Raw genomic sequence first — 136,995 nt, 5'->3', positions numbered from 1 at the left:
GATTCTTCATGTAGATCATTTTTTTTGCCACAGTGTCTTTGCTTTCCATGCCCGAAATGCTCTCATTGGGTTTTCAGCAGCTCTATGTTTTTAAGAATTATAATAATTGGGGCCAGCACTGTGGTGCAGTGGGTTAATGCCCTGGCCTGAAGTGCCAGCATCCCATATGGGTGCCAATTCAGGTCTTGGCTGCTCCACTTCCAATCCAGCTTTCTGTTGTGGCCTGGGAAAGCAGTAGAAGATGGCCCAAGTCCTTGGGCCCCTGCACCCATTGGCAGACCAGAGGAAGCTCCTGGCTCCTGGCTTCAGATCGGCACAGCTCCAGCTGCAGTGGCCATTTAGGGAGTGAACCAGTGGACAGAAGACCTTTCTCTCTGTTTCTCCTTCTCACTGTCTTTAATTCTAACTCTCAAATAAATAAAATCTTTTAAAAAATGAATTATAATTCTCTATACAAAGCTGCAAGTAAAGCTAGAACAAGCCTGTGACAACATCTGAGAACATTTGCACTATGAGGTTCCTGAGTTAAAGGGATTTAAGTAAATAGATGTGGTTGATTTCCAATAAATCTTTACAAAAAGAGGTGAATCTTTTTTTTTTCAGAATATCTTGCATGCATGTTATCACCCATTTTATGGATACCAATTTGTGCCACACCACATTTTTCAAGTGGAACTTCAAATAAAACTTTCAAATCTTTAATTACAAAATAAGGTTTCTTTCTCCTTTTTTTCTTTTATTTTTTAAGTAATTCAAAATTTAAATATGATTAAGAAATTTTATACTTGAATAGGGTAGAATTACCAAGTCTTTAAGATTTTCAAACATTTTATGGTATCCACAAATCTAAGCAAGATGATAAATGGTATACATAATACATATTTGGGAATTTTGAAGAAGTCATTTTATTCTTTAGCTTTAGATGTGTATCATCTAGTACCTTGATCTGCCTGTTACTGCTATATATTCATTTCATAGTTTAAAAGCTTTGAAGTATTGTGAATATAATTTGTAACCATTATTTAAGGATTAGAAAACTCAGATAAAGTAAAATTAGATTGTGTATGATTACATCACTCAGCAATGATGACTGTGAAAGGACTCTCTTTACGCATTGTCTCAAATATCCTTTTCCTTTACTCCTTAACTCATTCCAGTAATTTCCACTCCCCTGACCATTCAAAATTTGTTCTCTCCAGGTTGACAGTTTTTTTTTTTATAAAATTGGAGGTCATTTCTTCGTCATTTAATATAACCTGTAAGTAGTATTGTTCTCAACTGAAAACTCTTCTCCAAAATAGCTTCCTCATTTGTCTTCCAAAATATTTGCATCTAGGGAGTTATTTTAGCTCATTTGTCAAATGCTAGTTGGTGTCAATGTGTGTGTTCATTTCTGGGGTTTCTATTCTGTCCCATTTGTTTACATGTCTATTTTTGTTCCAGTACTAGGCTGTTTTGATTACAGCAGACCTTGATTATGTCTTGGAATCTGGTATTCTGATGCCTCCAGCTTCATTTCTGCTGAAAATTGAGTAATTGGGGTCTTCTTTTTTTCCATATGAACTTTAAAATCATTTTTTTCTATAATTGTGAAGAATGTCCTTGGTATTTTGATTAGGATTGCTTTGACTCTATCAATTACTTGGGGTAGTATGGCCATTTTGATGATATTACTTTTTCCATTCTGTCAACATGAGAGATTTTTCCCATTTTTATGTCTTTTCTTTAATTAAGGTTTTGTAATTTTCATTATAGAGATCTTTCACATTCTTGATTAAATTTATGCTAAGGGTTTTTGTTTTTGTTTTTGTTTTGCTACTGTGAATGGGCCTAATCTTACAGTTCTTTCTCAGGCAGAGAACTGTTCATGTATAAGAATGACACTGGTTTTTTGTGTATTGATCTCACATCCTGAAAATTCTCTTAATTCTATTATGAGTTCTAATAGTCTCTTAGTGGAGTCTTTTGGTTCCTGTATATAAAGGATTATATTATCTGCAAACAGGGATAATTGGAATTCCTTTCCAATTCGTATCACTTTGATTTTTTTTTTGCCTAATGCCTGACTAAAACTTTCAGAACTCTACTGAAAAAAATAATAATGAAAATGGTCATCTTTGGTTCCAGACTTAGTGAAATTCCTCACAGCTTTTCCTCATTCAATATGACGCTGCCTGTGGTTTAGTCATATATTGCTTTGTGTCAATGTATGCTTCTTCTATCCTGAATCTTAAGGGTTTGTATCATGAAAATATGTCATTTTATCAAATGGTTCTCTGTATCTATCGAGAAAATCGAATGACTTTATCTTTCATTTTATTGATTTTAAATAACATATTTATTTGCATAAGTTGAACTACCCCTGAATTCCTTGAATAAATTCTACTTTGTGTCTTATTGATGTATTATTGATGGTTTTATTGATGTATTTCATACCATTTTGTTGAGAATTTTGAATCTATGTCCATTATGGATATTGGTATGTAGTTCTTATTTATTGCATCTCTGTGCTTTTGTAATTGAGCTAATTCTTGTCTCAAAGAATAGATTTGGATTGATTTTATCCCTTTCAATTGTTTTGAATAATTTAAGAATGGGGATCAGTTCTTCCTTCAAAGTTTGATAAAATTCAGCTGCTTCTGGGCTGGCTCTGGGGCATAGAATGTCAAGCTTCCACCTGCAGTTTCTGCATCCCATATGTGTGCTGGTTCAAGCCTCAGCTGCTCCATTTCCAATCCACCTTTGTTCTAATGCACCTTGGGTCCCTGCACCCATGTGAGAGACCCAGAAGGAGCTCTGTGCTTCTGGATTTTACCTGGCCCAACTCTGACCATTGCAGCCATTTGGGGAGAGAACCAACAGACTGAAAATCTCTTTCTCTGTCTCTCTTCCTCTCCCCCCCCCACAAATCTCTGTCTTTTAAATAAATAAATAAATATTTTAGAAATGAATTCTGTCTCTTCTATAAATGATGTTTGGAAAGTTGGATTTCCACTGCTGTAGGTCAAAATCAAACCTATATCTTACAGCCTATACAAGAATCAACTCACAATGGATCAAGGATATAAACCTAATACCTGAAACCATCATATTGCTGATGAACATAGGGGAAAGGCTATTGGCCTAAGCAATGAATTCTTGAATAAGATAGCAGAAGCACAAGTAATAAAACAAACACCAGTAGACTAATGTGATTACATCAATCTAAGAAATTGTTTCACAAAAAAGAAAATAATTAATAAAGTGAAGAGGTAATCAAAACAATGAGAGAAAATATTTGAAAACTATGCATTCAATAAAGGATTAATATCAAGAATATATAAGGAGTTCCAGAAACTCAACAACAAAATGATCCAGTTAAAAATGTGCTGGGGCAGGAACAAGCATTTTCAAAGGATGAAATAAAAAGGGCTAACATGGGGCCAGCACTGTGGCATAGCAGGTAAAGCCACCGCCTGCAATACCTGTATTCCATATGGGTGCTAGTTCAAGTCCCAGCTGCTCCACTTCTGATCTGGCTCTCTGCTATGGCCCAGGAAAGCAGTAGAAGATGGCCCAGGTCCTTGAGCCCCTGCACCCACATGGGAGACCCAGAAGAAGCTCCTGTCTCCTGGCTCTGGACTGGCTCAGCTCTGGCCATTGCAGCCATTTGGGGAGTGAACCAGTGGGTGGAAGCCTCCTCCCCGCCTTCTCTCTGTGTGTAACTCTGACTTTGAAATAAATAAATAAATCTTAAAAAAAAAGGCCAACAGACAGATGAAAAAACTTCAGGATCACTGCCATCAGGGAAATGCAAATACAAGTTACAGTGTGGTGTCACCTCACCCCAGTTAGAACGGCTGTCATTCAAAAATCAAAAATGGAAAATGCTGGTCATTATCACTCATAAATATTCTGAAATAGCATTAAAACTATCACTCACCTAGTTTTCCTATTGCTTTTCTAGTGTATCCATAATAGCCTGTTTCTTTTGATTTTTTCTCATCTCCTCCTTTTTAAACAGAAGTGCTGTAGAGCTCAGCCTTTGATATTCTTTCTAATGACTTTTACATCCTTGTTTGCACTAATGGTTTCCAAATTTATATCTCCAGCCCAGGAACCCCTCCTTAATTTCAGATCGGTATATCACACTGCCTACTTGAGACCTTTCTTTGATTATCTATTGTGTATTTAAATCCCAACAGGTCCAAAATATTACTAATGTTATTCTTTCTCATACCTGTCCCTTAGGTAGTCTTCCCTACATGAGTTAATGGCAACTTCTGCAGTTGCTGTGCTGTGATCCACAGTGCAATTATTTATTTATTTATTTGCCAAGCAGAGTAGACAGTGAGAGAGAGAGAGAGAGAGTTATAGACAGTGTGAGAGAGAGACAAGAGAAAGGTCTTCCTTCCATTGGTTCACCCCCCAAATGGCCACTACATCTGGCTTGCTGTGCTGATCCGAAGCCAGGAGCCAGGTGCTTCCTCCTGGTCTCCCATGCGTATGCAGGGCCCAAGCACTTGGGCCATCCTCCACTGCCTTCCTGGGCCACAGCAAAGAGCTGGACTGGAAGAGGAGCAACCGGGACAGAATCCGGCACCCCAACCAGGACTAAAACCTGGGCTGCTAGTGCTGCAGGTGGAGGATTAGCCTAGTGAGCCACAGTACTGGCCCACAGTGCAATTCTTGATTAATATCTCTTTCACAACTCCTCTCTTGTCTGTAAACAAATCCTATCAAGTTTACCTCAAAAATGTTTCCAGAGGTGAGGAATATCTACCTTTAGTTCACCAACAGATGGAGTCTATATTAGTAGGCTAATTGCTTTTCTTCATTGTTTTTTTAAATGAAATACTCAGTTAATTGATTTTAATGCAGGAGTCTGCTACAAGTGAATGATGAAAACTGTTTATGTGATCAGGATGAAAAAGGTAAACTAAATCCTTCATTTTCTTTTGCAAAAATGTTAGCAGTGATAACTTTTCTGGAAATAAAGCAGGATTGTATCTTCCCTGGGTCATAGCAAGAAAATATTTCACTATATCAATGACCTTGAATGCTTTACAGGTAGCTGATAATTGAATTTGTTAAGGAACCATTTCAATAGATGGTTGCTATAGAATTTTGACTGATATGGTTAAGTTCAGAGAACTTAAAACATTTTTACTAAGAAAGGCAATAGAAAAGTTGGTGATAATTGAGGAATGCGGAACTCTAAGAAGTTTTCTTTTAAAAATAAATCAATTACAATATGTTTTTACAGTGCTTTAAGTGATCTGGTAGGGAAGGCTGTGTTTATTCTATATACTTTTGTTTGCATGTGTAGGCAGTACAAATCTTGAAACATTTTATAAATTTACTGTGACAAAATATATGTATGTTAGAAAAATTGAGACTTTAAAATGTGAATATGGTTTAGTGTCCTTGTCTATACTCTTGAAGAACAGTGGTTTTCTTACTTGATATCTATTGAATGCTTTACTTAGTGGAGTTTTAAAAGTATGTCATTGTAAAAATTAAAAGAAAAATTAAGAAGAGAAGGAAGAGGGAAGATAGGAGCAAGGGCGAGAGAGAGAGTTGGTGGCAAGTATTACTATGCTCCTAAATCTGTACATTTGAAATGCTTGGGATTTGTTCACCTTATGTAAATGAAAAATTAAAAAATAATTCTGTTTAGAACTTCAATTACTTTATAGTTCATGGTTAGATGTGATTCTTTATTAAATGGCTCAGAAATAGAATTACTGTCATTTTTTTTTAAATTTGGAAGGCATAGCGACAAAGAGATGGGAATTTAATGAAAGAGCTAAACTCTTCATGTCCACTCCATGAGTGCCTAAACACTTGGGGTTAGGTCAGCAGAAAAGGCACTCAATCAAGGTCTCCTAGGTGGGTAGCAAGAGCAGTTATTTGTCTCCCATGGTCTGGATTATCAGGAAGTTTGAGTCAGGTTCTAGAGTCAGAAATGAAACCCAGGGACTCTGACATGGGATGCAGGCATCTTAAATGCTAGGTTACATACCTGCTCCACAAATGAAATATTCTAGCACAACTGAACACTGAAATGCTGAACTGAAAGTTGACCTATCATAAATTTATGTGATAATAAACAGAAACACTAACAACATTCTGAATATAATTTAGCCATTTCTTTCCCTCCCTAGGACTCCTGGAAAAGGATGACATGAGGCAGCTCTGGGAATCTCTTAGGTGTAGACACTTGAGAATTAACTTTTTTTTATTGGAAAGACAATACTGGATTATGCTGCAAATTTCAGCTTTAGGTTTTGTAATTCACTTCCATGAAATTAATTTTATTTTCCATTTAGAGTTCTGATGGTTTCTTGTAGTAATAATTATTATTTTTTATGCAGAAGTGAAAGTTTATCTACTTAGAGCTTTGAATGTAGTAAATTATCCAAAGGAGATAGCTGCTGTTGAGAGCAGTGCATTTCTAGTAATAATGCCTATTACTGTATTAGTGTCTCTAGAATAGTTGTCACAGACTTGGTGTTCTTTTCCTTTTGAGAATTACCCTAACAGTTGCCTTGGAAACCCCAGGAGGCCAATGAAGTGATCCTAACCACCCTCAAACTTAGAGAAAGCAAATGAGGACATTGATTTCATCCTGGAAGGACTTTATTTGTGGTGAAGAAATAAGCAGAACTCATCATACATTTTGGTTATTAACATCTGTTTTGTTTAGATAATTCTGATTTCCTAAGCTGGGAATTTGTACAACTGTTGCATGTGCATGTATATTTTGCTGCATCAAAGTATCTGCTATATGTTATTCAGATTTGATTTTTTATATTCTCAGAGTTATACTGTAGGATTTGTGTCTAGTAAAATCTGATTCTTGTCTCACTTCCATTAGGGATTGTCTTTTAATAAAGAAATAAGGATTTTATTACTATTTTCTGAAGGCCAACTTCATATGTATTTAAATTTCATAGTAGCTCTGCAAAGTTGGTGTTTTATCTCTGCAGATGAGGAGACAGATGCTGAGGAGCAAGATAATTGGCTCAAGGTCTTGTGACAGACTAACATGTGGCAGGACCTGGATTGGAACCAAGACTGGTAAGTTAAGTGCATGTTGTCTCTAATACTCAAACCTGAATTACATACTTCTCCATATTTCTTTTTATTGTGACTTGTCTTCACTCAAGTTTGGCTTACCAGTCTCTCTGGTCCATCCAGCTACAGAAGCTGGGGATGTTAAAGTAGGGCTTGGGGATAGGGTATAGGCTTCAGTGCTGCTGAACAGGGTAGAGGCCAGCTGATGAATGATGATGGCTACAGTTCAGCTAGGGGGAAAGTATGGCATATGTTTGATGGCTGACATTACCAAGAAGACACCAGATGCTGGACAGATGCTTCATGAGATGGAGAACATTCTTCAAGCATCATGTTGAAAAATGTGTTTCTCTTATTATCTCATTGGAGTCAGCCTAACTGGATTCTTTAGCTGTCTTTTCTTCCTGGGGCATCTCAGTTTCTAGGAAGCTTGTTTCTGAATTTTGGAAAGCAAGAACTTTTGGTGTGGACCATCACTTTTTTTTTTTTTGATAACAATACAGGTACGAATTTATTTATTTATTTATTTATTTATTTATTTATTTATTTTTAACTTTTATTTAATGAATATAAATTTCCAAAGTACAGCTTATGTATTACAATGGCTTCCCCCCATAATGTCCCTCCCTCCCACAACCCTCCCCTCTCCCACTCCCTCTCCCCTCTTTCAGCTAGGGTTGGCTTTTGCTGGTTCAGAGCTTGCACTCTTGTCCAAACTCTTTTCCTCCTCAAACTGCCAGCTGCCTCTATGAAAAAAGGAAAAAAATAGCAGCACCCTAGGTTCATTTTCTTATTCATTCCATGATGCTATGTTATCTCTTTGTCCTAACGTAGTAAGTAGCTGATCTAATAATCTAACAAATTTTAATTGGCTAACACAAATGTGTTAGAGGAAGACTTGACCTTTTTTTTTAATAGGGAATTCTATGCTGTCTGTCTTGATCCAACTCCTTGGTGACCTTAGCCATGAGAATTTTAATCTACAGGCTCTGGGAAGACACAAAACCCATGAAATGTGGGATTGCTCTTGTCTTTTTTTTTAGTGCCTGTTGAAGGACGTAACAGTGACCGTTGAATGACAGAGTGGCTGTTTTTGGAGGTAGAAGCACACAAGTGTCCAAAAAGCAGCATCTAAACAGGAGATGAAGTGATTTGCTCTTCACATTAGTTGGCAGGTGCATTCTTTTTCAGAGAGTGAAGATGATACAGAATCCAAGTTAGAGAGGGCAGTTTGTAGGGAGGGAGGTGTGGTCAGGAAAATGAGCTTAGAGTGAAGCCTTTCTAATAGTGTTCTCACAAGCATGCATCCAATAAAAGCAATTTGAAAGATGAAATTTAGCCATTCCTTAGCATTATATATATGACAGTGTCATTGACCCTGTTATCATAAATGACTATGATTTTTCAGGGTGCTGTTTATACTCTAGGGAAAATGAGAAGACTTGGTATATGTACTTTAGAAAATAAAATATTGGCAATATATCACAGATTATCATTTTTATTATAAAATTTTAAAATTTAAAAGCCATGTTTCTTTCCACCGTGACTATTATGGACATGCATTGGTTGTTCAATAAGTATTTGTTGAACCCAATAATAAACAATTGAACAGATGAGTAAAAGCCTATTGATGAATTTCTTGAGAAAAAGTAAATCAAGGATTGGATTAAGATGGAGCAATAGAGGGAGCTTACTGTTGTAGAAGATAGGAAGAGTTAGGGAAAAATGGCAGAGGAAACTCCACACAAATTAGAGGGACACTGTGAACCATGTGCAGGTTGTGGACATGCACAACTCAGAAACCCAGCAGCCAAGAACCTCAGCAGCAGCTCAGAAAGTGAGACTAGACTGGAGCAACCCAAGCCACTGGTGATAAAGTTGCAGAAAGATCCTGGTGGGAATCCAGCTAGGAGCCCTAGGTAAGACAGTGTACCTGCCTTGTTTCTCTCTCCCTGACCACCCTGAAACTGGCATTCTGTAACAAGCTGATAGAAAACAGGCATCATTTTGGACATATGTAACAGATGCACCAGTGTCTGCACACCCAGCAAAGAGCAGAGCAGAGAAACTTGAATTTGGTGGGGAGAACTGATGGGGGGCTGGGTGCTCATGACTGTGGGAGGCTTATGTGCTGGGACTGTGAGAACACTGATGCTGTGTGGGAGGGCTCAGGGTGTGGCTGGTACTTTGGGCAGTCACTGTGGGAAGTTTCATGTACTCAGGGCTCGCTGATTACCTGGTGAGGGTCACTGCATATAGGTCTCCCACATATGTGCCAGGGGTCAGAATATGTGTGGAATCCACTGCTGCTTTCCCAGGAGCATTAACATAACTGGTTTGGAAGTGTAGCAGCCAGAATTCAAATCAGCACTCATATAGAATCCCAGTAGTGTAGGAGATGGCTCAACCCATTATTAAACAAAAGCTCCCTCTCCTGCCTTCTGTGGTGAACTATTTCTAACATGCTTATTATTTTAGAATTAAGGGTTGTTTTGTTGGCATCTTATGTATTGCACAATAAAATTTAATTTATCAGGTATATTTTTCCTTTTTCTTTTTTTTTTAAAGATTTATTTATTTACTTGAAAGTCAAGTTACACAGAGCGAGAAGGAGAGGCAGAGAGAGATAGGTCTTCCAACTGCTAATTCACTCCCCAGTTGGCTGCAATGGCCAGAACTGTGCCTATCCAAAGCCAGGAGCCAAGCATTTCCTCCAGATCTCCCATGAGGGTGCAGGGGCCCAAGGATTTGGGCCATTTACTACTGTTTTCCCAGGCTATAGCAGAGAGCTGAATCAGAAGTTGAGTAACTGGTACTCAAACTGGTGCACATATGGGATGCTGGTACTCTAGGCAGAAACTTTACCCACTATGCCACAGAGCTGGTCTCATAGTATATTTTTCAAGGATTTTTTTTTTGCTTTGACTTTCATTCTTTAAACAGCATTTTGAAAAGAAGTTTTTGGGGCCATGCTATGGCATAGTGGGTAAAGCTGCTGCCTGCAGTGCCGGCATTCCATATGGGTATGACTTTGAGTCCTGGCTGCTCCACTTCTGATCAAGCTCACTGCTATAGCCAGGGAAAGCAGTAGAAGATGGCCCAAGTGCTTGGGTTCCTGCACCCACATGGGAAATCAAGAAGAATCTGTTGGCTCCTGACTTCAGATCAGCCCAGCTCTGGTTGTTGTGGCCATCTGGGGAGTGAACCAGCAGATGGATGATATCTCTCTCTCTCTCTCTCTCTGCATCTGCCACTCTGTAATTCTGCCTTTCAAATAAATAAGTCTTGAAGAAAAGAAGTTTTTGACTTTGATTAAGTGTAAATTATCCCTGTACTCAATTATAGATTTTAATTTTTTCTTGTATCTAGGAAATCTTTGCCTAACTTAAAGTGAAAAAAAAATTCTTCTATGATTTTTTTCTGGAAGTACTGTAGTTTTCAGTACTACAGTTAGATCTGTGGCATTTTTTTTTCAATTTTGTAAATAGAAGCTATTTTATTGGAAATTAGTATCTCCTTGTGCTAATACCATGTGTTGAAAAGGCTATACTTTCTCCCCTGCACTGCGATAGTGCCTCTGTAGAAAACCTGTTCACTGTTTGTGTTTGGATCTTCTCTGGGACCTCTTTTGTGTTCCATTCATCTGTCTGGCTTTCTGTATGACAACAGCACACTTTAGATTAGTATAAATTTATAACACTTCAAAATCATCCCTTTGATTTTATTATTTTTTCAGAGTTATTTTGGCTATCCTAGATTCTTTGCATTTTCATATGCACTTATATCAGCTTGTTACTTTAAACATAACCAGGTAGCTAAATGAAAGATCTCTGTGAGTGAGATCCCAGTGGAAAGAATGGGCCATCAAAGGAGATACCTTTCTCTGAAGGGAGGAGAGAACTTCCACTTTGATTATGGCCTTATCTAAATAAGGTTGGAATTCGTGAACTCAAGAGGCTTCCATAGCCTCAGCAGCTCAAGATAAGAGCCTTGGGTGATTACTGACATCATAAATAAGACTGTCAATTGTTAAATCAACAATGGGAATCACTGTACACCTGCTTCCCATGTAGGATCTCTGTCCTCAATGTGTTGTACTATGTGAATTAATGGTAAAACTACTACTCAGGCTGGTGCCATGGCTCACTGGGCTGATCCTCTGCCTGTGGCACCAGCACACTGGGTTCTAGTCCCAGTTGGGGTGCCGGTTCTGTCCCAGTTCCTCATCTTCCAGTCCAGCTCTCTGCTGTGGCCCGGGAAGGCAGTGGAGGATGCCCAAGTGCTTGGGCCCTGCACCTGCATGGGAGACCAGGAGGAAGCACCTGGCTCTTGGCTTTGGATCAGAGCAGTGGGCCAGCTGTATTGGTCATCTGGGGGTTGAACCAATGGAAGGAAGTCCTTTCTCTGTCTCTCTCTCTCTCTCACTAACTCTTCCTGTCCAAAAAAAAAATCAGGCAGACTTTATCTTTTCTTTTTAAAGATTTTATTTATTTATTTGACAGGTAGAGTTACAGACAGAGAAAAAGAGAGACAGAGAGAAAGACCTTCCATCTATTGGTCACTCCTGAAATGGCCAGAGCTGGGCCAATCCAAAGCCAGGAGCTTCCTCTGGTTCTCCCACATGGGTGCAGGGGCCTAAGGACTTGGGCCATCTTCCACTGCTTTCCCAGGCCAAAGGAGAGAGCTGGATGAGAAGTGCACCAGCAGGGACTCGAACTGAAGCACATATGGGATTACGGCACTGTAGGCAGAGGCTTAGGCCACTACACCACAGTGCCAGGTCCCAGACTTTATCTTGAAACTTAACTTTACTCTGACTGAAGTTATCCCATCTCACAGATATTTTCATCTGCATGTTCAGGCTGTTGAAACAGGATGCGGTATTCAATGCTAATGGCCCACATGATTTGTGAGCTCATTTCCTTTAGCAATAGGATTTTTTGTATGATATGTTATGCCCAGTTCGATTGTCCCCAAAGACCACCAAGGAGCCTATACTGTTGTAAAACACATGAGAGTTTTATTGTAGGTCTGGGCTTGGGCGCTCAACTATCACTGATGCCACAGGTCTGGTTGAAAGCCCCAACTTCAGTTAATGGGGTTTTTATAGGGTTTTCAGAGACAATCTATACATTATAGCACCATTCAGCAACCCATCTCATTCCACGGGAAATTCAAAGAACATCTCTTAAAATTGATTAGTGCATCCAGTGGCAGGAATGGACCTAGTAAAGGTGGTGGGATGGCTTTTGGGGTTGATGCCTTTTAAAATGATTGGCTAAAGTATAGGGTTGGAGCCCCTAAGGTATGTGCCAAACTGCAGGGTCTCAGGATATTATCAATTACCTTAAGTGCCTGAAAGACACCTGAAACTTTAGGTATCTCCCTGCTATCTGCTGATTGGCTGTTGCTAGGCGGGGTTTATTGCAAGGGGAGTTCATTTATTTATTTTTTCTTTCATGAGCTTCAGGATTCAGGGCTCGGTCAGGCCCAAGTTACAAGATGGAGGCCTATTCTAAAATAGCTGCGCCTTGATCCAGGCTCAGGTCTCTCAGACACAACACAGTTTACTCATACATTCACCTATTGAAGAATATCCTGTTTCAAATTTAGTTTGATTTTTATATTATTGCTCATGTGGAAATTTGATTTCTTCAATCATTGCAGTTTTATAACGTTTGCATTATGAATTAGTCCAGATGTATTCTTCCTCTTTGTCTTTTGAAAAGTGTGTAGAATTACATTGGTTTTTCCCACTTTTTCTCCAGTTTTATTGACTTCTTCATCCTGTCACAATGAAATTGATTATGAAAACAAGCTGGTGTTCAGACATTGGGACAGACAAGTGCTTTTGGGTGCTTGGCTCAGGGGCAGTGGTATGGCTTCTTTATGTTGACTCTATCCTTGCTGACAGAGGCCATGCCATGCACTGAGCAGTGCTGTGGGGCCTGCTTGGCCATGTCTGAGATTAATTCTAGTCAGCCAAGGGATGAGCCAAGTTTTGCATGGGGCTAAGGCCTCACAGCCAGCACGATTCACGTATTAACCAGTACTGAAATGAGCAATCCTCTGCCTGCCACAGGAAGTCCACCAGAGGCACACTCACTGTCCTCTGTGAGACATGGGGAACTCCTGGCCACACCGCCATGGGTCCTTGCCCCTTTTAGAGACTCCAGCTCCAGGCTCCACCACCGTCACTGTGGGACTGTCCTTGTTCTCTGCAGGGATGCTGGCAACCCAGTTTCCTGTAACAGAGAATGGGGAGCCATGCCAGGGCCATGCTGAGGTCAAGGTGGTCAAAGTCAGAGGAGCCTCTGGGTCCATGCAGGAGGTCCTGCAGCTCCTCAGGCTAAGTTTTACTGATTTTCAAGTACAAATGAGCTATGGCCTGACCAGAGTCACTCCATTTTGTCCCTGATTGTCCTCTATTTTTTTGTAACCAGTCCCACAACTGCTAGTTACTCCAAAACTAATCTTGTGAGAGGTTATCTGTAAGTTTATTTACATTAAGTACTGGGAAATTGGTTAATGCCCCTGAGATAAGCATAATGTTGCTTGCTCTAGCTCCTGTAACAAATACTTGGCTTTGTAATTAACTTCAACAATATATGGTTTTGGCCTTTAGAAGCTTACCCTTGAGCTCCTTCAGGGCAGTATGATTTGGATAGCACAGGATCCTGTGTAGCCACAGGCTTTTAGTAATAAAAGACTCTATAATTTGGCCCTGAAACTTCAGCACTTATTAATATTTCTGAAATTAAAAATCTGTGTGGGTTCTTGCCATGAATTCAGAGACAAATTCTGAATACTGGCTCAAATAGACCAGACGATAAGCTGAGTTATTAAACTTTTATTCAGTGAGAGAAATGCATAGGAGAGTGAGGGCTCCATCTAAAGGAGAAAGGAAAGTCTGGAAATTAACTAGGGGCCATACCAAGCAGGGAGCAGGCCAAGAGCTGTGGACTTGTCCTGTGAGGCCCACACCATCGGGGAGAGTGAGGCAATGGTGCTCTTCCACAGGAAGCACCGGGGACAGGCTTCAGTAAACATGTCCACCTTTATTAATGACCATGTACACTTTCAAAGGGCAGGCAGAAGGGGCATAACTAATTCAGGGCAACCCTAACTCTATAGGATAGAACCAACACTGGCATCAATATGCATCTCCAAATAGCTTGAAGGTCTCATAGTTAGGGTAGCTTTCAAGGTGGGCCTGGACCACCCCCAGCAACAGTTTACCTAATTGGCAGAATGTGGGGGTGGGAGGAAATGTGCCTGAGGCTCCCACCTCCCACCATCAGTCAGGCTAGCCACAAGGGCTAGGCAGAAAGTCTCACAGGATTACCCACATCTCCTCCCTTTGTTTTAGGGCAAGTGTGACTCTGCTTAGTGTGGCACGGCAACAAGCCATAACCCGCAATAAACTTTAAATTAAATTGAAGAATGCCTACCATGGGGATTAAGGGCAGGGAGGAAAAGAAGGGCAAAGGGAAAAAGGCCAGGCCCACCATGTTTCAGGCCTTTGTAAATGGCAGGCAGTGCACAGGTATGGGAAATCAGGGGCATGAGATCACACGGGGGCTGGGGAAAGTGTGATGAAGGCGTAGCCTTCCAGTTCTCAAGTCTAATGATATATGACTGCCTGCATCATTCCCCCTTCAGAGACTCCATTTCCTTAATCCTAGGGATGTTGAAGGGTGTAGAATCATCACATCTTCTATAGCTGCTTCCTGTTTATGAGGGATGTATTGCAGGCCCTACCTGTCCTGGGTCTGGAAGTCTCTGCCCATCTCATCTAACAAATTCTCTTTGTGAGCTGGAGCAATCTTGGTCACCACCAATGTCTGTGTCCCCTGCATGGTCAGTGACTCCCAGAAGTTGTTGAGTTCTGGAACATATAAGTTTGTTAATTAGTATGAGCAAAACTGGAACGTGACCAATTAAGATGAAAAGACCACATCTTACAGACTCCCAGATAGTGGGTAGTGATACATGATAAACCCATTTAGCTTGAGTATAGAGAATTATAATAGAAAAACACATTAGGAGCTTTATTATTAATAACAGAATCAAAAGAGGCAGGTACACCATGCCTGCCTTCAGGCGCAGCACTCTTGATGTGAGGAAAGCAAAGGCTTTATTTTTCTTTTTGCTTAAGATCTCTGGCTTACAGGAATAATCAGGCATGTCTTTTGAGTACACCTGTGAGGACTTGAGAGGTAGATGTTTAATCCTAATTTTACTGAGGTGGTCATGTTCAGTAGCACCTTGTAAGGTCCCTTCCATTTAAGCTGTAGCTGATCTGAAGAGGATCTTTCTATGAATGGCTTGTTCAGGGAAAGGTGCTGAAGTTGGTTTGTAGAGGGTCAGCTTTCAGAGACTGGGTCCAGGGTTTGGCATTTCAGGCTGTTATAACACAGGCTGCAGAGTGATCTCTGGAAAACACAAGCAAAACCTTTGCCCAACATTATGAGGGGATCAGGCCCCTTCCATTGTTGGGTGGTTGGGTCCCTCCATCAAACCAGAAGCAATTGGGTTGCACCTGTGAGAGGTCTCCAATGTTTCTCTGCTGGTGGCTCTCCATGGGGTGAGACCTGTAAGAACTTTACGGTGAAAGGAGCAAAGTTAATACACTCATAATGGGGTTACCATACTCTCCCCTCTGTTTTTTAAGCATAGTCTTAAGGTCCTGCATGGGAAGTCAGTGCACAGTGACTCCTATGGTTAATTTACCAATTCACACTCTTTTGTGTGATGTCAGTGATCACCCAAGGCTCTTAACATGAGCTGTCTAGGCTATGGAAGCCTTCTGAATCCACAAACTCCATCAATATTTAGAGAAGGCTGTAAGCAAAGTGACAGTTCTCCCTTTGAAGAGAGTACATCCTTCTTTGATGACCACTTCTTTCCACAGGAGTCTCACCCAGGGAGACTCTCCATGTAGGCACAGCTTTTTGCACAAGTGTCCTGACTTTCCATGCCTGAAATGCTCTTGTGGGCTTTTTAGCCAGACCAGAATGCCTTTAGGGATGACTCTGAGGTCACTGAGCATTACTTAGAGCAATTGCCATTCTATGAGTCTGCTGTATGGACTGCTACCCATGTTGAAGCATTTACTCCTCTTTAATTCTATTAATTCTATTGATATGATCACTTTAACAATTAGTGCCTCCTATATGACCAACTTAAAACTTAATGCAATCAAATACAGTCACTTTTAAACTTAATCATATATATATATAAATATGTTAAAACTTAAGATGCCATTTTCACCATCTAGCCCAAGGGGATTTGGGATCCCATGATGAAGTAAGTCCAGCTGTGAAATTATTATTTAAGCTCTCATTTTGGCTATGCTGTTACACAGATTATGTTAGTCACTCCTTTCATAAGATCAAAAAATCAAACTACATCTTGAGGAATCCCTCAGGACAGAGTCAGTGTCCCATCTTAAAGAGAATAGAGAAATGTGGGAGCAAGTCAGGCTTGCCAGAATGCCCACTAACACTGTCAAATGGAATATTAGCAAGTGGTTTTAACCATTAAATAATAGCCTATAAAATATTTACTGTAGGTCCAATGCCTTCTATAAATTTTAAGAATACATGTATTTAAATATATCTTAAATATCTTTTTTTATTTTTTATTTATTTTTTATTTTTTTGACAGGCAGAGTGGACAGTGAGAGAGAGAGACAGAGAGAAAGGTCTTCTTTTGCCATTGGTTCACCCTCCAATGGCTGCCACGGCCAGCACACTGCGGCCGGCACACCATGCTGATCCAATGGCAGGAGCCAGGTATCTCTAACATGATGTGGCTTGTTTAAACAGAAAACAGAAACATAAAACATTTTTTAGTTCCTTTTTCTATCAGCAAATTTAAAACATCTGACAAAGAGATTCAGGTCACATGAATCAAATGCATCTTCAATTAATTTTACCTATTAAATTTATGAGCAATCTTTCCTTGATAAACCAAGTAAGACAGAGCTCAAAATAAATTTTCCCATGTAGACATACAATATGAACACACACATAGCACAACATACAAGATAGAACAATAAGGCAGTTTTAGTAATAGTTTCCTAAAATCTTTAGCTGTTTTTTTATTACCAATTAAAATTACTTTCTGTTCTTGTAAATTGATTAACCATACTTTCTTCCAGTTGGAACCTGTAGTGCGTTATTGACTTCATCTGTTTACAGAACAATTCAGAACTACTGAATTCAATAGAAATGGCTGGAAAAAGTCCATCAGAACCTATAGGAGGGCAGCTAAACACAGAACCAACAATGTTGTAGTTTAGAGCAGCAAATCTGGTATAGAAAACTGTGGATGAGAAAAGACTTTAAATAGCTATGTTTAAAATGATAAACTCATTAACCAACAAGAGGCATTTGCTTACTTCACACAGTATTTTCAAAAGCACCTGTAGGATTTTACAAAACATTTAATTCTTTTAGGCCTCTGAGCCTTTCTCATTAAGATAACCACCATGTCTAGTGACACAAGATCATTAGACTTTTTAACTTTCAGACATTTGTATCAGTGGCATTTTATAACAGTACCTGTAATATAACCCAAATAGCCTGATTGATTAGCTGGTGTCTCTGCAAGATGAGAGACGTATATCCTTTGACATTTCCAGGAACCCAAATGGAAATATCAAAGTTCAAATTCTTTGGAACTTTGATTTTTTTGAATGCCTGTAAAAGATGACAAGAAGGCTTAAAATATCTTGTTGAAATAAGATCCCTTAACATCATAATAAAGTATAGACCAGATTTGATCAAATCATAACTTCTTTAAAACTCAGTTGTTTTAAACAATTAGAACTTAAGAGTCATTAAGAAAACATAATAGATTACTTTAAAATAACACAAAATCTGTCTTTTTGGGTGTTCAAAAGTCAGAAATAAAACCTTAAATTTAAGACCTGGTGCGTTGAATCAAATCCCATAATTTGGAACAGTGTTAAGAGTCAGAACTAGGGAAGAAAGAATAGCACCCACAAGGGAGACCAGGAGAAAGAATCTGGCTCCTGGCTTTGGATCATTGCAGTGTGCTGGCTGCAGCGCACCAGCCATAGTGGTCATTTGGGAGATGAACCAATGGAAGGAAGACTTTCTATCTCTCTCACTGCCTAACTCTGCCTGTCAAAAAAAAAAAAATCAACAAATGACAAAACTGATGAGGATGTAGAAAAAAGTTACCCTGGTCCACTGTTGGTGTGAGTGTAAACTGGTGCAAACCACTGTGAAAGACTGAATGGAGATGTCTTACGAATCTGATTATAGACCTACCATATGATCCAGCCATCCCACTCCTTGGAATTTACCCAAACCAAAAGAAATTAGCATATGCAAGAGTTATCTTTAACCCCATGTTCACTGCAGCACAATTCACAATAGCTGAGGGCTGGGAACAATCCATATATCAATCAATTGTTGACTTGATAAGAAAATTATGGTATATACAGACCATGGCATACTACTGTTATGAAAAAAAGAAAAAGAAACCCTGTCTTTTGCAACAAGGTAGATGAAACTGAAAACCATTATACCTAGTGAAATAAACCAGTCCCCAAAAGACAGATATCATATGTTTTCCCTGATCTGAGATAGCTAATAGAGTACCTAAAATGCAATGTATTGGAGTTACACATTTTGAGATTTGATGATTGTTTAGAGCACTTGTCTTTTCCATTGAGGAACAGTGATTTTTTTAATTTATTTTTTTTTCTTCATACTATTTGCTGACTTGTTGAACTCTTAGTGTAGGGTTAACTATACAATCATTAAGTAAACTGAAAAGAGATTTTGTAAAAGTTAAGTGGGAATGTGAGAGGGAAGAGGAGAAAGGCTTGGAGTGTGTGTGGGAGGGAGGGTATTGAGAGAAGTGTCACTTACATTCATTAGTCTGTATATATGAAATATATCAAACATATTACTTAAAATGTTAAAAGAAAGTAAATATTTAAAATTCAAAAAATTTATACCAATAACAAGGATAATTTTAAAGGTGTTTATATATATATAATATATAATATATATGTGTGTGTATTTATGACATTACAATGTAAATGTATATATATAATTTGTAATATAAATATATAGAGAGCAACATTTTGAAATTTTTTAATGTATTTATCATCAGAAAAGAATAGCTCATATTTGTGTAATAATCCAGTTTCTGAAAATTACAAGAATGAAGAGTAACCCACCAAGTTGTAGCTAATAAGGTCTTTCTCTGTGTCTCCAAGTCTACCAGCCTCTAAAATTAAATAAACATACATAATTCTGGGATAAAAATAACATTAAGATCCCACTATTTTCCCGCATAATTTTCAGGAAATATACTAGTATCTAGACACACAGTAGCAAATTTAGCTATGTATAAAATATATGTATGTTATATATGTTACATATATTCATATATATACTACATTGAGGAGAAAGAATTATCACCCTTGGCTAAAATGGCCCTGAGACACTGTGTACCTGACAGTTTCCAGGGCACCTTACAGAATGTTGGGGGTGATGATGATCTTACAATAAAAGTGAAATTACCATGGCCACAGATTCACAGGGTTAGGATTGGCCTAAAGTATTTGTGCAAAAGAGTGACTCCAGTGAATTTAAAAATTAACTAAAATTTTCATAATTAAAGATTAATTTCAAGCTTCATGAATGTCTGTAAGGCTAAGAATGAAATCTGCTAATGAGTGATGGAACTGGCCCTAAATTGTTCTTATGTACTGTGAAAATAAAATTTGGACATCTTCCAGAATTTGATGGCCTTACAATGATAAAGTAAATCATGGCAGCCTGAAGTGCCCTGCACTAGAATTGGCACAAATTAGGTTATTATTTATTGAGGTGGTAATAATAAATTTGAATCAACATGAAAAATAGAGAAATGTATTCATTTCAATATATGTTTTATATTGATAGCTGTGTGTACAAATGGTAAATTTAGTAGAAACAGGAATAAGGTTGCAAGATGTAACAGATATTAATAAAAATAGCCCTAAATACACATTTAAATACAGAAAATTTGTCCTCTCTTAAATCAAAGAAAGCTTATGCCATTGAATTCAGTAATTTTAAAAGCAAGATAAAATTGTCTTGATCTAATGCATGGAAATTTTAAAAAGAATGACAACTTTGATTCTCAAAATATAAAGAAGCTATAAAAAAGTGTCCTTGAAAGTGTAAAAGAATGTAATGTTCTAAAATTATTTGACAGGCCATAAAGATAGAGATTGCTAACACAACTTGAACATTATTTAGTGCATCCATGACATGAAAATATAAGTGCCCAAAAAAATCATACCTTGGCTGTGCTAAGATTGCTTTCCATGTGGATATTGACATACTCAGATGAAATTAATGAAAGACAAAATATAGAAACCTGATGCACATGGAAGTTAAAACTTTGCCTTGCCCTTAGTAACAATGTCATTTTAATGTGAGCCATAATTAAAAAACAAATATGCGGATGAATATTTGGTGAAAAAACAGTCCAGAATAAACTGGAAAAATTACAGTATGATACAGACTTGTAGTTTGGAAAATTTCCACAATCAGAAAATAATTTAAAGTTCCAGGAGCATCTAGAAACATTAAGAATGTATCCTATGCTGATGACCATGATGATGCTGGCACTACAATGTACTCAAATCCTATACACATGACAGTTGCTGGGACAACTTCCAGCATTTAGATTGAGTAGATGACCACACAATTATAAATCAAACCATGGTACCCATCATTTCCCTGTGTTAGGAATATCACAAATCAGGTTACTCATTATACATGCAGGTGACAGTAGTAAATGACAAAATAAATATGCACTCCATGGAAGGCATTTAATTTTGATTATATGGTGTATAAATTAGTAATTTGGCAGAAACAGAGTCATAATCATATAGAGATAATTGGATGGTGGAGTAGGGAGGGAGCTTACTGCTCTAGCCTAGGAGAAGATAGTTTTCAAAAAGTGGAAATAGAGTAGTCTCAGGGAAGAGTTAGGGAAAAAATGACAGAGGAAATTCTACTGACATTAGAGGGACACAGTGGACCCACATGGAGGGGTGGTGCCCACAGCTCATGACTCCAACAGCTGAGAGCCTATGCACCAGAACTGGAAAGTGAGGTGAGACAAGACCACAGTAGCCTGAGCCACTGGCAAAAAATGTGGCAGGAACTTAGAGGAAATGAGGCTTAAATATCCGAGGGAAAGTGTGCCAGCCAAACTAGAGGAGAGAAAAAAAAGGGACAGTACAGACACGTTTCTCTCTCTCCAGTCACCTCACAAAGGCATGCAAGCTGATGGAGCAGGAGCCATTCTGGACATACATAACATCTGTGTCAGCTTGTGTCTGCACCTGGCAAGCAGCCAAGTGGAGACTCCTGACTCTGGTGGGGAGAAATAACAGGAAACTAGGAACTTGTGACTGTGTGAAACTTCTGAAGCAAGACTGAAAAAATAAAAAACTGAGGCTGTGTGGGAAGACTCATGGTGTGGCTGCGACTTTGAGCACTCTCAGTGGGAGAGGCCACAAGCTTGGGGATTCCTGGTTACCTGATGAGACATTTCTGGAGAATCTGAACTTATACAGAGGACTACACAGACCCTTTGTGTGGTTCTTTGGATAGAGCAAACAAATATTATACCCACTAGGGCTAGTACTCAGGCACTGGTCTCCATTGAGGAGAAGAGCCCAACTGAGCAGAATGTACTTCCCTTCTGATTAAAAAAAGGGGAGATAAGACTTAACATGCCAAACTTGGGTGTGTCACCTGAGGCACACCCTTAACCCTGGAGACTGAACAGAGCTCTCTGGCCACACCCAATACAAGCCTCCAGAGATTCAGTGAAAGCAGAAAGTCCACTTATCTATAGTCATAGTACAAAGATAAAATCTGCCACAACGGAAAAAAAAAAAAATAAAAAAGAAGAAATCTTGCTGGTCTGGACAAGTGGTGGCAAATTCTTTCAATTTCTGTTTGTTATGAAAGGTCTTTATTTCACCTTCATTCACAAATGAGAGCTTTGCAGGGTATGATAATCTGGGATGACAGTTTTATTCTTAAGACTTGGGCTAGATTCTGCCATTTTCTCTTAGCCTGCAGGATTTCTGATGAGAAGTCTGCTGTGAGTCTAATTGGAGATCTTCTTGAAAGTAATCTGGCATTTCTCTCTTACGCATTTTAGAATCCTCTTTTTGTTTCACTGTGGCAGTTTGATTACAATGTGTCATGGCAAGGATGTTTTCTGATCATGCCTATTCAAAGTTCTGTGTGCTTCCTGCACTTGAATGTCTCTTTTTCCAAACCCAGACAGTTTTCTGCTAGTATTTCACTAAAAATGCCTTCTAATCCTTTCTCTCTCTCCATGCCTGCAGGAACTCCTAGAACCAGAATGTTGGTTTTATTTTTTATTTTTTTTGTAGTATCCTGTAGATTCCCAACAGTCTTTTTTAGATTTCTAATCTCCTGTTCTTGTGTTTGGTTTGACTGTATACTTTCCTGTACTCTGTCAACTTAGTCTGATATTGTCTTCTGCCTCACTGATTCTATTTTTAAGGCTGTCCACTGAATTTTTTATTTGTTCTATTGAATTCTTCATTTCATTTTGATTTCTTTTTAATATCTCAATTTCATGTTCTGTTGAATTCTTCATTTCATCTTGATTCCTCCTGATAATTTCAATTTCATGGGATTTTCTTTCATGTCCTTCATGGATATCAATAGTTTCTGCATTTGCTTTTGATTACTTCTATGTAATCTTATGACCAAATTTTTGAGTTCTATTTCTTGCATTTCTTCTATCTCATCATCTTCATGATCTCATATTGAAATACCATGTTCTTTTGGGAGCATGATGATGTTTTCATTATTCTTGCTTCTTGGATTCTTGCATTTGTTTGGCATTTGTGGAGATACTCGTCTTTTTTTTCTGGCAGTTTTTATCATTCTATTATGATTGTAGATAAATGGACTTTCTGCTTTTAGTGAATCTCTAGAGGCGTGTAGTGGGTGTGGCCAGAGAGCTCTGTTCAGTTTTCAAGGGTAAAAGGTATGCCTAAGGTGACACACCCAGCTTTGGCATGGTAAATATCTTTTTTTTAATCAGAAGGGAGTTATATTCTGTTCAGCTGAGTTCTTCTCTTCAATGGAGACTAGTGCCTGAGTACTAAATCAAGTGGGTATAATATTCACTCTGTCCCAAGGACCACATAAGGATCTGTGCTCTCAATGTGGGTCTTCTGTCCTTAGTGAGAATTAACAGTAAATCTACTCTTCAAACACCTGTTTAGCTGGGAGCCTAGGAAAAAGTGCTCAGGCAAGCAATATAATGTGAAAAATTAGTTCTAAGTAATATGAAAGATAACCCAGACAAAACAGCAGTCCAGCAAATCATTCAACCTCACTGAAACTACCAGCAGCTACATCATTCATTTTCTATTAAATATGTTTATAAGATTTAATTTGATGAACACTTGTAAGAAGCTGTGGGGACTTAAACAGGGATGAAGAGCTATTTCTCATGTGTAGTAATGGAGGTGGAATGGATTACTTGCACAGCTATTATCTAGATGGGAAATAAAAGAGCTACTGCAGCTAGATACATCATAGCATTTGTAGCCCTGTTATCATAGGATAGCCATGCAACCTAGGAAAAGTGTTCCTCCTGAGAGTATTGTGAGGAATTAACTGAATGTAAATCAGATTTATATAAATCCAGAAAGGACTTTGTAAATCAGAAGGAATAAAAACACACATTTTTCAATAAAAATTAGGGCCACCTGCAGGAGCAGGGAATAATACAACAAAAATAGGTCATAAAAATTATAAGTTAAATTAATACAAAAGTGTACTACAGGGGACAGCACTTTGTCACAGCAGGTTAATGCCTTGACCTGAAGTGTCGGCATCTCATATGGGTGCCAGTTCGAGACCCAGCTACGCCACTTCCAATCTAGCTCTCTGCTATGGCCTGAGAAATAGTAGAAGGCCCAAGTGCTTGGAACCCTGCACCTACATGGGAGATCTGGAGGAAGCTCCTGGCTTTGGATCAGCACAGTTCTGGCCATTGTGGCCAATTGGGGAGTGAACCATTGCATGGAAGATTCCCTCTCTCTCTGCCTCTGCTCTTTCTGTGTAACTCTTTCAAATAAATAAATCTTTTTTTAAAAAAAGTATACATTTATGCTCCTGCTTCTCTGTTGCAATGGGTACCACATGGATAGACTTCATTCCATGTTCTTGTCTCAAGGCAATTAGGAATAGAATGAAAAAGTGTAGAAAATGGGCATCATGAATGAAAAAGGCATTATGCACTCAGTAATACAGGAAAATTCAGATGAGTGTTGCAACTTATAGGATTTGAAGTTGTCCCTTTAAAGAATGAGGGTAATGTGTGCGACATCTACTTGCATATTCAAATAGACCTTGGGTAGTGGAGTCTAATCCAGATGTGCACACAGATTAGTTGAAATTTCTCATGGGTATATAGGTCACCACAAACTCATTCCCTTGTGTTGCACACAACACTTACTATCCAGGGCTGGGGTACACTATGATGGCTGGAACATGTGTCACCTGATATGCCTATGGTCACATCACTGGTTTGCACTACAATAATGTGGGGAAAGAATCCTGGGTGGCCAACAAAGCAGCTATAAAACAAATAACTTTGTGCTTTTCTCGGGACGGTAGAGGCCGTGTAGCGTCTCCGTTACTCTGAGGAAAGAACCGTCGGTAGAGGTACAAAAATGCAGAGCAATAAAACTTTTAACTTGGAGAAGCAAAACCATACTCCAAGGAAGCATCATCAGCATCATCACCAGCAGCACCACCAGCAGCAGCAGCAGCAGCCACCACCACCACCAATACCTGCTAATGGGCAACAGGCCAGCAGCCAGAATGAAGGCTTGACCATTGACCTGAAGAATTTTAGGAAACCAGGAGAGAAGACCTTCACCCAGCGTAGCCGTCTCTTTGTGGGAAATCTTCCTCCTGACATCACCGAGGAGGAAATGAGGAAACTATTTGAGAAATATGGGAAGGCAGGCGAAGTCTTCATTCATAAGGATAAAGGCTTTGGCTTTATCCGCTTGGAAACAAGAACCTTAGCGGAGATTGCCAAAGTGGAGCTGGACAATATGCCATTACGTGGAAAGCAGCTGCGTGTGCGCTTTGCATGCCATAGTGCATCCCTTACAGTCCGAAACCTTCCTCAGTATGTGTCTAATGAGCTGCTGGAAGAAGCCTTTTCTGTTTTTGGCCAGGTGGAGAGGGCCGTGGTCATTGTGGATGATCGAGGAAGGCCCTCAGGAAAAGGCATTGTTGAGTTCTCAGGGAAGCCAGCTGCTCGGAAAGCTCTGGACAGATGCAGTGAAGGCTCCTTCCTGCTAACTACATTTCCTCGGCCTGTGACTGTGGAACCCATGGACCAGTTAGATGATGAAGAGGGACTTCCAGAGAAGCTGGTTATTAAGAACCAGCAATTTCACAAAGAGAGAGAGCAGCCACCCAGATTTGCACAGCCTGGCTCTTTTGAGTATGAATATGCCATGCGCTGGAAGGCACTCATTGAGATGGAGAAGCAGCAGCAAGACCAAGTAGACCGTAACATCAAGGAGGCTCGCGAGAAGTTGGAGATGGAGATGGAGGCTGCTCGCCATGAGCACCAGGTCATGCTGATGAGGCAGGATTTGATGAGGCGCCAAGAAGAACTTCGGAGAATGGAAGAGTTGCACAACCAAGAAGTGCAAAAACGGAAGCAACTGGAGCTCAGGCAGGAAGAGGAGCGCAGACGCCGTGAGGAAGAGATGCGACGGCAGCAGGAAGAAATGATGCGGCGACAGCAGGAAGGATTCAAGGGAACCTTCCCTGATGCGAGAGAACAGGAGATACGGATGGGCCAGATGGCTATGGGAGGTGCTATGGGCATAAACAACAGAGGTGCCATGCCCCCCGCTCCTGTGCCAGCTGGTACCCCAGCACCTCCAGGACCTGCCACTATGATGCCGGATGGAACCTTGGGATTGACCCCACCAACGACTGAACGTTTTGGCCAAGCTGCTACAATGGAAGGAATTGGGGCAATTGGTGGAACTCCTCCTGCATTCAACCGTGCAGCTCCTGGAGCTGAATTTGCTCCAAACAAACGTCGCCGATACTAATAAAGTTGCAGTGTCTAGTTTCTCAAAACCCTTTAAGAAAAAGGACCCTTTTTGGACTAGCCAGAATTCTACCCTGGAAAAGTGTTAGGGATTCCTCCCAATAGTTAGGTCTTTCCTGCCTGTACTACTTGAGGGAGTATGCTGGAGGCAGAGGGCAAGGGAGGGGTGATATTTAACAAATGAATTTTGTGTGGTATTTTGTTTGATTTTGTGTGGTGCATTCCTGAAGTCTCAAATGTTTAATTGTTGAGGGCCTGGGGGAACTGTGGCAAAATGGATCCAGTTAGAACCCCGTTAATCTTGATCATTCCGGTTTTTGTCCATTCTGTTTTATTTGCTTTCTCATCTCCACACCACTCTTCCCTTCCCCCAGCCCCAGAGACACTGCCACATATACCACCAAAACCAAACATCCCCCAATGACCTTAGCCCCATTGTTCCACTCCCAGGTGAGAATTCAGGCAAATGTCCACAGAGGTCACAGACAGCTTACATACGGTTCTGTTCTATCCCATATATTACCCTGTCATGTCCTAAGGAAGACATTTTCTCTTAGAGATTTTCATTTTAGTATATCTTTAAAAAATTTTGTGTTAACTTGCCTCCATCTTTCTCTTGGGTAAGGACAACCCAAGAATGGCCCTTTTGTGTCTGATGTTGCTGTTCACAGCTTTTCGTGATAGGCTTAGTACAATCTTGGAAACAGGGTTGCTGTATGCTGAAGGTCTGACAGTAGCTCTTAGCATTGCCTATCTTAGGTAGTTATGCTGTGCATTTTCTATTGATGTGTCATGTTTGATTTGTCCCTGATATCTTAAATTTGGAGTTTTTCTGAGAAATGGAGCAGAAATGCAGCATCAACTTATTAAAACACATTTTAAGCCTTTAAAAAAAAAAAAAACAAATAACTTTGTAATTGATGAAGATGATATTCCAAATAACTGTTTAAATAACTGTTACTCAACTTTTAAACATTTATTAACAAAATTTACACAAGAGAGCACAGTTCAGTTCATATACTTGATCCCACTCACAATAATGAGAAACCAAAAGTTCAGTTTGAATAAGAGAAAAATTTCTGAAGAATGGTTAACCACTCTGTCACAATTCATCATGAAAACTGCCCAATACTCATTAAGGTGTGATTCCACCAATGAATTCTTCCAAACAAATTATATTTCAGAGACTTCTCTCTGTAATCTTGCTATCTTTTGTGGAAGTTTGCCTAATAATAAAGGTATTTCCCATGATAATACAGTCGTAGGATTTTTTCTTTCTGTGAGTTGTCAGGTAACCATTGAGAGGTGACCTATGGTACATGACTTTTCTATGCATGTGTGTTTTCTCATTTCTGAGTCTCTTCATGTGAATTGATTAATGGCAGAAGAATTTTTTCACATTCATTAAATTGACATTTTACTTTATGAATTCTCTGGTGTTAGTTGATGTTTAATGGCTTGTTTTTTGAGATTTTTATTTATTTGACAGGTAGAGTTATAAACAGTGAGAGAGACAGAGATAAAGGTCTTCCTTCTGTTGGTTCACTCTTTAAATGGCCACAATGGCCAGAGCTGCACTGATCTGAAGCCAAGTGCCAGGTGCTTCTTCCTGGTCTTCCATGTTGGTGCAGAGGCTGAAGCACTTGGGCTGTCTTTTACTACTTTCCCAGGCCATAGTAGAGAGCAGAATTGAAGAGGAGCAGCTGGGACTAGAACTGGCACCCATATGGGATGCCAGCATAGCAGGTGGAGGATTAACCTACTGCTCCATGGCACCGGCCTGATGTTTAATTTCTGGTTATGGTTTTTTGAGGTCTATTGCACTTGAAGGATATCACCTTTTTTGAGTTGCATATTTATGCAAGCCTGATTTCCATGAAAATATACTTCCACATTCATTACACTAAGAAATCCCTTGTGTGAATTCTCTGATGTATAATGCAATTTCTGACAAATGGCTTTTTGTCACACTAATAATATTTCTGAACTTCTTCATTTTTTTTAACAATTTACTTTATTTATTTGAAAGAGTTACAGAGAAGCAGAAAGAGGTCTTCCATCCGCTAGTTCTCTCCCCAGATGGATGCAATGGCTGGAGCTACAGTGATCCAAAGCCAGGAGTCAGGAGTTTCTTCTGGGTCTCCCACATGGGTGCAGGGCCATCTTCTGCTTTCCCAGGCCATAGCAGAGAGCTGGATCAGAAAAGGAGCAACTGGGACTAGAACCAGTGCCCATATGGTATACCGGCATTTCAGGCCAGGACTTTAACCTACTGTGCCACAGCACTGGTCCCGACCTTTCTTCCTTATGGGAGTGCCTATTGTATGGGATGTAATTTCCAGCAAAAGGCTCTGTCACATGGTTATATTGATTTTGGAAAAAGTCCTTCACATTCATTATATTCTTAAGTTCTCTCCCTTGCTTGATCTACATGTGTTATGAGGTATTCCTTCTGACAAAAGGCTTTCCCACATTTATTACAAGATTTCCACCATGTAATAAATTCTGTTATATTGTGTGATTTTGGCAGAGTTTTCAACACTCATTCCATTCATAAGGTTTCTCCCCCATGTGAATTCTGATGTTTTATGAGGTGTTACTTATGGATAAAGGCTTTTCCATATGCATTATATCCAAAGTGTTTTCCCCCATATGAATTAGATGATGTGCAATGAGGGCTGAATTATGGGAAAAAGCTTTCTAAGTCATTATGTCCAAAAGGTTTCTCTTCATGTGAATTTTTTGATGCATTCTTGGATGTGACTTATTGCCAAGGGCTTTTCTACAGTCATTGCATTCATGAAGTTTCTCCCCAGTGTGAATTCTCTGGTGTGATATGAGCTACGGTTTATAACATATGATTTATAAAGGTGTGAATCTTCTGATGCATTTCGAGTTGGAACCTAAAATCAAGTTTTTCCACAGTCATTACACTCATGAAGTTTAAACACTGTGTTCATTCTATGGTACATTATGAGGTTTGACTTTTGTTCAAAGGCTTTTCCAGTCATTACATTCATAAGGTTTCTGCACTGTGTGAATTCTCTGATGCATGATGAAGGTTGACTTATGGCTAAATGCTTTCCACAGTTATTACAATCATGAGTTTTCTACCCTGTGTGAATTCTCTGCTGTGATATGAGGTTTGTCTTTTATCCAAAGGCTTTTCCACAGTCATTACAATCATGAGGTTTCTCCCCTGTGTGAATTCGCTGGTGTATGATGAGGCATGACTTTTGTCCAAAGGCTTTTCCACAGTCATTACATCTATGAGGTTTCTCCCCTGTGTGAATTCTCTGGTGTATGATGAGGTGTGACTTTCTTCCAAAGGCTTTTCCACAGTCATTACATTTATGAGGTTTCTCCCCTGTGTGAATTCGCTGGTGTATGCTGAGGTTTGACTTTCGTCCAAAGGCTTTTCCACAGTCATTACATTTATGAGGTTTCTCCCCTGTGTGAATTTGCTGGTGTATGACGAGGTGTGACTTGTGTCCAAAGGCTTTTCCACAGTCATTACATCTATGAGGTTTCTCCCCTGTGTGAATTCGCTGGTGTATGATGAGGTGTGACTTTCGTCCAAAGGCTTTCCCACACTCATTACATCTATGAGGTTTCTCCCCTGTGTGAATTCTCTGGTGTATGATGAGGTCTGACTTTTTTCCAAAGGCTTTTCCACAGTCATTACATTTATGAGGTTTCTCCCCTGTGTGAATTTGCTGGTGTATGATGAGGTGTGACTTGTGTCTAAAGGCTTTTCCACAGTCATTACATTTATGCGGTTTCTCCCCTGTGTGAATTTGCAGGTGTACCATGAGGTCTGACTTTTTTCCAAAGGCTTTTTCACAGTCATTACATTTATGAGGTTTCTCCCCTGTGTGAATTTGCTGGTGTATGATGAGGTGTGACTTGTGTCCAAAGGCTTTTCCACAGTCATTACATTTATGAGGTTTCTTCCCTGTGTGAATTCGCTGGTGTATGATGAGGCATGACTTTTGTCCAAAGGCTTTTCCACAGTCATTACATCTATGAGGTTTCTCCCCTGTGTGAATTCTCTGGTGTATGATGAGGTGTGACTTTCTTCCAAAGGCTTTTCCACAGTCATTACATCTATGAGGTTTCTCCCCTGTGTGAATTCGCTGGTGTATGATGAGGTTTGACTTTCGTCCAAAGGCTTTTCCACAGTCATTACATTTATGAGGTTTCTCCCCTGTGTGAATTTGCTGGTGTATGATGAGGTGTGACTTGTGTCTAAAGGCTTTTCCACAGTCATTACATTTATGAGGTTTCTCCCCTGTGTGAATTCGCTGGTGTATGATGAGGTGTGACTTTTGTCCAAAGGATTTTCCACAGTCATTACATTTATGAGGTTTCTCCCCTGTGTGAATTCTCTGGTGTATGATGAGGTCTGACTTTCGTCCAAAGGCTTTCCCACACTCATTACATTTATGAGGTTTCTCCCCTGTGTGAATTTGCTCATGGTTTATGAGGTATGACTTTTGTGTAAAGGCTTTTCCACAGTCACTACATTCATGAGGTTTCTCCCCTGTGTCAATTTGTTGATGTTTTCTGAGGACTGACTTTTGTCCAAAGGCTTTTCCACAGTCATTACATTCAGAAGGTGAATTAAAACTGAGTAATTTTCCACAAGGTTTACTTTTGTAAAGTTTTTCCCTTGTGTTTAGTCTCTGGTTTATTGCAAGATGTGACTGGTGAATGACAGGTTCAACATACATAATGTACTTATCAATCTTTCTTGTGTGAGTTTGTTGATGCACACTGAGGCTAGAATTCTCATGGATAGCTTTTTCTATTTGAGTTGCTTTTCCAAAAGTGACAGTTGATTTATTACAGTTTTCTGCCATATGAACCCTCTCAGATTTACAGAACATCTTTCTTGTGAAGACTTTTGCTTGTCCAGTGGGTCCAAATGGCTGCTTCATGATATGAATATTGTCATGCTGACTAAGAGGCTCACAGAACTGCAGAGATTTTCCAGGTATCTTAGTGTTATCAAATTTTTCTCCAGCCTGTAGTTGATCAGGCCCACTGGGGGGATACACAGTGTGACATTTATTGCATTCCTCAGGCTTCAATCCTGAATAGATTCCCTTTTGAATAATCAGTGTTGGAATATGGCTTGAATTTAAACTAAGAGTTTTTCTTAATTCAACTCTCTTGAGAGCTGATGTCTTGTTATTTTTCATAAAATCCTGATTCAGATTTGTGTCCTGACTTTCCTGGTTGATCTTAATCAGGTCATCCCTTTTCATGACCACTGAAATGAGAAAAAAGCAATCATGTCACTGAATCACATGTAACTGTTTCTCCTGGCATGCTCATGTAAAGGGAATGAAGTTACTTGTAATCCAAGTGGCATAAGATTTTGACAAAATCAGTATGAAGTACTTATTTGTAACCATTATATGGTTTTTCTCCTTAATACATTAATATACCATGAGGTTTCCCAATGTTCAAACATGATCCTTTTTACTATGGGAATTTGTCAAGGATGGTAGAATGACATTTGTGCTATGAAGTGTGGGATGCCTGCATCTCAAAACAGTGTCAGTTTGAGCCCTGGCTACTCTGCTTTCAGTACAGCTCTCTGCCTATGTAAACTGGAAGGAAGCAGATAATGGTTCATGTGCCTGGGAACCTGTGAGAAACCAGGGAAAACTAGAGGGATTCTAGAGTTTTGGCTTCAGACTAGTTAGACCTAAGTGTTGCAGGCATCTGGGAAGTGAGCTAATAGAGGACCTCTTTCTCTCTCTCTTCTCTCACTATCACTCTGCCTTTCACAAAGATGAAATAACTATAAAATATTTTAAAGAATGGACAAATGTTTAATAAAAATATTCACCCACTACCTAGCAACAATTTTTTTCCCTGTCCTTTTTCTCCAGTTTATTTTTATAAAAATTGTGTGCTTTTTGCTTCTCTGATATCTCAACCATAAACATGAGAAAGTTTTACTGATCATTTACTTGCAGGTGGAGAAGAGTGAAATGTGCCTGTACTTTAAGCAGGACAACATTTAAGGAGTATGATTTGAATCTATGACTGTCTCGTGCTCAGTCTTCCTAGGTAAACATCATTTGTGGGATTTTTCGAATGAAAAACTACTTTGTCTCTACTCTATGACAGCTTCCCAAAATTCCTAAGGACACCCAACACCTTCAGCTTCTCAAAAGTACAACAGGTACAGAAAATTCCCAGTATACCACTTTAGTTAAACACTCCCAATCAGTTTGAAGAATTTATTTCTGCAAACCGGGATGTGCTTATCTTCTTTGAAAAGTGTTTTCTAGCTCATTCTGAAATCATCAGTGCTGGTTACCTCCTCTCAATTCTTTCTAGAAAAATTCCTGTGATGATTTGAATTTCTGGAGGCTTTTGATCAGTTGCCTCCTATTTTCACTGAAAGCTTCATTTTCTATGCTTTTCTTATCTTTTTATTTGCTTATTTTTCAATGATACTGAAAAATAAGAGAGAAATCACTCTTCAAACTCCACCCTTAAAGAAATCTGAGCTACTTAACATAAACCCACGAGGCTACTTGACCTTGGGTCTCAAAATCTCATTAGTTTTTTGGTGAGTCTAGGATCACATATTTTCATGTTTTATATAAGTTCATGCTTAGTTTATGATTTCTTTTTTTTCAAAGATTTACTTTATTTATTTGAAAGCTAGAATTATAGAGAGAGATAGAGACAGAGAGAAGTCTTCCATCTGCTGGTTCACTCCCCACATGGGCACAACAACCAATGCTGGGCCAAAATGAAGTTAGGAGCCAGGAGTGTCTTTCTTGTCTCCAACATGGGACAGGGGCCAAAGACTTGGGCCAACCTCTGCTCTTTTCTCAGGTGCATTAGCAGAGAGCTGGATTAGAAGAGGGCTAGCTGGGACTTGAACTGGCACCAATATGCAATGCTAGTGTTGCAGGCTGGAGCTTTAACACACTGCACCACAATGTCATTCCTAGCTTCATAATTTCTGATGCCACAGCACAGAGGCTTACTCATGACCATCTTTTATTTTTAAAGACTTATTTATTTATTTATTTGAAAGTCAGAGTTACACAGAGAGAGGAGAGGCAAAGAGAGAGTCAGGTCTTGATCCAATGGTTCACTCCCCAATTGGCCACAACGGCCAGAACTGTGCTGATCTGAAGCCAGGAGCCAGGAGCTTCTTCTGGGTCTCCCTTGGGTGCAGGGGTCCAAGGACTTGGAACATCTTCTACTGCTTTCCCAGACCATAGCTGAGAGCTGGATCAGAAGTGGAACAACTGGGTCCCAAACTGGTGGCCATATGGGATGCTGCTGCTTCAGGCTAGGGTGTTAATTCACTGTGCCACAGCAAGCCACATGACCATCTTTTAGCATTTACTTATTTACTTACTTGAGAATCAGAGAGACAGAATGAGAGATAAAGACAGACTGAAACAGAGGTTTGCCAACTGTAGGCTCACTCCTCAAATGTTTCCAACAGACTATAATTTTCTTATTTATTTGAGAGTCACAGAGGAAAAAAAAGAAAGAGACTAAGAAAGAGAGAGTTCACATTTATTGATTCAGTCCTGGGCAAGTTCTATGCCTGGGAAAAATCATGAGTGGGAACTCAATCTGAGCAATGAGTTAGAAATAAGATTCTGGGGCCTGGCATTGTGGCATAGCAGGTAAAGCCACCATCTGCAGTGCCAACACCACTTATGGGCACCAATTTAAGTCCTAGCTGATCCACTTCTGATCCAGCACTCTGCTATGGCCTGGCAAAGCAGTAGAAGATGGCCCAAGTCCTTGGACCCCTGTACCCATGTGGGAGACCTGGAAGAAGCTCCTGGCTCCTAGCTTCAGATCAGTATAGCTCCAGCCATGACAGCCAATTGGGAAGTGAACCAGTGGATGGAAGACCTCTCTTTCTCTCTCTGCCTCTCCTTCTTCTCTCTCTCTGACTTTCAAATAAATAAATCTTTAAAAAAAAAAGAAACAGGCTGGTGCGGTGGCTCAATAGGCTAATCCTCTGCCTGCGGCACTGGCACACCAGGTTCTAGTCCTGGTTGTGTTGCTGGATTTTGTCCTGGTTGCCCCTCTTCCAGGCCAGCTCTCTGCTCTGGGCCAGGACTGCAGTGTAGGATGGCCCAGGTCCTTGGGCCCTGTGCCCACCTGTGAGACCAGGAGAAGCACCTGGCTCCTGGCTTCAGATCAGCACGGTGTGCCAGCCACAGCATACTGCCCATGGTAGCCATTGGAGGGTGAACCAACAGCAAAAGGAAGACCTTTCTCTATGTCTCTCTCACTGTCCACTCTGCCTGTTTCAAAAGAAAAAAAAAACAGAAAAATTAATCTTAAAAACAATAAGTTTTTGTATGTTGCCTAATTAACAAGCACTGAAGGAACTAATAAGTGCATAAAGGAAAAGGTATGGAAGTGCAAAGAAGGAGAAGTTAGAATTTGGGGAATGTATCAAATCTAGATAAAAGCCTTAGTAATAGCAGAAAATGACTGGATTTTGTTTAATCAAAAAACATCTTCACTAAGAACAAAAGTTAGAAAGATACTGGTATCTCTAAATGCCTGTGTCTGATGCACAAAACCAGCTGTCATCAGGAGTAAGGCTTGAGAAAAATTCATGGAAAGAACACCAGTCAACATCTGCACACTTTCTGCCTTGGCCTCCCTGTCTGTTATGTGCAGACTGACCTGAAAGACTCTGATTCAGGCATTCTTCCACCATCCATGGCTCTTCTCCTTGCTCCAACTTGAAGATTAAGTCAGGTTTGGTAATGCAGTGCCCTATTAATGGAAACAAAGTAAGACTTTGTAAAATCACTATCTTGGGTTATTTAAAGGACTACAGCTTGGTTCAGGAGCTATGCAACAAATGTTCCAATTTGAATCTTTTGTTAGATGGTAGATAGTCAGATTGTTCATGGACTCAAATTCTAATCCTGCCCAATATTAAACATTATAAAGTGTTCCCTTGCTTGTCAAATAGCAAGAAAATGTTATCACTGGGCATGTGATGGGTGTTACTCACCCAACGAGAACAGGCTGCTGTAGGTCTCCAGCATCACATCTCTGTACAGGATTTTCTGAGCATTGTTCATGTTCTGCCATTCCTCCCAGGTAAAGTACACAGCCAGGTCTTCAAATGCTATCATCACCTGTAACATTACACTTCCAGTCAACATATTAACTCTGTCACAAAACAAACACTGACAGTTGTGTATAGATAGGAAGGAAAAAGGAAGGATATGGTTTCACATTAGACTTGTTGAGTGTTTAGAACGCCACACAGAGCATTCAACAGAGTCAAATCCATGATCTACAGGCAGTGAGAAATGCCCAAGCTGGAGGGAAACAGAAGGTTCAAATCACAAAGGCCACATCTGTCAAGGGGAATTGCACAGCAAGCTAAAAGAGGGGCAATACTGACTCTTGAATGGGCAATGTTAAGGAGAAGTATGTAGAAGCATTGAGAAAAAAAGGCAAGAAACCATCAGTGAAACTACGATGGGAATGAACAGAAAATAATTTCCAGGAAAACACCATGCATATCATTTCCAATATGTCAGAGAAAAAATATATTAAGACAGGGCAGACATTTAGCTTATTGTTTATGATGCCACCTTAGAGTGTCTATGTTTGATTTCCAATGCCAGGTCTAGATTTTAGCTCCCAGATAATGCAAACCTGGGGAAGCAATGGTGATGTCACCAATGAAGGAGGGCTAGATTCCATTCCTCAATCTTGGCTTCAGTCCTGCCCCACCTCTGTTTGGTATGGTTATCTAGGAAGTGAATTAATGTGTCAAAGCTCTCTATCTCTCAGCCAATCAACTTCTTTCTCTATCAAGCTAATAAATATTTCTTGGTTCCTGGCCTCATTCTGTCCTGGCCCTGCTCAATGCGGCCATCTGTGATGTGAACAAGCAGAAGGAAGATCTCTCTGGGTCTCTCCTCTATATACAATATTTTCAAATAAACTTTTTAAAAAATGTAGAAAAAAGCTCCTATAAACACAATCTTTGCCTATCAATTAGACCTTAGAAAAGCTGCTAATACACAAAAAAAAAAAAAAAAAAAAAAAAGTCCTGAGATTCACACAAATAAATTATCTGGAGACCCTAAGATTGTTCTTTACATTTCAGCTTATATATGGTCATTGTGTTCTTTTGTTTTATATTTTAAGAAGCTTATTATCATATGAAATCTAATTTAATATAATTTTACTATTTCAGAAAGCAGGATAAAGGTTCACAATAATTTTCTGTAGCTGCATGTATACTGCATATTGTTCAAGAAGAATGACTGAAAGGGGGAAAATTTTTATGATATGCTTTTTGTTTTTCTTAAAGATTTATTTATTTAGAAGTCAAAGTTACACAGAGAGAGGAGAGGCAGAGCAAGAGAGAGCGAGAGTGAGAGCGAGAGAGAGAGAGGGAGGTCTTCGATCCAATGGCTCACTCTGCAAATGGCTGCAATGGCTGGAGCTGCACCAACTGAAGCCAGGACCTAGGAGCTTCTTCCAGGTCTCCCACATGGGTGCAGGGACCCAAGGACTTGGACCATCTTCTACTGCTTTCCCAGGCCATAGCACAGAGCTGGATCAGAAGTGGAGCAGCTGAGTCTTGAACCCGTGCCAATATGGGATGTGGGCACTTCAGGCCAGGTCATTAACCCGCTGTGCCACAGCACCAACCTCACAATATGCTTTTTGAAGTCATACACTCCAAACATTGCATTAGTAGCAAAAGAGAAGACACACTCATGAAAGTTTTCTAAAGCAGTACTATTTGAACTGGTGACAATTTCTGAAATGGATCTGAAAAATAAATGTTTTTTAATTAAGTGTGGCAAGATAGAGAACATTGGACAGAAGTTAGGGTGCCGGGTATTTAGAAATCATGTGACACTACTCAAAGCACTTTTCTCCTGAAAAACAATTTATTTCATCTTTTTTACAGAGATCCTGGCAAAACTTCCTTGAGCTACCAGGAAGGACTATTAGAACACAAGGGGCAGGAGTCCTCCAAGATGGTGGAATAGGGAGGGAGCACACTGATAGTCCAAGAAAAGATAGTTTAATAAAAGTGGAGATAATGTAGTTTCAGGGAAGAGTTAGGAAAAAAAAAACTGCAGAGGAAACTCTTCTGGAACTAGTGGGACATGGTGGAGCTACATGGAGGGCAGGGGTGCCCACAGATCGGGACCCCAGCTGCTGGAAAGGGAGGTGAAGCAAAACCTCAGTAGCCCAAGACAAAGGTGGGGAAGTGGCAGAAAGAGCCTAGAGGGAATGAAGTTTGAAGCCCTGTGGGGGAAAGTCCAACAGGATAACTGGAAGAGAGAAAAAAATAAAATAAAATAAAATAAATAAAATAAAATAAAATAAAATAAAATAAAATAAAAGGGACCTGTATGGACACGATTCTCTCTCTCCACTCACCTTACAAAGGCAAGCGAGACAAAGAGCAGGAACCATTTTGGACATACATAAAAGCTGCACCACCTCAGGGCTGAGCCCGCCCTCAGCTAAGCAAAAAAACCTGACTCTGGTGGGGAGAAATAAAAGGAGGTTAGGACCTAGTGAATGTGTGGAGCTTATGAACTGTGACTGTGAAAAAAAAAAAAAACTGAGGGTGTGTGAGAGAATTCATGGAGTGCCTGAGAGTGAGTACTCTCAGGAGATGCTGCAAACTTGGTAACCTTAGCAACACAGTGGGAGAATGCAGGGGAAACTGAGCTTACACTGAGGACTGCACAAATCCTTTGTGTGGTCCTTGGGGTAGAGTAGATGAATATAATACCCACAGGGGCCAGAGCTCAGACATTGACTGCAATCAATTCTGCTCAGCTGTGCAAAATTAATCCCTTCTGAATCAAAAAAAAAAAAAAAGAGAGAAAGAGAGAGAGAAAGAGAGAAAATTTACCATGCCTTACTTGGGTGTGTCACCCTTAACCCTGAAGAACCAAACAGAGCTCTCTGGCCACACACATCACAAGCCTCTAAGGATCCATCAAAAGCAGACAGTCCACTTATTCGAATGATAGTATAATGAGAAAAACCACCACATCAAAAAAAAAAAAAAAAAAAGAATATCTCCACAATGCCAAACAACAAATGCAGAAACTGAGAAAACAAGAACAAGGAAGACATTATGATGCCCCTAAATGAATAAGACACCCCAATTCAAGATTATAAAGTAGATGAGATAGAAGAAATGTAAGAAATGGATATCAAAAAATTTATGATAAGAACACTTAGAAGTTCTCAAAAACAAATTCTTGAACTACAGAAATCCTTACTGGACAGGGTAGAAAATCTCTCTCATGAAAATGAAATCTTAAGGAGAAATCAAAAGGAAATGAAGCAACTAGTAGAACATGAAATTGTGATAGTGAACAGAAATCAAAATGAAATGAAGAATTCAAAACATCAAATGACAAATGCATTTGAGAGCCTTAAAAACAGAATCAGTGAAGCAGAAGAGAGAATATCAGACTTAGAAGACAGAGCACAGGAAAGTATAGAGTCAAAGCAAAGAAATGAAGAGGAAATTAGAAATCCAAAAAATATTGTTGGAAATCTACAGGATACTATTAAAAAAACCAACATTCAGGTTCCAGGAGTTCCTGAAGGCATGGAGAGAGAGAAAGGATTAGAAGGCCCTTTTTAGTGAGATACTAGCAGAAAACTTCCCAGCTTGGAGAAGGACAGAGACATCCAAGTACAGGAAGCTCATAGAACCCATAATAAACATGACGAAAAGAAATCCTCACCACGACACATTGTAATCAAACTCACTAGCGTGAAACATAATGAAAAGATTCTAAAATGTGCAAGAGAGAAATGTTAGATTACTCTCAGAGGATCTCCAATTAGACTCACAGCAGACTTCACATCAGAAACCCTACAGGCTTGGAGGGAATGGCGAGATATAGCCCAGGTACTAAGAGAAAAAAACTGCCAGCCCAGAATATTATATCCTGCAAAGCTATCATTTGTGAATGAAGGTGATGTAGAGACATTTCATAGCAAACAGAAATTGAAAGAATTTGTCACCACTCATCCAGCCATGCAAAAGATGCTTAAAGATGTGTTACACACAGAAACACAGCCATCAATATGAAAGAAGGTAAAGAAAGAAAACCTCCCAGTAAAAGATAACAGGAAGTTCAAAGCATATATTAGAAATATCTTTGGGAAAATGTCAGGGCAAAGTTACTACTTATCAACAGTCACATTGAATGTTAATGGCCTCAACTCTCCAGTTAAAAGACACAGACTGGTTGAGTGGATTAAGGAACAAAACCCATCTATCTGCTGCTTACAAGAAACACATCTCTCCAATAAAGATGCATGCAGACTGAAAGTGAAAGTCTGGAAAAAGATATACCATGCCAACAGAAATGAAAAAAGAGCTGGTGTAGCCATCTTAATATCAGACGAAATAAACTTTAACACAAAAACTATTAAGAGAGACAAAGAGGGGCACTATACAATGATTAAGGGATCAATTCAACAGGAAGATGTAGCTATTATAAATGAGCTTTCAACGCATCTCAAGGATCTACAAAAACTGCAGCAAACCAGACCCAAAACTAGTAGGAGAAGAGAAATGATTAAAATCAGAGAAGAAATCAACAGTCTTATATACAAAAAAAGAAAAAAGAAAAAAAATTACAAAAAGTCAGCCAAACGAGGAGCTGGTTTTTTGAAAAAATAAACAAAATTGACACACAACTAATTAAAAAAGGAGAGAAAAACCCAAATCAATAAAATCAGAGATAAAAAAGGAAATGTAACAGACACCACAGAAATAAAAAGAATCATCAGAAATTACTACAAAGAGTTTAATGCCAGCAAACAGGGAAATCTATCAGAAATGGATAGATTCTTGGACACATGCCATCTACCTAAATTGAACCAGGAAGACAAAGAAAACATAAACAGACCCATAACTGAGACAGAAATTGAAACAGTAATAAAGGCCCTTCGAACAAAGAAAAGCCCAGGACCGGATGGATTCACTGCTAAATATACCAGACATTGAAAAAAGAATTAATTCCAATTCTTCTCAAACTATTCAGAACAATGGAAAAAAAGGAAATCCTTCCAAATTCCTTCTATGAAGCCAGCATGACCTTAATCCCTAAGCCAGAGAAAGATGCATCATTGAAAGAAAATTACAGACCAATATCCCTGGTGAACATAGATGCAAAAATCCTCAAAAAAATCTCGCCAATAGAATGCAATAATACATCAGAAAGATCATCCACCCAAACCAAGTGGGATTCATCCCTGGTATGCAGGGATGGTTCAATGTTGGAAATCAATCAATGTGATACACCACATTAAAAAACTGCAGAAGAAAAAACATGATAATCTCAATAGATGCAGACAAAGCATTTGATAAAATACAACACCCTTTCATGATGAAAGCTCTAAGAAAACTGGGTATAAAAGGAACATTCCACAATATAATCAAAGCAATGACCAGCAGCCTATTGAATGGGGAAATGTTGGAAGCATTTCCACTGAGATCTGGTACCAGACAGGGATGCCCACTCTCACCACTGCTATTCAATATAGTTCACAAAGTTTTAGCCAGAGCCATTAGGCAAGAAAAAGAAAGTAAGGGATACAAGAAGAAGTCAATATTGTTGAAGACAATATGATTCTTTATTTAGGGGATCCAAAGGACTCTACTAAGAGACTATTGGAATGCATAGAGGAGTTTGGCAAAGTGGCAGGATATAAAATCAATGCACAAAAATCAACAACCTTTGTATACACAAGCAATGCCACAGCTGAGAAAGAACTGCTAAGATCAATCCCATTCACAATAGCTACAAAAACAATCAAATACCTTGGAATAAACTTAACCAAGGACGTTAAAGATCTCTACGATGAGAATTACAAAACTTTAAAGAAAGAAATAGAAGAGATACCAAAAAATGGAAAAAATTCCATGCTCATGGATTGCAAGAATCAACATCATCAAAAACTTCATTCTTCCAAAAGCAATGTATAAATTCAATGCAATATCAATCAAAATACCAAAGACATTCTTCTCAAATTTGCAACAAATGATGCTGAAATTCATATGCAGACACAGGAGACCTGGAATAGCTAAAGCAATCTTGTACAACAAAACAAACCTGGAGGCATCACAATACCAGATTTCAGGACATACTACAGGGCAGTTGTTATCAAAACAGCATGGTACTGGTACAGAAACAGATGGATAGACCAATGGAAAAGAATTGAAACACCGGAAATCAATCCAAACATCTACAGCCAACTTATATTTGATCAAGGATCTAAAACCAATTCCTGGAGTAAGGACAGTCTATTCAATAAATGGTGCTAGGAAAACTGGATTTCCACGTGCAGAAGCATGAAGAAAGGCCCCTACTTTACACCTTACACAAAAATCCACAACATGGATTAAAGACCTAAATCTATGACCTGACACCATCAAGTTACTAGAGAACATTGGAGAAACCATGCAAGATATAAGGACAGACAAGGAATTCTTGGAAAAGACCCTGGAGGCACAGGCAATCAAAGCCAAAATCAACTATTGGCATTAATCAAATAGAGAAGTTTCTGTACTGCAAAAGAAACAGTCAGCAAAGTGAAGAGACAACCAACAGAATGAGAAAAAATATTTGCAAAGTATGCAACATAAAGGGATAATAACCAGAATCTACAGAGATCAAGAAACTCCACAACAAAAAAACAAACAACCCATCAAGAGATGGGCCAAGGACCAAAATAGACATTTTTCAAAAGAGGAAATCCAAATGGCCAACAGGCACATGAAAAAATGTTCAAGGTCATTAGCAATCAGGGAAATGCAAATCAAAACCACAATGAGGTTTCACCTCACCCCAGTTAGAATGGCTCACATACAGAAATCTACCAACAACAGATGCTGGCGAGGATGTGGGTTAAAAGGGACACTAACCCACTGTTGGTGGGAATGCAAACTGGTCAAGCCACTATGGAAGTCAGTCTGGAGATTCCTCAGAAACTTGAATATAACCCTACCATACAACCCAGCCATACAACTCCTTGGAATTTACCCAAAGGAAATTAAATTGGCAAACAAAAAAGTGGTCTGCACCTTAATCTTTATTGCAGCTCAATTCACAATAGCTATGACATGGAATCAACCTAAATGCCCATCCACAGTAGACTGGATAAAGAAATTATGGGACATGTACTCTATAGAATATATAAAGCAAAATAAATAAACTAATAAATAAATAATACTATAAAGCAGTAAAAAAAAATGAAATCCAGTCATTTGCAACAAAATGGAGGAATCTGGAAAACATTATGCTGAGTGAAATAAGCCTGTCCCAAATGGACAAATATCATATGTTCTCCCTGATCAGTGAGAACTAACCGAGCACCTAAAAGGCAGTCTGTTGAAGTGAAATGGACACTATGAGAAACAGTGACTTGCTCACCCTTTGTACTGACTGTTGATGAACAACTTAATACTTTATCCCTTTTAGTATTTTTTGTTATACTTAATACTATTGGTTGACCTTTGTAATTAACACACAATTATTCTTAGCTGTTTAAATTTAACTGAAAAGCGCCAGTGCCATAGCTCAATAGGCTAATCCTCCACCTTGTGGCACTGGCAAACCGGGTTCTAGTCCTGGTCGGGGTGCCGGATTCTGTCCCAGTTGCCCCTCTTCCAGGCCAGCTCTCTGCTATGGCCTGGGAGTAGAGTGGAGGATGGCCCACGTCCTTGGGCCCTGCACCCACATGGATACCAGGAGAAGCACCTGGCTCCTGGCTTTGGATCAGTGCAATGTGCCAGCCACAGCACGCCAGCTGCAGTGCGCCGTCTGCAGCAGCCATTGGAGGGTGAACCAACAGCAAAAGGAAGAACTTTCTCTCTGTCTCTTTCTCTCAATGTCCACTCTGCCTTTCAAAAATAAAAAAAATAAAATAAAATAAAAAAATAAAATAAATTTAACTGAAAAGTGATCTCTGTTAAATATAAGAGTAGGAATAAGAGAGGGAGATGAGGTACAATTTGGGACATGCTCAATCTGACTTGCATCAAATGGTAGAGTTAGAAACGTGCCGGGGATTCAAATTCAATCCCATCAAGGTAGCATGTACCAATGCCATCTCACTAGTCAAACTAATCAGCCTCAGTTCAGAATTGTTCACACTGATAGGATAAAGAGTCAAAAAGGGATCACATAAGCAAGACTAGTGTCTGCTAATACTAACTGATAGAATTAAAAAAGAGAGAATGATCCAACACAGGAAGCAGGATACACAGCAGACTCATAGAATGGCAGATGTCCTAAACAGCACTCTGGCCTCAGAATCAGCCCTTAAGGCATTCGGATCTGGCTGAAGACCCCATGAGAGTATTTTAGGGATGGAAAGCCAAGACAATCCAGCTAAAAAACAAACAAAAACAAATAAACCAAAAAAAAAAAAAAAAAACAAAAACAAAAAAAAAACACCTACATCAAAGATCCTTGTGAGTGAGATCTCACTGGAAAGAATGGGCCATCAAGGAAGGAGGTACCTTTTCTGAAGGGAGGAGAAAACTTCCACTTGGACTATGACCTTGTCTAAATAAGATTGGAGTCGTGAACTTAAAAGGCTTCCATAGCCTTGGCAACACATGACAAGAGCCTAGGGTGATTACTGAGGCCATAAACAAGAGTGTCAATTGTTAAATCAATAACAGGAGTAACTGTACACTTATGCCCCATGTAGGATTTCTGTCCTTAATGTGTGGTCCAATGTGAATTAATGCTATAACTAGTATTCAAACAGTACTTTACACTTTGTGTTTCTGTGTGGGTGCAAACTGTTGAAATCTTTACTTAATATATACTAAATTGGTCTTCTGTGTATAAAGAGAATTGAAAATGAATCTTGATGTGAGTGGAATGAAAGAGGGAGTGGGAGGTGGGAGGGTTGTGGGTGGGAGGGAAGCTATGGGGGGAAGCCACTGTAATACAAAAGCTGTACTTTGGAAATTTATATTTATTAAATAAAAGATAAAGAGAAAAAGAATACAGGGGGCAGCAGCATAGCCCAGGTACCAAGTATATGACAGAGTAGGTTTCACAGACCTCCATTTCTAGAGATGTTGATAGTGGAATGAAGTAATTGACATGTGGTAGGAAGCAATGCAGATAGTGCCTCTCAGATATGAGAGGTTATCCCTCCCCCCCAGGCTGTACCCTTAAGACCACCATCTTTCTAATCCATTCACAACTCTCTTTTGAATGCTGGTCCAGAACTTCTATTACCACCAAGTCTTGAAAACTAATGGATGAGGTAAGGTAATATCAAGTATATCTTATTCACTCTGGTCAGTATGATCCATAACTGCTTGAACCATGCAACTAGGATCTTTACTTTTTAATGACTCTTGTCTCTGCTCTGAGCCTTAAGGTGTTATCTCAGAGAGCATTAAGTAGTATTCTGTTAGAAAAGATTTCTATTTGTTGAGCTCTCTTCTTCAAATACCATAACAACTTCTCACTTCCAAAGGAAATGGGACTGTCCCCCAGTACCCAAACTTCCATGTTCCCAGAAACTATGTAATGTATAAGTTCTGTAACCTCAAACGAGTAGCATTGGGCAGGCTATGCAGTGCAGGAAACCAAAAACTTCACTTAAAGAAAATACACCAGAAACCCGATAAATGCAATTGCAACACAGTATAAGTCAGCCTGCACACATCTCACAGTAAGGACATTTCACTAGTATTGTTGCTGTGCTCATCTTAAAAATGAGTAAACAGTGACAGAGGTGCAACCTACATTCAGCTCATATACAATTCAGCTCAAATGGTCTGAATACCCATCTCCATCCCACGGCAATCTTGTATGAGACCAGTGGTCTACAGAAATTTTAGAACACCTTTCTGTATAGCTGGAGACCCACTGGTCTTCTGTCAGACACATCATATACCTTTTTTTTTTAAAGATTTATTTTTATTTATTTGACAGGCAGAGTTACAGAGAGAGGTAGAGGTAGAGGTAGAGGTAGAGGTAGAGGTAGAGATAGAGGTAGAGAGAGAGAGAGAGAGAGAGCTCTTCCATCCACTGGTTCACTCCCCAGATGGCCACAACAGAGCTGTGCCTATCTGAAGCCAGGAGCCAGGAGCTTTTTCTGGGTCTTCTACAGGGGTGCAAGGGCTGAAGGACTTGGGCTATCTTCTACTGCTTTCCCAGGCCACAGCAGAGAGCTGGATCAGAAGAGCAGCCAGGATTAAAATTGGCACCCATATGGGATGCTAGCACTTCAGCCCAGGGCATTAAACCGCTGAGCCACAGTGCTAGCCCCTCATCTTCTGACAAAAAAAAAAAAAAATCTTTGAAAATCCAACATTATTCATTTCTTCTATGGCTTTGGAAGTGAGGATCTACCACTGCTATCCCTTCCTGAACCAGCCAAGGTCTATAGGGTGTACCTGAAAGAGAGATTATAATGCCTCCAATCTACAACTGCACTTATGCCATCAAGAGACAGGAACCTGTCCTGCTCTCCAAAGTTCCTTTTACCCCCACACTAACATTCATAAACATAGAAACCAGTCATACAGTCCTTGAGCAATATGAGGACAGCTTCAGGACCAGAAATTCTCTAAAGATGGTGGGAGTGGTTACAATGGCATATGCTGAGAAGGAAAATAAAGGAGACTTTCCATGTTCTTTCCCTGTTGACATCAGACTGATGAAGCAACTTTCCCTTTCAGACAGTGCACACCTCCATTAGGAAGAAATTTGCTGGAAAATCAACCTCTTAGGATACAGCGGGGATACATAAAACTTGTCTAACCACACGAAGTGCTCACATAATATTCCCATTCCTCATTAATTCCTGCCTTGGCAAATACATTTTAAAGAAACATACTATAAATTGGCTGGCTCCATGGCTCACTTCGCTAATCCTACACCTGTGGCGCTGGCACCCCAGGTTCTAGTCCCAGTTGGGGTGCTGGATTCTGTCCCAGTTGCTCCTCTTCCAGTCCAGCTCTCTGCTGTGGCCTGGGAGTGCAGTGGAGGATGGCCCAGGTCCTTGGGCTCTGCACCCACATCAGAGACCACGAGGAAGCACCTGGCTCCTGGCTTTGGATCAGTGCAGTATACCGGCCATGGCGGCCACTTGGGGTGTTAAACAATGGAAAAAGGAAGACCTTTCTCTCTGTCTCTCTCTCTCTCTCTCTCTCACTAACTCTGCCTGTCCAAAAAAAAAAAAAAAAAAAAAAAAAGAAGAAAAGAAACATACTATAAATGGAGAAATTAAAATGTGGATAGAATTTTTGGAAATTCTCATTAAATATATTATTTTTTCAATTCTCATAATTAAATTGTGGTTCTAAAACCTCAAATACTTCTACAGATACTTAGAAAAAAACCTCCAAGGGCTCTCTTTAACTTTAGTGTTTAGAAGAAAATAATATCCCTGAATAAATCATTTTTAATCCTTTAAAATGATGCCTGAGCTTACCTACTAAAACAATTTGTGGATATTTCACAGTAAAAAAGTAATAATTTGGTGGATTAATATGGCTGGAAAACAGGGTGAATGCCTTGTAAAATCTTTGTGAATATTTAAAACTGCACTATCTGGTAATTCCTTACCCAAAACTTCCTGAAATTCATCTATCCATCAATCCAGTTATCTGTATATTTTTAACAAAGCTATATTAAAAAAAAAAAAAAACTGCACTTAAGTTGCAGTTTCTGCCAATTAAGCAAGAGACATATATTAGGGTATCATGAAGCTCCTGCTTTTACTCCTCTTCTTGTCTAAATGATAATTGGCGTGAAATTATAGTCAAACTCTTGAGGATTTGAGTGATGGTCTCATGGGCCATTGACTGCTGGGCCACAGCTATTAGTCATTTTTTCTATGTATAGTGTATGAATTGTGCTATACAAATGCCTATATCAGCACTGATCTGGTAATCGCCTTTCGGTGACTTCATTCTCCAAATTGAGGGACGTCAGTTTTGAACTTCTATCTTAAATAACTTCATCTCAGACCTAGAAGAAAATTATTACTTAGTTCCCAGAATCATACAATGTAAAAGAAAATGAAGTTTTAGGCATCAAACAAGAATAGTATCATGAAATAGTGGATTCCCTTGTCCTTTCTAAAAATTATTGCTCCCTATAGTGGTATCCACACACTTCTGACAGCAGGAGTTGATGATTTTGGAATTATGGTTGTAAATTCTGTGGGGATTCCTGAGAAGAAAGTGTGCAGGCAGCAGGCAACACTCAATTGTTATTGATTGATCTTTTACAACTCATTTCCTCTCACTGGTTTTAAATACTTTTTTTTTTTTTGACAGGTAGAGTAATAAACAATGAGAGAGACAGAGAGAAAGGTTTTTCTTCAGTTGGTTCACTCCCCAAATGGCTGCTATGTCTGGCACTGCGCCAATCTAAAGCCAGGAGCCAGGTGCTTCTTTCTGGTCTCCCATGTGGGTACAGGGACACAAGCACTTGGGCCATCCTCCACTGCCCTCCAGGGCCACAGCAGAGAACTAGACTGGAAGAGGGGCAACTGGGACAAGAACCTGGTGTCCATATGGGATTGCCAGTGCCACAGGTGGAGGATTAACCAAGTGAGCCATGGCACCAACCCCTACATACACCTTCTGAGTAATGACCAGCATTTATAATTTCAAGCACTTAGAAATAGGAGCTCTAACCAAAGGGGAAACCTGTTGAAGTGAAGTGGACACTATGAGAAACAGTGACTTGATCAGCTCTTGTCCTGACTGTTGATGTACAATGTAATACTTTATCCATTTTAATATTTTCTCTTTGTTTTGTTCTAGTACTATTGGTTGAACTCTGTGATTAACACACAATTAGGCTTATGTGCTTAAATTTTAACTGAAAAGTGATCCCTGTTAAATATAAGAGTGGGAATAAGAGAGGGAAGAGATGTACAATTTGAGACATGCTCAATTGGACTTGCCCCAAATTGTAGAGTTAGAAATTTGCCAGGGGATCCCAATACAATCCCATCAAGGTGGCATGTACCAATGCCATCTCACTAGTCCAAGCGACCAATTTCAGTTCACAATTGATCACACTGATAGGTCTAAGAGTCAAAGGGATAACACAAACAAGACTAGTGTCTGCTAATACTGATAGAATCAAAAAGGGAGAGAACAATCCATCATGGGAAGCGGGATACATAGCAGACTCATAGAATGGCAGATGCCCTAAATAGCACTCTGGCCTCAGAATCAGCCCTTAAGGCATTCATATCTGGCTGAAGACCCCATGAGAGTATTTTAGGCATGGAAAGCCAAGATACTCTGGGGGGGGGGGGGGAAGAAGACCTAAATGAAATATCTCTGCAAGTGATATCCCACTGGAAAGAATGGGGCCATCAAAGAAGGAGGTACCTTTCTCTGAAGGGAGGAGAGAACTTCCACTTTGACTATGACCCGGTCTGAATAAGATCGAAGTCGGCGAACTCAAAAGGCTTCCATAGCCTTGGCAACTCATGACTAGAGCCTAGGGAGATTACTGATGCCATAAACAAGAGTGTCAAATTGTTAAGTCAACAACAGGAGTCACTGTGTACTTACTTCTCATGTGGGATCTGTCCTTATTGTGTTGTCCAATGAAGTAATGCTATAACTAGTACTGAAACAATATTTTATACTTTGTGTTTCTGTGTGGGTGCAAACTGATAAAATCTTTACTTAATATATACTAAATTGATCTTCTGTATATAAAGAGAATTGAAAATGAATCTTGATGTGAATGGAATGGGAGAGGGAGTGGGAGATGGGAGGGGTGTGAGTGGGAGGGAAATTATGGAGGTGGGAAGCCACTGTAATCCATTAACTGTACTTTGGAAATTTATATTTACTAAATAAAAAATAAATAAATAAAAAATAATTTAAAAAAATAAAAAAAGAAATAGGAGCTCTAACACTTGATTTTACTGAATCAATAATGAAAAATATAGTTCCTAAGATATAAAGAGAGTGAGGATCACAGAGTGAAACTAATTCAGGATCCTGCAACGACTAAATTTGAGGTCAAGTTTGAGCTACTTATCACTAATAGAAATGTCCCTAATAGAAACAATCAGTGTTATCTGACCAAGTTTTACTAGATGGGAATGGCATCCCATATTTGTGCCAGTTTGTGTCCCAATCTCTCCACTCCTGATCCAGATCCCTGTTATTGAACCTGGGAAAATAGCAGCAAAAGATGGCCCAAATGTGTGGGCCTCTACCCACACCACAGTGCCAGCCCTAATAAATCTTATTAAAAACCTAAAGGAGGAAAATGTAAAATGTAAAAATTACAGTTATATATAGGTATAAATTTCTGAAAAGTACATAATTTCATCCTGTTCGACATCTAAAATTTATTTGTAATTTATATAATTAAAAAAGATAAAGAGACATTGATTCTTATGTCTCTTCAGCATCAGACATCAACTTTTCCAGGTTCTAGATGCACTTAATCACAGTTTCATAGGTGTAATCAGTAATGTGGCTCAAATAAGTCTTACCCAGGGGATCCCAAATTTAAACAGGGTACTCAAAACCATTTTAGAAAAATTCCAAAATATGTATCAGAAGAAAAAATAATTTATTTGGTACATCTCATTTTAACTATAGTATTACCTAAATTTCTTTTTTTTTAATTTATTTTATTTTTTTCTTTTTTTTAACTTTTATTTAATGAATATAAATTTCCAAAGTACAGCTTATGGATTACAATGGCTTCCCCCCATAACATCCCTCCAAACCACAACCCTCCCCTTATCCACTCACTCTCCCCTTCCATTTATATCAAGATTCATTTTCGATTCTCTTTATATGCAGAAGATCAGTTTAGCATACATTAAGTAAAGATTTCAACAGTTCGCTCCCACACAGAAACATAAAGTGAAAAATACTGTTTGAGTACTAGTTATAGCATTAAATCTCAATGTACAGCACACTAAGGACAAAGATCCTACATGAGGAGTAAGTGCACAGTGACTCCTGTTGTTGACTTAACAAATTGACACTCTTGTTTTTTTATTCCCCCCCCATAACGTCCCTCCCACCCACAACCCTCCCCTTTCCCACTCCCTTTCCCCTTCCATTCACATCAAGATTCATTTTCATTTCTCTTTATATACCAATAGTCAGATGTACTCAAAAAATCCCACAGGTGGGAGAGATGGCCTAACACAGCAAGTAATTATTAAAATAAAAATTTTAAGCTACAACTTAACTAGGGAAAATAACAATCCACAGGTCCCAAACTAAAATAATTAAGATGACATAATAAAAGGAAACTCAATGTCTTCATGCATTAAAATTTATTACATTAGACTTAATTAACAAAAAGGTGAATATTCCAGCTCTTTCCCACTTGGCAGCCCAATTTTACCTGTTGGATCTGGAAAAAAGTAAAAGGCATCTCTTGGTAGATTACTAAAATCTTAATGCTATATGCCATCGATTATGTCCACCATACTTCATATCTAATATTAACATATCTGATGCCTCTTAATAGATAAATGACCCATCTTAACTATTACAAAAGTGGCAAATGTGTTTTGCTCAAAGCTTTTCCAACAGCCCCTTAATCTAGTTTGCCTTCACTTTGAAAAGACACTTCTTCTAGGGTATACATGAGCATCTCATTGACTTTGCCATCAAACACAATTTTTTTTTAACTTTTATTTAATGAATATAAATTTCCAAAGTACGGCTTATGGATTACAATGGCTTCCCCCCATAACATCCCTCCCACCCGCAACCCTCCCCTTTCCCATTCCCTCTCCCCTTCCATTCACATGAAGATTCATTTTTGATTCTCTATATATACAGATCAGTTTAGCATACATTAAGTAAAGATTTCAATAGTTTGCTCCCACACAGAAACATAAAGTGAAAAATACTGTTTGAGTATTAGTTATAGCATTAAATCTCAATGTACACCACACTAAGGACAAAGATCCTATATGAGGAGTAAGTGCACAGTGACTCCTGTTGTTGACTTAACAATTTGACACTCTTGTTTATGGCATCAGTAATCACCTTAAGCTCTTGTCATGAGCTGCCAAGGCTATGGAAGCCCCCTGAGTTCACTGACTCTGATCATATTTAGACAAGGCCATGGTCAAAGTGGAAGTTCTCTCCTCCCTTCAGAGAAAGGTACCTCCTTCTTTGATGACCCATTTTTTCCACTGGGATCTCACTCGTGGAGATCGTTCATGTAGGTTTTTTTTTTTTTTCCCCCAGAGTATCTTGGCTTTCCTTGCCTGAAATACTCTCATGGGCTTTTCAGCTGGATCCACATGCCTAAAGGGCTGATTCTGAGGCCAGAGTGCTGTTTAGGACATCTGCCATTCTATGGGTCTGCTGTGTATCTCACTTCCCATGTTGGATCATTCTCTCCCTTTTTGATTCTATCAGCTAGTATTTGCAGACACTAGTCTTGTTTATGTGATCCCTTTGACTCTTAGTCCTATCATTATGAACAATTGTGAACAGAAATTGATCACTGGGACTAGTGAGATGGCATTGGTACATGCCACCTTGATGGGATTGAATTCGAATCCCCTGGTATGCTTCTAACTCTACCGTTTGAGGTAAGTCAGCTTGAGCATGTCCCGAATTACACATCTCTTCCCTCTCTTATTTCCACTCTTACATTTAACAGCGATCACTTTTCAGTTAAGTTTCAGCACTTAAGAAGAATTGTGTATTGATTACAGTATTCAACCAAAAGTATTAAGTAGAACAAACAAAAAAATACTAAGAGGGATAACATATCAAGTTGCTCATCAACAGTCAGGGTGAGGGCTGATCAAGTCACCATTTCTCATAGTGTTCATTTCACTTTAACAGGTTTCCTTTTTGGTGCTCAGTTAGTTGTCACCTATCAAGGAGAACAAGTGGTATTTGTTCCTTTGGGATTGGCTTATTTCACACCACTTCTGATTTAGTTTCATGCTAATGGCATGATAGAGTGGAAGATGGCTCAAGTACTTGGGCTCCTGCCACCCCCATGGGTGACTCAAAAGAAGCTCCTGGTTTTAACCTGGCCCTACACTGCCATTGGAGACACCAGGGGCATGAAACAGACTATGGAAGATCTCTCTATGTCTCTCTCTGTCTGTAACTGTGACTTTCAAATAAAGAAGTAAATAACTTTTAAAATGATTTTAGAAAGGTCAGAGAAACACACAGAAATTGGGTGAATAGAGAGAAGAAGAGAGGTCTTCCATATGTTGGTTCACTCTAAATGTCTGCACCAGCTGTGGCTGGACCAGGCTCTCAGGTCCCCTAATAAGTAGTAGATCTTGCACTTAGGTGAAAGGAACTGAAGAATTTGAGCCACTACCTCATGTTTCCCAGAGATATTAAGCAGGAAACTAGTTTGGAAGTGCAACACTGAAAACTTAGATTAGCACTGCAATATAGAATGTGGGCATCACAGCCGGCGCCGTGGCTCAGTAGGCTAATCCTCCACCTAGCGGCGCCAGCACACCGGGTTTTAGTCCCGGTTGGGGCGCCGGATTCTGTCCCGGTTGCCCCTCTTCCAGGCCAGCTCTCTGCTATGGCCAGGGAGTGCAGTGGAGGATGGCCCAGGTGCTTGGGCCCTGCACCCCATGGGAGACCAGGAAAAGCACCTGGCTCCTGGCTCCTGCCAGGATCAGCGCGGTGCGCCGGCTGCAGCGGCGGCCATTGGAGGGTGAACCAACGGCAAAAGGAAGACCTTTCTCTCTCTGTCTCTCTCTCTCACTGTCCACTCTGCCTGTCAAAAAAAAAAAAAAAAAAAAAAAAAAAAAAAAAAAAAGAATGTGGGCATCACAAGCAATGACCAACAAATTCAAAAACCTGGAAGAAATCAAGACACATGCTAGGTAAAAAAAATTGAGCCATGAAGACATATACAAAACCTAAACAAACCAAAAACCAAGACAGATATTGAATCAGTAAAAAAAACCCTCCAAAGAAAAGCCCAAGACCAGAAAGCTTCACTGCTGAAGTCTACCAGACTTTTAAAAATAGAACTAATTCCAATTCTTCTTAAGCTATTCAAAGCAATTGAAAGAGAAGAGTATTCCCAAATCCCATCTATTTGACCAGTGTCACCTTATTTTCTAAACCAGAAAATGATACAATAGAGAAAGAGAATTAAAGAACAATATCTCTGATAACCACAGATCCCAAAATTCTCAACAAAATACTAGCTAATAAAATCCAACAACAGATCATAAAGATAATTTACCTGGACCAAGTGGAATGCACCTATGGTATGCAGGGATAGTTCAACATATGCAAATCAATAAATGTGATATGTGACACTGGCAAACTAAAGAATAAAAACCACATGATGATCAATAGATGGAGAGAAAGTATTTGATAAAAAACAACCTTTCATTTTCAAAACCTTAAGCAAGTAGGGAATAGAAGGAACATACCTTATCACAATCAAGGCAATATATGACAAATCTTCAACCAACATCATATTGAATGGGAAATCTTGGAAGCATTTCCACTAAGATCTGAAACCAAAGTTGCTCTCCATCACTACTGCTGTTCAATACATTACTGACAGTTTTAGCCACGGCAATAATGTAAGAAAAAGAAATCAAAGGAAAACAAATTAGAAAGGAGAAAGCCTAATAACCTGTTTGCAGATGACATGATCCTAAATATTGGGAAACCAAAAGACTCCTCCAAGAGATTATTAAAACTCACAAGAAAGATGGCAAAGTTGTAAAATATGAAATCAACAAATAAAAATCAATAACCATTATATACACAAAAATGCCATGGCTGAAAAATAACTTATGAGATCAGTGCCATTCTCGATAACCACAAAATTTTTTATTACCTTGGAATAAATTTAGTCAAGGGTGTGAAAGATCTCTACAAGAAAAATTACAAAACATTAAAGAAAAAAAAAGAAAACACAAAAAAGGAAAAATCTTCGATGTTCATAAATTGGAAGAACTAATATCATCAAAATTCCCATTCTACCAATAGAAATAATTTTTAATTTTACTTTTATAATCATTTATTTATTTGAAAGGAAGTTATAGACAGAGAGATGGAGAGACAAAAAGTGATGCCTTCTAACTGTTGGTTAATTCTCCAAATAGCTGTAATGGCTGGTGCTGGGCTGATCTGAACCCAGGAGCTAGGAGCTTCCTCCTCATCTCCTATGTGGATACAGGAGCCCAAGCACTTGGGCCATCTTCCACTGCCTTCCTAGGCCATGAGCAGAGAGCTGGATCAGAGGACCAGCTGGGACCCAAACTGGCATCCATATGAGATGCCAATGCCACAGACAGAGGCTCAAACTATTATTCCACAGTGCCAGCCCCTCAAAAGCAATTTACAGATTCAACGTGATCTCAATCAAAATACCAAGAACATTCAGAAGGAAGACCTTTCTCTCTGTCTCTCTCTCACTGTCTATTAACTCTACCTGTCAAAATAAAAAATTAAAAGAAAATACAGCATCACCTGATGGTTCAGGAGCATGACAAGTAGGACCCTGTGGTGGCCTATTACTGAATAGTTGCTCAAGAATTGATCTGAGGGGTGTTTGTTGTCAGCCATTGTTTGATCATTATGTATTTCACCAAGGGGGTCATTTATATGCCATGCAAACTAGAATGAAGATTGATAATAAAACTCCTGAGTGTCATAAATTTTTATCAAAATTAACAGGTCAGTTAGCAGCTCTTAATAAATAGTTGGGGGGTTGGCACTGTGGTGAAACAGGTTAAAGCCCTGGTCTACAGTGCTGGCATCCCATATATGCTCCAGTTCAAGTCCCAGCTGCTCCACTTCTGACTCATCTCTCTGCTCTGCCTGGGAAAGAAGTAGAAACATGGCCCAAGTCCTTAGGCCCCTGCACACATGTGGGAGACCTGGAAGAATTTCCTGGCTTCTGGCTTCAGATCAGCACAGCTCTGGCCATTGCGGCCATTTGGGGAGTGAACTAGCGAATGGCAGAGGCCGACTCTCTTTCTGTTAGACTGAACTTGGATGGGACTCAATTATCCCAATGAGAGACTTCAATGATGCAAAAGCAAAGAGGTTTATTGTTCTAGCTTGACCTAGGGTCCACTCCTCCAATCATCACAATGGTCATCTGATGAGGACCCATCCCATATACTTTGTAGAGTTTATATAGTTTTCAGAGACATTCTACATATTATAGCACCATTCAGCAAATCATCTCATTCTGTGAGAATTTAAAGAACATCTCTTAAAATTGTTTAGTAAATCCAGTGGTGGGAATAGACCTAGTAAAGGTGGTTAGATGGCTTTGGGGTTGATGCTTTTTAAAGTGATTGGCTAAAGTATAGGGTCCAAACCGCTAGGGTGTATGTTCCAAACTACAGGGTTTTGGGATGTTATCAATCACCTTAATGACCTAAAAAGACACCTGGAAAAGATTCAGATTCCTTTTGAAGCATTCATCAGTAGCATCAACCAGTTTTTATTTTCTTTTAATGGCTCCAATAATTTATGGGTACATAGGGCTGATGTTGGCAAGATCCTAAAAACACCCTTTGAACCCTGCTTCAGGAAACAGAAAATATATATTGGAAATAAGCTTTATTAATTTACATACATGAAGAGAATTTTTTAAAAGCCATAATATTTGGACAAACAGATCATATTACTTTTCAGTAAAATTGTAAATCTAATAAAAGATTCCAGAATTGTCTAGATTAGAGATTACCTCTTTGTTTTCCTTAAGACTTATAAAACAAATACAAATGTCCTAAAGTGCTAGATTAACCTGAAAAAATTATGTTCAAAACACAATTTTTATTCATTAGAGTTTAACATTGACAGAAGAGAAAGTGATTCAGTAAAGTGGTAGAAATGCTATCAGACTTAATATTAAGAATGTTGGTTTCCCAAATGCTTTTTCTTATCCATTCAGCTTAAGATGAATTGGTATTTGCTGCATCAGCAGTTGGACTGCATGTCTTAGAGCATGAAAAATAGACACCTGTAGAGATGCCTGAAGAGTTGGTGCTTTTAAGTTAAGATTCTTCTCAGCTGCTGAGGAGTTCATTCCATTGAGTGCATAACTATGAATGATTCAGAAGATTTATAAGCCTTAAGATACTCAGTTGTTAAGTTTATGAATTTTGTGGGAAATTATGGACTTACTGTGTCACCTGAGTTTGCTGTGTTAAAAAAGTAAATACAGGCGGAGCCAAGGAGGCGGAATAGTAAGGGTGCGCACCGATAGGGCGGGAAAATTTAGTTTAATAAAAGTGGAGTTACAGTAGCCTCAGAAAAAGGACCAGGAAAAAATTGCAGAGGAAACGCTTCTGGATCTAGTGGCTGTGACTCAGAGGACCTACTGGGAGAACAAGGTCACCCACCGTGCAGAAGCCGAGCCGCAGGAGCCACAGGGTCTGCATGCCAGTGCAGGAAGGGGAGTGCATGTCTAACAGACACCAGCAGGGAGAGTTGGGACGCCCAGAGCTCCGAGTCAACACATCGGCACTGGAAGGGGAGGTGAGCTCAATAACCCGAGACATTGGCAGGGAAACTGCGGTCAGAATCTACAGGGGAGAGGGAAAGTGCACCAGACTCACTACCAGAGAGAAGGAAAAAAAGGTGGGGGGTTTCTCTCTCCACCAACCTTGCAAAGGTTACAAGGCTGCAAGGCTTGCAAGAGTTTGCAAGAGTTTGCAAGAGACAAAGAGCAGGCCCCCTCTCTGGATTTACATAACAACAGGGGAGAGCTAAGGAACTGAGTCACTACAATTCAGTAGCCTAGGCAACCCAGTGGGAGTCCAGAGGAGAAACAGAGCCTGCACAGACTCTTTCGGTAGAAGCCAGAGATCGGACACTAAATACCATCAATTCTGCACAGCCGTGCTGAGCGGTATTACTTACCCCCTGAATAAAATAAATAAATAAATAGAGAGAGATTTACCACGCATAACCTGAGGTTGTCACCTTTGCACACCCGTAACCCAGAAGAACCAAGCAGAGCTCTCAGGCCACACCCATCGCAAGCCTACAAGGCTCCTCCAACAGCAGGCAGTCCACTTAACACAGACATAGTATAAAATAAAAAAAAATTAAAAAAAAAAACGCACAGTGACGAAAGAAGAATTAACTATGCCAAGCAACAAACACAGAAATCGAGGGAACAAGAACAATGATGACACTATGATGCCTACAAATAAACAAAACACCCCAAGCCAAGATTATGAAGATGATGAGATAGAAGAAATGCAAGATACGGATTTCAAAAAATTTATGATAAGAACATTTAGAAGTTTTCAAAAGCAAATCCTTGAACTACAGAAATCCTTATTGGACAGGATTGAAAATCTCTCTCGTGAAAATGAAATTTTAAGGAAGAATCAAAATGAAACTCAGAAACTAGTAGAACAGCAAAGTGTGATAGTGAAGAGAAATCAAAATGAAATGAAGAGCTCAATAGATCAAATGACAAACACATTAGAAAGCCTTAAAAACAGAATGGGTGAAGCAGAAGAGAGAATATCGGACTTAGAAGATAGACCACAGGAAAACATACAGTCAAACCAAAGAAAAGAAGAGGAAATTAGAAATCTAAAAAATATTGTTGGGAATCTACAGGATACTATTAAAAAAACCAACATTCGAGTCCTAGGAGTTCCTGAAGGCATGGAGAGAGAGAAAGGATTAGAAGGCCTTTTTAGTGAGATACTAGCAGAGAACTTTCCAGGTTTGGAGAAGGACAGAGACATCCTAGTACAGGAAGCTCATAGATCCCCCAATAAACATGACCAAAAGAGATCTTCACCACGACACGTGGTAAATAACTTACCACAGTGAAACATAAAGAAAAGATCCTAAAATGTGCAAGAGAGAAACGTCAGATTATTCTCAGAGGATCTGCAATTAGACTCACAGCAGACTTCTCATCAGAAACACTACAGGCTAGGAGGGAATGGTGAGACATAGCACAGGTGCTAAGAGAGAAAAACTGCCAGCCCAGAATATTATATCCTGCAAAGCTATCATCTGTGAATGAAGGTGACATAGAGACATTTCATAGCAAACAGAAATTGAAAGACTTTGTGGCCACTCATCCGGCCCTGCAAAAGATACTTAAAGATGTGCTACACTCAGAAACACAGAAACACGACCATCAATATAAAAGAAGGTAAAGGAAGAAAACCTATGAGTAAAAGAGCATGGGAAGCTCAAAGCATATATTAGAAGATATCTTTGGGAAAATGGCAAGGCAAAGTCACTACATATCAAAAGTCACATTAAACATTAATGGTCGTAATTCTTCAGTTAAAAGACACCGATTGGCTGATTGGCTCAAAGAACACAACCCAACTATTTGTTGCCAAAAGAAACACATCTCTCTAACAAAGATGCATGCAGACTGAAAGTGAAAGACTGGAAAAAGATATACCATGCCAACAGAAACCAAAAAAAAGCAGGTGTAGCCATGTTAATATCAGACAAAATAAACTTTAATACAAAAACTGTTAAGAGAGACAAAGAGGGACACTATATAATGATTAAGGGTTCAATTCAACAGGAAGATGTAACTATTATAAATGTATATGCACCTAATTACAGGGCACCGGTCTATTTAAAAGATATGTTAAGGGACTTAAAGGGAGATTTACATTCCAATACAATAGTACTGGGGGACTTCTATACTCCACTCTCAGAAATTGACAGATCATCCGGACAGAAGATCAACAAGGAAACAGCAGATTTAATCGACACTTTTGCCCAAATGGATCTAACATATATCTACAGACTTTCAATCCTACATCTAAAGACTTCACATTCTTCTCAGCAGTGCATGGAACCTTCTCTAGGACTGACCACATACTAGGCCATAAAGCAAGTCTCAGCAAATATAAACGAATTAGAATCATACCATGCAGCTTCTCAGACCACAGCGGAAAGAAGCTGGAAATTAGCAACTCAGGAAACCCTAGAAAATATGCAAACACATGGAGACTGAACAACATGCTCCTGAATGAACACTGGGTCATTCAAGAAATCAAAAGAGAAATCAAAAACTTTCTGGAAGTAAATGAGGATAACAACACAACATATCAAAACTTATGGGATACAGCAAAAGCAGTATTGAGAGGCAAATTTATAGCAATAGGTGCCTATATCAAGAAATTGGAAAGGTACCAAATAAATGAGCTTTCAGCCCATCTCAAGGACCTAGAAAAACTGCAGCAAACCAAACACAAATCTAGTAGGAAAAGAGAAATAATTAAAACCAGAGAAGAAATTAACAGGATTGAATCCAAAAAAAAAACACTACAAAAAATCAGCCAAACAAGGAGATGGTTTTTTGAAAAAATAAACAAAATTGACACCCCATTGGCACAACTAACTAAGAAAAGAAAAGACCCAAATCAATAAAATAAGAGATGAAAAAGGAAACATAACAACAGACACCACAGAAATAAAAAGAATCATCAGAAATTACTACAAGGACCTGTATGCCAGCAAACAGGGAAACCTATCAGAAATGGATAGATTCCTGGACACATGCAATCTACCAAAATTGAACCATGAAGACATAGAAAACCTAAATAGACCCATAACTGAAACAGAAATTGAAACAGTAATAAAGGCCCTCCCAACAAAGAAAAGCCCAGGACCAGATGGATTCACTGCTGAATTCTACCAGACATTTAAAGAAGAACTAATCCCATTTCTTCTCAAACTATTCAGAATAATCGAAAAAGAGGGAATCCTCCCAAATTCTTTCTATGAAGCCAGCATCACCTTAATCCCTAAGCCAGAGAAAGATGCAGCACTGAAAGAAAATTACAGACCAATATCCCTGATGAACATAGACACAAAAATACTCAATAAAATTCTCGCCAATAGAATACAACAACACATCAGAAAAATCATCCACCCAGACCAAGTGGGATTCATCGCTGGTATGCAGGGATGGTTTAATGTGCGCAAGACAATCAATGTGGTACACCACATTAACTGACTGCAAAAGAAAAACCATATGATTATCTCAATAGATGCCGAGAAAGCATTTGATAAAATTCAACACCCTTTCATGATGAAAGCCCTAAGCAAATTGGGTATAGAAGGAACATTCCTCAATATAATCAAAGCAATCTATGAAAAACCCACAGCCAACATCTTATTGAATGGGTGAAAGTTGGAAGCATTTCCACTGAGATCTGGTACCAGACAGGGATGCCCACTCTCACCACTGCTATTTAACATAGTTCTGGAAGTTTTAGCCAGAGCCATCAGACAAGAAAAAGAAATTAAAGGAATACAAATTGAGAAGGAAGAAGTCAAACTATCCCTCTTTGCAGATGATATGATTATTTACTTAGAGGATCCAAAGAACTCTACTAAGAGCCTGTTGGAACTCATAGAGGAGTTTGGCAAAGTGGCAGGATATAAAATCAATGCACAAAAATCAACAGCCTTTGTATACACAAGCAATGCCATGGCTGAGAAAGAACTTCTAAGATCAATCCCATTCACAATAGCTACAAAAACAATCAAATACCTTGGAATAAACTTAACCAAGGACGTTAAAGCTCTCTACGATGAGAATTACAAAATCATAAAGAAAGTAATAGAAGAGGATACCAAGAAATGGAAAAATCTTCCATGCTCATGGATTGGAAGAATCAATATCATCAAAATGTCCATTCTCCCAAAAGCAATTTATAGATTCAATGCAATTCCAATCAGGATACCGAAGACATTCTTCTCAGATCTGGAAAAAATGGTGCTTAAATTCATATGGAGGCACAAGAGACCTCGAATAGCTAAAGCAATCTTGTACAACAAAAACAAAGCCGGAGGCATCACAACACCAGATTTCAGGACATACTACAGGGCAGTTGTTATCAAAACAGCATGGTACTGGTACAGAAACAGATGGATAGACCAATGGAACAGAATTGAAACACAAGAAATCAACCCAAACATTTACAGCCAACTTATATTTGATCAAGGATCTAAAACCAATTCCTGGAGCAAGGACAGTCTATTCAATAAATGGTGCTGGGAAAACTGGATTTCCACGTGCAGAAGCATGAAGCAAGACCCCTACCTTACACCTTACACAAAAATCCACTCAACATGGATTAAAGACCTAAATCTACGACCTGACACCATCAAGTTATTAGAGAACATTGGAGAAACCCTTCAAGATATTGGCACAGGCAAAGAGTTTCTGGAAAAGACCCAGGAGGCACAGGCAGTCAAAGCCAAAATCAACTATTGGGATTGCATCAAATTGAAAAGTTTCTGTACTGCCAAAGAAATAGTCCGGAGAGTGAAGAGACAACCGACAGAATGAGAAAAAATATTTGCAAAGTATGCAACTTATAAAGGGTTAATAACCAGAATCCACAAAGAGATCAAGATTCTCCACAAGATCAAAACCAACAACCCACTTAAGAGATGGGCCAAGGACCTCAATAGACATTTTTCAAAAGAGGAAATCCAAATGGCCAACAGGCACATGAAAAAATGTTCAAGATCACTAGCAATCAGGGAAATGCAAATCAAAACCACAATGAGGTTTCACCTCACCCCAGTTAGAATGGCTCACATTCAGAAATCTACCAACAACAGATGCTGGCAAGGATGTGGGGAAAAAGGGACACTAACCCACTGTTGGTAGGAATGCAAACTGATCAAGCCACTATGGAACTCAGTCTGAAGATTCCTCAGAAACCTGAAGATAACCCTACCGTTCGACCCATGTGGAGAGCAACCCAGACTGGACTGAGTTACTGGAATTAAGACTTATTCTATGCATCTGCTCTACCACAATATGGTGCTGGGAGAGGAGAAAACAGCTTCTATGCAGCTGCCTCTTGCCAACTTGAGTGATGACCTCCAGGAGCTGATCCTGCTCCTGATTGGAGGAGAGCAGCATACTCGGCGTGTGGGTAGCAGAGTTGGGATTGGTGGAAGAGGACTATAAAGAAGGAGAGAGACAGCATGCGCCAGGAACATCTAAGGGGAACACCTGTGCAGCCCCCGAGAGAGCTGGCCGGCGGTGTGCTGCTCCCCCGCGGAAGTGGGGAATGTGGCAGGGGGAACCACCCTTCCACGGAGCTGGAAGGGACGGCAGCAACCCGGGAAGAACCAGCAGCAAACCCGGGGAGGGCCGAGCAGACAAAAGAACAGCGCAGGGTCCTGTGTCGTTCCTCCACGAAGAGGGGGAGCGACAGACCCAGCCATCCCATTCCTTGGAATTTACCCAAACGAATTTAAATTGGCAAACAAAAAAGCGGTCTGCACCCTAATGTTTATTGCAGCACAATTCATAATAGCCAAGACCTGGACCAACCTAAATGCCCATCAACGGTAGACTGGATAAAGAAATTATGGGATATGTACTCTTTAGAATACTATACCGCAGTAAGAAACAACGAAATCCAGTCATTTGCAACAAAATGGAGGAATCTGGAACACATCATGGTGAGTGAAATAAGCCAGTCCCAAAGGGACAAATACCAAGTGTTCTCCCTGATCGGTGACAACTGACTAAACACCAAAAAGGAAACCTGTTGAAGTGAAATGGACACTATGAAAAACGGTGACTTGATCAGCATAGACCTGACTGTTAATGAACAACTTAATACGTTATCTCTCTTAGTAGTTTTTTTTTTTGTCTATTCTACTTAATATGACTGGTTTAATTCTGTAATTAATAAACAGTTATTCTTAAGTGTTAAAATTTAACTGAAATGTCATATCTGTTAAATATAAGAGTGGGAATAAGAGAGGGAAGAAATGTACAATTTGGGACATGCTCAAACTGAGTTACCCCAAATGGTAGAGTTAGAAACATACCAGGGGACTCCAATTCAATCCCATCAAGGTGGCATGTACCAATGCCATCTCTCTATTCCAAGTGATCAATTTCAGTTCACAGTTGATCATAATGAAAGGACTAAGAGTCAAAGGGATCACATAAACAAGTCTAGTGCCTGCTAATACTAACCAATAGAATAAATAAAGGGGAGAGCGATCCAACATGGGAAGCAGGATACACAGCAGACTCATAGAGTGGCAGATGTCCTAAACAGCACTCTGGCCTCAGAATCAGCCCTAAAGCCATTCGGATCCGGCTGAAAAGCCCATGAGAGTATTTCAGGCATGCAAAGCCAAGATACTCTGGCGGAAAAAAAAAAAAAAAAAAAAAACCTAAATGAAAGATCTCTGTGAGTGAGATCCCAGTGGAAAGAACAGGTCTTCAAAGAAGGGGGTACCTTTCTCTGAAGGGAGGAGAGAACTTCCACTTTGACTATGACCTTGTCTAAATAAGATAAGAATCGGAGAACTCAGAGGGCTTCCATAGCCTTGGAAACTCATGACTGGAGCATAGGGAGATTACTGATGCCATAAACAGGAGTGTGAATTTGTAAGGTCAACAACAGGAGTCACTGTGCACTTACTCCTCATGTAGGATCTCTGTCCTTAATGTGCTGTACATTGAGATTTAATGCTATAACGAGTACTCAAACAGTATATTTCACTTTGTGTTTTAATGGGGGTGCAAACTGTTGAAATCTTTACTTAATGTATACTAAACTGATCTTCTGTATATTAAGAGAATCGAAAATGAATGTTGATGTGAATGGAAGGGGAGAGGGAGCGGTAAAAGGGGAGGGTTGCGGGTGGGAGGGATGGTATCGGGGTAAGCCATTGTAATCCATAAGCCGTACTTTGGAAATTTATATTCATTAAATTAAAGTTTAAAAAAAAAGTGAATCATATTTTGATGGGAATAAAAGTGTTGAGGAATATTGCTAAAAAAAATAAATACAAAGATTCTTTTTAAATAAAACATAAAAAAGGTATAGGCTTGTATTGAACAAGATGTATCTAAACTTCATAAAATGCATTATTTTAATACAAAACATACTTAAGTATATGTTTTAAACATAAATAATTGATTATAAAAGCTTGTGTTTCTACTCAAATACACTTGTGAAAAGAAATTACAATTTACTCACAAAATAATCTAGAATTTCCTAACAGTATCTAACTTAAATGATGAAGTAAAACATACTAAAACATCTTTTGTTTGTGTGAATTTAATTACAGTACCTTAAGTTAGCATTCTCCATCCCAAAGGTTATTAAAAGTTTTGAAAGGGAGATAAACTCCATGAGGTTGGTAGATTTTCTGTTCTAAATTCTTCATGTACTTGGGGCTGGTGATGTGGTGCAGAGGTTAATCCTCTGCTTGTGGTGCCGGCATCCTGTATGGGTGCTGGTTCTAGTCCCGGCTGCCCCTCTTCCAGTCCAGTTCTCTGCTATGGCCTGGGAAAGCAGTGGAAGATGGCCCAAGTGCTTGGGCCCCTGACCCGCATGGGAGACCAGGAAGAAGCAGCTGGCTCCTGGCTTTAGATCCATGTAGATCTGGCCATTTCAGCCATCTGGGGAGTGAACCAATGGAAGGAAGACCTTTCTCTCTGTCTCTCCCTCTCTGTCTGTAATTCTACCTCTCAAATAAATAAATAAAAATTAAAAAATATATTCTTTATATATTCATATTACTTACAACCTCTTATTTTAGAAAAATGAGGGTTAATGGTTCATGACTTCTGCTAGTCTGTGATTGTTACAAAGTAAAACTTCTAGTCAAGGTATGAATTTGTAAATTCCTTATTGGCAATCAAATTATTATAACAAAAATTGTCATGCTGAGTTAATAGTCTTTTTTTTTAACTTTTATTTAATGAATATAGATTTCCAAAGTACAACTTATGGACTACATTGGCTTCCCCCCACCCCCCAATGACTTCCCTCCCACCCTCAACCCTCCCCTTTCCCACTCTCTCTCCCCTTCCATTCATATCAAGATTCATTTCCAATTTTCTATATATACAGATCAGTTTAGTATACATTAAGTAAAGATTTCAACAGTTTGCTCCCCCATTGAAACACAAAGTGAAATATACTGTTTGAGTACTCGTTATAGCATTAAATCTCAATGTACAGCACATTAAGGACAGAGATCCTACATGAGGAGTAAGTGCACAATGACTCCTGTTGTTGACCTTACAAATTCACACTCCTGTTTATGGCATCAGTAATCTCCCTATGCTCCAGTCATGAGTTTCCAAGGCTATGGAAGCCTTTTGAGTTCTCCGACTCTTATCTTATTTAGACAAGGTCATAGTCAAAGTGGAAGTTCTCTCCTCCCTTCAGAGAAAGGTACCCCCTTCTTTGAAGACCTGTTCTTTCCACTGGGATCTCACTCACAGAGATCTTTCATTTAGGTTTTTTTTTTTTTTTTTTTGGCCAGAGTATCTTGGTTTTCCATGCCTGAAATACTCTCATGGGCTTTTCAGCCAGATCCGAATGGCTTTAGGGCTGATTCTGAGGCCAGAGTGCTGTTTAGGACATCTGCCACTCTATGAGTCTGCTGTGTATCCTGCTTCCCATGTTGGATCGCTCTCCCCTTTATTTATTCTATTGGTTAGTATTAGCAGGCACTAGACTTGTTTATGTGATCCCTTTGACTCTTAGTCCTTTCATTATGATCAACTGTGAACTGAAATTGATCACTTGGAATAGAGAGATGGCATTGGTACATGCCACCTTGATGGGATTGAATTGGAGTCCCCTGGTATGTTTCTAACTCTACCATTTGGGGTAACTCAGTTTGAGCATGTCCCAAATTGTACATTTCTTCCCTCTCTTATTCCCACTCTTATATTTAACAGATATGACATTTCAGTTAAATTTTAACACTTAAGAATAACTGTCATACTGAGTTAATAGTCTTTAAATAAATAGAAATTAGGAGAATATTTAGCAACTTAAAAACACCTGGCGGCCAGCACTGTGGCTCACTAGGCTAATCCTCCACCTTGCGGCGTCGGCACACCAGGTTCTAGTTCCAGTCAGGGCATCGGATTCTGTCCCAGTTGCCCCTCTTCCAGGCCAGCTCTCTGCTGTGGCCAGGGAGTACAGTGGAGGATGGCTCAAGTGCTTGGGCCCTGCACCCCATGGGAGATCAGGAGAAGCACCTGGCTCCTGCCATTTGATCAGCGTGGTGCACCAGCTGCAGTTGTGTAGCCGCAGTTGCCATTGGAGGGTGAATCAATCGCAAAAGGAAGACCTTTCTCTCCTTCTCTTTCACTCACTGTCCACTCTGCCTCTCCAAAAAAAAAAAACAAAAAAACAAAAACAAAAAACACCTGGCTATCAAAATTATTCAGATGCAGACAAAATAAGACTTCTTGTGGTGTAACCACATGCTGAATCTCTGTTTATTTATTTACATGTCATTGTCACAGGCTGAACAGAAACAGAACACAGTATGAGAATGATGAGCACTCCTCTAATTCTAGAGACATATGTGCCCTGTCAGGACTTCATTGGCCTAACTCATCAAAATACTCAGGAATAAATGTTTCTGTTTTCAAGAGAATTGTGGGGCCAGTGCCATGGCACAGTAGGTTAATCTTCCATCTGTGGCACTGGAATCCCATATAGGCACTGGTTCTGGTCCCAGCTACTCCTCTTTCACTACAGCTCTCTGCTATGGCCTGGGAAAGCAGTAAAATGTGGCCCAAGTGCTTGGACCCCTGCACCCAAGGGTAAGTAGGAAGAAGCACCTGGCTCCTGGCATTGGATCAAGCAGCTCTGGCTGTTGTGGCCATTTGGGGAGTGAACCAATGGATGCAAGACCTTTCTCTCTGTCTCTACCTCTCACTGTCTGTAACTCTGTCTCTCAAAGAAATAAATAAAATCCTTCAAGAAGTCTGTTAAAGTGAATTACAACCACCATTGTAGGTTTTCTTTCACAACTTCAAGTGGACATAGCTCATAAAATAAAATAAATCATAGGCTGATGCCATGGCTCACTTGGCTAATCCTTCACTTGTGGCACCAGCACCCCGGGTACTAGTCCTAGTTGGGGTGCTGGGTACTAGTCCCATTTGCTCCTCTTCCTGGGCCCAGGAGGGCAGTGGAGGGTGGCCCAGGTGCTTGGTTCTCTGCACCCGCACGGGATAACTGGAGGAAGTACTTGACTCTGTGCTTCGGATTGGCAGAGCACTGGCCATAGTGGCCATTAGGGGAGTAAACGAATGGAAGGAAGACCTTTCTCTCTGTCTCTCTCTCACTGTCTATAAATCTGTCAAATATAAATAAATAAACAAATAAATAAATCATAGTTTCATAAACACTAAAGCTTAGACAATTGGTACCAATGAATAGCTTCTTTCATAGTCTCTCTTTATAAATAATTAATAAACCAATTATTTTCTTCCTACTCTGCAAAGTCAGTCAATGTAGTTGATTTCGAATTTAGAGTTTCCAAATCACCCAGAAATGCACAATGTTAATGCTTTTGCAGCTTTAAAAGAGTATAAAATAATAACAATTTTTAATTCTTGCACTTTTTAACATTAGAGAGTTCTAAGACATTAAATAGCATTTTTTTCTAACCCATGTAAGATTAACAATGTGCAGAAAATCATGAGGATTTTTGTTATGCAGATAAATAATTGTGCTTTGCCTAGAATCATGCTTCAACTGTGGTTATTTTTCCTCTCCACTGAAGCCAGGAAGAAGAGAGTCCTGTGAAACTAATAAAATGCCCCTGGTGTTCTTAAATGATTACTTTTTGGACAGGAACTTCCAAGAAACAACATCACAGTCATAGTGAGCTTTTTCTGTGGTTGGAATCTTCTCTTTGCTTCCAGGAGACTAAGGAAAGCCACCTGGAGATCTCAGGGGAAGGACACATGGGAATGGAGAGGCATGTATCTTCTCTGGAAGCAGTTGTGTCTGTGAAATTTTTTGCTCATGGCAAATTTGACAGGTCTCTATCCATTGATAAAGAAGAGACTCATCATAAAAATTAGTAATACAGAAAAAAAATCATTGAAATCTCATTTTTTTCTGCCACAGGCAAGTGGAACAACATCTCTCACAGTAAAACAGACTGTAAAGAGTCTATCCAATATCTCTGGCTCTCCTCACATTCTAAGGACAGACCTCAGAGAACTCTTCCAGAAAGGTAAGTCAATAAATAAATTATTAATAAAAAGAAAAAGGAGGTAACTTTTTTTTGATATTTCTGGATAGGATTTCTGTCTTTGAATCACTATCTCATTATTTTTATTCATTTTTCCTTCTTTGGAATTGGAGTAGGAGTAGGCAAAAACATGCATGAAAGAAGGGGGAAAAAAGCTTAAAGTACTAGATTGTAAAGTAGGAACAAATGGACAGGAAGGCTGGAGGTGAAGGGGTAAAGGCTAGGTTAGGGAAAAAAAGCCAGCTTATTAAATCCTTAAAGAGAAAGGAAGAAAGGAGGGGGAAATAGAAAAGTATGGTAATGTTCTTCTGGAATTACAATCTTATACAATCTGTTCTCTTTGTATTAATAAAAATAAAAATGTTTAACAATTGAAAGTTCATTGCTTTATTGCATCACTACTGCCTCATTCCAACACTCTATGAAAGCAGAATCCAAAGGCAGGCATGGATTGCAGGGTGGAAGTGACAGTGATAGCCCTATTTCTCTAATGTCAACCTCTGCACCACAACTTCTGATCCAGCAAAGTTCTATACAGTACCCATAATCAGCTTCATAAAATAAACCACTTAGGGCAAAAGCTCAGAAAAAATCAATGTCCCCATTATTCTTTGCCTATGAAGTACTCATAAAAATTAGCATGCTGCTAAAGAAAATGAGATTGTGGCCCAGCTATGTATAAAGAACATAGGGATGCAAAGTCAGGAGGCAGTTTGGTGCTTTATGAGCACCCAAAGTGAACTGCAGATGATGGAAGGTGATGCATTACAGAATGGGAGCTGAGTAGGCAGCCCAGCCAGTAGTGACCACCAAGCCTTTAACCTGAGATTTGTGAGTATTTGTGAAGTGTACAAATGAGTTCTAGCTATAACAACAGTAATTACTTTTTCCTTAGGACACAAGGCAAAACACACTTTTTCCAATGTTTATCTGTTTTTCATTTTATTTGAAAGGTAGAGGGAGATGGAGAGGGAGAGAGATTTCTTCCATTTTCTGGTACACACCCAAATGCTCACAACAGCAGGCAATGTTCAGCCTGAAGCCAGGATCCCAAAACTCCAGGCAGGCCTGGGTGAGTTCAATTGATTCTGAAGACACACAGCCTTCAGTGACACCTGTCTTTATAAAGACACATCTCAATACAAAATAAAACTCCCTACTCAGGACTTTTGAGATCCAAGAGAAAACTCAAATATTTTGCAGATGAGTGCAAAACAGAAATCTGGAGACTTCTGTGAGCCAACAAATTCCCTTCCTACCTGAGAATCAGCCTGGTCACCAGGGAGATCTAGGGAAGAGGACCAAGCAAAGCCCCTTGGGACCTGTTCCCAGAGTCTTATCTCTTGAGTGACCATAAAGGCAGCCCAGTCATTGGGCACTGGCAGTTTTGGACCACCTTAATCCTGAAGTGGCTACACAAACTAGTCAACTCCAATTTGGACTGAGTTATCAGACTGGAAGTCTGGTCAAAGATTGTCACCCATTAAGGAATCTGGACACAGAAATCTCCAAAAAAGAACCATCAGGAGATGCTCACAATAGGAGTCAGAGTACTAAGTGGGTAATAAATGCACAGATCCCAGACCAAGGCAACAGGCAATGCCAACCTTCTCTTTTGTTGCAAAATTTGCTTATTTTATCTTAAAGGCCTTGAGAAACAGATCTGTAGACATCTCACGTGTAAGACAAACATGCATCATTCATAATTGGCCTATAAATACTAGCATTCTTGCCCTGATCCATAAGCCTAAGGAACTAGCTCAGGGAGGGGCAAGGAAAGGGAATCACTTCTGTCTCATTTCTAGGGAAGTACACATCCTCCTTGAACTGCTTCTTATAAAATATTTCTCCAATTTTCCAGGAGAAATACATCAACTCTGAAAAGGCTACTTTTTTTTTTTCCATAGAGCACAACACCTGTCTTGGGAATCCCCTGTGATGTCAGGTAGATGGATAAGAAAGCCAATTGGAATCATCTACTAGAAGACAAGATACTTTACCCAAATCACTATATTTCACTCTACAGAAAAATGCAAACTGAATCACAAAGAACTCCAGTCAATCAATCCCCTGGTTTAAGCAAAGGGCATATTTGCATTACTCCAGATATGCAGGCCTCTCTTTCATTGTACCCTCATGTGGACTATCTGCATAGGGACACAGAGTGAGGGGGAGGCTGCAGCAGTAAAAATGGTCAATGTTTCAATTATGAAACTGATTTTTAATTATCTCAAATTCAGTCATAAAAATTCTGCTCTAAGCAAGACACACATAAAGCCAAGCTCATCCCTTTCTCAACAAAAATTTAATGCTAACTGCATATTTAGGAGTGTACTATTGCATTTAATTCCAGTATTTCTCTACATCTTATTTTTTAAGATTTTATTTATTTGAGAGGTCAAATTATAGACAGTGAGAGGAAGAGACAGAGATAAAAGTCTTCCATCTGCTGGTTCATTCCCCAAATGACTATAACAGAGGGAGCTGCACTGATCTGAAACCAGGAGCCAGGATCTTCTTCTCTGTTCCCCCTTGGGTACAGGGACCTAAGCACTTGAGCCATCTTCTACTACTTTCCCATGTCATAGCAGAGAGCTGGATCAGAAGAGGAGAATCTGGGACTAGAATGGTGCCCATATAGGATGCCAGTGCCACAGGCAGAGGATTAAACTACAAAGCCACAGTACCAGCCCCTCTACATCTTATAAACACATCTTATCTGTAAGAAGAAAACTGAAAAGTGAGTCCAGTATATCACAAATCATGTTAGAAATTATCTCTAATTAAAAAGAAAAAAAAAAGGGCCGGCGCCGCGGCTCACTAGACTAATCCTCCGCCTAGCGGCGCCGGCACAACGGGTTCTAGTCCCGGTCGGGGCGCCGGATTCTGTCCCGGTTGCCCCTCTTCCAGGCCAGCCCTCTGCTGTGGCCAGGGAGTGCAGTGGAGGATGGCCCAGGTGCTTGGGCCCTGCACCCCATGGGAGACCAGGAAAAGCACCTGGCTCCTGGCTCCTGCCATCGGATCAGCGCGGTGTGCCGGCAGCAGCGCGCCAGCCGCGGCGGCCATTGGAGGGTGAACCAACGGCAAAGGAAGACCTTTCTCTGTGTCTCTCTCTCTCACTGTCCACTCTGCCTGTCAAAAAAAAAAAAAAAAAAAAAAAAGGAAAACCCTATAATGGAAACCTGCACAAATGACCTGTGTCCTATTACTTTACCCTTTGGAATACTTTTCAAGATTTCTTTTTTTTTCAAGATGGCCTTCCCATCTTCCCTTGTTCCTCATACCCTTTCAATATCACTACCTCTCTGTCCCTGCAGCCCTCTCCTTTTGGAAGCAGTCTTGTGGACTGTCAATCATTATTTCAAAATGTATCGTAGGAAGGGCCTGAATGGCCTTCTAATGTCCCTTAAATATTTCCATAAAACAGACGATAGAGGGGCTGGTACTGTGTCCCAGCAGGGAAAGCTGCTGCCTGCACTACTGGCATCCCATGTGGGTGCTGCTTTGAGTCTCGGCTGCTCCATTTCTGATCCAGCTCTCTTCTAAGGTCTGGGGAAGCAGTAGAAGATGACCCAAGACCTTGGGCCCCTGCACCCATGTGGGATAACTGGAAGAGTCTCCTGGCTCTTGGCTTCAGTTCAGGGTAGCTCCAGCCATTGCAGCCATCTGGGAGTAAACCAGAAGATGGAAGGCCTTTCTCCCTCTCTCTCTCTGCCTCTGCTTCTCTCTAACTCTCTTTCAAATAAAAATAATAACAATAATAATAATAATAATAGACAGCAGAGCATAGTGGGAAAGCCATTGCCTGTGATGCTAGTATTCCATATTGTGCATGAGTTCATGTCCCAGCTGTGCCTAAGAAAGCTACAAAGTTTGGTGCCTATGCTCCTACTCCCACATGGGAAATGTGGAAGAAGATACTGGCTCCTGACTTTAATCCAGTTTCAACCCCAGGTGCTGTGGCCATTAGGGGTGTGAAACAGTGGATAAATGATTTACATCTCTCTTTCTCTCTTTGTAACTCTGCCTTTCAAATAAATAAATACTTTTAATTTTTTAAAAAATTTAACAAATGGCCCTAAATATTCTGACTCATCTTGACATGTAACAAGAGCCAAGAAAGTTGCTGCTGACTTTATGTAGTGCCTCCTCAATCCATTCTATAAGAAAAAAAATATGTATTTCTTTTGCTATCCAGGCACTCAAATCCAAAAGAAATAATACTACCCAGTACAGCTCTCTTTAAGGCTGCTCCTGCACTGAAGAAAAGTAAAGGAGCAAGGGGCCCAAGCCCTGTGTGGCCGGCTGGCAGTCCCCTCCTCACTCTGCATCTGAGTTTCTGGTTAGAGATGGAGACAAAGGCAACTCCAGATACTGCAGTGGTACACAAACAGCCTCAATCACAGACACGCCTTGTGTGTGTGCAACAGAAGGAGAGCACAGAGCACTATGTAAGAGAGGAATACAATGAACAAAAAGGAAAGGATGTGAATGGACATAGCCAAGAATTTCCCCCACTCTGCTGATCATAATCTCAAGGATGTCCAGGCCAGAATTCCATTTCACTTTGGAAAACCCACTCCTTGAAGTTTTCTCCACCTAGGTGTATCCTTGTGTGAGGAATCTGTCCTCCTGTGAGAGAGGGCACCACCACAAATTGAAAACCAGTCAAAAAGCAGAGTGATGGCTTTAATTCTCAGAAGTGAATGGATAACCATATCTATGAATTCTGCCTTGAAGAATAAGCTTCCTTCTGCTCTAGGAATCTATATAGGTTTGGGCTAAAATGAGAAACACAGAGACCAGTTGGGTCTGTTAGGTGAGAAGAAAGGAAGCTTGATTTCCAGTTGTTACTCGTAGCATGTTAGTTTTGAGAGGATTTCATTTTCTACTTCTACTTGAAGAAATGGAAAGGTAGAATCAGTGCCAGCCTAACACATGGCAGTTTTAGCCACTGATGACATCACAGCTTGCTACCCAAAAGTGGCAGCCAAAATAAACTCAACAAATGAGAACCAAAATAAAACAGAAGAGTCTAACATAATACTAACAGTTGTTCAGCAGATATCACCAAGATCTTGACACACAAGTCACCAGGATAAAGGGTGGGGCTGGCTTTGTGGCACAGTGGATTAAGCCACCACCAAATAAAATGCTGGGATCCAATATGTGTGTCCACCCTTTAAAAAAGATTTATTTATTTGAAAGTCAGAGTTTTGGGGGCCAGTGCTGTGGCACAGCTGGTTGAGACACTGGCCTGCATCCCATATGGTCACCAGTTTGGGTCTTGGCTGTTACACTTCCAATCCAGCTGCCTGCTAATGTGCTTGGGAAAGTGGCACAGTATGGCCCAAGTCCTTGGTCCCCTATATCCACATGGGAGATCCAGAAGAAGCTAATGGCTCCTGGCTTCAGATCAGCTCAGATCTGGCCACTGTGGCCATTTGGGGAGTGAACCAGCAGACTGAAGACCTCTCTATCTCTCTCTATCTCTATCAGTAACTCTGTCAAATAAATAAAATAAATCTTAAAAAAAATGTCAGAGTTATGGAGAGGAGGGAGAGTCAGATGGGATGCCATTGTGGACTAGCAGGTAAAGCTGCTGCCTGCAGTGCTGGCATCTGGTATAGGCACCAGTTCATGTCCTGGCTGCTCCACTTCTGATCCAGTTCTTTGCTAGTGTCCCTGGAAAAGTAGAAGATGGTCCAATACCTGGGTCCTTGACACCCAAGTGGGAGACCTAGATGAAGCTCTTGGTGTCTGTCTTGGGCCTGGCCCAGTCTTAGCCATTGCAGCCATCTAAGAAGTAGACCAGCAGATGGAAAATCTCTTTCTCATTCTCTCCCTTTCTCTATCTCTGCCTTGCAAATAAATAAATAAATAAATGCTAAAAAAGAGAGAGATCTGCCATCTGAGATGGCTGCCATGGCCAGGGCTGAAGCACATAGAAACCAGGAGCCAGGCACTTCATCTGGGTCTCCCACATGGGTTACAATGGCCCCAACACTTGAGTCATCTGCTGTTGCTTTTCTCAGACCATCAGCAGGGAGCTAAGTTAGAAGTGGAGCAACTGGGACATGAACTGCTGCTCATCTGGGAAGCTAGCATTGCAGATGGTGGCTTTCCCCATTGTGCCACAATGCCAGCCCCATGAGTGCCAGCTTGAGTCATAGCTGTTCCACTTCTGATCCAGCTATCTGCTAATGCAACTAGGGAAGCAGAAACAGATGGCACAAGTACTTGGGTCCTTGCACCAACGTGGGACACTGGGTTGGATTTCCAGGCTGGGCCAGCATTATTCATTGCAGTCCCTTGAGTGAACCAGCAGATGCAAGATCCCCATCCTTCTGTCCCTGCCTCTTTCTCTGTAACTCTGCCTTTAAAATAAAATTTTTAAATCTTTATAAAATAAAGAGAGAGGGTGAGAGAGTAGCCACAGTAAAGTAACAGAGCAAAGCTAGTTGTGCTGTCCCTCAGCAGCCTTCTGCCTTAAGTGGGAAGTCTCTGGCTTACAGACACTGACATAAAAGACACATTCACAAAACATTTCAAAGCAAGAGATGAGAGGTTTACAAAGTATATTGATTTTATGATGACTTTCATTCATTAGGTACACTGGGTTTAGATATATGCCTTTTGTGCAGCCAAGTTAACCCAGGGTCTAATTCAAAGAGACACACTGAGGAAGATGTGCTGCCAGGGGAGAGAGCTGCAATGTCCCATTGCTCTTGTAGCATCATAAAGAGAAGGAAAAGAAATGGCGCTGTGGCTCAATAGGCTAATCCTCCTCCTTGTGGCACCAGCACACCAGGTTCTAGTCCCAATCGGGGTGCCGGATTCTGTCCCAGTTGCCCCTCTTCCAGGCCAGCCCCCTGCTATGGCCTGGAAGTGCAGTGTAGGATGGCCCAAGTCCTTGGGCCCTGCACCCCATGGGAGACCAGGAGAAGCACCTGGCTCCTGCCTTTGGATCACCATGGTGCACCAGCCGCGGTGGCCATTGGAGGGTGAACCAACGGCAAAGAAAGACCTTTCTCTCTATCTCTCTCTCTCTCTCACTGTCCACTCTCCCTGTTAAAAAAAAAAAAAAAAAAGAGAGAGAGAGAAAGAAGGAAAAAGGCTACTCATGTCCATGGTTATAAGGAGGACAGAAGCACAAACATTTCAGAAAGGGGGAGCAAATTTCAAATATAGTTATTTTAAGAAAATAAAAGGAAGTAAATTTCAGAATATAATGTGGGGTAGAAAAACACCATCAGCTCAGGAAAAATACCCTGCCTACCCACAGATCAAATGTTTCAAAACACATTTTCTGATTAAATTCAGAAGATTACAGGACTCAGCACTCTGGGTGTTCAAATGCCAAATTAAGTTTTAGTTTCCACTACGGGCAGATGTAGCCAATCACTCAGATCATGAGAAAAATTTTTCCATAAGAAAGAACATGAAATATTCAGTCACACAGAATAACTGTGCTTAGAGCTCAAAGTGAACCCCAAGATAAGCACCCAGAAAACCTGTTAGGTCTTGGGGCCAGCTCCATGGTGTAACATGTAAAAATTTATTTATTTATTTAAAAGGCAGAGTTACAGAGAGGCAGAGGCACAGAGAGAGGTCTTTCATGCACTGATTCACTCCCCCAATGGCTGCAATGGCCAGAGCTGGATCTATCTGAAGCCAGGAGCCAGAAGCTTCTGTCAGGTCTCCCATGCAGTGCAGAACCCAAGAACTTGGGCCATCTTCCACTGCTTTCCCAGGCCACGGCAAGAAGCTGGATCTCAAACAAGCACCCATACGGGATGCCAGCACTGTAGGTGGCAGCCTCACCTGCCAGCCCTCAAAATAAACCTATTTTTAAAAGCATTTTAACTGAGGGATGGGAGAGAGTTTGTTTATCCAAAGCAAGGATAACATAACATAACTACTACACAGAAGAAACTCCTGGCTCCTGGCTTTGGATCGGCACAGCTCCAACCACTGTAGCCAATTGGGGAGTGAACCAGCGAACAGCCTCTCCTCTCTGTAACTCTTTCAAGTAAAAAAAATAAATCTTTACAAAAAATAAGATAAATACTAGTACTCATTAACTTAAAAAATATACAAATTTAATGAAACTCAAAATATAACCAAAATCATCATCTACTACAAATTATAATCTTTGAGAGTCATATTAGAAAAATTTAACCCCTCCCCCTCTTTGAAAAATGCACATGGGACTGGTGTAGTAGGTTAAGCAGACCCTGGCAGTGCCAGCACCCCACATGCGCACTGGTTCAAGACCTGGCTGCTTCTTTCCAATATAGCTCCCTACTAATTCACCTGGAAAAGCAAAAGATGATGGCCCAAGTGTTTGGGCCCCTGAAATCAAGTGTGAGAACCAGAAGCTCCTAGCTTCTCATTTTAGCCTGGCCCAACCCAAGTCATTGTGGCCATTTGAGGAGTGAACCAATGATGGAAGACCTCTCTGTGTCTCTCCATCTCTCTGTAAATCTGCCTTTCAAGTAAATAAAATGAATTTTAAAAACCCTATACAATGTAGTATTTTGGTGATTCCCTCATACAAGGAAAGCTCAGATAAATTGTAGAGGAATCTTGCTGGCTTGATGCAATTCAGAAGGAGGATTGCTTCTGTCACCCTGTGCTGGACATCAATGAGAGTCATTAATGGGAAGATGAATGGACACATCAGACTGCTTCCTCACATGGCACCTTTTCTTAAAGACATCACTGCTGCATTACCAGATTATGTCTCTCATATGAAACATATCTCTCCTAAAAATTTTAAAGAACTTGCCAGAAACTTATTGCAGAGCAGGGAATGATGTGCCAAGGACAGTGAGTTAGCCTGAGTAGTCCAGGAATCCTGTTCTTGGCTGTTTTCAAGTTCATATTAATGTACACACAACATAGTTGCTGAGAAAGTGTCTTACAGTTGTTTCCTGGGTGTGAAGCAGCTCTTTTCAGCAGAAACACATAACTGCTTGTCCACTCACAAGCACTGTGATAGGGAGTACATGTGAGAAAAGGTAAAAAACACACTGGATTTGAGAGGAAGAATGCTGTCACCCTAGCAACCTCTATCCAGAAGTCACTTTCTATTTTTACTTCCTAGGTAACCTTACTATGCTAAATGACTTTCACAGATTATTAATCTGGTGACAACAGGACTCTAACAGAATCTATGAATCACTCAGTCAATCAAGTGAAAACTTCATTACACTGAAAGTCTATAGCAATAGTTTTCAGGGCCACATTTCTCTTTTTTTAAAAGATGTTTTATTTATTTATTTGAGAGGTAGAATTACAGGTAGTGAGATGGATAGACAGAAAGGTCTTCCTTCTGCTGGTTCACTCCCCAGTTGGTCAAAATGGCCAGAAGAGCTGTACTGTTCTAAAGCCAGGAGCCAGGAGCTTCTTCCAGGTCTCCCACATGGGTGCAGAGGCCCAAGCACTTGGGCCATCTTCTACTGCCTTCCCAGGCAATAGCAGTGAGCTGGATCAGAGGAGGAGCTGGGACTCAAACTGGCGCCCACATGGGATGCTGGCACCACAGGCAGAGGATTAACCTACTGAGCCACAGTGCCAGACCAAAGCCACATCTTTTACCGTACTGTGTGGGCATCTCTGTGGGGGGAGAGGGGCACATTTTCTCTTTTCTTCCTTACCCCTCTTCACATTAACACCTGTACAAAGGCTTCCACAGACCAGTCATTTTGAAAATCTATCACTATTATCCTCCCATGTTGAAAATGTCATGAGGTTAAACACAGAACCCAGAATAAGAAAAGTAACTTGAAGCTGGTGTTGTGACTGAGTGGGTAAAAGCATATGGGTGCTGGTTCAAGACCTGGCTGCTCCACTTCTGATCCAGCTCTCTGCTATGGCCTGGGAAAGCAGTGGAAGATGGCCCAAGTGCTTGGTCCCCTGTACCTGTGTGGGAGACCTGGAAGAAAGTCCTGGCTTCTGGCTTCAGATCCATACAGTTCTGGCCATTGTGACCATCTGGGGAGTAAACCAGCAGATGGGAGCTCTATCTCTCTCTCACTCTGTGTGTGTCTTTGCCTCTCTGTAACTCTGCCTTTCAAATAACTAAATTTTTTTTTTTTTTTTTAAAGTAACTGGCCGGTGCCGTGGCTCACTTGGTTAATCCTCTGCCTGCAGTGCTGGCATCCCATATGCACACCGGATTCTGTCCCATTTGCTCCTCTTCCAGTCCAGTTCTCTGCTGTGGCCCAAGTGCTTGGGCCCCTGCACCCATGTGGGAGACCAGGAAGAAGCACCTGGCTCCTGGCTTCAGATCAGCACAGTGCACCAGCCATAGTGGCCATTTGGGGGGTGAACCACCAGAAGGAAGACCTTCCTCTCTAACTCTGCCTGTCAAATTAAAAAAAAAAAAAAGTAACTGGCCCCCTTAATTAAAACAGTATGGACTGTAAGATAATCAGCTTGGTGGAGCATTGAGTGACTGTAAAGAACTAGACAAGAAAAATTGATACTTTTCTGTATTTATGTTTTCGTAGCTCTCCACCATGAAAATCCAGATTGAAGTAGCTCATTATTAACTCACACGGTAGACTTGCATTAATTTCAGTTCACTTCTCACTTTGCAAAGGGATTAGCAGCAGGTAATAAAAGTTGACATCCCTAATAACATGAGAAGAAAGAAGGGTTGAAGACAGAAATCGAAACGCAGGAAAATAAATCAGCTATGTTTCCATGGCCTCAAGCTCTAGATTGAAAAAGAGTCTGTTAATTAAACACAGAGGAGCGATCAATCCACAAAGCTACTGCACAAGCTTCACGCGCTGCTGGGAAAGTTAGCCAAACACATAGCGCCCCAACTGTCAGATGTGTCCGCGGGGTCCAGCATGGGGGCCAGGAGCCAGTGCCTACTCTGATCTGCCATCTCCACCTCTCCACTGCCTTGGGCTCCAGATGAGGGCCACTGAGCCCTGCCCAGCTGGAACTACCAGAGGATATAGCCGGAGGCCCAGCCACAAGGCATTCTCTGACCCACCCAAAGTGAGAACTGGGCTTATTTAAATATAGGGAATGAGACTCTTTCCTTCAGCATGCTCTCAACTGCCCTGCTTGTGCTGTTCCTCGTCCAGTGTACTTTAAGGAGAATTTGAGTGAGGCAGCCCGTGGGACCGGCCGTGCATCGGGAGACTGGGAAGCGGCGGTGGGAGACACAACACCAGGGCCCCAGCCTTGACTCTACCGGAGAAGCTCCCAGGATCACTGAGAAGCAAGTGATCGAGGTCTGGGAGCTGCCACCCACCATCGCACCCTCCCCTCTCCCACACACGCATAGATGCCCCTCCTGTTCTGCATACTTGCCGTGGAAAATCTCGGGAGCACGTCCCCTTTCTTCAGGACACACGGGGAGCAAAGCGGAGAGTGTGGGACAGGAGAAGTCGCTGGAACTTGGGGCCCACGGTGCCAGATGCAGAGGCACAGAAGCAGTTGGCGGCAGGACTGGGGTGTGTGCTCCCCAAATGCCTGCAATTGCACTTGCAGAGCAAGACTCCCCAGTGAATGTGGGAGAAGGAGCAGCGCGGCCTCTCAGGGTCCTCTCTGATCAGTAAATGAACTTCTGTTCCCAACCCGGAACCACAGGGAAAGGCACGCGCATGCGCACGTTCTCCCACATGCACACGCACAGGCGTTCAGAGCAGGAAACGTTAGAGCACCGGGTGACTCTGGGAAATGGAGTCCAGGCCAGGACATAAGATAGACTTACTGGCCCTCTCCTAGGACTTCAGTGCGGGGTGGGTGGAGACAGGCTGGGAACCAGAGGGCATTTGCTTTTGTTTACATCCCTCCTTCCCTTCCTTCCCACCCCAGATCTCCAGGATCAGCTGCTATTCATCCTTTCTTGAACAAAATCTTAAGAAGTGACAGCCACTGCTGCTGAGTCCCAAATCCCGGTTCCCTCATACATGCTGTTTCCCTCAGGAAAATCCCCCTGCTGCTTTATTCCTGGACAGCTTCTCTCAAGTAATGAATGACAAGGATTTCAATGTAACTCTCAGCACAGGTGTACACGGCATAGTTTAACATCTAGATTTGAGAATACAATTTTTATTTGTGTCTTTTATTTGTGGTTCTTTTCAAAGCATTTTACACCACCCTCTAATTCACCAAGTACAAAAAAAAAAAAAAAAAAAAAAGAGAGAGAGAGAGAGAGAGAGAACTGGATACAGGGCTAACATTTCCAAGTATCTTCTAGGGGCCAGATTAACAGAGTAAATGCCTTACTTTGTATCAATTATACCTTAGGTTAATTCTGGAGACCGTATTCTCAATTTTCAAAGAGAAAGCTGAGGTGGAAAGAGATTAGAATTGAATTTGCCCATGGAAGTATGGTAAAAAAAAAAAAAAAGTCTAGCTTAAAGGCCAACCAATGTGAAATATTGGTTTAAGAAGTCTTTCAGGACCAGCACTGTGGCATAGTGGGCTAAGCCTCCGCCTTCAGCACCGACATTCTATACGGGGACTAGTTAAATTCCCTGCTGCTCCACTTCCAATACAGCTTTCTGCTGTAGCCTGGGAAAGCAGTAGAAGATGGCCCAAATGCCTGGGACCCTGCATCCACATCAGAGACCCAGAATTTCCTGGCTCCTGGGTTTGGATCAGCTTAACTATGGCTATTGCAGCCATTTGGGGAGTGAACAAGTGGATGGAAGACTTTCTCTCTCTCTCTCTCTGTCTCTGCCTCTGCCTCTCTGTAATTCTACCTTTCAAATAAAAAAAATCTTCTTTAAAAAAAGAAATATTTCTTTTATCTTGGGGCTCAGTTTCTAAAACCCCAGATTTCTCATCTCTAAAATAAAAAGTGAGGGAGAGGAAGAGTATCTACAATCCTAATCTTCACTGTAGAGAAACACATAGGATTATAACTTATCTAAAAAAGAAAGGAGGTTCAAAGTTGCTATTGCTGTATGGTTATTTTTCTCATGCTTAATATCAAGATAGCATATAAATATTATGCATTCTTAGGTATATGTGTGGTGTTTGATTTTTAAGATTTTAAGTAGAAATATAAATGGAAGCGGGATGACATGGAGTTCTGTTTGTGATTACTTCTGTCAATTATAATTCATGGGATTAGAATTGCTGGATTAGGAATGCTTAAATGTATCCATTCATTTCACACTAATGTTTATTATATCAGGCAATATTCTTTGTGTAGACTGTTTTTTCTTGCCAGATTGAAAATTCAGGAGGGCAAGAAACATGTTTGCTTTGACATTGAAACTCAGTATCTTGATAGAGTCATTCTTTTAGTTGAATGAATAAATGAGGCTATAAAAATTAAACAAATATAATTTCTGACCCCCAATAACTACCTAGTTGAAGAGACAATGAAATAGATATCTATTTGATAACAGACACAATTAGATGAATGTATAATTTGTTGCTCAGAGACAACTTTGATAATAAAAGAGACATATTAATAATGACACAGGGTTGAAATGTATAAACAGAAACCATCCAGGGCCAAGCAGGTTAAATGTTCACCCTAGCTTTGTAAGGCATTCCATTCATTATTTAGTAAGTCTTTACTGAGCATTCTTTTGTGCAGTGTGTTGAAAGAACTACCAGCCACATGATTTTCCTAGTTATCGGAGTAAGAGAACCTGAGCAATCAGAAAAATATTTAGATGACCTAAGAGGCTTTACACAAAGGTAAGAAAAACAAAAAGCAGAGAGGTCAATTAAAAAGTATATCAAAGGAAATTTCGTAGGATCTGAACCAAGGTATGGTGGTAGTGGGAATGAAGAAGAGGCAACAGATTACAGGGAGATCCAAAAGGCAGAAACAACATGATTTCAATGGTAGATGAAGGCAGGAGGGAACTCATGTGTAAATCTTCATTTGGATTTCATTATTTAATGGAGAAGGAGTTCTCAGTACATTCGTGTTCATCAGTAATAAAAGGCTACCTCCAACTGACATAAACTTCCCCTAAATCCAAGACAGAATCTCATGGGCAGCTACTATCTATAAGCCTTATGTTGATCATCAAGCCAAATATTTTTAACTGCTACAATCTACAATGGTCCTCATTATGATGCAGTTACTTAGAAACTAGAAGACATAATCCATTTCTATAAGAAAGGTCTAAATAAAAAAGTAAAATTCAGGGGCTGACACTATGCCGCAGGTTAACACCCAGGCCTGAAATGCCAGCATCCAATATGGGCCCCTGTTCAAGACCTGGCTACTCCACTTTCAATCCAGCTCTCTGCTATGGCCTGGGAAAGCAGTAGAAGATACTTGATCCCCTGCACCCACATGGAAGACCTGGAGGAAGCTCCTGGCTGCTGGCTTTGAATCAGCACACTTCTGGCCATTGTGGCCAATTGGAGAGTGAACCATCAGATAGAAGACCTCTCTCTCTCTCTCTCTCTCTCCATCCCCTCTCTCTATGTAATTCTGATTTTCAAATAAATAAGTAAATAAATATTTTTAAAAGAGAGTAGTAATGGTCACTATTTATAAAAAGGCCGGCGCCATGGTTCAATAGGCTAATCCTCCACCTTGCGGCACCGGCACACCGGGTTCCAGTCCCGGTCGGGGCGCCGGATTCTGTCCCAGTTGCCACTCTTTCAGGCCAGCTCTCTGCTGTAGCCAGGGAGTGCAGTGGAGGATGGCCCAAGTGCTTGGGCCCTGCACCCCATGGGAGACCAGGATAAGCACCTGGCTCCTGCCTTCGGATCAGCATGGTGCACTGGCTGCAGTGTGCCAGCTGTGGCAGCCATTGGAGGGTGAACCAATGGCAAAAGGAAGACCATTCTCTCTGTCTCTTTCTCACTGTCCACTCTGCCTGTCAAAAAAAAAAAATTATAAAAAAAAGTTAAGTTAAAAAACCCACAAAATCATATATTGCAAAGCTAAATTTGGAATACCTCGCTAATTCACAATTTATAGATTCATCAACCTTAGGTAACTAAAGCACAATTAAGCAGGAAAGAAGTAAAAAAAATTCTTTGGGGAGGGGCCAGCACTATGGCATAGTGGGTAAAGCTGCCACCTGCAGTGTGGCATCCCATATGGGCATCGGTTCAAGTCCTGGCTGCTCCACTTCTGATCCAGCTCTCTGCTATGACCTGGGAAAGCAGTAGAAGATGGCCCAAGGCCTTGGGAACCCGCACCTGTGTGGGAGACCTGGAAGAGGCTCCTGGCTCCTGGCTTCAGATTGACACAGCTCCGGCCATTGCAGCCAATTGGGAATGAACCAATGGATGGAGGACCTTTCCCTCTCTTTCTTCCTCTCCTTCTCTCTCTGTGTAACTATTTCAAATAAATAAATAAATCTTTAAAAAAAAAACCAATTTCCTGGATTAGCCAAAATGCACATTATAAAGTCCAAAGTCTAGCCACTGGCTCACCATCATGACTCATAAAAACTCACTCTGTCCTGGCTACTCTGATATGAGTGGATGGACACAAAGCAGAAAAGAAAGCAATAGGTTTGAGCAGTGAATAAATGGAAGGGGCTCCAACAACAATGCTGCAGAGCTCTGTGTCTCCTAAATGAATGGGATATGCAGGCAGGCATCTCCTTAATTCTTGCCATGTCCTCAGTTCTCATAGGACCATAGAACTGAGCACAACAATCAGAGCTTTCAAGGCCAACATCCACAATTCACTTAGTGATAGTGGAGCTCTATAGCTTCGCTTCATGAGTACAACTAAAACTCCACACTTGATATATCATCCTGTTAGGATCCACTGGAACTGGAGAGTGTATGGGGTCAGAGGGAGTAGAGGAGCATGGTTTGTAGGTCTCATGGTGGTGGTAGCTGTGCAGAGGGAGGGGTGGAGGAGGAGGAGAAAAACAAGAGCCCCTAGCATTGTGTGAATGAGGAGCCAAGGATGAATGGAGACAGGGGTGACTTGTCTGCATTATGCCTGGTACTCTCCTGGGTATGATTGATGCAATATGAATAATGTGAATATCATTATTACCCTAAAGGTTATTTCAGTTCTGGTGAACAAATGACAAGGACATAGATAATTAAAAACATGATAAAAGTTGTGGGTGCAGAATAGAATCACCTACATCATTTGTGGATGCCATGCTCATCAGGCAGGAACCACCAGGTTAAGGTCAGATCTCAGGGTTGCCAGCGCTGTGGCACAATAGATTAATCCTCCACCTTGTGGCACCGGCACACCAGGTTCTAGTCCCGGTTGGGGCACCGGATTCTGTCCCAGTTGCCCCTCTTCCAGGCCAGCTCTCTGCTGTGGCCCGGGAGTGCAGTGGAGGGTGGTCCAAGTGCTTGGGCCCTGTACCCCATGGGAGACCAGGAGCAGCACCTGGCTCCTGCCTTCAGATCAGCACGGTGTGCAGGCCGCAGTGCACTGCCTGCAGTGGCCCTTGGAGGGAGAACCAACAGCAAAATCAAGACCTTTCTCTCTGTCTCTCTCTCTCTCTCTCTCACTGTCCACACTGCCTGTCAAAAAAAAAAAAGAAAAAAGAAAAAGATCTCAGAGCTGTCATTGTGGTGTAGAGGGTAAAGCCACCACCAGCAGTGCCAGCATCCCATATGGGCACTGGTTCAATTCCCAGCTGCTCCACTTCTGATCCAGAACTATGCTGTGGACTGGGAAAGCAGATGGCACAAGCCCTTGGGCCCCTGCACCCTCATGGGAAGACCTGGAGGAATCTCCTGCCTCCTGGGATCTGAGCAGTGCAGCTCTGGCTATTGCATTATTGAAAGACTGACATCTGTGGTCTCTTTGTGTGAGACCCTCAGCTGTTGGGCTGGAAGAGCAATAGCATCTCTCCACAAGAAACACTGGAGACAGGCCTGATGAGCCTGTCTGTTTTTAGCAATCAGGCTCAGAATTTATAGGGTAAGAAGGGAAGAAAAAACCTTGGGTGGCAGTAGCAATTCTATAGAGCAGAAGGGGCAACATGCCAAAAGGCCTCTAACTAATTGACTTATAGGTCACTCAGCACACATAGGCCCCTGGGCTCCTTTGTGCAACCAGCCCATGTCTGGGAGTTGCTTATCAGCTCTCTGTTTATGAACCACAAAAGCATAGCCACAAGGCTTCCAACAGGAAGAGGAGATGTTGGAAATGGGCCTGGAGCTCCTGCCACTTGCCAGCAGCCAGGCCCGGGTCCCTCCTGGGAGGCATAGCGCACCATGCCCTCTCAACCTCCTGCATGGGCAGGGCAGACAGTCCCATGGGATCACCCACAGAAATGTATTCCAACTACAAAAGATTGTGATTGGCTAAATTTTTATTATAGAATTTATATCAAAAATTTCCCACCAAAGTCTGCTTTATTCTTTGTCATACACAGTGATGGAGAAAGGACAAAAATCCTTATGTCCATGTTGACCTCTCACCTACACAACAAGCAGTCCCCTGTTTCTCTGTCTTGCTAATACAGCCTCTCCCCCCTCCACCCCCACCTAGACCAGCCATGCCCTGCCTCAACTTTTGGACACAGCACTATATGAAAACTCTGCTATCAGCCTGAGATCTCCCCCACTCCTCCCAAGCTGTCTCCCTCTATCTCAGTGCTCAGCCTCAGAGTCCAGCCTCAGCCCAAACCCCTCCCAGCTCACACTGTGACCTCAAAGGACCTTGAAATCTAGCCCAAGCTCTTCTGTATCTCAGCAGCCCTGCTTTAGCTCAGACCTCCAAGCTCCTTCCCACCACTTTGTGCTATATAAAGCAGCAGTCTGTAAGACAGGGGGTTCTCTCTTTGCTGTTTGCTGGGAACTCTCTGCCATGCATTCACCTTGGAGTGAACCAACCTTCTGAATAAACCTGGCCTGCCTGTGGCTCCATGCTCTGTCTCCTCTTTCTTGGCACACAGCTTGTCTTGTTTTGTGGACTTGTGCATGGAGATTTAAGATTACTACCCCAATCCCTGACCATTTAAAAGCTAATTTATAAACACAGACTTGGAATGTGGCTCCATTAATGTGTGTCTGTGATCTTAGAAGTTCTTTTGGCTGCTTTTATTGGGAAATAAACTGCTAGGAAGAGATTGATGAGATTTCCTTTGAATTCTGTGGTGCTTCACTGAAACTTGGAACACTTTGGTGATCTAAGATTAAAAGCTCATTAACAATTCTTGCTCAAAGATGTTAAAAGTAATCAGCTATCTAGATCATAGACCTTGGATAAATTTTCTCTCCAACTTGAAATTTCTTTTCTTTTTTATTTGATAGGTAGAATTATAGACAGTGAGAGAGAGAGAGAGAGAGAGAGAGAGAGAAAGGTCTTCCTTCTGTTGGTTCACTCCCCAAATGGCCACAATGGCCAGAGCTGCACCAATCCGAAGCCAGGAGCCAGGTGCTTCTTCCTGGTCTCCCATGCAGGTTCAGGGGCCCAAGCACTTGGGTCATCCTCCACTGCCCAGATGCCAGCACCACAGACAGAGGATTAACCAAGTGAGCCACGGCGCTGGCCCATCCAACTTGAAATTTCTAAAGAAGACTTCACTTAAATGTTTTTAGCATTGATGTTTTCAGAAAGGAAATACAAAGAGCTACCCTTTTTCTTTGACTTAGCTGAACTTAGTTGTGGGAAGGAAGGGGAATGTGGAACCCAGTGACTGGTGATGTCTGGAGACCTAAACTCCTAATGGCTACTTCCATGATTTCCTACAGCTTTTAAATCTGAGTGAAATCAGATGAGGAACTCCAGTGTGCAATCAAAGCACTCTGACAATCAATATGTGGTCCACAGTAGAGACTAGGGTACCTGAGGAGTCAATATAGTCATTTTTCAGCATGGTGATTGCCTTAGAGCCATGCTGGGTGTAAGAAATTCCCAATTTTTGGTCCCCCAAATCCAGAGAGGATTCCATACAGCTCATGACAAGAGAAGTTTTGACCAAACATGTGAAGCCCTTTTTGCATTCTTGATAGGATTTCTCAGGATCAAGGTTCTAAGCATTTTGACCTTGAGATTTCTAGCTGGACCCTTGGATATGTCAAAGGATAATTTTGTATTTTCTTTTTTTTTTTTTTTTTTTTTTTTTTTTTGACAGGCAGAGTGGACAGTGAGAGAGAGAGACAGAGAGAGAAAGGTCTTCCTTTGCCGTTGGTTCACCCTCCAATGGCCGCCGCTGCAGCCGGCGCACCGTGCTGATCCGATGGCAGGAGCCAGGATCCAGGTGCTTTTCCTGGTCTCCCATGGGGTGCAGGGCCCAAGCACCTGGGCCATCCTCCACTGCACTCCCTGGCCATAGCAGAGAGCTGGCCTGGAAGAGGGGCAACCGGGACAGAATCCGGCGCCCCGACCGGGACTAGAACCCGGTGTGCGGGCGCCGCAAGGCGGAGGATTAGCCTATTGAGCCACGGCGCCGGCTTAATTTTGTATTTTCTAAAAACACTTGAAATCAGTTTAACAGAAAATATTCTTAAATACAGATCTTAGGCTACTTTAGACACTAATTTCCAGAATGCTGAGGGAAATAAAAAAACTAAAAATCACATTAAACTGCTAGTAGAGGGGCCAGTTTGGTGGCACAGTGGGTTAAAGCCCTGGCTTGACGCTCCAGCATTCCATATGGGCACCAGTTTGAGTCCTGGGAGCTCCACTGTTGATCCAGTTCCCTATTCATGTTCCTGGGAAAGCAACAGAGGATGGCTCAGGTCCTTGGGCCTCTACATCCACATGGGAGACCCAGAAGAAGCTCCTGGATCCTAGCTTCAGATCAGCTCAGCTCCAACTGTTTCAGCCACTTGGGGAGTGAACCAGCAAATGCAAGTGCTCTCTCTCTCTGTGTCTCTGTCTCTCTCTGTAACTGTCTTTCAAATACATAGAATTAGTTACATCAGATTGAATTAATCATATTTATGGATTTCTATGCTTTTATTTAAATTTTTTTGGTTCTGCATTTCAGTGTTCCATCTAGATTCAGGAAGATTTCTACAATTTCTATTGGTTACTGTTCTTTAGTATAGTTTTGTAAATAGATGGAAATGTTTACCTTTCCTCCTACTTAATTCCTCTAAAATGCAAAACTTTTTTGATTTCTTGTGGCAACATTATTGTATGAGCTCAGTAAGAATCCATTATCAGGGCCAGCACGGTGGCATAGCAAGCAAAGTCGCTACCTGCAGTGCTGGCATCCCATATGGGCAATGATTGAGGTCCCGACTGTTCCACTTCTGATCTGGCTCTCTGCTATGGCCTGGGAAAGCAATGGAAGATGGCTCAAGCCCTTGGGCCCCTGCACCAGTCTGGGAGAACCAGAAGAAGCTCCTGGCTTCAGATCAACCCAGCTATGACCTTTGTGGCCATTTGGAAGAGTGAACAAGCAGATGGAAGACATCTTTCTCTCTTTCTTACCTCTGCCTCTTGGTAATTCTGGCTTTCAAGTCAAAATGAATAAATTTAAAAAAGAAGAATCTATTATCATCATACCACAATATCCTTGAAAACATTAGTATACACAAAAATGATGCACAGAATATCTGGCATCATGAACTCCTAGCCTTACAATTAGTGAATAGAGTTGTCACTTCTTAGTGAACCCCAAAACTTGAAAATACCAGGGGCGCTGGATTCTGTCCCGGTTGCCCCTCTTCCAGGCCAGCTCTCTGCTGTGGCCAGGGAGTGCAGTGGAGGATGGCCCAGGTGCTTGGGCCCTGTACCCCATGGGAGACCAGGAAAAGCACCTGGCTCCTGGCTCCTGCCATTGGATCAGCGCGGTGCGCCGGCCGCAGCGTGCTGGCCGCGGCGGCCATTGGAGGGTGAACTAACAGCAAAAAGGAAGACCTTTCTGTCTGTCTCTCTCTCTCACTGTCCACTCTGCCTGTCAAGAAAAAAAAAAGAAAATATAAGCCTGTCTTGGATTCAATTTTTAACTTTCAGAATTTTTGGGTCAGACATTATACATATTTCATGTAAGTAGTTAGCACACTGTAATACTCCCTCTTTCAGATCACAACTCTGTTCATTGTTTTTGTTTTATTTCAAAGATTTAGTTTTTCATTTATTTGAAAGGAAGAATTACAGACAAAGAGGGAGAGACAGAGAAAGAGAGGTCTTCCATCCATGGTATACTTCACAAATGGCTGCAATATATGGAATGGGGCAAGGCTGAAGCCAGGAATCAGGAACTTCATCTGAGTCTTCCCCATGGGTGACAGGGGTCCAAGCACTTATGTCATTTTCTACTGCTTTCCCAGGTCCATTAGCATGGAGTCAAATCAGAAGTGACTCAAATTGGCACTCGTATGGGATGTAGGCATCAAAGATGGCAGCTGAACCACTGGGCCACAATACCAGCCCATGTTCATGGGCCTGAAAACTTTCACTGAAGTTAATAAGCATTTCCTGTGTACTTATATGATGTTAATTATGGTATTCTGCTATTCGCTTGTAATCTTGTTCATTGTTTTTTTTTTTATCTTTTATTTAAGAAATATAAATTTCCAAAGTACGACTCATGGGTTACAATGGCTTTCCCCCCCATACCGTCCCTCCCACCCACAACCCTCCCCTTTCCCACTCCCTCTCCCCTTCCATTCACATCAAGATTCATTTTCGATTATCTTAATATACAGAAGATCAGCTTAGTATACCTTAAGTAAGGATTACAACAGTTTGTTCCCACACAGAAACATAAAGTGAAAAATAATAGATGATTTTTTTTTAAATGATGATGAAATCAGATCAGACCTATTGTCATGTTTAATCCCAGTGAGAGTCAAGTTGGGAATTGATAATTTCTTTTTTTTTTTTTTTACAGAAGATCAGTTTAGTGTACATTAAGTAAAGATTTCAATCGTTTGCACCCCCATAGAAACACAAAGTGAAATATACTGTTTGAGTACTCGTTATAGCATTAAGCCTCAGTGTACAGCACATTAAGGACAGAGATCCTACATGAGGAGTAAGTGCACAGTGACTCCTGTTGTTGACTTTACAAATTGACACTCCTGTTTATGGCATCAGTAATCTCCCTATGCACCAGTCATGAGTTTCCAAGGCTATGGAAGCCCCTTGAGTTCTCCGACTCTTATCTTGTTTAGACAAGGTCATAATCAAAGTGGAGGTTCTCTCCTCCCTTCAGAGAAAGGCACCTCCCTCTTTGAAGACCTGTTCTTTCCACTGGGATCTCACTCACAGAGATCTTTTTGCCAGAGTGTCTTGGCTTTCCCTGCCTGAAATACTCTCATGGGCTTTTCAGCCAGATCCGAGTGCCTTTAGGGCTGATTCTGAGGCCAGAGTGCTATTTAGGACATCCGCCATTCTATGAGTCTGCTGAGTATCTCACTTCCCATGTTGGATCACTCTCCCCTTTATTTATTCTATCAGTTAGTGTTAGCAGATACTAGACTTGTTTATGTGCTCCCTTTGACTCTTAGTCCTTTCATTATGATCAATTGTGAACTGAAATTGATCACTTGGAATAGTGAGATGGCATTGGCCTTGTTCATTGTTTTAACATATAACTTCTGCATAGCTTATAGGCATAGATGTAACTCAATTTGTTATCATCTTGTTGGTTTTGTTAAACACTATTATTTTGAACTTTGGGCCTACTGAATGGCATACTTCTGCAGAAGTATAATTCCCAGCAAAATAATCCTGGCTAGGTACTTCGGGGCAATGACTTCTGTATACAGAACAGATATATCTAAGTTTAGCAATGGAGTACAGATAAAGTTAGCCTGAAGACCACTCCTAAATCTTCATTGTTAATCAAATGTGACTAAAAACATATTTACACTGACTTCTTCTCATCAAATGTTTCTATCTTGCCATGAGTCTGCATGAAAAACCAGGTCAAATACAACTTTGCAACAAGAGACAGATGGAACATGATTGATCAGCTGTGATTTCAGAACTAGATCTTGATCACATGGAAGAAACAAAAGTCAAGATGTAATGAGTCACTGGTGTGAACTCTAAAGCAAATTAGATAAAGCAAAGAAGTTATAAAGATTTTTAATGAATGATGGATAGTAACTGGCACAAAAAGACTCTGCTAGAACTACAATCTCTAGAGTGCCCTCCCATTTTGAAAAAGAGATGAGAACTAGATATGATACTTAATATTCTCACACCTAATGCTACATCTATATGCTATTTAAAATGATTGTCATTCTATGAGTCTGCTGTGTGGACTGCTTCCAAACTCAACATGTCTTAAAATGCAATGTCTGGCCTCATTCTAAGTCTTATTTATTTTTGCTAAATATTTATTTATTTAATTGAAAGATAGCCTTACAAAGAGAGAGAGGGAGAGACAGAGAGATCTTCCATCTGCTGGTTCACTCCCCAAATTGCTGCAACAGCCAGAGATGGGACCACCCAAGTCAAGAGCCAAGAGCTTCTTCCAGGTCTCCCAAGTGGTTGCAGGAGCCCAGGACTTGGGCCATCCTCTGCTCATTTCCCAGGTGCATTATCAAAGATGGATCAGAATTGGAGCATCTGGGACTCAAACCCATGTCCATATGATGCTGCCAAGACAGGCGGTGGCTTTATTCTCTACACTAAAGTGGTTGCCCCATGCACACAAAGTCTTAATCAGTGACTCTTCCTGGTTTTAAACTGAAAGTTTTCAGGCATAAAAATCACTAATTTCTCTGGTTTCATTTGAGGTACAGAAATACTAGCATGTTGCTTTTATTACTGCTGGAGAATGGTGATGTACCTGCAAGATAAAGCTATGCAGAAACTGGCTGTGTAAACCTTCTATTTATGCAGAAGATCACTACAGCTAAACCCAGAACTAGGGAGTTGTTTCTTAAAGAAACACCTACAGCAGCTGCTGTTGTGGTGTAACAGGTAAAATTGCCAACTATGACTCTAGCATCCTATATGAGTATTGATTTTAGTCTTGGCTGCTTCAGTTCCAATCCAACACTTTGCTAATGGCCTTTCAAAAGCAGTGGAAGATGACCCAAGTACTTGTGCCCCAGCTGCCCAGGCAGGAGACCATGAAGAAGCTCCTGGCTCCTGGATTTGGCATGATCAAGCCCTGGCTGATGCCGCCATCTGGGAAAGTGAAACAGCAGGTGGAAGATCTCTTCCTCTCTCTCTCTCTCTCTGTTAATTAATAAGTAAGCAAATAAATAAATTAAAGAAATGCCTACAACCTCCTCTCCTTTCACACTTAAAATACCCTCACATTACCCCATAAATTTCATGAAGCACGCCAGGCTTTCAATGTTATCTGGATAATTTCTCTTCAAATGCAAAAAGAATTGGTTGACTTTTCCAAACACCTTGTATTGAAGAGATGACTCATTTTTCTTCATCTGTTCTAGACACCTTAAAAGTCAATTGACTATAGGTTAATGACTTGTTCTCTATTCTGCCCCATTGCTTAATGTATCTGCTTTAATGCCAGTGATATGCTATTTTGATTAGTTAAAGAGGGGCTTGTTGGCACTGTGGTTTAGTGAGTAAAACCACCACCTGCAGTACCAGCATCCCATAAGCATGCCAGTTCAAGTACCAACTACTCGACTTATGATTCAGCTCTCTGCTATGGTCTAGGATAGCAGTGGAAGATGGCCCAAGTCCTTGGAGACCTGGAAGAAATCCTGTTTCTTGGCTTTGGATCAGCACCCTGCCGCAGTCTTTGTGGCCATCTGTGGAGTGAACCAGTGGATGGAACACTTGATTCTCTGTCTCTGTCTCTCTGCAATTCTTTCAAATAAATAAATCTTTTAAAAAGTTTTGTTAAAGAATAGCATTGAAACTTTGCAATTGCACTGTGTCTGTATATTGCTTTGGATACTAAGAATATCCTAATATTATTCTCATTTAGGAATGTGAGTAATGTGTCAATTATTTCTGTTGTATTCAATTTCTTTTATCAACATTATAAAATATTCAACATCCAGGTAATTATCTTCCTAGATTAAATTCACTCCTGTATATTTATTTTTTCTGCTAGAATTTGTTTTTCAAAAAATTGGTTCTTAGGTTATATAAATTCTCTTAAGTTTGTATTCTATAACAGCTGCAAAGAAAAAAGCATCTGGCAAAACAAACCCAGATTCATTATTTAAAAATTTCAAGAGAGAGGGCCAGGAGCTGATGCTGTGGTGAAGCAGATTAACGCCCTGGCCTGAAGTGCCAGCATCCCATATGGGTGCCAGTTCTAGAACCAGCTGCTCCTCTTCCAATCCAGCTCTCTGTTGATGGCCTGGGAAAGCAATAGAAGATGGCCCAAGTCCTTGGGCCCTTGCACCCAAGTGAGGACCTGGAAGAAGCTCCTGGCTCCTGGCTTTGGATCAGCGAAGCTCCAACTGTTGTGGCCATCTGGGGAGTGAACCATTGGATGGAAGACCTCTTTCTCTCTTTCTCTCTCTCTCTCTTCCTCTCTCTCTCTCTCTCTCTCTCTCTGCCTCTCTTCTCTCTATGTAACTCTGACTATTAAATAAATAAATCTTTAAAAAAGGGAGAGAGAGATAGAGCCAGTGTTGCAGTACAGATGGTTAGGCCACTGTCTACAGCATCAGCATCCCACATGGTCACTGATTCAAGTCCCAGCTGCTCCACTTCTGATCCAGGTCTCTGCTACTGTGCCAGGGAAAGCAGCAGTGGATGGCCCAACTGCTTGCACCTATGTTGGAGACTTGGATGAAGCTCCTGGCTCCTGGCTTTGACCTGGCCCACCCTGCCATTAGTTGGGCATTCATTTGGGGAGTTGAACTAGTGAATGGAAGACCTCTGCTTCTCCTCGCTCTTTGAAACTCTGACTTTAAAATACTAAATAAATCTTACAAAAAAAGAAATGTATCTCAATAAAATAAAGGCCATAAATGACAAGCTCACAGCTAACATCACAGTCAACAGTGAAAATTTGAAAATTTCTCCTCTTAGGCAGACATCGTGGAATACTGGGTAAAGTCACCATCTAATGCCAACCTCTCATATGGCATTGATTTGTGCCCCAGATGCTCCACTTCTGATGAAGCTCCCTTTTAATGACCAGGAAAAGTCAGCAGAAAATTCTCCAAATGCTTGGGCTCCTGTAACCCATGTGAGCCCCAAAAGAAGCCCCTGTCTTTGGGCTGGCCCAAGGCTGGCCATTGCAGCCATCAGGAATGAACCAGAGCATGGAAGATTTCTCTCTGTCTCTCCTGACTCCTTGAAAATATAAACATTTCCAGGGCCAGCACTATGGTGCAGTGGATTAAAGCCCTGGCCTGAAGTGTCAGCATCCCATATTGGTGCTGGTTCTAGTCCAGCTGCTTCTCTTCTGATCCAGCTCTCTGCTGTGGCCTGGGAAAGCAGTAGAAGATGACCCAAGTCCTTGGGCCGCTGCCCTCACACAGGAGACCTGGAAGAAGCTCCTGGCTCCTGGCTTTGGATCAGCACAGTTCTGGCCATTGTGGCCATCTGGGGAGCAAACCAGCATGTAGAAGACCTCTCTCTTGCTCTCTCTCTCTCCCTCTCTCTCTCTCTCTGCCTCTGCCTCTCTGTAACTCTGCCTCTCAAATAAATAAAAAATATTAAGAAAAAACACATTAAATTTAGGGCCCATTCTGATCTTGAAAGGTCTTACTTTAGCTACTTACCTATGCAAAGATTCTATTTCAGAATAAAATAAGATTCTGAGATTCCAGGTATATTTGAAGGAAATAATATTCAACCCAGCAGAGTTTAATTTGCAAATTCCAAACAACAAACAAACCAATTCAACAAACAATAAGAAAGACAACATGATAACCCCAAAAGACCAGCATTTCAGTACTAGATTGTGAAGATGATGAGATGGAAGAAAATCAAGGAATGGAATTCCAAAAACTGATCATAAGGTTACACAGAAGTAATCAGAAGCAAATGCTGTTTTTTTGAAAAAATAAGCAAAATTGATACACCATTGGACTAACTAACCAAAAAAAAAAAAAAAGAGAGAAGACCTAAATCACTAAAATTAGAGATGAAAAAGGAATTGTAACAACAGACACCCAAAAATATAAAGAATCATCAGAAATTACTATGAAGCGCTGTATGCCAACAAACTGGGAAACCTAGAAAATGGATAGATTCCTGGACACAACAAACCTACCTAAATTGAGCCATGAAGACATAGAAAACTGAAGCAGATCCATAACCAAGACAGAAATTGAATCAGTAATAAAGGCCCTCCCAAAAAAATAAAAGCCCAGGACTGGATGGCTTTGTTGTAGGCAGAGAGAGAGAGAGAGAGAGAGAGAGAGAGAGAGAGGTCTTCCATCTGCTGGTTCACTCCCCAAATGGCCTCAATGGCCAGAGTTGAGTCACTCAGAAGCCAGGAGCCAAGAGCTCCTTCAAGCTTTCCCCTGTAGGTGCATGTCATAAGCACTTGGGCCATCTTCTACTATTTTTCCAGGACACAAACAGAGAGCTGGATCAGAACATGAGCAGTCAGGACACAAATAGGAACCCATATGGGATGCTGGCACCACATTCAGAGGCTTAGCCTATGTGACATCACCGACCCCCAGAAGATTTGCATTTTAAGAGCCAAACTCTGGAAAGAGAATGGAGTCATAGAGAGGAAGAACTAGAGGAGAAATCAAAAAGAGACATGACCACTAACCATTAGACAGAATAGTAAGAATACTGAACAGAAAAGACAGGAAACAAGAACACAATTCAGTTATAATTGGCTGAGCAAAGGATCAAAAGTGGAGTTCAATTCCATGATGTATGTATGAAAGACTGCGTGGGCACTGGTATAGGATGTTGAAATTGATAAAAAATCAACAAGAATATGATGAAAAGACATGAGACTGAAATTGGACACATTGTGTTTGAAGTTTCTGTATGTCAGGATCAACAATGGGCAACTAGAAATATGAGGTAGAGCTCAGTGTAGAGATCAAAGTAGCAGAATATCAGTGATCAGGGTGAATGAAATATCATGAAGAACAGGATAATATAATGTGAAAAGGAATGTGAACAGGATCTGAGGAAACTATGACACCTACTAGTAGGTAAGGACATAATAATAAAAGGACAGGAGAGAAGGAATATTTATGTTTATTCCAGGGATAACGAAAATCTCAATATTAAAAAATCTGGGGCCAGCTATGTGGCATAGTGGGTAAAGTCTCTGCCTGCAGTGCCAACATCCCCTGTGGGTGCTGGTTCAAGTCCTGACTGCTCCACTTCCAATAGAGCTCTCTGATATGGACTGGGAAAGCAGTGGAAGATGGTCAAGTCTTTGGGGCCCAGCACCTACATGGGACAGCTGGAAAATTTCCTAGCCCCTGAGTTCAGATTGATCCAGGTCTTGCCCTTGTGGCCATTTGGGGAGTGAACCAGTGGATGGAAGACTTCTCTTCCTTCTGCCTCTGCCTCTCTGTAACTCTTGTCTTTCAAATAAATAATTTTTTAAAAAAATTTTTATTGAGTATATATGGTTTCAAGATTTACAGCACCAAAAATAACTTACATCTCAATTCTATTTCCCAAACATTTATGAAGCACCCTGTCATATTTCATGATATTCAGAGGTCTACTGAAACAAATTTCATGATCATCGACAAAGGCATTGAGAAAATACATTTTAAAATATTTCTTTGGTAAAAAAATATTTATTTAATTGAAAGTCAGGGTTAGATAGAGAGGAAGTGAGACACAGAGAGAGGTATTCCATCTGCTAGCTCACTCCCAAAACAGTTGCAAAAGCCAGGGCTGGAATCAACTGAAGCCAGGAGTCAGGAGGCTCTGCTGGGTCTCCCACATGGCTACATGGGCCCAGGGAGTTGGACAATCTTCCATTGCCTTCCCAGAAGCATTAGGAGAGCTGGATCAGAAGTGGAGCAGCCAGACTCAAATTGGTACCCATATTGGATTCAGGCTGTAGCTTAACCTTTAAATCTTGAAAAAAATTATTATTTGCACATAATTTATACCTGCAAGACTCAAAGAATCCCCCTGAAAACTCCTATTTGGGTGGTACAATAAAATAAAATAATATTGGAGCCAACACTGTGGTATAGAAGGGTAACCCCCTGCCAGCAACACCAGAATCCCATATAGGTGCCAGTTCAAAGCCTCTCTGCACCACTTCCAATCCAGTTCCCTGCTAACGTATCTCAGAAAGCAGAAGATAAGCCAAGGGCCTGGTCCCCTGCATGCATATAGGAGATGTGGAAGATTCTTCCAGAATCCTGGCTTCAGACTGTCATAGCAGCAGTCACTGCAGCCGTTTGTGTAATGAATCAGCAGATAGAATCTCTCTCCTCTTTCTGTAACTCTTCCTTTCAAATTAATAAATAAATCATTGAAAAAAAGATGAAACATGACCACTGCTGGACAAGTAACAGGAGTCAGAGAGTCATCTTATTTTATATATTATTGTTTAAGGTTGCCTCCTCCAGTTCTTACAAAAACTACAAGCAATCCTTTGGGAATCAAGAGCAATCTGTCATCTCTCAAGTAACTGATAACTGAAAGTTATGGCAATGACAACACTGTTAAATATGTGAAGGGGTTAAATAGACCCCAAGTAAATGCTTCCAAATGCTCAAAATTGGCCAAAGGAAAGGAGAATGAAATATACATAAAACATGCTTTTCAAAAATCATAGAAGTCACTGTGCACTTACTCCTCATGTAGGATCTCTGTCCTTAGTGTGCTGTACATTGAGATTTAATGCTATAACTAGTACTCAAGCAGTATTTTTCACTTTATGTTTCTGTGTGGGAGCAAACTGTTGAAATCTTTACTTAATGTATGCTAAACTGATATTCTGTATATAAAGAGAATCAAAAATGAATCTTGATGTGAATGGAAGGGGAGAGGGAGTGGGAAAGTGGAGGTTGCGGGTGGGAGGGACGTTATGGGGGGGAAGCCATTGTAATCCATAAGCTGTACTTTGGAAATTTATATTCACTAAATAAAAGTTAAAAAAATCGTAAAAGGCAAGATTAAAACATCATGTCTCAAAAAGTTGACCCCATCTAAAATTATGAAAACATATATCTAAGTCTATTTTTTATTTTGTCAGAAGCAACGTTACTGACAAAAAAGTATGGAGGGTTTAAGCTGTAGAGAGGCCAAGGGTGAGACAGAGGAAACACAACACGTGAGCAATCTAGCCCTGAGAGTCCTTGCCAATGGGTACAGTGTGGATTGCAGAGGAAGGACACTGCAGAGGGCAGAGACATGTGCAGCAAGGGTACATAATCAAGGCCTCTGTGAAGAGTGTCTCGTGTGAACTTAGAGGTCTCTCCCTACTTCTGCCACCAAAATGGGCAGATTGCTATGATTCCCCTCCATGCTCTAAGCCTCTACATGGGGTGCACAGAAAGCACATAACTTATTTCTCTGTGAACAGGTCTATGGACCAAGGGTAGCTACCTCAGGGGATAACACGGGTGCATGGCATTATTCAAGATTCTGGATTTGAGGGCAATATGTGACATTATGACTATTGAATTACACCATAAAATATGAGCATCATTTGGATTACCATGAGAAAAAAAGGAAAGTTGGGAAGCCTATGAATGTCCAAAGAGGGCAAAAAAGATAGCTCTGAAGGTTAAGGTCTACCACAACCAGTGCCACACTGAGAAATACAGATGAAAAATTATCAGGGCTGGTGCTGTGGCATAGTGGGTAAAGTGGCTGCCTGCAGTGCTAGCATCCCATATGGTCACTGGTTTGGCGAGTCTTGGATGCTCCACTTCCATTTCAGCTCTTTGCTATGGCCTGGGAAAGCAGTAGAAGATGGCCCAAGTCCTTGGGCCCCTGCACCCACATTGGAGACCTGGAAGAAGCTCCTGGTCCCTGGCTTCAGATCAGTGCAGCTCTGGCTGTTGTGGCCAACTGGGGAGTGAATCATCAAATGGAAGACTCTTTCTCTCTCTGCCTCTCCTGTGTAACTATGACTTTCAAATAAATAATAAATAAATCATTTTTTTAAAAAGGAACTTATGGGATATGTACTCCATGGAATACTGACAGAGGTTAAAAACATCATTTAATTTGCAACAAAATGGATAAAACTGGAAAACATCATATTAGTGAAATAAGCCAGTCCAAAAAGGATAAATACCATATGTTCTCCCTGATCTGTGATAACTAATAGAGCACATAAGGTAATCTATAAAAATGAAATTTACACTTTGAGAAGCAATGACTGAATAGCCCTTGTCTCAACTATTGAGGAAGAGGTTTTTTTTCATATTATTTGTTGAAATCTTTAATTAGTATAGTTAATCATATGTGTATAAAGTTATTTGCAAATAGATCTTAGTGAAAAATAAGAATGCAAATAGCAGGAGAAAGAAAGGGTGTAGGAGTGTGGGTGGGAGGGTGGGTATGGTTGGAAAAATTACTATGTTCTTCAAGTTTTAATTATGAAATTCATGAAGTTTGTATTCCTTAACTAAAAGGTTTCTGGGGAAAAACAGATAGAAGAGCATTCCAGGAAAATTTTCATTCTGATGATTTGGGTCAAGGCTACTTGGTAGTAATATTTAAAATGAAAATAAATTATGTGTTTTTCATCTTATTTATTTTTAATTATTAACTGATTTGTTTTGAAAGACATAGTTTTGGGAGAGAGGAGAAGACAGAGAAAGATCTTCCAGCTGTTGCACCATGCCCCAAATAGCTGTAACAGCTGGAGCTGGGCCAGACTGAAACCAGGAGCCAGAAGCTTCATCTGGGTCTCACACATGGGTGGCAGGTGTCGAAGCACTTGGACCATCTTCTGCTTCTTTCACAGGTGTCCTAAGCAGGGAGCTGGATTGGAAGTGGAGCAACCAGGAAACAAACCAGAACCCATAAGGATGCTGGCATCCTAGGCAGCTGTTTAACCCACTATACCACAATGTCACAATGTCAGCCCCAGGTTTTCAATTTAGAATTGTGTGGCATGAGGTGCCATTTGCACAGCTACAAAGAAACACTCAACAGGGCGTAGATATAGTGGTATACATGCTGTGCAAGAAATACAAGCTGGAAGGAAACAGACATGTCAGACCAGATAGGGTCAAACCTGTCCATGTGAATTGCAGAGTGGAATCAATAAGATACCAGTAAAAAGAGAAGAAACCATCCGTGATGTCATGATACAAACAGGATGGCCTCCAGAAGGCTGTCTAGTAGTTTCAACTATGGCAAGGTAAAAGATTCTAGAAGTGAGGCAGTCATTTAGGCTTGTGCCCTAGTCCTACAATAACATTTCTGGCTGTGCTTCCAGCACTGGTTCCTAATTCTAGATTTTTGCAAATCTAGACACCAGAAGTCAGTGCTGACAACTCAAGCAAGTAGGCTTCTGCATCTCAAGTGAGAGGCCAGGACTACATTCCTGGCTCTCAGCTATGACTTTGTTCCAGCCTTGGCTGCTGTGGGCATTTGAAGTGTGAATCAGTGGATTAAAGGTCTCTCTCTCTCTCTCTCTCTCTCTCTCTCTGGCATAGTAGGCTAAGACTACACCCATGGTGCCAGCATCCCATATGGGCAACAGTATGTGTTCCTGGATGCTATTCTTCTTCTTTTTAAGATTTATTTATTTGAAAGTAGAGTTACAGAGATGGAGAGACAGGTTTTCCATCCACTGGTTCACTCCCAAAATGGTCACAAACAACTGGAGCTAGGCCAATACGAAGCCAGGAGCCAGAAGTTTCTTCCAGATCTCCCCTGTGGATGCAGTGGCCTGAAGACTTTGGCCATCCTCTACTGCTCTCCCAGGTCATACCAAAGAGCTGGATCATTAGGGGAGCAGCTGGGACTCAAATCACTGCCCATATGGGATGCCAGCAGTGCAGACAGAGGTTTAACCTACTAAGCCACAGCACTGACCCCAGTTGCTCTTCTTCTGATCCAGCTCTCTGTTTATGGCCTGGGAGACCCAGAGGAAGCTCCTAGCTTTGGATCAGCCCATCTCCAGCAGTTTGGGCCATTTGGAGAGTGAACCAGTGGATGGAAGACTTTCCTGGGGCCGGCGCCACAGCTCAATAGGCTAATCCTCCATCTGCAGCATTGGCATCCCAGGTTCTAGTCCCAGTCGGGGCACCAGATTCTGTCCCGGTTGCTCCTCTTCCTGTCCAGCTCTCTGCTGTGGCCCAGGAGTGCAGTGGAGGATGGCTCAAGTGCTTGGGCCCTGCACCTGCATAGGAGACCAGGAGAAGCACCTGGCTCCTGGCTTTGGATGGACAGAGCATGCCTGTCGTAGCAGCCATTTTGGGGGGGAACCAATGGAAGGAAAACCTTTCTCTCTGTCTCTCTCACTGTCTAACTCTTCCTGTCAAAAAAAATGGAATAATTTGCCTGAAAACATAACATAACATAACTTTGTGAGTATGAAATATTCCTAAGTAGTCTCCTAACTATGGAGAGTTATTTAAGGACGTGCAATAGATTCTGTCCTCTACACAATTTCTGATCTGATCCATGAAACAAGCTCAGCCTCCAAAAAGCTTTTGAGGACACCCTACATTAACAATTCCAAATATAACCATTTTAATTAATTGTTTCTGAGGTAGCCAATTCTTCTCTAAGTTTCAACTCAAACCGTGTAAAAAGTCTTGTAGCTATGGCAATAAAAAAATTGAGACCAATGTACATTCAGCTCAGATGGCTTTAGATCTTGCAGCCATGCTTACTTTATCTTATATAAATCCTGATTCTGAATTATATTTCTTTATGCTTTTCCAATTTATTTAACAAAATCTCAGAAAGCTCTTAAAATACAATGCGAAAGAAGCTAAGGAACAAATAAACAACTTACTGGCAATATGTTTATTTTCGTTGGACTTGGCCACATGTAGAGGTCTGTAGAATCTTATCTGCAAGAGGAATTACTTGGAGGGAGGGGTGAGACAGTCTAGATTCTTCCTAGATTCTACTGCACTAGCAAGGTCATGAAGGAAATGTATATAGAAAAATGGCCATATTAGCTGTGCAACAAAAATAAAGTACCCTCCCTATGGGGGAATATAGGCTTTACACATGGGAAGAGCAGAACAGACCCTGAAAGGGCACACACAACTCTACCAATCACTCAGGTTAAATATAGACTATGGTTAGGCTAATTAAAATATTAATTTGTTACCAATGCTGTAAAAAAAATCAATGCCAGGGCCATTACTGTGGAGCAGTGGGTGAAGCACCAATTCCAGTACACCTGCTCCACTTCTTATCTAGCTCTCTGCTATGGACTGGGAAAGCAGGGGATGAAGACCTAAGTCCTTGGGCCCCTTGCAGGTACATGGGAGACCTAGAAGAATCTCCAGGCTCTTGGCTTCAGATTGGCCTAGCCCCAGCCAATGAGGCCATTTGGGGAGTGATCAGCAGATGGAAGACCTCTCTCTTTGTGCCTCTGCCTCTCTGCAACTCAGACTTTCAAATAAATAAATCATAAAAAAATCAATGTCAATGCATAGAAATAATTTATAATGTTCATCACGATTGTTCATATAAGTAGCAGTACACATTATGCTTTCACTAGTATCCATATTACACAGAAAATTACTCAGGCAATACTGTTTTCCTTACAGTATTTTATGTATTTAAAATTCCATAAAAGTATGCAGCTTGAAAATCAGTTTTTGGCCACAATTATATCTACAGGAAAAATTGACATAATATACTAGTACAGCTCTCTGTAACTGTTCCATGTGACACTCCTCCCTGTATATAAACCTTGATATAATCCTTCACCACAGGGACCCCGTGACATTTTCCAGTTCACTTGCTCTAGTCCATGGGACAACAAATATCATACCAACATAGTTCAAAAAGTATTTTGCCTTTGTAAGTTTGCCTTCTGGCATAGCAATCATGTGGAGAATCCTGAGACTTGCCTGTTGGACACATGGGGCCTAGGTCACAGGCTGCACAAACCAGACATTGGAAGGGTAGGCTTTATGATTCAGGAGGTTAAGCTACTTCTCTGGACATACCACATCACATACCAGAGTGCTTGGTATGTGTCCTGGCTATTCCGCAGCTCCAACCCAAATTCCTGCAAGTTTTTTTTAAAGATCTATTTATTTATCTAAAATACAGAGTTACACAGAGAAAGGAGAGGCAGAGAGAAAGAGAGGGAGGTCTTCCATCCACTGGTTCACTCCCCAGTTGACTGCAATGGCTGGAGCTGCACCAATCCGAAGCCAGAAAACAGGAGCTTCTTCCAGGTCTCCCACATAGGCACAGGGCCACAGGACATGGGTGATCTACTTTCTCAGGCCATAGCAGAGAGCTGGATTAGAAGTGGGCAGCCAGAACACAAACTGATGCCCATATGGGATTTCAGCACTGCAAGTGCTGACTTCACCCACCACACCACAACACTGCTCCCATGAGTGTTCTTTTGAGTCCACAGCTCATGGCTCAAAAACTTGGTTTCCTGCCATCTACATGGGATACCCACATGGCATTCCTACCTCCCTCACTGTTGTGGGCTTTTATAGAGTTATCCAGCAGAAGGAGGCTCTTTTTCTCTGCCTTTCAAATGAATAAATTAGTAAAACAGTATTGATATGTGATGTGGAACCCTGGGTTGTTACCACCACTGGTTAAAACCCTGGTACCTCCAATTCTGATCCAGCTCCCTATTAATACACCTGGGAAAATATCTGAAGTCAGTCCAAGAACTTATGCCCTTTTCACCCACTTGGGAAACCTGGATGGAGTTCCTGGCTTCCGACTTTGGCCTGGTCCAGTCCTAGCCACTGAAGCCACTTTTTTTTTTTGACAGGCAGAGTTAGATAGTAAGAGAGACAGAGAGAAAGGTCTTCCTTCCATTGGTTCACCCCCCAAATGGCCACTATGGCCACTATGCTGCACTGATCCGAAGCCAGGAACCAGTTGCTTCCTCCTGGTCCCCCATGCGGGTGCAGGGACCAAGCACTTGGGCCATCCTCCACTGTACTCCCTGGCCACAGCAGAGAGCTGTACTGGAAGAGGAGCAACCGGGACAGAATCTGGAGCCCCAACTGGGACTAGAACCCGGTGTGCCAGCGCTGCAGGCAGAGGATTAGCCTAGTGAAGCCATTTGAGGAGTAAACTGGCAGAGAGATCTGTCTCTCCCTGTCTCTCTATAGCTCTGCCTTTCAAATGAACAAATAAATAAATCTTTCAAAAACATACTTGTGTGAGTTAAGCAATCTTGAAGGCAGCAGCCTCAATTAAAGCAGTAGACAACTAAAACCTCATTTGTGATCACAGGTTCCACCAACATATGAACTGCCTAGCCACCCAAAAATGCTTAGTAAGAATTACAAATAAAATGGGTGTATTTTATACCTGTATAATTTTTATTTATTTGCTATAAGTCAAATGCATATGTATATGCATTCTAGTCCCTGACTGGAACTAGAACCCGGTGTGCCGGCGCCGCAGGTGGGGGATTAGCCTATTGAGTAGTGGTGCCAGCATAAATAAATCTTAAAAAAATGAAAAAAGAATGACACTGCTGCCTTGCCACAAAAAAGAAAAAAAAACTAAACGTGACTTGTAAATTAACTGTGGTAAATTAAATAACACTACTCAAAAATAAATAAATAAATCAGGATGTGTGACATTTACAAATCATTTGACATGTCAATGTACCTCATCATAGTTCTAGATATCAAACATGACAAACTAGGTTTCACATTAATTGTAAAACAATAAAGTTTTTTTTTTTTAAATCACAGTAGGCAGGACACACTCTGGTATTTGATGTGAGCATCCCAAACAGCAGCTTAAACTGATGTAGTACAGTTTCTGCCCCAGCAGCTCCTAGTTTTGAGTTAGCGTTTAAGGAACCAGCACATGAAGGCATTGTGTCAGTTTGTGTCTCTGCCTGAAAGAAATAAAATAATAAATAAATTTGGCCCCCCTCTGCTATCTTCTCCCTATTTCCAAACTTGGCAACACAAAGCCACCACAAATGTGCACTATTAAAATAGAGTTGCTTTCTGTGGACATTGCAGGGAGCTTTGAGGGTAAGAAATGCCACTTGTGATAATGGCATTGCATATTGGAGTACCTTGTTAGAGCCTGGTTATTCCACCTGATCCATCTTCCTGCTGATGTTCATCCTGAGAGATGATGATCCAAATTCTGAGTCCCCTGCCTATCTATGTAGATGCAAATGCAGTTGGGTGCTGGCTCTAGCCTTGCCTAGCCACAGCTGCTGCAGGCCCCTGGGCAGTGAGCCCGCAGATGGGAAAGTCTTTCTGTCTCTGCCTTTCAAAAAATAAAAATAAATAAGACATTAAAGAAAAATGACAGCTAAAATAGGTTATTTTAATGAATTCAGCCGTATCAGTTTAAATGTGAATTATCTAAATGCATCAAAAGACAGAGATTGACACAGGAAAAATAAAACCAGACACAACTTTTGTGTGATAGATAAGAAAAAAAAATTTTTCTTTTTCACATCATACCATTGAAGAATTTCATGCTCCATGAAGATAATAACAATCTAACACTTAAATAATAGAACAGCATTTCTAAATAAGTTGGCAAAGCATAAGTAAAAGGCAAAAAATGGGGCCAGTGGCTTAAACCTCACTTAGTGATAGCTTCTGATCCCATGTGCTTCACTTCCAATCCAGCTCCTTGCTAATGCACCCAGGAAATCAGAAGAACATGACCCACATATTTGAATTCTTGTCATGCATCTAGGAGATCCAGGTGGAGTTCCAGGTTTCTTGCTTTAGCATGGCCCAGCTCCAATTTTTGCAGTCATTTGGGGAGTAAGCTAGCAGATTAAAGTTCTTTCTGCCTTCTCTCTCTACCTCTGTCTTTCAAAGAATATTTTTTTTGACAGGCAGAGTTAGACAATGAGAGATAGAGACAGAGAGAAAGGTCTTCCTTTTCCATTGGTTCACCCCCCAATGGCCACTGTGGCTGGCATGCTGTGCTGATCTGAAGCCAGGAGCCAGGTGCCTCTCCTGGTCTCGCATGTGGGTGCAGGGCCCAAGCACTTGGGCCATCCTCCACTATCTTCCCAGGCCACAGCAGAGAGCTGGCCTGGAAGAGGAGCAACTGGGACAGAATCCGGCGCCCCGATCAGGACTAGAACCCGGGATGCTGGGGCCGCAGGTGGAGGATTAGCCTAGTGAGCCATGGCACTGGCTATAATAAATATTTTTAAAATAAATAAAAAGCAGCAAGTTTCTACAAATGTATTAGAGAATGAGCTCTGGGTAGCATTCTGCTTAACACGAAGTTCACCAGGGAACCTGTGTAACCATAATAAAGTCATATTCCTTACCCTTTTCAGATTTTTAGCTTAATGCAGACATTTTCTCTTCTTCTGTTTTGTGAAGATTTGAATTCAGAATTTTGGGAACATACTGAAAGTTGATTTAGAATGTTAGACTTGGAGCTGGCATTTTGGTGTACCAAGTAAAGCTGCTGCCTTCAGTGCCAGAATCCCATATGGGTGCCAGTTCAAGACCCAGCTGCTCTTCTTCTGATCCAGCTCTCTGCTATGGCCTGAGAAAACAGTAGAAGATTGTCCAAGGCCTTGGGCCCCTGCACCCACAGGGGAGACCCAGAAGAAGCATCTTGCTCCTGGCTTTGGATGTATAGCCATTCTTGGTGTGCACCAAATGCATTTGCTTGTCAAATCTGGCAACACTTAGCTAAGGTGGATTTCACTTGCCTTTGCAAAAGTTTTGTTCCCTACACAAGGAATCCAGGATCAACCCAGCTAACAAGGAAACTCTTCAGCTGATGCACCTGACAAAATTCAAATTACAAACCAATGCTTGACTGACACCTTGGTTTCCCAGTAAATCATCAGAACACAAAGCCTGAAAAATCTGCCAAATTATCAATTAACTAGACTCAAATTTTCTAATCTCACTGTAGCTACACCTTTTCCATTTTTTTACTAGGTTATGGGCAGGAAGAGCATATTTTGGATCTTGAGATCTCTTTCCCCAAGACTATTTAGTCCTTGAAATAAACCTTTATCCTCTAGCCAACTTCAATCTCTGGGGAATTGGTCTAGTAATAAAAATTATTTGATTAATAAAGAAATTACTTAAATATCTTAATAACAAAACTATCTTTTCAACTATTAAATTTAAGTATGGAAACCTAACAAAAGTAGAGAATGAAGGGGCCACTGCCTGAAGTGCCAGCATACCATATGGGCACTGATTCAAGTCCCAGATGCTCCACTTCCAATCCAGCTCTCTGCAGTGGCCCGGGAAAGTAGTAGAAGATGGCTCAAGTCCTTGGACCCCTGCACCCACATGGGAGACCTGGAGGAAGCTCCTGGCTCCTGGCTTTGGATTGGCACAGCTCCGGCCATTGCAGCCAATTGGCGAGTGAACCAGTGGATGGAAGACCTCTCTCTCTCTGCCTCGCATTCTCTCTCTCTGTGTAACTCTGACTTTCAAATAAATAAATAAATAAATCTTAAATAGCAAAAAAAGTAGAGAATGAGATTTTGACAAAACATAAAATGTCTTTTTCTCATTTAATAATCAGAAATGTAAAATATTCTCTTGTAGTCTGTTTATTTTAACAAGCTGCTCAACCAGATAACTTGGAAATCAAACCTGATGATAAAGTACTAAAATTTAATTAGAAATTAGAATGGTGTTGTTTCTAAAGGCTTGGACTCTGTCCCAAGTGCCAATTAAAATAATGAAAACATGGTTTTGGGGAGAATAAAACAAAACAGTTAATCTGCAAACGAGGACACAGAAGTCTATCAAATCTCAATAATAGTTACCAAATAATCAGGCCCTTACTGCTTGCTGCTAAGATGGTCAACTCATCAGAGTGTTGGTAAAAGGAAAGGGTTAATTTAAAAAATCCAGTACTCTTGGGGGAAAGAGAGATCCCCCAATCCAAAATGAGCTCTTTCCCAAAAAGCCAACAGGACAGTTGCAGAGTGAGGTTAGAAATAGAACAATGGGTCTATTTGATTAACAATTATGCAGATTTTCATGCTTTGTGTTTTTTTTTCCTTTTTTTAACTTTTATTTAATGAATATAAATTTCCAAAGTACAGAATATGGATTACAATGGCTTCCCCCCCATAACGTCCCTCCAACCCGCCACCCTCCCCTTTCCCACTCCCTCTCCCCTTCCATTCACATCAAGATTCATTTTCGATTCTCTTTATATACAGAAGATCAGTTTAGCATACATTAAGTAAAGATTTCAACAGTTTGCTCCCACACAGAAACATAAAGTGAAAAATACTGTTTGAATACTAGTTATAGCATTAAATCTCAATGTACAGCACACTAAGGACAAAGATCCTACATGAGGAGTAAGTGCACAGTGACTCCTGTTGTTGACTTTACAAATTGACACTCTTGTTTATGGCGTCAGTAATCACCCTAGGCTCTTGTAATGAGCTGCCAAGGCTATGGAAGCCCCCTGAGTTCACCGACTCTGATCATATTTAGACAAGGCCATGGTCAAACCTGGTTCCAGATGGTATCCAGGAAATTAAGTAGAGCCATTGACTAGGGCTCAGTTTGTAGGTCAGACATAGTATTAAAGTGGATGGGCATGTTAGCTAGGAAAATGATCCCAGAGCTTTTGGGACTTTATACACAATATCTTGTTTTGATGGAGGCACACATTTCTTCTTTGGATGGCCATGGAGGTGTTTCAAGCCATTTGGCTTTGGGGGATTGCCTTCCTCAGTAGGGAAATTTAAGCTCAATTATCTCTCCTTCACCATCTAATAAGCACCTGCATAATAAGAAAAAGCATAGTTTCCTACCTTATTCTCTCTCTGTAACCCTGCTGTTTAAAGAAAATCAATCTTTGAAAAAAAAAAATGAATTCCAGATCCGAATTTCTAAAGGGGATGTCAATCACATACAGGCTTGCTGGACTAAGTGTTCCATGCACATGTTCCTCAGAAGGCTTTAGAAGAAAGGTGGCTGACACTCATCATTTTTAGATTAATGAGCAGGTCATGTGACTGTGAGCTGGGAACCTCCCTGTTGTTTATGAGGTTGCAATAGTGAGATGGGCTGTCCAAGAGTGAACTGCTCTGCCTCTCCATAGTACATCATCAGTGCCTGTTATTCTTACATGCATTAGGCAGTCTTGGCTAGCAATGTCCAGATTTTTAAATTTTTAAATTTTTAAATTTGAGTCAGTATTCTGAGTCCTATTTCTTGCTTCTTGATTACCAAGAACTCCAAGACCTATCTCAGATCTAAAAACCCCAGTATGGGTGCTGTATATAGATTCTAGCATAATGTGAGAGTATAAGATGAGAGAACTCCAAACATTGTATTTAGTTAGCATACCTTAGAAATAGTGGCAGTCTGTAGAGGTTGCAAATCTACCTACCAGGGTGGTGAGACATTTAAGGGATTTTAATAATTCCCCAAAATTTATTAAAAGGAAAAACAGCAACATAAGAAAGGCTGGCTTCCCACGAGTCCTAACCCTATTCATCTTCCTGCACTATACATCCTCACCCATCCGTGATCCGTACCCACCCTGCATAGCTTGTCTGGGCTGCAGCTGAGAGAAATTTGATGGGGAGCTGATGACAAATGCCCTAAACAGCACATTGACATAGGAATCAGCCCTAAGAACTTTGGATCTAGCTGAAAAGCCCATGACACCATTTCAGGCAAGAAAAGCTAAGACACTGTGGCAAAAAAAAAAAAAAATATCTACATGAAGAATCTCTGTGAGTTAGACCTCAGTGGAAAGAAGGGGCCATCAAAGGAGGTACCTTTCTCTGAAGGGAGAAGAGAACTTCCACTTTGCTTATGGCCCTGTCTGAGTACCGACAGAGTTAGTGGACTCAAAATGCTTCCATAGCCTTGGCAGCACATGAGAAGAGCCTCAGGTGATCACCGACTTCATAATTAAGAGTGTCAATTGTTAAATCAACAACAGAAGTCACTGTGCACTTTCTTCCCATGTAGGACCTCTGTCCTTAATGAGTTGTACTATGAGAATTAATGGTAAAACTTCATCTTCAATCTTCATCTTCATCTTCAAAAGTACCTTATACATTGTGTGTCTGTGTACGAGCAAACTGTTGAAATCTTTACTTAGTGTAGAGTTGGTCTTTGGTATATAAAGATAATTAAAAATGAATCTTTATGAAGAATGGGATAGGAGAGGGAGTAGAAGGTGGGACAGGGAGGAGTGGGGGTGGGAGGGTGGGTATGGGGGGAAGAACTGCTGTATTCCTAAAACTGTATCCATGAAATTTGTATTCATTAAGTAAATGCTTTATAAAAGGAAAGGAAAGGAAAGGAAAGGAAAGGAAGGGAAGGGAAGGGAAGGGAAGGGAAGGGAAGGGAAGGGAAGGGAAGGGAAGGGAAGGGAAGGGAAGGGAAGGGAAGGCAAGGGAAGGGAAGGCAAGGGAAGGGAAGGCAAGGGAAGGGAGGGGAGGGGAGGGGAAAGGGAGGGAAGGGGAGGGAAGGGAAGAGAGGGGAGGGGAGGAGAGGGGAGGGGAAGGGAGAGGAAGGGAAGGGAAGGGAAGGGAGGGGAGGGGAGGGGAAGGGAGGGAAGGGGAGGGAAGGGGAGGGAAAAAAAAGAGCCAAGAATGGGACAAATATCCCTGAAGCTCCTGCATTTTCTAAATTGACAAGGACTCCTAACTGGGCATCAACAGCCACAGATACAGTTGCTGGATGGTTTAAGGGATTTAAATGTTTACTCCATCCCATTTACCAGATCTCTCACAAAACCTCTACTATAGGAAATCCACTTAACAGGGGCTGATGCTGTGGCATATTGGGTAAAGCAGCCACCTGCAGTGCCAGCATCACATTTGGGTGCCAGTTAGGGCCACCCCCTGCTGCTTCAGTTGTGATCCAGCTCTCTGCTGTGGCCTGGGAGAACAGTGGAGGATGGCTCAGGTGCTTGGGCCTGCATCCAGGGTGGAGGGAGTCTGGGAGGAATCTTCTGACTCCTAGATTCAGATCAGCCCAGCTCTGGCCATTGCAGCTACCTGGGAAGTGAACCAGTGAATGGAGGACCTCTCTCTCTCTCTCTCTCTCTCTCTCTCTCTCTGCCTCTGCTTCTCTGTAACTCTGCCTTTCAAATAAAAGAAACATTTTTAAAAATCCACTTAACAGCCAACTTCTCTTAAATTTAACACACATACAGGGCATGCAGTATTACAATAGAACACCACTTTCTTCTTAGTAATAGGAGTGTAACTATAAGCTGCTCAATCAGCCACAATGCAACTCAAGGTGCTTTTGGATGGAAATTAAATTGAACCACTCGTATTTCACCAAATGAGTACTCTTCCAAATTGGTGTGTGTGAACCTCTGGATCTCCTCACATCCAGAGCTGAAGAGGCAGCCCGCTACTCTGCATGGAGCAGGTAGCGGCACAAGCCAACCTGCAGAGCTGTCCCTGAGCTGTAACCCCACTGTCTGTGTGAGTGTGTGTGTGTGTGTGTGTGTGTGCATGGGCCCAGTGCATGTGAACCTCTGGATCTCCTCGCACGTGGAGCTGAAGCACCAGCTCACTAGCCCCCTTGCTAAGTGACACAAGGTGACTACGAGATGCTCAAGCTGAGATGCTGCCTCACCACCTTGCCTGGAGTTCATATCAGCCTACTGCCAGAGTTGACCACAGAGGCAGACCAGGCCTCTGAGCAGGGGACCTCTCCAACTTCTCTTCACCTTCCACTGCAGTTTAGTTCACAGGTTCCAGAGCAAAGAAACAACCTGATATGCATTAAATATCCTCCAAGAACAAATCTGAGTGAAACCAACATTTGTTCTCAGGAAAATAGACTTTTCTCTGCCTTCTACTGCAGTTTAGTTCACAGGTTCCAGTGCAAATATGGAATAGGAAACAATCATCAAGAACATGAACATAAAACTCACTTGCTGGGACTGGCATTGTGGTACAGCACATTAAACTATCACTTATGATGCCTGCATCTCCAATCAGAGTGCCAACTTGAATCCTAGCTGTGTTCTTTCTGATCCAATCTCCTAACCTGTGCCTAGGAATTAGCAGATAATGGCCTGATTACTTGACTCCCTGCCACCCACATTAAATACTCAGATGAGGTTCCTGACTCCTGGCTTCAGTCTGGCTCAGGCCCAACTGTTGAAGCCATTTAGGGGAAGGAACCAGTGAATGGAAATCTCTCTCTCTTTATTCCTCCCCTATGTATGTGTATCTCCTTCCCTCTCACTCTGCCTTTCAGCAAAATAAATAAATCTCTAAAAAATCTCCCTTCAGAATCAAGCATCTGGGGGATACTGCACTTTAGGAGGAAATGGATTGATTTGTTCAGAGTACTCAAAGCAGCTTCTTTATATCCCAGTTTTTTCTCTGTCCACACTTACATTTTTATGGCACTTATGACATCATCAGTGTGAGTTTTCATTCATTTTCTCATATCTAGTGTGTGACCTATTAAAAAGCAATCTTTCTGATTATATGTCTTTTGCTGCTCCATCCCAAATACTTAGAATAGTGTCTAGTGCCTGACATGTGAAGATCATTTGTTGAATGAACAAACTGAACTATTTACTAAATGTTAATGAAGGAGCTTATGTTCAATCAGTCCATTTATAAAATAAAGCTCAGCCAACTATTAAATGTTTATATTGTATATAAAATATATATGAATTTGCAATCTGCCTTTGAACTCGGTCATAAGCATCAGTATCCTTGTCTCCTTAATTGTTGTGGGCAGTAAGAAGACTTCTGTCTGCTCTGTTTAAAGATCCCCATGGCTCTCAGTGTTCAGAGAGCTTTTCAGCTGGTGACCTTCCATGTCCACCTGGTTTCTCTTTGTACCAAGCCTGGAGTTGAGGATTGTGATTGTGGCTATGGATCCCAGCTCAAAACTCAAAATGTACCCACTGAAATATTTTCTGATTTCCTCTTCAAACCAATGGCTGTTTGACACTGTGTGGATTGACAGCCACATACATGTGACTTTTCCCATTTTTCGGAATTGATTTCTATTTTAATTCCATTGGAGTTATGAAAGCAATGATATGACTCCAATTTTCTAAAAATTGTTGACACATATTTTCTGAATTAACAGATGATCCCACCTGGAGAATTTTTGACAGCTGTTGAGAAGAACACATGTTCTGCTGCTGTCAGGTAGAATGCTCTCTGTGTAACTGTTAGGAAAAGTTGATTTATAATATTGTTCAAATCTACCACTCTTGAAAGTGGTAATACATTCTGTTTGTTCCCTTGCTGTTTATCCCTTCAGAGTTGTCAACATTTGCTTATATATTCTGGTGTTCTGAGGTTGGGTATGCATGTTGTTCAACCTAGAAAAGTACACAGAGGAACACTCAAGAATATCAATAATAATATAAGAACAAAATGAGGAATTCAAAAAACACATAGAACAATGAAGAAGAATCAATCAAATTTCAAGATGTAGAAAATGGTGAATAAAAAGAAATAAAAATAAATAGAAAACTTCTCCAAAGACACACAATAGAAAAACATTTTGTTATGTAGAAATTGGATTGGACTTGCATGATCCTCAAACTCTGATGCTTTTCTCTGGCACAAGTCCATGTCTTCTACTGAGAGCATCATCCAATGATTTCTTCAGAGTGATCCATCCCACCTGTCAGTGCAAGTGGTAAGTGAGGATAGAACTAGCTCTGCTGCAGGGGCAAGGGTCATGCTTGTTCTTCCTGCTGTGGCAGTGTTGGTGCATGAGGAGTTGGGGCTCAGGTGTGCACATTTTATGAGGGAATGCACAGGCCCCAGGATTTAGCCCTGGCGGTGGACACAACATCTCTCTGTTCAGCACAAGGTACACCTGCTTCCACCTAGTGTAAGATGCCCAGGGATGACCAAATTATGTCTCCCTCAAACACAGCCAGGAGGGAGGGAACCCAGGCCGCACCCACACTGAACATGGCTTCTGCACTCTGTCATCAGTGTCTTTAGTGAGAGAGGATGGCATCGGATTCCTATTTCAAAAAAAAATTAATGACATAAAACTCAACAAAATGGAATCAGGAATATTATTGTGAAAATGGGCAAATATAAGAGATTGTACAAAATTAGTAAGTATTAACTGCACTTCTGAGAAAATATGTTAGTTTTTATGAGATGTGTATTTGGCTACTTTTTTCATATCAACTTTTTTTTAAAGATCTGTGTTATGTATTTGAAAGGCAGAGTTAGAGAGAGACAGGTAGAGACAGAGAGAAATTTTCATTGGCTGGTTCACTCCCCAAATGTCCACAATGGGCCAAGCTGGGCCAATCTGAATTCAGGAGCCAGGAATTTCTTCCAGGTCCCCCATGTGGGTGCAGGGACCCAAGTATTTGGGCCATCTTCTACTGCTTTTCCAGACACATTTGTAGAGAGTTGGATGGGAAGTGCAGCACCCAGGACTTGAACCGGCACCCTTGTTGGATGCTGACATTACAGGCCAGGGTTTTAACCTGCTGTGCCACAGGTCTAGCTCCTATTTGACCACTTTTAAAATGTACTATTATTGTGGTCCTGACAAAACAAAATATAGCTGATGAATTTTATCAGCTTAAGCATTTCTAAGTGTATACTTGAGTATTGTTGTGGATATGCACATTGTTGTGGGACGAATATTCAGAACTGTTTTTCCTTATGAGACTGAAACTCTGTACCCATTAAAGGAAAGTTTTTACAATTCCACCACCACCAACTTCCAGCAACTGCCATTCTACTTGCCATTGCCCAGAATATGGAGTCTTTAGGAGATACAGTGATATTTCAGGGTCACATAACTGAGAGGGTAGAGGGAACCCTCTTGGAACTCAGTTTGTCTGCAAAGCTGGGTCCTGATTGTACCCAGGCACTCCCTGGGGTTTTCAGTTGAGCTATGTGCCATAAATGTGTGTGATTATTGACATGGCATGAGGCAGATGGAGGATGAGTCTTTGGAGAGGTCTTTTCTGCTGAGGAATCCCATGAAAGAGGATCCCAAGAAATGAAATCAATTTCTTGATGAGAGTCTACAATAGAACCTGGAACTCAGGGTGTCTAAGCTTTCTTTGCTGAAGCTCCACTGGGGAAAGCCATCTGTTCTGTTCTGTCCTGACTTTCTAGGGGCCCAGACTCGAGAAATCTAGGATGTGAATACTTTATAACTTTGCAGATATTGACTCAGCTCTTGCTATTGATACCTCAGGCATTTGGGCAGGAAGGACTCCATGGTGACATGGGTTGTCCCAAAGAAGGAAACCCTAGGCAAGGTCACCACGCTGATCCCACTTGGGCATTGCAACACTACTTCCCCTTTTTGTGGGTATTTTTTGGAGCCTCATGTAGGCTGTCTTGTCCCATCTAGGAACAATTTATTGGAAGAGTTAAAATCTGGGTCAGCCTATTAGGTCTACACTCTAGGTCATGACAGGCAGAATGGGTAGAGGAATGTTGTGCTGGCACTCATCTTTTATGTGAATCCCAAGCTAGAGAAATGTTCAGATGGAAATCTGTGCTTGACCTTGCTAACAGAAAGTTACCTGGAACAGAAACAGTATTGATAGCCAGATGGGGTTATGATACCTCCAGACCTGGCTTTAAAACCACTGCAGGAAGTTGAAAATGTACTTAACAGTCATACACTTCTCCCTGGGTGATGGGCAATTTCACCACACTGACAATGAGACCCAATGCTGATTCACCTTGAGTGCAAGTACAGAGGGATCTTCATAACTGTGCAGAGGGATCTTCATAACCATGGCCAGTGATGGCCAATGCAACCTCCTGCTCCTGTTCTTTAAAAACAAACAAAAAACCCAGGTACATAATTTGATGAAGATATATATTTTCAGCTACATGTACAGTGTCAGTGGTAATGTAAAATGATGCAACCACCACAGAAAACAGTATGAATGTTCTTCATTACATTGAAAATAAAATTTTTATATGATCTGATAATCTCAGTTCTTATTAAATATCTAAAAGCATTGAAAGTTCAATATAAATAAAGTATTAGCACTGTTTGCCACAGCATAATTCACTGTAGCCAAGACTTTTAGTGTGGCCTGCACTCACAGTGGAAAGTTATGCAGGCACAGAGAAAAGAAAATCCTGTGCCGTGGATGAACAGTGAGGTTATTTTCCTAAGTGAAATTAGCCACAAATATCAGTCCCCCAAGGACAAATACTGTAAGATTCCAACATATGAAGTATTTAAAGTAGTCAGAGCGGCCAGCGCTGTAGTGCAGTGGTTTAAAGCCCCACCTGCAGTGTCGGCAATCCATATGGGTCCCTCTTCAATTCCTGGCTACTCCACTTCTGACCCAGCTCTCTATTATGGCCTGGAAAAGCAGGAGAAGATGGCCCAAGTCTTTAGGCTCCTGCACCTCTGTGGGAGATCTGGAAGAAGCTCATGGCTCCTGGCTTCAGACTGGCTCAGCTCTGGCCGTTGTGGTCATTTGGGGAGTGAACCGGTGAATGGAAGATCTTTCTCTGGCTCTACCTATCTCTGTAACTCTTTCAATTAAATAAATCTTTTTTGAAAAATAGAATACAAGGGGCCAGCGCTGTGGCTTAGCAGGTTAACGCCCTGGCCTGAAGCGTTGGCATTCCATATGGGCATCAGTTCTAGTCCCGGCTGCTCCTCTTTCAATACAGCTCTCTGCTATGGCCTGGAAAAGCAGTAGAAGATGGCCCAAGCCCTTGTGCCCCTGTACCCATGTGGGAGACTCAGAGTAAGCTCCTGGCTTTTGGCTTTGGGCCGGTGCAGTTCCGGCCATTGCAGTCAATTGGGGGGTGAACCATCAGATGGAAGACCTCTCTCTTCCTCTCCTCTCTCTGCGTAACTCTGACTTTCAAATAAAATAAATAAATCTTTAAAAAAATAGAATATGAGAAGCATAAATTAGAAGGGTAGTTATGGATGGTAGAAAAGGTATGCTATTCAGTAGAAATAGAATTTTTAGATGAAAACAATCTTAGAAATCTGGTGTGTGTGTGTGTGTGTGTAGACACATGTATATATCACTTACCTTACAGTGACGACTGCCCTTGTGAGATACAGTACTCAAGCCCTCTTCTACCTGACCTTGTATAAGAAAAGGTCTCCCTCTGTTAGTCTTTGGTCACTCTTCAGGTGTTTGTGAGTAGGGCTGGTGGCAGGCTATTCCCAAGTGAGTAGAGTCATGACTGGTGTCATCTAGGAATGTTGGGAAAGACTGCAATGCTATATCTCTTTTCTCTCCCCAGGTTGGTCTCCTTAGTTACCACACTGTATTTGGGTGACAATGCAGGAAGATACACCAGTCTCTGCTGAATTTATGACAATGCAATTGCAACTGAATCCTATGAATGGATCTTCTTTTATAAGAAAATGGGCAGCCTCTCATCTTGGCCTGAGACTTCTAAATGCATCCAACAATATTAGTTCCAGTTTTATTTGTTTTATTTTATTTTTTAAAGATTTATTGAATTATTTGAAAGTCAGAGTTACACAGAGAAAGGAGAGGCAGAGAGAGAGAGAGAGAGAGAGAGAGAGAGACAAAGAGAGAGGTCTTCCATCTGATGGTTCACACCCAATTGGCTGCAATGGCCAGAATTGTGCCGATCCAAAGCCAGGAGCCAGGAGCTTTCTCTGGGTCTCTTACATGGGTACAGGGGCACAAGGACTTGGGCCATCTTCTACTGCTTTCCCAGGCCATAGCAGAGAGCTGAATCAGAAGTGGAGCAGCCAGGTCTTGAACTGGCACCCATATGGAATGCCGGTGGTTCAGGCCTGTGCCACAGTGCTGGTCCCTCCAGTTTTACTTTGGTAGGACCCTTGTCCAGGTATATCAGGCCAGAGAATAATCAATAATGTCTTTCCTGCCAGCGCTGTGGCTCACTAGGTTAATCCTCCACCTGTGGTGCTGGTACTCTGGGTTCTAGTCCCAGTTGGGGCACCGGATTCTGTCCCAGTTGCTCCTCTTCCAGTCCAGCTCTCTGCTGTGGCCTGGGAAGGCAGTGGAGGATGGCCCAAGTGCTTGGGCTCTGAACATGCATGGGAGACCAGGAGGAAGCACCTGGCGCCTGGCTTGGGATCGCTGCAGTGCGCTGGCCGTAGCGTCCATTTGGGGAGGGTGAACCAATGGAAGGAAGACCTTTCTATCTCTCTCTCTCTCACTGTCTATAACTCTCTCTAACTCTGTCTGGCAAAAAAAAAAATAATAAAATAAAAATAAATAAATAAAATAATGTCTTTCCAACATTTACATTAACATTTCTTTCTCCATGAAAGATTTTCCTACAGAGAAGCAACATGAAAGACTTGATTTTTCTCTTTTATATCATGGAGTTGCTAAGGAAATAATTCCCTCATTAACCATTGGAGTGATCAAAGTGAATTTAAGTGAGTGGTGAACACAGGAGATAGAGCTGAGTGAAGGCAGAAGTTCACAGTGCAGTGGGGAGACAGACACTCCTGCAGTGAGCTCAATCAGTACTAGAGGTACTGGGAGAGGTTGAGCAGCATTGAGTGAGAGATAAATGAGAGGGTTGAATAGAAGAGCAAGAGGGAGTTATTCATTTGTGGTCACCATTTTATACTTAAAAAATTTTCTGGGATACATTAGAATATTTGGATAAATTCTTTTTTCATCTTTCAATATTTTGTTTATATTTTCAGTTTCCATTCAATGATAATCCATTCCATAAAAAGTCGAGCTACTATGAATCAAAGCACAGTTACAAAACACATATATAATCCAAAATAGAAGAACAGTGTTTAGATATAAAGCAAAGTCACGTTCATTCACACACACAGTGGACTCAGATCTGGTCAACCTGGTTGCTCATAGGAAGGTTTGTAAAGATGGTCAAATGTGACTGTGAAGAATAAGATTTCTGCCAAAGCAAAGACATTTTCTTCCTAGTACACAGCATGTGGCTGCAGGGACTAAGTATAGTTTATGGTCCACTAACAAGAAGAGCACTGAGCCTTGTGGGAAGGTTGGCTTCCCAAAGACATGCAGCAGCTTCCCTAGACTTGTTTATCTAATATGTCTTCTTAAACATGTTCCATAGAAACCTTGGAGTTAGATGAGCACATGCATGAGCTGTACAATATGCTGTTGTAATCATTATCAATAAAGAAAACACACCGGGTTAGTCTGGCAGCACTTTGCAGAGGAACAGTTTCCATGTCCTGTCTCTCCTTTCACTTGCACACTCATCTCTTCAAGATCCTGGTGAGTCATAAAGATGGGGAATTCCATACCTGGTGTAATGGACACATAAAGTTGGGCTGCTTTATCTCCTTTAGAAAGAGGGACACTTTTTTTTTTATTTCACAGGTAGAGTTATAGACAGTGAGAGAGAGAGAGAGAGAAATGTCTTCCTTCCATTGGTTCACTCCCCAGATGGCCGCTACGGCTGGTGCTGCACTGATCCATAGCCAAGAGCCAGGTGCTTCCACCTGGTCTCCCATGTGGGTGCAGGGGCCCAAGCACTTGGGCCATCCTCCACTGCACTCCCAGGCCACAGCAGAGAGCTGGACTGGAAGAGGAGCAACCGGGACTAGCTCCCGGTGCTCGTATTGGATGCTGCTGCTGCAGGCAGAGGATTAGCCAAGTGAGCCATGGTGCTGGCCCAAAGAGGGACACTCTTTACCAAAAAGTAATTGGATGCTTGCTGTAAAAAATTAATAGTTGCTATCCTTGGAACCCTGATGAAGGCACTTTAAAAATAACTGATTGTTGGGTCAGCACTGTGGTCTAATGGGTAAAAGCCAGCACCTGCAGTGCTAGCATCTTGTATGGGCACTGGTTGAAGCCCTGGTTGCTCCACTTCTGATCCAACTCTCTGCTATGGCCTGCTATGGCAGTAAGAAGATGGCCCAAGTCCTTGGGCCCTGGTACCCATGTGGGAGACAAGGAAGAAGTTCCTAGCTCCTGGCTTTAGATTGGTACAATGCTGGCAATTGCAGCCACTTGAGGAGTCAACCAGTGGATGGAAGACCTTTTTCTCTTTCTCACCTCTCCTTTCTCTGTGTATCTCTAACTTTGAAATAAATAAATAAATAAATCTAAAAAAACAGTAACTGAGAGAAAGTTGGTCAAAAATAACATCAGGATCCCTGAGCTATTCTGTTTTTGCACGTGTGATATCTCTGCTGGGATGCCATTAGTAAGGTTACAATTCCCTTGGCCACTGTCCCCGGCCAGGAAGGTCGGTCAATGGGCTTGTCCCCACTGCCTCACAGAGACCTCTGCACTCTCAGCATCTGCTGTTGTGGTGGTGATATCTGAGTCCCCTTCAGGTGTGTCAGCAGTGCTAGGTACGCTTCCGCAAGCCAAGGAGTAAGGGGAATCACCAGTGTTAACTGTTTGTCCTGCAGCTTGACCCAAAAATGCAGCTCCCTGGCATGAACATCTTCCTTATAATGTTTACAGAGGGCTAAAAAAGGGCTTAACGGAGTACAAGATACAGAGTTCTTCTACAGTGGGCATACTGGAGGGAATTGGAAAAGGTTGTGAGATGGTGCCATGGGACTGGAAAACTTTAATTAAAATCTTGGTTACTCCAGCCCAGTACACTGTTTGGGCTCAGGAATAGAGACTGGGCTTCTGTACAAGCCATAGATTAACTAAATAACAATGTTCCTACCACTTTTGAGCAGCTGCTAAGAGAGGGAGTGTATTCAGATCTTGGTCGACAAGTTGCTTATCCTTGGAAAAAGGCTTATGTAAAAATTTCTAACATTAATTAAAAGTATGGAAAAAGATTCTTGATGTTAAAGACCTGTCCCCTTCCTTTTCTTTAGTCCATCAGGGGCTGACTGAGGGCTATATGTCCTTTGTGGATAGGCTAGAAAAAGCTATTGGACATCAGGTAGATAATCAGGAAGTGGCAAAATATTACTAAAACAAATGGCTTATGAAAATGCAAATCAGGATTAAAAAATGTTTTAAAAGCTGTTGTCTCCAAAACCTGAAACTACAATAGCAGAAATGAATAAATTTCCTCAAACAGTACAGACTGACCTTTACAAAACTAATTTACTGGCTGCTGCCCTTAAACATCCTGGTAACATAAAATGCTTTAGCTGTGGGAAGCAAGGTCATTTTATTATTTCTTTTTCTTTCACTTTTTAAAATGATTTACTTATTTACTTGGAAGGCAGAGTTAGAGAAGCAGTGGCAGAGAGAGAGGGGGAGAGAGCTTCCGTTGGCTGGTTCACTCCCTAGATGGCTGCAATGGCTGCAGCTGTGCTGATCCAAATCCAGGAGCCAGGAGCTTCTTCTGAGTCTCCCAAGTGGGTGCAGGGGCCCAAAGACTTGGGCCATCCTCTACTGCTTTCCCAGGCCATAGCAGAGAGCTGGATTGGAAGTGGGGCAGCTGACACTTGAACCAGCACCCTTATGGGATGCTGGCACTCCAGGCAGCAGCTTTAACTGTTACGCTACAGCACCAGCCCCATCAAAGTCATTGTAAAAGAAACTTTCTGTCATTGCCAAAATCAGTTACTCAACCTTCAAAAAAGTGTCCAGGGTATGAACCTATGGCGCAGAAATCAGCTCTCTACTATGGCCTACTATGACAGTAAGAAGATGGTCCAAGTCCTTGGGCCCCTGCACCCATGTGGGAGACCGAGAAGAAGTTCCTGGAGCCTGGCTTTAGATTGGTACAGTGCTGGCCATTGCAGCCATTTGAGGAGTCAACCAGTGGATGGATGAACTCTTTCTCTCTCATCTCTCCTCTCTGTGTAACTCTGACTTTCAAATAAATGAATAAATCTTAAAAAAACAGTGTCCAAAACCCAAAAAGCATATCATTGTGCTAATCAGAGCTGCTGTTCTCTCAGTTTAAACTGAACCATGTTCTGCTGAGGAACTAATATAATAATAATAAGGAAAGGGAGGGGATGTCCAGCTTTGCATTCTTTATTTTTTACTTTTATTTAATGAATATAAATTTCCAAAGTACAGAATATGGATTACAATGGCTTCCCCCCCATAACGTCCCTCCAACCCGCAACCCTCCCCTTATCCACTCCCTCTCCCCTTCCATTCACATCAAGATTCATTTTCGATTCTCTTTATATACAGAAGATCAGTTTAGCATACATTAAGTAAAGATTTCAACAGTTTGCTCCCACACAGAAACATAAAGTGAAATATACTGCTTGAGTACTAGTTATAGCATTAAATCTCAATGTACAGCACACTAAGGACAGAGATCCTACATGAGGAGTAAGTGCACACTGACTCCTGTTGTTGACTTAACAAATTGACACTCTTGTTTATGGCATCAGTAATCACCCTAGGCACTTGTCATGAGCTGCCAAGGCTATGGAAGCCCCCTGAGTTCACTGACTCTGATCATATTTAGACAAGGCCATGGTCAAAGTGGAAGTTCTCTCCTCCCTTCAGAGAAAGCTACCTCCTTCTTTGATGACCCATTCTTTCCACTGGGATCTCACTCATGGAGATCTTTCATTTAGGTTTTTTTTCCCCCAGAGAGTCTTGGCTTTCCATGCCTGAAATACTCTCATGGGCATTTCAGCTGGATCCACATGCCTTAAGGGCTGATTATGAGGCCAGAGTGCTGTTAGGACATTTGCCATTCTATGGGTCTGCTGTGTATCTCACTTCCCATGTTGGATCATTCTCTCCCTTTTTGATTCTATCAGCTAGTATTTGCAGACACTCTTCTTGTTTATGTGATCCCTTTGGTTCTTAGTCCTATCATTATGATCAATTGTGAACAGAAATTGATCACCGGGACTAGTGAGATGGCATTGGTACATGCCACCTTGATGGGATTGAATTCGAATCTCCTGGTATGTTTCTAACTCTACCGTTTGAGGTAAGTCAGCTTGAGCATGTCCCAAATTGCACATCTCTTCCCTCTCTTATTCCCACTCTTACATTTTACAGTGATCACTTTTCAGTTAAGTTTCAGCACTTAAGAAGAATTGTGTATTGATTACAGTATTCAACCAAAAGTATTAAGTAGAACAAACAAAAAAAAATACTAAGAGTGATAACATCTCAAGTTGCTCATCAACAGTCAGGGTGAGGGCTGATCAAGTCACTGTTTCTCATAGTGTTCATTTCACTTTAACAGGTTTCCTTTTTGGTGCTCAGTTAGTTGTCACCTATCAAGGAGGACAAGTGGTATTTGTCCCTTTGGGATTGCTTATTTCACTCAGCATAATGTTTTCCAAATTTGTAACAGGGATCACTTTTCGGTTAAAATTTAAACACCTAAGAATAATTGTGTGTTAATTACAGAGTTCAGCCAATGGTACTAGAAAAAAAATACTAAAATGGATAAAGTATTACATTGTACATCAACCGTCAGGACAAGAGCTGATCAAGTCACTGTTTCTCATAGTGTCCATTTCACTTCAACAAGTTTCCCCTTTGGTGCTCAGTTAGTTGTTGTCAATCAGGGAGAACATATAATATTTGTCCCTTTGTACTGGCTTAATTCACTCAGCATGATGTTTTCCAAATTCCTCCATCTTGTTGCAAATGACTGGGATTTGTTGTTTTTGATTGCTGTATAGTATTCTATAGAGTACATGTCCCATAATTTCTTTATCCAGTCTACTGTTGATGGGCATTTAGGTTGGTTCCAGGTCTTAGCTATTGTGAATTGAGCTGCAATAAACATTAATGTGCAGACTGCTTTATTGTTTGCCAATTTCATTTCCTTTGGGTAAATTCCAAGGAGTGGGATGGCTGGGTCGAATGGTAGGGTTATATTCAGGTTTCTGAGGAATCTCCAGACTTACTTCTATAGTGGCTTGACCAGTTTGCATTCCCACCAACAGTGGGTTAGTGTCCCTTTTTCCCCACATCCTCGCCAGCATCTGTTGTTGGTAGATTTCTGTATGTGAGCCATTCTAACCGGGGTGAGGTGGAACCTCATTGTGGTTTTGATTCGCATTTCCCTGATTGCTAGTGATCTTGAACATTTTTTCATGTGCCTGTTGGCCATTTGGATTTCCTCTTTTGAAAAATGTCTATTGAGATCCTTGGCCCATCTCTTAAGTGGGTTGTTTGTTTTGATCTTGTGAAGTTTCTTGATTTCTTTGTAGATTCTGGTTATCAACCCTTTATCAGTTGCATAGTTTTCCCATTCTGTCGTTTGTCTCTTCACTCTCCTGACTGTTTCTTTTGCAGTACAGAAACTTCTCAATTTGATGCAATCCCAAAGGTTAATTTTGTCTTTGACTGCCTGTGCTTCTGGGGTGTTTTCCAAGAAATCATTGCCGGTACCTATATCTTGCAGGGTTTTTCCAATGCTCTCTAATAATTTGATGGTATCAGGTCATAGATTTAAGTCTTTAATCCATGTTGAGTGGATTTTTGTGTAAGGTGAAATGTAGGGTTCTTGCTTCATGATTCTGCATGTGGAAATCCAATTTTCCCAGCACCATTTATTGAATAGACTGTCCTTACTCCAGGGATTGGTTTTGGATCCTTGTTCAAATATGAGTTGGCTGTAGATGTTTGAATTGATTTCTGGTGTTTCAATTCTGTTCCATTGGTCTATCCATCTGTTTCTGTACCAGTACCATGCTGTTTTGATTACTACTGCCCTGTAGCATATCCTGAAATCTGGTATTGTGATGCCTCCGGCTTTGTTTTTGTTGTACAAGATTGCTTTAGCTATTCGAGGTCTCCTGTGTCTCCATATAAATTTCAGCACCATTTTTTCCAGATCTGAGAAGAAGGTCTTCGGTATCTTGATTGGGATTGCATTGAATCTATAAATTGCTTTTGGGAGAATGGACATTTTGATGATATTGATTCTTCCAATCCATGAGCATGGAAGATTTTTCCATTTCTTGGTATCCTCTTCTATTTCTTTCTTTAAGGTTTTAAAGAAGAGAAAAGACCCAAATCAATAAAATCAGAGATAAAAAAGGAAACGTAACAACAGACACCACAGAAATAAAAAGAATCATCAGAAATTACTACAAGGACTTGTATGCCAGCAAACAGGGAAACCTATCAGAAATGGATAGATTCCTGGACACATGCAACCTACCTAAACTGAACCAGGAAGACATCGAAAACATAAACAGACCCATAACTGAGACAGAAATTGAAACAGTAATAAAGGCCCTCCCAACAAAGAAAAGCCCAGGACCAGATGGATTCACTGCTGAATTCTACCAGACATTTAAAGAAGAACTAACTCCAATTCTTCTCAAACTATTCAGAACAATTGAAGAAGAGGGAATCCTCCCAAATTCTTTCTATGAAGCCAGCATCACCTTAATTCCTAAGCCGGAAAAAGATGCAGCACTGAAAGAGAATTACAGACCAATATCCCTGATGAACATAGATGCAAAAATCCTCAATAAAATTCTCGCCAATAGAATGCAACAATACATCAGAAAGATCATCCACCCAGACCAAGTGGGATTTATCCCTGGTATGCAGGGATGGTTTAATGTGCGCAAAACAATCAATGTGATACACCACATTTTTTTTTCCAGAGTATTTAGAAAACATTTATTGTGGGCCCAGTGGATCGGAATTCTTTGTTAAAGCTATAGATCTACAGGAATCTCCAAGGCACAAATGAGTACTTGGAGCTGCAACAAGGAATGGGGGTAATGACAACCACAGATGAGAGAGAAAGCATAGTAGGAATCCAGAAGAAGCAAGGTGACTTCCAGTTGAGGATTTCTTTCCTTCTTCTCTGGCCTCCATTCTTGTCATTCTTGATAATATTCCATGCTCCACTATGGGAAACGGTGACTTGATCAGCATAGCCCTGACTGTTTTTTTTTTTCTTTTTATCTTTTATTTAATGAATATAAATTTCCAAAGTACGACTCATGGGTTACAATGGCTTCCCCCGATACACCACATTAACAGACTGCAGAAGAAAAAACATATGATTATCTCAATAGACGCTGAGAAAGCATTCAATAAAATACAACACCCGTTCATGATGAAAACTCTAAGCAAACTGGGTTTGGAAGGAACATTCCTCAATACAATCAAAGCAATCTATGAAAAACCCACAGCCAACATCCTATTGAATGGGGAAAAGCTGGAAGCATTTCCACTGAGATCTGGTACCAGACAGGGATGCCCACTCTCACCACTGCTATTCAATATAGTTCTGGAAGTTCTAGCCAGAGCTATTAGGCAAGAAAAAGAAATTAAAGGGATACAAATTGGGAAGGAAGAACTCAACTATCCCTCTTTGCAGATGACATGATTCTTTATTTAGGGGACCCAAAGAACTCTACTAAGAGACTATTGGAACTCATAGAAGAGTTTGGCAAAGTAGCAGGGTATAAAATCAATGCACAAAAATCAACAGCCTTTGTATACACAGACAATGCCATGGCTGAGGAAGAACTTCTAAGATCAATCTCATTCACAATAGCTACAAAAACAATCAAATACCTTGGAATAAACTTAACCAAGGGCGTTAAAGATCTCTACGATGAAAATTACAGCTTTGCATTCTTTGAATATATACAGTGTAGGGTGATTGCACTGGTTTAAACTGATGCAGGGACTAGCATGTCATTCAATAGGTCAAGCTGCTCTTCTGACATTGGCATCTCATACTGGAGTGCAGCTTTGAGTCCTGGCAACTCCTCTTCCATTCTAGATTTTTGCTAGTCTGTGGAGAAGGCAGTGAATAATGGCCCAACCATTTCTGTCAACCATATGGAAGACCTGGATGAAGCTCCTGGCTCCTGTCTTTCATCTAATTCAGTCCTGATGTGGTGGGCATTGTGTAGTAAGCCAACAGATGAGTGATTTCTGCTGCTTGTCTTTCTCAGTCTCTTTGACTCCCAAATAAAAACTAAATTAAAAATAAAGGAGTGGTCATTTGACATAATGGTTGGACCACTGATTGGGATGCCTGCATCCCATGTCACAGAGCCTGGGAAAACTCCCAGATTTTCTTCTGGTCCCAGCTTCATGTTGGTGTGCATTCTGAGAGATGGTGATGAGGGTTAAAGGAGTTGAATCCGTGCCACCCTTGTAGAGACCCAGATTGTGTTTCAGGTTGCTGGTTTGGACTTGGTCCTGCCCCAGCTGTGGCATAAAGTTGGGGAGTGAACCAACAGATTTAAGATATACCCTTATGTCTACTTTTTAAGTACAAAAATAAAATAATTATTTTTAAAGATGAAGAGAGTTCTCAAAATCTTTAAAATAAAAAGATCAAGCTGTTTCAAAACTATCACAAATGTATTCAGAACAGGAAACACATTGTGAATATTGTATTACTTCTTCAGTCTCCATACAGGCATGTAGATGCTTAGAGGGGGTCCAGTTTTATAACTTTGGCCTAATGGGAATTGGGTAAGGTTTAGCCTTTATAGTATTTGATGCTGTCCCTGTTTTACTAACATGATGTGGAAATTGTCATCTTAAAATTTGGTCATTTTAAGAGTAGTTAATTTTGAAATTATTTCAAACTTACAGAAATACCATGAGTGAGTCCCATTCATTGAGAATGCCCAGTTAGTATCCTTTTAGCACTTCGCCCTTCACCCAAGATGTTTCTGCGAACTATAGGGTGGTCCCCTGATAAATAGCATATGAACCCAAATTTAAGAAACCAACATTAATCCAACACCACAACCCAATCCACAGAACTATCACATCTTTTTCCAACTGTGTTAAAATGTCTCTTCTGCCATTGTGATTCAATGTTATTTTTCTGGAATTCTAATATGAAATTATAAAATGAAAACACTTAATAGAAATCAAGAGCAGAGATGATTCAAGCTGGGTCCCTCCAGTGTTCCTTTCTGAAAAATGTGGGCCCTGTATTCTCATCAAACACCCTGGTCTGATGCTGGGCTCTGCTCAGTCTCCCATCCGCTCTATGATGGATGCTATTAACTTGGTACTTAGTGAATTTCTGCCAGATTGGTTCACATACAACTTTTTAAGGATTTATTTATCCATTTTGAATGCAGAATTACAATGAGTGATCTATATCTATATCTATGTCTACATCTGTATCTTTTAAAAGGATTTATTTATTTGAGAGAAAGAGAGGCAGTGAGAGAGAGAGAGAGACAGGTCTCCTGTCTTCTGGTTAACTCCCCAATTGGCCGCAACAGCCAGAGCCGCATCAATCCAAAGCCAGGAGGCAAGAGCTTCTTCTGGGTCTCCCATGCAGGTGCAGAGGTCCAAGCACTTGGGCCATCTTCTACTGATTTCCCAGGCCATAGCAGAGAGCTGTATCTCTATCTCTCTCTCTCTCTGTCTCTCTCTCTGCTGGTTCATTTCCAAAGAGTTGCAATGTTAAGTTCTTTGTCAAGCTGAAGCTAGGATGAACGACTGTTTCCTGGTCTTCCACATGGGTGGCAGGGCCCAAGCACTTGGGCCATGTTCTGAAGCTTCCCAGGTACATTCACATTATGCTTGATCAATAGCAGAGAAGCTGGAACTTGAGGCAGCACCACAGCACTCTGATGTGGAATGCTGGTTTGGCAGGCAGTAGCAAAACTTGCTGCACCACAGCATTCGTATATGCTGTGCTATATACACATTTTTATTCCTTTTTGGAATGTGTGGACTTTTATTAAAAATTATTCTAATATTATGCCAGTATCCTATTTCCTATCAAATTTTCATCCACTGCCTTTAATAGTATTTTTAATCATCAATACTATATGAAATGCTGGTATTTTAATTCCCAATATTGTTTCTCCGTTTATATTTTGATCTAGCATCAAAGCTAAGGGCTCACTCTTCTGTCCTAGTTAGTGTGTCATTATGTACTATATCATTATGAGTTCATAGATTCTTATCTTGTTAAAGGTATTATAGTCTGAGATTATGTGTCCTGATGCTCAAGTTATTCCAGATCCTAGTGGAATCCTCTTCAACACACCAAATTAGGGCCCCAATATCTACAGTTGGTGTAAGTACCATCCTAGGAGAAAAGATTCACTAATTCTTATCTCCCTTCCCTGAATTACATTTCCCTTAAAAGTGCCATTTCTTTCATCAAATCTTGTTACTATTAATGAATATTTACCATCCAGCAGTACTCTTCTATGCTTTCTCTGGAGATGTTCTTAAGTACTAAGGCCATTTTACAAACAAAAATCTCATCAAGTCACACTCCTCTTTCAACTGTGTGGATGGTTTCCCACTGACCTGTGAACAGGGACCATAGGACTTACTGTGGTCTTCAGAAAGACAATGCTATGGGTTGTACCCTCTTAAATCTTGGCTACCAGCTGTCTGCTCACTATTCTCTTCTTACATGCTAGGACTCAGAAGGCTCCCAGTTGTATTACAGACTTTACAAATTTCCTCTCAACCCATCCAAAATTACTAGATGTTCCAAATTTGAGATTAAACTCTGTTTTTTATATAAAAAAAACCTTATTGTTTTATTTGAGAGGCAGAGTTACAGACAAAGGAAGAGACAGAGAGAAAAATCTTCTATCTACTGGTTTACTTCTCAGTAGACACAACAGACTGAGCTGGGTTGATCTGAAGCCAGGAGCCAGAAGCCTGGAACTTCACTCTTCTCCCCCACATGGGTGCAGGAACGCAAGCATTTGGGCCATCTTCTACTGCTTTTCCAGGCCAAAGCAGAGAGCTGGATTGGAAGAGGAGCAGCCAGGATGAGAACCAGCACTGTGAAAGTGAAATTAAGGGACAAGATTTGGGACAGAATTCTTAAAGATATGTGAAGAAGGTTGTTAAGTGGTACATAACTTGGCAAACCCGCAGCAGCAGGTTTTATATAAGAAATAGATCACCCATAAACAGCTCACTCACACCATCAGAGTGCCCAATTTTGTCTTCTATCTCTTTAACTTCATCTCCATTATCAGCAATTTTATTCATGTTTTAGAATTTAGTTCAAATTGAAGGTATAACCAGAGGATATCACTACTCCTAATCTAGGTAATACCAGTGAGCAAAAATACAGTATCTTCACTGGCAAACATCCAACTTTCAGTATTATGCCAAACTTATTAAAGAACATGATACTGGGATTTTTACAATGATGGAGTAATAAAAATCATTAGGGCAATTTATTAGGTTTATAATGCACATCAAGTGAAAGTGCTGGCAGTGTGTGCAAATGTAGAGCACAGTGTGTAAATTGTTGAGTATTGTCAGGCAGAAGTGAGAAAATTAAATATATGGGAACAAGAATTCAGCAGGCAATGTTAAGCAGAGAAGCACCACATGGAAGTATGGAATCATTGTTTAATCAATGGATGCCCTATTCTGGGTTCACAGCTGGGAGGTAGAAATACACTTGGAGATGCAGAGGTCCCTGATCCTCTTCATGATGACTTTTACCAATCCCAACCAAGACAGTATTCTTAGTCATTCTCCCATGGAAGCAAGTGTCTTTGTGCCATGATCTCAGCTGTGGGCTCTTTCAATTATCCTTCCTCCAGTGCTGGACTTAAGTATCCTGCAAGTGGAGCAGGTTTTCTTCCCCAGAAGAGCAGCTGGAGACAACAGTGGGGAATCAGATGTCAATGATTGTAAAAATTGAATCAACCCTACAGAGCCCTCTAGTGGTGAATAGTCACATTCAACTGATTCATGACCCATTATTATAGCTCAATGAGGACCCCAGCAACACTCAGGCCTTCCAGAATTAATTAAACCAAAGATGCTCTCCAGTTAGCACACCTTCTCTAGCTTGTTATTGAGAGAGGCACTTGAGGACTTAATCAGGGAGAGCTTCCTAGTCAGATGCTTTGACCCCCAAGAGGAGAGTTCTTGCACACAGTAATCATAAGCCTCTACCCATGGTCCATGTCCTTGGATGCAATGTGCAAGATTCACGACACAGAAAAATAAGAAAGGAAAGAAGGAAGGAAGGAAGAAAGGGAGGGAGGGAGGGAGGAAGGAAGGAAGGAAGGAAGGAAGGAAGGAAGGAAGGAAGGAAAGAAGGAAAGAAGGAAAGAAGGAAAGAAGGAAAGAAGGAAAGAAGGAAAGGAAAGAAGGAAAGGAGAAAGAAAATAGCATTGTGGTGCAACTCATGGGTTTACCATAAATTTAGATAAAGTGGGGGCCGGTGCTGTGCCATAATCATTAAGCCTCTGCCTGTGGTGCTGGTATCCCATACAGGTGCTGGTTCATGTCTCAGCTGCTCCACTTCCAATCCAGCTTTGTGCTAATGACCTGGGAAAGCAATGGCTAGCTTAGGTTCAGACTTCAATTTCATGCTCTTTTACTTAAAGAAGAATTCTAAGTTCAGGCACAAATACAACATGCAGCATGATGAGGCTTATTTATAGTGAGAAGAATTCATAGGAACAAATAGTCTTTATTAAAGCAGAATGTGGCAGGAAGGGGAAACAGACTCCCATACCAGGCTCTTCTGTGTCCACGAGGGGAGAGAGAGCAAGCATGCATTCCCCTTCACCAACCTTCTTATGAGCTTCCAAAAGGGCAGTGTTTACATAGTCTGCTTGACATGTGGGTGATAGGATTACATGGGGGTGGAGGAGGTATGGCTTTCAGCTCATGAACTATCTACCTTAGTTTTTCCATATCATGAGCAGGGAGCTGGATTGGAAGTGGAGCAGCTGAGACTGTAACCAACATGCAGGTGGGATTGCTTGCATGTAGAGGTGGCTTAACCCATAGTGCCACAATACTGGCCCTGATATTGACATATCATTAACTAAAGTCTATTTCATTTTCAATTTCTGTTATTGCATAATATACTTTTTCTGTCTTGTGTAACAACAAATTATCATTTTAAAATCAAAATCTAGACATTTTAATTATAAAAATAATACTTGGGGGTGGCATTGTGATTCTGCAGGTTGAGCTGTTGCTTAGAATACAAGTATCCCATAACAGAAAGCCTGATATGAGTCCTGCCTGCTCTTCTGTTCCAGCTCCCTGATAATCCAGTTTCCTGGTAATGCACCTGGAAGGACAGACAGTGACCCAAGTGCCTAGATCCCTGTTGCTGTGGATTTGTTTCTGAGAGGAAGAGCGTGGTGGGGGAAAGAGGTGTAGAGTCACCACACAGACCCCGGGAGTCGGGTGAAAGCAGGCCTGAGGCAAGCAGTTGCTACAGCTGCTTATATAGTAAGGCAGCCAATCCAGTCAAGGGGCGGTCTATGCCTTAACCAATCACAGCCTCTTGCCAGGCAGTTTCTGAAACCATCCAATCACAGCCTGTTGCCAGACAGTTTCTGTTGCCAGTGGCCATCTTGGCATAACCTTTTCACCTTCTCATTCCACCACATTGATCCCTATCACCTATGTGGGAGACCCAGATGGGGTTCCTGGTCTCTGGCTTTATCCTAGCCCACCCTAGATATTGAAGCCATTTCAGGAAGAAAACAGTAGATGGAAGCGCTCTCTCTCTCTCTCCCCCTCAACTTATCCCTCTCTCTCTATCTACCTTTAAAAGTACATCTTCAGTAACAATACACATATTAGCTATTAAAGACTGCAGAAGAGTATAAAATGAAAGCATGACTCCCTGCATTCTATACTAGACATATTTCCCAGAACAAACTACTCTTAAATATTTTTTACATTATCTTCTGAAATTTCTATATGCATATATACAAGAGTACTTTAAAGTATCATGAAAATGTAATCAAATGATTAAGTCTAATTTGCTGTAATTAATTTCTTTTTAAATTTTTATTTATATTTATTTGAAAATCAGAGTTACAGACAGGCAAAGACAGAGAGAGTGAGAGTGAAAGTGAGGTCTTCCATCTGTTGGTTCACTCCCCAGATGGCCACAATGGCTGGAGCTGAGCAGATCCAAAGCCAGGAGCTTCTTCAGGTCTCCCATATGGGCACAGGGGTCTAAGGATTTGGGTCATCTTCCACTGCTTTGCCAGGCCGTAGCAGAGAGCTGGATCAGAAGTGGAGCAGCTGGGACTTAAACAAGTGCCCAATGGGCACAGCAGATGACAGCTTTACCTGGTGCACCACAGTGCCGGCCCTTGTAGCTAATTCCAAAGTCCATGCATACAAGAAAGTTTCAAAACTATTTGTGTAGTGTGTATTATGAAAAGAGGTGAATGAATTACAAGTTTTGCACCAAAATAATGTCATCTTTAATTCCATTTCTCATGAACTTTTTGATGTGCCTTCATAAAGATATATGTGCAGAGGGCTGGCATTGTGGCATAAATGGGTTAAACCACCACCTTTAATGCTGGCATCACTTATGGGAACTAGTTTCTGTCCCAGCTGCTCCACTTCTGATCCAAATCCCTGTTTATGTGCCTAGGAAAGCAGTGAAAGATGACCTGGTTGAAGCTCTTGGCTCCTGGCCCCTGGCCCCTGGCTCCTGGCTCGTGGATTTGGCCTGGCTCAGCCCCAGCCATTGCAACTTGGGGAGCAAATCAGCAGATTCACAGGGAGAGATGGAAGAGCTCTCCTTGCCTGTCTCTCTGCCTTCTGAATGAAATGACAATGAGTAAATACCACTTTATAAAGAGATACATATGCATGTGTCCTTTTTTTACAAAGGGGCATTTTTTCTGTACCTTGTTTTACATAAGTACTCTGTCCCTACATCATTTTTCGGACCTATTACATATTTAGTATTTGACTGTACAGATATACCATAATGCATTTTACCAATTCTCTGTCAATATACATTTAGGTTGCTTCTGTTTTATTCCCATCTTGAACAATACTACAAAGACCTGACTTGCTCTTTACATATTTGACCAAATATATGTAAGATAAATTTGCAGTTGAATCCTAGCAAAGGACATTAACATTTAAAGAACTTTGATCTGCTAAATTATCCTCCAAAGAGAGTACTGTGTTATTCTCCTGCCAATATGAGTGCAAGGGCCTGTTTCCCCACACCTTCCAAAAGTGTGTGTGATCAGAGTCAAAATTCTGTCCTATTCTTCCGATTTCCCATTTCTTCTGCTCTCTGTCTTCAACTTTTCTTTCCCTCTTTTTAGGTCTCTGATCACACTTGGTTTTTGCCAAACTAATATGTGAATATGTTCTGCAATTATTTCCTCTCTACTTACCTTCTACACTGCCTACTCTCACCCTCCAACCTCACTTTTCCTGCTCACAAACTTCCCTGATAGTTTCCCTGCAGCTCAGCCCAACTGAACAGAAAACAGGTGCTCACTCTTTCCCTGGCCTCCCAACCTGCCATCCTCTTCAACCAACAGAGAATGTTAATCAGGAAACATGGGAATAATTTCATAGGAAATAATACTGCCTGTGGTGCTGGCATCTAATACAAATTTCTTATATAGGAGTATGCTTTTGCATTTAATTACACCCATTCTCTACTGCTTATAAACATTATCATATGAAAAAACAGAAATGTGAGTTAACTATATCAGAAATTGTCAGAAATAAACTCTGAATTTTAAAAAGCTATAATATACATGGTTAATTTTGGCAATCTGCACAAATGACCTGCATCCTATTACTTTTTGCTTTTGAGTACTTCCCAACCTCTCTACTGACCTCCACCTCCTCCGTCCTCCTTCACTGCTACTCCCTTTCTACATCACCGCCCCCTTTACCCCTGAAGCTCTCCCCCTTTGGAAGCAGTCTTGTGGACTGACATGCAATCATGTGAGAAATGTTACTTATTTCAAAATGGTTCTGTAGGACAGGACTGAATGGCACTTGATGGCAATCAACTGGACTTCTAATAACCCTTAAATATGTTTCCAGCATGCATGGGGCCAGTATTGAGGAATAATATGTAAAGCCACTGCCTGTGACACTGACATCCCACATGGGCTGTGGTTCACGTCCCAGCTACCCTACTTCTAATCCAGCTCCCTAGTAAGATGCCTGAGAAAGCATCAGAGGATAGCCCAAGTGCTTGTGTCCATGCTCCTTCATGGGAGACTTGGATGAATCTCCTGGCTCCTGCTTTGACCCAGTCCAGCCCTGGCTGTTGTAGCCACTGAGGATGTGAACCAGTGGATGGAAGATTGGTATCTGTGTGTGTGTGTGTGTGTGCTTATCTTTTCCTCTAACTCTGCCTATCAAATAAATAAATTTCTTTTAAAAAGTTTTAGAAAGGGGTCCACACTATGGTGCAGCTAGTTGAAAACATCCCTTGCAGCACTGGCATCCCATATAGGTACCAGTCCTGGTGGCTCCATTTCCCATCCAGCTCCCTGCCAATGGTCTGGGATCAAGTACTTGAGACCCTACACCCAAGTAGGAGATCTGGCTCCTGGCTCCTGGCTTCAGTCTAGCACAGCAGAGGCTGTTGTGGCTATTAGGGAGTGAACCAGAAGATGAAGATCTCTTAGAATAGAAAAAAGAGGGGTCGGCACTGTGGCACAGTAGGTTAATCCTCCACCTTCTGTGCTGGCATCACATATGGGCGCCAGTTCTAGTCCCAGTTGCTCATCTTCCAATCCAGCTCTCTGCTGTGGCCTGGGAAAGCAGTAGAAGATGGCCCAAGTCCTTGGGCCCATGCACCCATGTGGGAGACCCAGAAGAAGCTCCTGGCCCCTGGCTTCAGATCAGCAAAGCTCTGGCCATTGCAGCCAACTGGGGGGTGAACCAGCAGATGGAAGACCTTTCTCTCTATCTCTCTCTCTGCCGATAACGCTACCACTCAAATAAATAAAAAAAATCTTAAAAAAAAGAATAGAAAAAAGATTAAAATTAAGGAGAATAAAAAAAAGCCCCTCTCTCATTCTGCCTTTTTATTTAAAAAAGTTTCAAAAAATTAAAAAAAAAGAAAACTGACCACAAATATTCTGACTCAATTTCACATACAATGGAGCCAAGAAAGCTACTGCTGACTTTGTCTAGTGCCTCCTCAATCCCTTTCTGCAGAAAAAACAATTCCTCTTGCTTTCTAAGCACCCAAAGCCAAAAGAACCAGTGCTACCCAGTTTAACTCCGTTAAGGCTGTTCCAGCATTGAAGGAAAGAAGGAGGAAGGGACACAAATGCACAGTGCTTTAGATCATAGTTTCAGACCAGAGTCTCATGGCTGGGGGGTGGGTGCTTTCTCAAGATGGAGTCTCAGGTGCTCCAAAATGGAGTCCCTACTGTCCAGGTGTTACTTCGTTACCAGCTTATGCATCTCATACAAAATATTTCTCTCTTACACATTTTATAAAACTTGCCAGAAACCTATAGCCATGAGGGGAATGATGTGCCAAGGACAGCCAGTTAGCCTGATGAGTCTAAGCATCCTGTTCTCAGCTTTTTCCAAGTCATATTAACAGGCAAACAACATGGTTGCTCAGAAAGTGGTCTTACAGTTGTTTCATGGGTATGAAGCAGCTCTTCCCACCAGAAACACAAAAATGCTGGTCCACTCACAAGCACTGTGATAGGGAGGGCACTGGGGAAAAGGTCACAAACAACACACTGGGGCTGAGAGGAGAAATGCTGTCACCCTAACACCCTCTATCCAGAAATCACTTTCTGTGTTTACTTCCTAGATGGCCTCATTATGCTAAATGAGTTTCATAAACTGGTAATCTGGTGACAATGACATTCTATCAGGACACTGGAATCACTCAGTTATTCATGTGAAAACTACATTACACAGAAACTCACTCAGCAATAGTTTTCAAGGTTGTCGCTCCCCCTCTTCATGGAGGAACGACACTAAACCCTGCCTAGGCTTCATATCCAAGTCACGGCACCATTATGTCGCTCCCCCTCTTCGCGGAGGAATGACACAGGACCCTGCACTGTTCTTTTGTCTGCTCGGCCCTCCCCGGGTTTGCTACTGGTTCTTCCCAGGTTGGCTACCGACCCTTCCACCTCTGTGGAAGGGCGGTTCCCCCTGCCACTTTCCCCACTTCCGCGGGGGAGCGGCACACCACCAGCCGGCT

The 136,995-nt window shown here is 41.1% G+C and overlaps 2 protein-coding genes across 5 annotated transcripts; one reads left to right on the top strand and one right to left on the bottom strand.

Annotated features, from left to right (window-relative positions):
* The first annotated feature begins 16,691 nt into the window (after window positions 1-16,691).
* LOC100346936 (non-POU domain-containing octamer-binding protein) lies at window positions 16,692-27,159 on the top strand. The gene has a single exon (XM_070068651.1). The coding sequence runs from the start codon at window positions 24,842-24,844 to the stop codon at window positions 26,252-26,254; it is 1,413 nt and encodes a 470-aa protein (XP_069924752.1). The 5' UTR covers window positions 16,692-24,841; the 3' UTR covers window positions 26,255-27,159.
* On the bottom strand, window positions 24,768-79,980 carry LOC127488233 (zinc finger protein 665-like). Of its 4 annotated transcripts, none has more exons than XM_070068649.1 (5): window positions 79,684-79,974; window positions 35,291-35,417; window positions 34,954-35,046; window positions 34,417-34,562; window positions 24,768-31,528 (listed from the first exon to the last, which is right to left on the bottom strand). In XM_070068649.1, exon 5 carries the CDS (start codon window positions 31,521-31,523, stop codon window positions 29,406-29,408), a length of 2,118 nt encoding a protein of 705 aa, XP_069924750.1. In that variant the 5' UTR covers window positions 31,524-31,528; window positions 34,417-34,562; window positions 34,954-35,046; window positions 35,291-35,417; window positions 79,684-79,974; the 3' UTR covers window positions 24,768-29,405. The 4 variants fall into 4 exon arrangements, with proteins under 4 accessions (XP_069924750.1, XP_069924749.1, XP_069924748.1 ...); XM_070068648.1 differs by having other exon boundaries at window positions 79,688-79,974; XM_070068647.1 differs by lacking the exon at window positions 34,417-34,562 and having other exon boundaries at window positions 79,684-79,980.
* Between the last annotated feature and the right edge of the window lie 57,015 nt (window positions 79,981-136,995).

Source organism: Oryctolagus cuniculus, chromosome 2 (assembly GCF_964237555.1).
Source record: "Oryctolagus cuniculus chromosome 2, mOryCun1.1, whole genome shotgun sequence".
NCBI lineage: Eukaryota > Metazoa > Chordata > Mammalia > Lagomorpha > Leporidae > Oryctolagus > Oryctolagus cuniculus.
The sequence above is the reverse complement of the archived record's forward strand: the minus strand, read 5'-3'. Positions and strand labels throughout refer to the sequence as shown.

Bases quoted from the DNA above. Each gene is read 5' to 3' on its own strand.
- LOC100346936 (XM_070068651.1), top strand. From the start codon at position 24,842: ATGCAGAGCAATAAAACTTTTAACTTGGAGAAGCAAAACCATACTCCA.
- LOC127488233 (XM_070068647.1), bottom strand. From the start codon at position 35,414: ATGATAGCATTTGAAGACCTGGCTGTGTACTTTACCTGGGAGGAATGG. The intron at 35,047-35,290 runs GTGAGTAACACC...TTCCATTAATAG, and splicing joins CAGCAGCCTGTTCTCGTTGG to GGCACTGCATTACCAAACCT. The intron at 31,529-34,953 runs GTCAGTCTGCAC...TTCTCATTTCAG, and splicing joins CCTGAATCAGAGTCTTTCAG to TGGTCATGAAAAGGGATGAC.